General features: G+C 44.7%; 7 protein-coding genes across 15 annotated transcripts; 3 read left to right on the forward strand and 4 right to left on the reverse strand.

The window, feature by feature from the left end:
- Positions 1–2,646: 2,646 nt before the first annotated feature.
- Positions 2,647–21,671, reverse strand: LOC130125099 (cysteine-rich venom protein Cau1-like). Of its 2 annotated transcripts, none has more exons than XM_056294552.1 (8): positions 21,594–21,671; positions 7,100–7,267; positions 6,678–6,778; positions 5,945–6,035; positions 5,487–5,629; positions 5,252–5,346; positions 4,647–4,729; positions 2,647–2,872 (listed from the first exon to the last, which is right to left on the reverse strand). In XM_056294552.1, the coding sequence occupies exons 3-8, from the start codon at positions 6,687–6,689 to the stop codon at positions 2,745–2,747; spliced, it is 552 nt and encodes a 183-aa protein (XP_056150527.1). In that variant the 5' UTR covers positions 6,690–6,778; positions 7,100–7,267; positions 21,594–21,671; the 3' UTR covers positions 2,647–2,744. The 2 variants fall into 2 exon arrangements, with proteins under 2 accessions (XP_056150527.1, XP_056150525.1); XM_056294550.1 differs by having other exon boundaries at positions 7,100–7,294; positions 21,594–21,663.
- Positions 21,428–29,697, forward strand: si:dkey-12h9.6 (macoilin-1). Its single transcript, XM_056294549.1, has 9 exons — positions 21,428–21,504; positions 22,792–22,933; positions 23,074–23,200; positions 24,537–24,660; positions 26,646–26,804; positions 26,928–27,098; positions 27,398–27,524; positions 28,352–28,526; positions 29,507–29,697. The coding sequence occupies exons 1-9, from the start codon at positions 21,428–21,430 to the stop codon at positions 29,695–29,697; spliced, it is 1,293 nt and encodes a 430-aa protein (XP_056150524.1).
- A 3,096-nt stretch (positions 29,698–32,793) lies between these two features.
- On the reverse strand, positions 32,794–47,879 carry nrbp1 (nuclear receptor binding protein 1). 3 transcript variants are annotated; one of them, XM_056295002.1, is made up of 18 exons: positions 47,533–47,879; positions 46,700–46,947; positions 45,774–45,896; positions 44,081–44,182; positions 43,890–43,979; positions 43,530–43,570; positions 43,088–43,182; positions 42,340–42,423; positions 42,179–42,237; positions 41,185–41,283; positions 40,516–40,648; positions 38,836–38,926; positions 37,035–37,085; positions 35,898–36,033; positions 35,221–35,274; positions 35,037–35,100; positions 34,669–34,724; positions 32,794–34,558 (listed from the first exon to the last, which is right to left on the reverse strand). In XM_056295002.1, exons 2-18 carry the CDS (start codon positions 46,922–46,924, stop codon positions 34,463–34,465), a joined length of 1,599 nt encoding a protein of 532 aa, XP_056150977.1. In that variant the 5' UTR covers positions 46,925–46,947; positions 47,533–47,879; the 3' UTR covers positions 32,794–34,462. The 3 variants fall into 3 exon arrangements, with proteins under 3 accessions (XP_056150977.1, XP_056150978.1, XP_056150976.1); XM_056295003.1 differs by having other exon boundaries at positions 46,700–46,950; XM_056295001.1 differs by having other exon boundaries at positions 46,700–46,950; positions 47,309–47,879.
- A 4,289-nt stretch (positions 47,880–52,168) lies between these two features.
- capn3b (calpain 3b) lies at positions 52,169–73,322 on the forward strand. 2 transcript variants are annotated; one of them, XM_056295000.1, is made up of 23 exons: positions 52,169–52,483; positions 56,888–56,957; positions 62,433–62,551; positions 64,197–64,330; positions 64,586–64,754; positions 65,518–65,601; positions 65,687–65,778; positions 66,002–66,079; positions 66,186–66,346; positions 66,441–66,610; positions 66,721–66,732; positions 67,392–67,600; positions 67,730–67,766; positions 68,413–68,433; positions 68,634–68,717; positions 69,890–69,967; positions 70,092–70,149; positions 70,230–70,294; positions 71,097–71,165; positions 71,281–71,359; positions 71,666–71,782; positions 72,704–72,762; positions 72,875–73,322. In XM_056295000.1, exons 1-23 carry the CDS (start codon positions 52,193–52,195, stop codon positions 72,899–72,901), a joined length of 2,283 nt encoding a protein of 760 aa, XP_056150975.1. In that variant the 5' UTR covers positions 52,169–52,192; the 3' UTR covers positions 72,902–73,322. The 2 variants fall into 2 exon arrangements, with proteins under 2 accessions (XP_056150975.1, XP_056150974.1); XM_056294999.1 differs by lacking the exon at positions 68,413–68,433 and having other exon boundaries at positions 52,176–52,483.
- Positions 73,323–74,805: 1,483 nt separating this feature from the next.
- On the reverse strand, positions 74,806–101,803 carry znf106b (zinc finger protein 106b). Of its 5 annotated transcripts, XM_056294269.1 has the most exons (22): positions 101,634–101,803; positions 101,047–101,174; positions 100,870–100,931; positions 99,457–99,506; positions 99,303–99,364; positions 91,788–93,737; positions 91,271–91,625; positions 91,126–91,180; positions 89,728–89,882; positions 89,516–89,576; positions 88,589–89,429; positions 88,424–88,473; positions 87,905–88,038; positions 87,224–87,358; positions 86,892–87,008; positions 86,494–86,685; positions 85,655–85,717; positions 85,254–85,373; positions 84,486–84,557; positions 84,272–84,343; positions 81,814–81,960; positions 81,122–81,444 (listed from the first exon to the last, which is right to left on the reverse strand). In XM_056294269.1, the coding sequence occupies exons 6-22, from the start codon at positions 93,731–93,733 to the stop codon at positions 81,262–81,264; spliced, it is 4,698 nt and encodes a 1,565-aa protein (XP_056150244.1). In that variant the 5' UTR covers positions 93,734–93,737; positions 99,303–99,364; positions 99,457–99,506; positions 100,870–100,931; positions 101,047–101,174; positions 101,634–101,803; the 3' UTR covers positions 81,122–81,261. The 5 variants fall into 5 exon arrangements, with proteins under 5 accessions (XP_056150243.1, XP_056150244.1, XP_056150241.1 ...); XM_056294268.1 differs by lacking the exon at positions 81,122–81,444 and adding an exon at positions 74,806–76,953 and having other exon boundaries at positions 99,303–99,506; XM_056294266.1 differs by having other exon boundaries at positions 99,303–99,506.
- Positions 101,804–101,948: 145 nt separating this feature from the next.
- Positions 101,949–104,800, forward strand: churc1 (churchill domain containing 1). Its single transcript, XM_056294271.1, has 4 exons — positions 101,949–102,137; positions 102,363–102,498; positions 102,809–102,879; positions 103,023–104,800. The coding sequence occupies exons 1-4, from the start codon at positions 102,099–102,101 to the stop codon at positions 103,113–103,115; spliced, it is 339 nt and encodes a 112-aa protein (XP_056150246.1). The 5' UTR covers positions 101,949–102,098; the 3' UTR covers positions 103,116–104,800.
- A 178-nt stretch (positions 104,801–104,978) lies between these two features.
- ttbk2b (tau tubulin kinase 2b) lies at positions 104,979–116,071 on the reverse strand. The gene is given in 16 exon segments (XM_056294142.1): positions 104,979–105,106; positions 105,109–105,335; positions 105,498–106,198; positions 106,646–107,117; positions 107,241–107,455; positions 108,649–108,838; positions 109,146–109,303; positions 109,387–109,512; positions 109,601–109,693; positions 109,807–109,872; positions 110,421–110,525; positions 110,772–110,912; positions 111,013–111,086; positions 115,040–115,187; positions 115,315–115,437; positions 115,995–116,071. Coding segments are annotated over 15 exon segments (2,913 nt in total). The 5' UTR covers positions 115,384–115,437; positions 115,995–116,071.
- Positions 116,072–119,288: the final 3,217 nt, after the last annotated feature.

The raw sequence follows: 119,288 nt of genomic DNA on the forward strand, positions 1-119,288 counted from the left end.
GTGGTCACGGGATCGGGAATGAGTGAACAGGCTGGCAGCAGAGTTCTGGATGTACTGCAGTTTGTTTAGGACTTTGGATGATGAGTCGTAGAGAATACTGTTGCAGTAGTCAACCCTGGATGTGATAAAGGCATGGATCAAGGTTTCAGCAGCAAAGAAGGAGAGTGATGGGTGGAGATGAGCTACGTTTTTTAGGTGGAAAAAGGCACTTCTGGTGATTTGATTGACGTGGCGTTCAAAGGAGAGATTGCTGTCAAAAGTGATTCCAGGGTTGTGGATATGTCGGGAGGGGGGACAGAGCGGAGTTGTTGATGGTCAGGCAGAAGTTGTGAGTGGTTTTGGTAAGGGATTTGGGACCAATGATGATCAAGTCAGCTTTATCACAATTTAGTTTGATGAAGTTGGCTTGCATCCATGATTTGATTCCAGTGAGGCAGTTGGTCAGACAGGAGTAAGTTGTAGTGGTGATGGATTTAGTGGAGATGTAGGGCCGGACACCATCGGTGTAACAGTGGAAGTGGAGACCATTATGACATATGATGTTACCAAGGGGGAGCATGTAAAGGATGAACAGGAAAGGACCAAACACCGAACCCTGGGGGATCCCTTGGGAGAGAGGAGCAGTTAAGGAGATGCAGTTGTTGATGCTGATGAACTGCTGTTTGTTTGTGAGATATGACAAGGGCAAACACAAACATTTTCCTTGCAATGTAATATAATGCAGAGGAAGTCGAGCAGACGCCAAAATAATAAACACTCTCTGGCCTTCAGCCTAACTGTTGAGGCCTACTGGTGTGGTTGATAAGGCCTGCAGGATGGCATGGCTGGGCTTATCGTGTATGGCCAAGCCCAATACTCCCCGCTATCTACAGCCCCACTGGCAGAAGAAAAACTCGAACTCATCTGTCTTATCTCCCCCCAAGCCCACGCTGGGAGGAAATAGACCCGACTCCTGTCCCCATTCCGTCTTCACTCACATGTGCTCCCTTCTCTTGTTCTTGATCTCCTGACGTGACCTTGCAGGGATTAACTGACCCACATCTGATGAGGTGGTCAGTGGGTCCGAGACGGTCAAGCCTTTTTTTTTTCTGGTGTAGATGCGAGTTTAAATATGCAGAAGATATATACAGTATGTTGTGGAAAGTCACATCAGTTCTGGCATGCAGCCTAGTCGGCGACATTTCATCCAAATCGTTTATTTTCGATGAAAGCGGTTTGTCATCACATGGAAAAGGAGCCAATTTCAAGACAATAGCCGCACACGTGACAATTTGTTAATAGGAAATCTTCGCTGAAATGCGAGTGGAGCTTGTAACAAGTCAAAATGAAAACAACCTCAAGGGTGCAGAGTGCGATCTGAAGACCGGCGGATCCAGCTGTGTTTCTCAAATGTAGGTTGAATGAGCCTTACTCATACAAACAAAACCTTACTTGAACGAGGAGCCTGCTGTGCAGTCAGAGCATGTGTGGTTGACCCCTGCAGAGAGGCACGCTCTCATAGCCATCTGTTGCTAGCCTGACTAAGCGAGGACTCGTGCCTGCTGGTTTTTTTTAGCATCAGATGAGCACATATAGGAGTAATATGCGGCGTTATGAAGGAAACTCACGCAGACAGCGATGAGAAAAGAGCGACAAAGGGGTGCACGTGTTAAACTGATCAGTGAAATACAGATTCCCCTCATCACTAAAGGTGCAGTCGTCTTTATTTAGTAGCTACAGCTACTTCCGAAGTGAGAGTATTATTTAGCACTATGAACACACTGTGATGCAATTTTCCCCGCTTATGTCATTATTCGGTACACTAGGTAACATTTTTAAAAAAAGACCAAGTTTCAGGGGAAAAAATAGATTTCACTTGATTGAAAGTGACCTCAGCAGCATCCTGTGGAAATCTGGCACGCTGCACTGCTCCACACATCCAGGACATTTCTGCAAGGGGATTGTATTTTTTCTTTTTTTCTTCTCCAACTGGAAAAACTAAGAGGCTTTACTTTGTCTATGATTAAACACTTGAAGTGCGTTTCCTGTCTTTTGTATAATACACTTGAATATTTTTAAGGAGTATAGCTGATGAAGATGACATGCACCATTGTTATTTAGGACAATTAGAAGGAAATAAGAATGGATTTGCACCACTGAACGCCTTGATATTTCCTATAAAAACAAAATTAAATAATGAGAGCCGTGATGGAGGGATACTCGGAGAGGTGTTTCAGGACAGCAAAACATTGTCTGAGGTCGGCCACTGGGCGCAGCCTGCAACTTTGGCGGTGTCTTGGCCCAGGATTGGGGAAAACCTATTGTCTGTGGCGTTTACTTTTCCACACTGCTTCTGCCAACTTTACACTTTATCTGGGGGTTCCTTCCTCCTCTTCCAGATAACCGTACTTGTGCTGTTGTAGGTAGCAGGCTTGTTTCTGCAAGTATCAGGCACTGTTTATCCAAAGGTGCTGTGAGCCAAAAGGACATTTGCTTGATTGACTGATTTGACAGCAGTGGTGTTAATGGTATCAAACAAGCAGCAAAGCTGTCAGATGTCTCGATTTCCTTACAGCACAATAAGGTGATGTTTCCTTCGCTTTAACACGGACTACGGTTTTACAGCGGAAACACAACTGAGAGGGCACAAGATTTTGCATATTCTGATTTTTATTCCAGTATGGTTACGCTTGCCAATACATGGGATAGGATGCTACAGTCCCTGCAGAAATCAAGAAGGAGCCGTAGTTCCTCTGTAAGGGCAATTAAACGATCTGATTGGTACATCTGCAGGAGGCGGGACACCAGGAGGCCACGTCGCTGTTGTTGCAACCCCACTGTTCCTTCAGCTCAGGACAGTTGCTGTACTGGTCAAAATAGGGACAGGGGTTGGCTGTGTGGGAGAGGGGGAGAGAATTGAATTAAAAAAAAATGTATTTTACATAAAAAATTTCAACAATGACATAACCATTTCACAACATCAACAGAAGAAACTCCTTTATGTCCAAAGAGGTCATCTTCCATCACAGAGCCTCAGATTGACTCAAAGAGAGGAAAAGACAAAAGACGGACAGGCAGGCAGACAGACAGATTTTTCAAGCGAAAACTGGGAGAAAAAAGAAAACAGAAATGCACAGAAAAAGTAAATCATAGAGAACGAACGACTACTCAAATAAAACGAGTAATAATAAAAGATGCTTAAAACTTTTTTTTAAAAAGTGGCTCAAGTCACATGCTCCCAAAGGGTTAAAAAAACATAAGGTAAAAATAGAATTAAATACCAACCGCCCCTCACTGAGTTAGCAAATGGCTGTAGTGAAACACCACCGCGCAATAAACTCATCTAAGTGGTTCATTAGGGTACAGAAACTGAAATCCACTTGGACTCTCGCCTTCACCCTTGCAACGAATAAAAGAAGTAGATCTTCGTCTGAACCATTACGAGAGAAAGAGAGAGAGCGAGCGAGAGAGAGAGAGAGAGAGAGAGAGAGAGAGAGAGAGAGAGGGTGAGAGGGAAAACAAGGTAGTGAGAGGTGGTGAGTGAGAGAGAGAGAGAGCAAGAGAGAGAGAGATGAGAGGGAAAACAAGGTAGTGAGAGGTGGTGAGTGAGAGAGAGCGACGGTGAGAGGGAGAATGAGGTAGTGAGAGGTGGTGAGCGAGAGAGAGAGAGTGAGAGAGAGAGAGAGGATGAGAGGGAGAACAAAGTAGTGAGAGGTGGTGAGCGACAGAGAGAGAGAGAGAGAGAGAGAGGGAGAGAGCGAGAGGGAGAGAAAGAGAGAGAGGGTGGGTGAGAGGGAGAACGAGGTAGTGGGGGGTGGTGAGCGAGAGAGAGAGAGAGGGTGAGAGGGAGAACGAGGTAGTGAGAGGTGGTGAGCGAGAGAGAGTGAGAGAGAGAGAGAGAGAGAGAGGATGAGAGGGAGAACAAAGTAGTGAGAGGTGGTGAGCGAGAGAGAGAGAGAGAGAGAGAGAGAGGGAGAGAAAGAGAGAGAGGGTGGGTGAGAGGGAGAACGAGGTAGTGGGGGGTGGTGAGCGAGTGAGAGAGAGAGGGTGAGAGGGAGAACGAGGTAGTGAGAGGTGGTGAGCGAGAGAGAGAGAGTGAGAGAGAGAGAGAGAGAGGATGAGAGGGAGAACAAAGTAGTGAGAGGTGGTGAGCGAGAGAGAGAGAGAGAGAGAGAGAGAGAGAGGGAGAGAAAGAGAGAGAGGGTGGGTGAGAGGGAGAACGAGGTAGTGGGGGGTGGTGAGTGAGTGAGAGAGAGGGAAGATGAGAGGGAGAACGAGGTAGTAAGAGGGGGTGGGAGGGAGAGAGAGAGAAAGAAAGAGAGAGAGAGCGAGCGAGCGAGCAAGAGAGCGAGAGACAAAAAGAGAAAAATACTCGGGGGTTCACGTTGACGACAGATGCGATTCAGTTCCCTGATAAACCCAAATCTGTCCTTCACCAAGTGCTATCACAGTTTGTACACTGCTGTTAACCAGGCATGCTGACTTGTCAGGCATTTCTATTCAAAGCCACGACCTCGGAGAGAGAGAGAGAGAGAGAGAGAGAGAGAGAGAGAGAGAGAGAGAGAGAGAGAGAGAGAGAGAGAGAGAGAGAGAGAGAGAGAGAGAGAGAGAGAGAGAGAGAGAGAGAGAGAGAGAGACGCTATGCCAGTGCTGCCTCGGCCACTTACTGCACAGTTTGTTGTCACAAGCGTTGGGGCAATCTCCACAAGAGGGGCCCGCCTTGTAGGGATGGGTGTACTGGTAGTTTCCACTGTAGTGCAGATCAGTGGTTCGGTGGTTAGACATGGTGGGTATGACTAACAAAGGATCACAGCCAAACATGGTCTCTCCCTAACATTTGGCTGTTTCGCAGTTAAGACTTTCTGATTTTCTATGAAGTTATTCAGTATGCATAACTATGGGGCCCGAGGGACGACCTACAAAAAAAGACGGCCGTGACCACTCAGGGGCTCTGTACTTAACAGCTGTTTTAAAGACATGATTTTGTGATTTCTCCATAGATTTCCCTTTTTTTCTCTCCATAAGCTGATGCTGATATTTTCTGGTCGCAGCATCAACGGCCCGAGATAGAATATGATTCGTATTGCTGTTGTTAAATAAAAGATCAGTGTGCAAAAAGTTCCCTTTTTTTTCCCCCCAGAAAGAGTACCAGAATATGCTCACATACACCATGGGCTTTTAACGGGATTCAAGGGGTCGTCGAACTATGATTCGCTTGCTGCTAATGAGGGGATATGTTGAAGTTGAAATACGGAGTTTAGAGTTTCCTTACGGTGGACAGTAGTGGCAGACGTAGAAGTACTTGTACATGGAGTTGGGACAGTAGGCCAAAGCACAGCCGATCTGGTTGGACCTGTACCACACAACCTGTGCAGACAACAGGAGACGCAACAGAAGACCATCAGGGTTTTCATGGTACTAACGTCCACAAATTCTTCTGTTCCTCAAGGGGTTGACAGTGTAAATGTAGCTGAGTAAGTCAACAGGAACGGTGGATGTGACCGCACCTGTGTAAAGTGTCCGACCACTCCTCCGTTAATGGACCCGACTCCATAGCGCCAGTCCTTCACCTCGTCGTACCAGGCCTGGACGGCATTGCTCCAGGTGTTCTGGTAGCTGGCCATGTACAGGTTCTCGCCACATCCACTAGCTGCAGTCACAAAGACAAATATGGCGAGGGACTGAGGGAAGCTTCAGCCTTCTCAAACACAAAAGTGTAAATGCAATATGAACATTTCCTCCATTTATGACCGTTCATCGGAGGGATATAGCGAGTCCGGATCGGAGACATTTGGTGCATCTGTATGAAAGGCTATCTGTGATATCTCTGATATAACCTGTGCAGCCAATAAATGCCAATAGGTGTAATGGTGGCTGGTTATTTCTATCCTGGTTGTGATGTGATTGTGTCCCTGACTCGGTGTACAGTATTTTCAAAGACTGAGTGGTGCTGTGAGGAACGCACTGCTGATCTGTCTGGCGCTTTCAGGGCTGTGCTTCATGGAGCAGGTGTTGGCCCATCTCTGAGCATTGGCGGCAGCCTCATTGTTCCAGCTCTGTGGGGAGGAAGGACACAGGGGCAGGTAGATTAGTGCACGACCCCCATATAACCCTCAGTGTTATATATATATATATATCCCAGCCTGAGAACAGCCAGAAAAACTGTCTGCTCTGGTTTACGATGACATAAAGCATGAGAGACTCCCCCTCCCCTTTTCTCCCCAGTTATATTTGACCAATTACCCCACTCTTCTGAGCTGTCCCGGTCGTTGCTCCACCTCCTCTGCCGATCCGGGGAGAGCTGCGGACTACCACATGTCTCCTCCGATACATGTGGAGTCGCCAGCCGCTTCTTTTCACCTGACAGTGAGGAGTTTCGCCAGGGGGACGTAGCGCATGGGAGGATCACGCTACTCCCCCCCAGTTCCCCCTACCCCCTGAACAGGCACCCTAACCAACCAGCGGAGGCGCTAGTGCAGAGACCAGGACACATACCCACATCTGGCTTCCCACCGCAGACACAGCCAATTGTGTCTGTAGGGACGCCCGACCAAGCCAGTAACATCGGGATTCGAACCGGCGATCCCTGTGTTGGTAGGCAATGGAATAGACCACTACGCCACCTGGACACCCCCATAACGTGTTTTTCTTTTTTTAACTACACAATATGGTATCAGCAAAATGATTTGGTATCTGACCATTTTTAGCATGTTGCTAGCTGTAGGTTGGACACCTCTTCTCAGGGCATTGTGCTTATCCACAATCACTTGCTGCTCGTTGGAAGAGGTTACGACGACACCTAAATAGATGTGAATAAAGCAAAAAAGAACCAAGAGGACAGTGCAAAATTCATATTATGGTACAAAGTACTGTATATAGTGTTTAATCATCAAGACTGGAGCTGAATGGTGATGTATAATATTTATATAGCGCACACACTCACCCTCCTTTAGGCGTGATGTTCAGAGATAAGACAGAAAACAAGAATTAATACTTCTCAACTTGAACTTAAGAAACAAAAATTTAGCATAAAAATGACTGGCTATGGTTAAGAAACCTAAATAAAGAGTACACGCTGGTGATGGCGATGACACAGAGAAGAGTATTTCACAACACTTACGGCGAAGATTTTCTCAGCATCCTCTGCCGCGGTCGCAGGCAGCTGCAGGGCACAGAGGGCCGAGGCACACAGGAGAGCAAACCAGTACATAGACATGTTGCGATCCGGTAGTAGGTTCCCCAGCATGAGCCGGCGAAGCGTTATATACCCCCACAACCGCGTCGACACCTGTGCAATAAACAAGTCAAGGGCACCCTAGTTTTCACAAAGAGGCCCAAACAAAGATAGTTCTTTGTCAAAAGCAGCACCTGTTAAATGTCCTTGACAATATGTGAAACGGGGGTAAACAGCTTTACATGTCTGTGTTTACCTTCTATGTTTTAATAACCACCAAAGGAGTCAACCTTGTTCAATATGTTCTCAATCAAGCCGCAAGGTTGTGGATAAATTAATCACAAAATTCAACATAATTTATCGATGATATCAAAGCAAAACTAACACGGATAAGATAAGTAAGAAAAACAAACTATGGGAGCACCGATAAGATTTCCAGACTCCTTGCCATCATCCAATGTCCTTGACGGCTCGCAGACAGCTTTTTTCAGGATCAACCATCTACTCGCCATGCCGCGAGTTTGGGGCACGAAGGAGACCCACCTTGGGGGGTCTTTAGTGACTCGATAAATACCTGACTTGGAAATAAAACGCTGATTTAAAAAGACGGGGGGACAGACTCTGGGTGGCAGAAGTTGTCACCTTGGTCCCGAGTGCAGACTCCATCCATCCTGTCAAGGACGTGGATTAGCGACGCTTGGTTGAAACATTGCTATATGATGCAGAATAATTTCTAATTACATAATTAAAAGGAAAAAATGCAAGACATCAAGTACAGCTTATACAACATTTCTGGATACTTTTTTTTTTTACATAATCGAAATGTTGACATTTAAACCCTTGGACTACAAACCAAACTAAATGGTAATGCATCATATCATTTGGCATTAAGGGGACAAATGTCACATTTCAAAACACGCTGCTCCAGATGTTGGTGCACCCCAAGGATCGGGTCCTTCAGCACAAACAGAGCAATACAATGTACGCTGTTAAGTGCCAGGAGGATTGCCGTGACTTGTACAATGGGGAAACTAAACAGACGCTGGCCAAGAGGATGGCACAACACAGAAGAGCCAACACGTCAGGCCGGGACTCCACAGTCTACACCCATCTACAGGCCAGTGGCCACTCTTTCAAGGATGAGGATGCGCACATCCTTGATAACGCCAACATCCGTAACACCAAGGGCGGTCTGACAGGACATGGAAGCGGAGCAGGCTAAGCTAACTGCTAGCCCATGCAGACCGGCAGTTCTGATAACACCGAGGGCGGTCTGGCGGCGGCCTCGCCTGGCGTTGACCGTGTTTTAGTGTCGTCGTGTGGAGTGCGGGGAGGTGTATCGAAGGTGTCTGGCTGGGAGAGTTGGCATTGGATCGGCTGGGGGAGCCTGATCTGCCATGTCCGCTGGGCCCAGGGACCACAGCCCTGCCGGAGCTGTACATGAGGAGAAAACACCGAGGGTAGTCTGACAGGATGTGGAAGTGGGGCAGGCTAAGCTAACTGCTAGCCCATGCAGACCGGTGGTTCCGACAGTCCTCCTGGCTGGCGTTCGTTCTCTGGACAGTGGAATGTTTGGACTGTGTTGCACTAAGTGGACTGCTGTTAATTGTTTGCGGGTTTGTTTGTTTTTGTGGCTTTGTTCTCTCTGTTTTTGTATGTTTTTGGTGGTGTCGTTTTTGGGAAATTTGGTATGTTTTGTCTTTTGTGTCACACCGCTGTGGACTAGGGGAACGGAATTTCGTTTCTTTTGTGTATGCAAGTACATGAAAGAAATGACAATGAATTGTCCCTGATTCCTGATAGGGAGGAACGCTGGTTTGAACAGGGAGTCAAAGAGCCCATCTATGTGAAGCGGGAACTGCTATCCCTGAATGGGGGGGGGGGGGGGCTAAGAGTACCTCTGTCACCCTCTAACAATGCTGTGATTGCAATTATTCCCCAATCCTCTTTGAAGACATTCACCAGTCTTCCTCTTCCATAGCCTTCTCCCTCATGCGGCCTCTCAGCCTCTTTGCTGAATATCTGGATCATCTAGCTTCATCTCACTGATGGACTGACTGTGCTGATGACATACACCGCTTACCTCAACAAAGAGTCATCCGTGTTACATGTATGAAACATACTGGTTTGTCCTCTGATCAGAATAGTATATTCTTCGTTTCTCCGTTTTTTCTTCCGTTACTTAACAGGTAAGAGGTACATAGTATATTTTTGCCTTCTCTGCAGAGCTGCAGCACATTTGTAAAGGTCCCAAATGAATCATAACGGTTGGATGAGATTTGTCAGGGGAGGGAGTTTGATTTGACTAACAGCCCAAGACGGCCGGGCGTTTTTAGAAGAACGTGGCCATCAATATGCTATTGGCTAGTTTCAGTTTGGTGGTAGAAGATCACTCGTCTTCTCTCAATCTCACTCCCAGTTCATTCATTGGACATTTTTGTTAGTCTGCACCCGCAAGTGCAGGATGGCGTAACGTAACGTGATTTAAAATGCACATTAAGGAAAGCAAATAACTCCGACACAATCTAAGAAGGAGATACCGGTTATAAATGGAATTAAAACTACCAACACGAGGATCACCGGGTTGAATCATCCGGCTTGCTTGGGCGTCCCTACAGACAAAATTGGCTGTGTCTGCGGGTGGGAGGCCGGATGTGGGTATGTGTCCTGGTCACTGCAACTAGCGCCTCCTCTGGTCAGTCGGTCGGGGAACTTGTTCATGGGGGTGGGGGGGAACTGGGGGGAATAGCGTGACCCTCCCACGTGCCATGTCCCCCTGGTGAAACTCCTCACTGTCAGGTGAAAAGAAGCGGCTGGCGACTCCACATGTATCGGAGGAGGCATGTGGTAGTCTGCAACCCTCCTTGGATCGGCAGAGGGGGTGGAGTGGCGACCGGGACAGCTCGGAAAAGTGGGGTAATTGACCGGGTACAATTGGGGAGAAAAAGGGGGAATCCCCCCCCCCAAAAAAACCGATGTTGCCAGATACTTTGTATGGTTTTTTGTACAAGCTCATAATTTATCAGTGAATCTTGGGTGAACCTCCGCCTCCGTTCTTTCCAGTGGCCGGCGAGGGCAGCTGTGCACAGATGACCAGAGCCGAGAGAGAGCAAACCAAAAGGGCAGAGCTGCTCCGTCGGGTAAGAAAAAGACAAAGATTTGAGGAGCAGATGAAAATCTTACTGGGCCAGGAAGAGAGAGAGAGGAAAGAAGCCCTGAAGGTCAAAGAGGAAGAACGTTATGAGAAATGGATGGCTGAAAATGGACACAGCAGTATAAACCCAGAGTCTTCTCCTGACGCAGAAAAACAGGATGACCATAAAGGAGAAGAGATGGTTAAGGTGCGTCATTCACATTAATACTATTAAAAGATGAAATAAGACATTTACATATATGCATAGGCATCAGCTGGATTGCAAATTAGAAACAGTACAAGGGTTTACATGCACAGTTAAGTCGAGCTACAGTTACAGTTCAATTAGGCCATGTAATAGAGCGTATGCAGTCACTTGACAGTTTGTCCTCGCGACCATTTATATCACATAGCAACAGAACCGTCAGCCATATTGGTGTTGCATTGAAGTGGGAGTTCAACACCGAGTGAACACGCAAACACTGTACTCGTAGTGAATTATCTCACTGTAGAAGCGCTCTTAGCGAAATAAATTTGTTTAATAACAGAAGTGGTTCTTGGCTTGATGGTTAATTGCAGCAACAAGAGCGGAAAGGCGTCTTTAGACAAGGAAAAAGCCTCAAGTGATAAAAGACCAAGGACAGGTCATGGAAGAACTAACTTCAACCCGAAGACGAAGATGGCGTTCAGCTACAAGTCGAGACGACATTATGGAGGAAAAAGCTAGCTAACGACCGTGTGTGCAGCAAACATTTCGTGTCTGGAGAACTAGCAAAAAATTGTGCAGAACAACATCCCAGTGTGCAGGGTCAGGAAGAATCCTGTTTATAACCAGCTCTGCCTCTTTTGTATCACTGACACCACATACAGTGAAGTCACAGTATGATCTATTTGTAACAAATAGCTGCTGCTGCACCTGGTGGTAGTACTGTAGTAGTACTGGTGGTTCTTGTTAAGAAGATACTCTGAACCTCAGACAAACAAGAAGAGTTGCACTTTGATACAAAGGCATTAAAATCATTATCTTTCAAGCAATATGGGCATTAAACCTCACCACATCCCAGACCACAACAGTCACATTTTGCACATAAAATCTGGAGTTGCATGTAGCCATACTAGATGGCCTTCATCAATGAATATTCCACACTGCTCAGTTTTAAAATTTACATGATGCTGTTTCATAAAATCCTCAAGTGCTTTTACTGCAGAATTTTCATGTTTGCAACCATGATCAGTGGCTGCTGTCACAAACTTGAAGATGCTTGGGTAGCAAATCATTTTTTATCAGAGACTGAGAGGGTTGTGCTGGGTTTGTATGGCTGGCCTGCTTACTAATAGAGGCACCAATCCTCCCAGCCCTACACTACCGTTCAAAAGTTTGGGATCACCCAAACAATTTTGTGTTTTCCATGAAAAGTCACACTTATTCACCACCATATGTTGTGAAATGAATAGAAAATAGAGTCAAGACATTGACAAGGTTAGAAATAATGATTTGTATTTGAAATAAGATTTTTTTTACATCAAACTTTGCTTTCGTCAAAGAATCCTCCATTTGCAGCAATTACAGCATTGCAGACCTTTGGCATTCTAGCTGTTAATTTGTTGAGGTAATCTGGAGAAATTGCACCCCACGCTTCCAGAAGCAGCTCCCACAAGTTGGATTGGTTGGATGGGCACTTCTTTGAGCAGATTGAGTTTCTGGAGCATCACATTTGTGGGGTCAATTAAACGCTCAAAATGGCCAGAAAAAGAGAACTTTCATCTGAAACTCGACAGTCTATTCTTGTTCTTAGAAATGAAGGCTATTCCATGCGAGAAATTGCTAAGAAATTGAAGATTTCCTACACCGGTGTGTACTACTCCCTTCAGAGGACAGCACAAACAGGCTCTAACCAGAGTAGAAAAAGAAGTGGGAGGCCGCGTTGCACAACTGAGCAAGAAGATACGTACATTAGAGTCTCTAGTTTGAGAAACAGATGCCTCACAGGTCCCCAACTGGCATCTTCATTAAATAGTACCTGTTAGAGCCTGTTTGTGCTGTCCTCTGAAGGGAGTAGTACACACCGGTGTAGGAAATCTTCAATTTCTTAGCAATTTCTCGCATGGAATAGCCTTCATTTCTAAGAACAAGAATAGACTGTCGAGTTTCAGATGAAAGTTCTCTTTTTCTGGCCATTTTGAGCGTTTAATTGACCCCACAAATGTGATGCTCCAGAAACTCAATCTGCTCAAAGAAGTGCCCATCCAACCAATCCAACTTGTGGGAGCTGCTTCTGGAAGCGTGGGGTGCAATTTCTCCAGATTACCTCAACAAATTAACAGCTAGAATGCCAAAGGTCTGCAATGCTGTAATTGCTGCAAATGGAGGATTCTTTGACGAAAGCAAAGTTTGATGTAAAAAAAATCTTATTTCAAATACAAATCATTATTTCTAACCTTGTCAATGTCTTGACTCTATTTTCTATTCATTTCACAACATATGGTGGTGAATAAGTGTGACTTTTCATGGAAAACACAAAATTGTTTGGGTGATCCCAAACTTTTGAACGGTAGTGTATGTTTGTAAAATAAAGATCTGCTTGCTTGTGCCCTCATTTCCCCTTCAGTTAACTCGATATCAGATGCTGTCAAGTTGATCTAACAGTTGTGCATATTTGCAGTAGACTATGATAATCCATGTCAAGATACTGCTTGTCAAATAAATCAGGTATTGTTTGTATATGCCCAGTTTTTGGAACAAAGGACTCAGATAAGGGGTGTACAACACTCAATATAACTGGTTTATTTTTATACATACTAAGTTTCTCAAATAAATTATTTATCTCAGTGGCATTTGAAACAGCGAGAGACTGATTACTTTTTTCTGAATCAGCAACACCCTGATGTTCCTTTAAGCCTGGTGTAAATTTAACTGTTTGAGTACCTCTCAATTTGCTGGCTGATCGAAAATGTATTTCTCTAACTTCTGCATATGACACATCCTTAATGTTGGGAGGCAAAATCCATGAACATTTAGTTTATGTACAGACCAACTTTCCCTTTATCCTGTTATATGTTTGGACATAAAATAGGATACTCGCCACATGTGAGCAACATTCGCCAAGACCAGCCATACATCGACAATGTGCACTGGTCCATCAGTTGTTGCAATCACCCAAACAGCAATACGAAGATCATTTACTTTTTGCGAACGATGGCCCTTTCCCAAAACAACAAAGTGACCCCCGACTATCTCCCCCATCACACTGCTGACAAAGCCAGACATCATTTGGTTATAAGCCTGAAGGCTACGGAAGGCCTTGAACTCATTCCGGGTATAAAAACTGGTTTCTAGAGCCAAAAAAACGTGACAAGATCCATCGATTTTATGGGTGGTAGTCTATCTGGATCAAAGTTCCTCTCACTTATTAAGAAAGGATCGATTCCAACAATTGAGATTTTGTTCTTGTAGCGACTTTGCATATCCGGAAAGAAGAATATCCTTCTTTTCCTCTTCATCCATCCTCTGACAAGCTGTTTGAAGAATACGTTCTTTAAATCCATTTATTGTGATTCAATCTATGCAGTGTCTTGCGGAATAATCAATATTACTACACTGTAAACTATGATATGTGGAACACCAACATGGCGGCGGCATCGATTTGAGATTAAATTTGACGTCAGTGACATCACATGCATATGGTCCATTGGACTATTGTTGTTGTCCCAGTATACAAGAACCAAGGGCGAATCGATTTATTGACGGAAGCATGTCTGACCCCTGGTACGATATGGCGATATTCCCCCTTTCAGCTGGTTGCTTTTTTTTTTAAAACTACCCCACCCCCACCCCTTTTCTCCCCAATTGTACTTGGTCAATTACCCTACTCTTCACATCCAGCTTCCCACCCGCAGACACGGCCAATTGTGTCTGTAGAGATGCCCGACCAAGTCGGAGGTAACACGGGGATTCGGACCGCTGACCTTCGTGTTGGTCGGCAACGGAATAGACCGCTACGCTACCTTGGCTCAGCTGGTTGCTATCGGACCTTCTTCCAGTTGACCTATTGCGTCACATACCAAACAAGAGACAAACAAGTTAGCAGCTACATTTTCTTCCTAAAATTAAGAAAACCAAGTCAGTTCTTAATATGTGGCTTCAGAGAGATCTTTCCATTTTTGGAAGAGTGTTATTGACAAAGGCTGAAGGAGTATCAAGATTGATTTATCCTACCTTGTCACTCTATGTTAATGACGTGCGCTGTAAAGAAGTTAACAATTTATTTATCAAATTTGTATGGAAAAACAGACACCATTACCTTAAAAAATAAATACTCAGATTGGAGAGAGCTGAAGGAGGGTTGGAAATCTTAGATTTTGTCCATTTAAATTGCACCTTCAAGATCAAATGGCTTAAAAAATGTTTGGAGCTCCCAGAATCATTATGGCATTTTATACCACACAATATGTTTAAAAATGTAGGTGGCTTAAAGTTTCTAATGGGATGTAATTACACTGTCTCTAAATTGCCGATAAAACTCTCCAAGTTCTATCAGCAGGCTTTATTGTCTTGGAAATTGTGTTATGTTCACAACTTTTCACCACATAAGGATATAATTTGGAACAATGGTAATATCACTGTTAACAAGACATTTATATATATAAAGAGAACTGGATTGAAAGGGGTATAATCTTTGTTACAGATTTGTTTGACGATAAAGCCAATCTTTATAGTTATGAGAATTTCCTAAAAGCCAAATCTTTTTCAGTCAAATATAAAGAACTGACTTCTGTGATAAGGGCTATTCCCACAGGTGTAATTGAATTAATGAAATGTCACTTAGGATATCAGAATGTTAATCTTCAAATACCTTGTTTAAAAGTTAACGGAATAAAATTAACAGACATGAAATGTACCAACAAACATATAAGAAAAGTGCTTTAGGACTATAATAAGATTTCCCCTCAGAGGGAAACCTTTCTGGAATTCACAATTGGATGACATGAAATGGCGTAAGGCTTGGTTGTGCTCATTTCAATTCTGTATCTCAAATAAAATTAGAGAAATCCATTTTAAAATTTTACACAACATCTATCCATGCAACGCATTAATTTCCAAATTTACTGACTTAGAACTTAATTGTACCTTTTGTAGCGCTGAGCCAGAAACGGTTCTGCATTTGTTTTGTCACTGCCCCTCCTCATCTGTGTTTTGGAGTGACGTAGAGAATTTTATACTTAACGAACCTGGACAGTCTATAATAATTATGCCTAAAGGCATTATTACTAAATTTGAATGTGAAAATAAATCTTTAAATGACATGACGAATCTTATAATTTCACTCGGTAAATTTCACATACATAAAGTGAGGTTCTCTGGATCCCTGCCAAACCTTGGTGCTTTTCTGGTTGAGTTCAATATGTATTTAGACACATTGGCCCTTATGACGAATAAAAAAAGTGAACGCACACTGTCATATTACAAGGAACTATTTTCTGTAGCCTCTGATTAAGTTTTGTTGACTTTATTTAGGTTGTTTTTTATCATCTTTAGATAATTTATACTTGTTTACTTTGCATATTTAATTGATTACCTGCCTTTTTCCATTTTCCCTTGAAGAAATTTGAATCATATAAGAATGTGTTACACTTAGGTAAAAAAAAGAAAGTTTGTTGTGACCTTCAAACTTTGAAAGTATACGATGTTTTGAATAAAAATTCAATTTTTTTTCTTCATGTCCCTTGCTGTATTGTTTATACTTGGTTTATGTATGTGTATGTAGTGTATGTATATGTATGTGTATGTGTATTTGTATATATATATTGTGGGAGTGCAGGAATGAGGAGACGGAGAGATCGAGTCGAGTCAATTCCGTTTACTCGCCACACAAAACGACACCGATACAGCACAATCTCTCGTGGCAACCAGCTAACCGCTAGGCTGCTGCAAACATGGCTCCACACTGGAAACTCTAAGCAGTGCCTACGTCAGCACTCCGAACGTCTACATTAAAGGAGCAGCAGCCCCTGGTGAATCTACCCTCAATTGTGTATCACCACACAGGCCACCCCAGAATTCACCATCATGAAAAAATACAAAACAGTAATGTAATACATCAGTACTCAGTGAAACACAAACAACCAACAGGCGAACAGTCCTCAGTGAAACAGTCAACGTCTCGGGGGGTGGACCAGGCGGCCAAAATGGTTGCGCTGAATGGGTATGGGGGTGAGGGCAGGGGACAGAACCGGAGCCCGGGCAGGGCCCGAGACTGGGCCAGGGGCCTGACAAGGGGGGCATCCACGCCGCAAGGGCAGGGCCAGTTCGACCGGCCCACCCAGGTCCAAATGAGCAGGCTTGTTGAGATGGTCCACCGAGACCCGCTCCGGCTTGCCCCCCATGTCCACCACAAAGTTCTTAGGCCCCACTTCCAGGACACGGAAGGGCCTGTCGTAGGGGCCCTGCAGGCGGGTACGGTGGCTGTTGTGGCGGATGAAGACGTACCTGGCCGACAGCAGATTCTTGGGGACGTAGGACTGAGAGAGGCAAAACGGGCCACCCAGGACCCAATGAACGCCCGGGCCACCTCAGTAGACGTGGTCGATGACAAGGGGAACAGCTTCCGGCCACCTGGTAGTCCTGTCCACCATGGTGAGAAGGTGAGTGAACCCGTGGGAGGGGGGCAGGGGGCCCACCAGGTCCACATTCACATGGTCAAAACGCCTCTCGAGCACCAGGAATGGCGCCAAGGGCGCTTTGGTATGACGGTGTACTTTGGAACGCTGGCACACCACGCAGGAGTAAGCCCAGGCCTTGACGTCCTTCCTGAGGCCGGGCCAGATGAACTTGGCCCCCACCAGCTTAGTGGACGCCTTCACACCCGGGTGGGAAAGGCCATGGATAACGTCAAAAACATGGCGCCGCCAGCTGGTGGGCCCCATGGGGCGGGGCTGGCCAGTGGAAACGTCGCAGAGGAGGGTGGCGTTGGTGCTGTCAAACACCACATCCTCCAACCGCAGCCCTGTAGCGGCCGTCTGATAGGCTTGGATGTCTGCGTCAGCGGCTTGGTCTGCAGCCATGGCAGCGTAATTGAGTCCCAAGTGATCGGACCCTGCCACTGCCCGGGAGAGGCAGTCAGTGACCAAGTTGTCCTTGCCAGCCACGTGCCGGATGTCCGTGGTAAACTCTGAGATGGCAGAGAGCTGACGCTGTTGGCGCCAGGAACACGGCTCGGAGGTCTTGGCCATGGCAAATGTCAGCGGCTTGTGGTCGACGAAGGCAGTGAAACGGCGGCCTTCCAACAGGACCCTGAAGTGTCGGGAGGCAAGGAAGAAACCCAGGAGCTCCCGGTCGAAGGTGCTGTACTTTCGCTCATTGTCCTTAAGCTGTTTGCTAAAGAAGGCAAGGGGCTGCCAGGTGCCACCCACCCACTGCTTGCACACCGCCCCGACCGCATAGTCAGAGGCGTCGATCGTGAGGGCAATCGGGCAGCGGGGGACGGGTGCACAGCAAAGCGGCATTGGCCAGCGCAGCCTTGGTGTCGTCGAAACCCTAAGCAGTGCCTACGTCAGCACTCTTAATGTCTGCCGTAAAGGAGCAGCAGCCCCTGGTAAATCTACCCTCAATGGTGTATCGCCACAATATGATGTTTTCTTTGTAATGTTTTGAATTGGATTTAAAAAAAAGTTTTGTTTTTTAAAAAAAAAGTTAGCAAGCGGCCGGGTAGCGTAACGGTCTATTCTGTTGCCTACCAACACGGGGATCACCGGTTCGAATCCCGTATTACCTCCGGCTTGGTCGGGGCGCCCCGACAAAGTCAAGAAGCTTGAAGGTCATAGCAACAGTAACTAAGGAGGCGGGGCTTTTGCGAAAGGGCAGTTGGCCGTGTCTGCGGGTGGAAAGCACAACAGCGCCTCCTCTGGTCGATCGAGGCGCCTGTTCGGGGGGGAGGGGGGACTGGGGGGGAATAGCGTGATCCTCCCACGCGCCACGCACCCCTGGAGACACTCCTCACTGTCAGGTAAAAAAATGCGGCTGGCGACTCCGCATGTATCGGAGGAGGCATGTTGTAGTCTGCAGCCCTCCCCAGATCAGCAGAGGGGGGTGGAGCAGCGTCCGGGACGGCGCGGAAGAGTGGGATAAAATTAGGGGAAAATGTGGGGTGGGGTTAGCAAGCGTGTTCCACGTCGAGCGGTGAAAACATGGACAGCTTGACAGCGCTGTACATCTCACACGTGCTCTACACTTTACCTTTGGTACAAATGAGATGCACGCTGTCCCTGGTGCTTGTGGTGATGACCGAAGGCAGACGACAACGCCACAACATGAAGTTTGTCTCCTCGTCTGTCCAGAAATGCGTGGTTCTCGCTCTAGCACTCGCCCTAGCACTCTCCATGTTGATACTGCTGCGGCTACGCTGTTCGACTTCCGGGTGAAAGACCGACGCCGGAACTATGGATCATGCGCAGAACGCCTAGGCCAGTTCGGGGCCGATTGAAGCTTATACATGCTCGAGTAAATCGAGCCCCAACCCCGTTTTTTTTAAAATTTTATTTTTAGGTGTGTTAGTCCGACTTCGAGAAATTCGATTTAGTACTGTAAACTACTAATAAGCCACGTCAGCCCCTAGCTGACGAGTCTGACCCTTTAGCCGAGCGGTTAGTGATGTCGCCTTGTGGTGCAGTATACACCGTATCGAATCCCGCACCGGGCAAGAAAATAACTGGTTACAGCACGATTTCAGTCAGACTAATATGTTTACATGTATTTTAAAAGTCCAGTTTTAGTCGGACTAACGCAATAAATCCACTTTTTTTCTAACGTCATGCAAACGAAAGGGCTTTCTTGTGTGTTTCAGAGCGAAGGCGTTCTTCATGCTACGGGTGCCTGCCATGCAACAAATAAACCACCGACGTCTTGCTTGTCATCGGAAATCCACAAAACATCAATGAAGCCCTCAAGGCACGACTACAGATCAAAATATCAATCAATGAAAAATAAATATCAGCTACCATCATTTTCAGAAGCATTTTTTGAAATACTTTAAGTAGGCTTGTACAGATGCAAAGAACAACATTTTGCAGTTTGGTCATTCTGAATCTGCATCTGAATGAACAAGAAGGCACTCCCAATATAAAACACACACACACACGCACGCACGCACGCACGCACACACACACACACACACAAACTTTCTCTCAAACATGCATAATGTGAGCTTTTTTGCACGTGTGCGTGCATGCGCGAGTTTGCGTGCGTGTGTGTGTTAGTGTTAGCCAGGTCAGGGTTTACCAAAACATAGCAGAGAGGAGAGAAAAAAGGTGAACATCAGGACATCTTTTGTAGGCTCAAAACACCACTGTGTAAGTAGGAAGACCCCTGTAACATTGCAAATACCAGCTGATAAAGCCCTCATAGAAAATGAATGCAGGGCTAATACAAATCTTCAGCCCTCAGTTGGCTGCCTCATCAGCGCTGCCCTGCATCGACCCCTCTGTGTCGGAGAGCCTCAGCTGGCTCCTCCTGCTGTCGCTGATCATGAGGTCGTCCATCTCCATGTCCTTGCCACCACTTTGCTGCGTGTTACCGTTGTCCAGAATGGCAGCAGGTGAACCTTTCTTGTTGCCCATGGAAATGGTGGTGTTGAGCAGAGAGGCGAAGGAGCTCCGTTTGGAGAGCTGGGCTTTGTCTGCCAGGTCATTGTTCCACAGGGCCTTGATCAGCATGGACGCCAAATACAACGTCTGCTCTGTGTGGATGCATTGGTTCCAACCTGGGGGGGGGGGCGCTGCTAAGAGTACATCTGTCATCATCTTACAATGATGTGATTGCAACTATTCCCAAATCCTCTGTGAACAGTACACATGGCCATTGTAACTCTAGTTAATGGTCACACCCATATTTGCCAATGAAACTGGTTGTTGGTTGCAGTCGTAACTGTATTGTGCATAAGGGTGGGGATACCGGCAGTCAGTTTAGACTGAAGAGGTCACTTAGATGAGTGATGAAACGAGTCTCTCAATAAACGTTGTGTCCAGATGAACACCTTTCTTTGAGTCACATTTCTGTGTTTTGCCAGGATCCCAATTTCCCCACATTCAATAAGACGTGTGCTGATGTAATATCACATCACAAAAATAATTCAAATGACCCCTGTAAAGTATGCTAAATGAAATTACATAGCATTAAACATATTACAACACATTTAGTAGTCTGTAGGCTAACTATTACCATTTAATGAGAACCTAGGTAAAATGTGTGACAAAATCAATTAAATAAAACAAATAAAAGTATGTAAGGATTTAGTTCTGATTTGGGATAAGTGGATGACAAAACGTACAGATGCATAAATAGCATGCTATAAATGAAACAATATGAAAAGAAAACATGAGGATGAAGATATGATGTCTTGATTGATTGATTGATTGATTGATAGCTGAGAGACGAGAGTTTGATGATTACATCATCAATACTGATGACGTCTTTCAGATTCTCATACTTGGACAGGTGGCACTGCAAAAGCTGATCGTGCAACCTGGTCGTCTTCCAGGTAAAGGGCAAATCTAACAGCATAGGCGGGTAATGAGATTTACATTTAAACAATCAATCAACCAAGTTGCATTTTATTATAGCGCTTTTCTAGCTGCAACAACAAAACCTTAACCCCTGAGTTGCACGTCGATGTGCAAGTTTAATTTGATACACTAGTCACACTGTGTAACATCCTGCTGACCCGGAAGAAGAACTTGGGTCCATGTCTAAGAATATACTGTATCCACAATAAATGCGCCGTAAACCCCCAATGGTAGACTGCTGCATGCCTCTGAATGACTCCCGTCGAATATACTGATAAAACAGCAGGGTGGCTGAACTATAGGTAGGCGGCCATGTTAAACAGGGGCCTTTTTTTTGCAGCCCCGCCACACCTGCCCCGCTCCCGCAGATTTGCCCCCATCGCGTGATGCAGCCGTGTAGGTGCACACGGGACCGCGCATGCGCGCTGGCTCCCGCGGCTGTCATCCTCTCTTCGCGGACGTCAGGTTGGTACGTCGGACACAATAAAAAAAAAGGATCCTTTTTTTATTTCATTTCCACCCTCTCCTCATTGCCGCGCTCTTGCAGTATAAAAACAGTCGACGGAGGGAAGAGAAGCCATAACATGAAGAAGCGTTATGTCGACGCCAGCCGGCTGCGGAAGATGAAAAAGATCAAAATAACGGAGAAGCTGTCCGAGAGGTATAGCGGAGCGCATTGCTTTTGTTGTTGTGTGCAGTCTTTGTGTTGTGTGTGTGTGTGTGTGATGCGGCCGTCATCTTCCCCCTCACCTGTCCGCGTCCCACACGCCGTCGCGTCTCGCCCCCCAGCCGCGGCCACGGATCCCTGTGTTTAAACCTGGACCGCTGTTGCAAAATGTGTGAGAAATGTCGGGCGACTTAGTTTTTTATTATTTTTTTTCTCGTAGCCTCCGGTGTTTACAGAGGGATCCTTCAGCTGTGTCAGTTCATATGGGCCTACTTCTCCTCAAACACTCCGCTTATCTCTCACACAAATAAGACTACCTTCTGGTTGCAGTGTTTACTTTGAGAAGAATTGATCACATGTATTATTATGATTATTATTATTATTATTACTATAGCTGTTATCATCATTATCATCGTCAGCATCACGTTGGCTGTTACGCAATATAACAAAATCGTGTTATGGAAATAAAAGATTATTTCAAACCACCGCAGACAGCGTCTAGACTGAGTCCAGACACTCACGCACGAACACGCACGCGCATGAAAAGATTTCACTCAAGAGGAAAGGAAAGCGCTGTGTTTTTTTTGTATTTGCTCTCTTTTTTCGCATTTGAAGACGGTGCAAAAAATGGGGTCTGCAGCCAAGATATCAGATTACGCCCCCAAACACTGCCGCTGTTGGCTTTCCTGTTACAATAAGTCACAAGCGCCCGTCTGTGCATTGTGTGCTGCAGCCGAGGTGTCGTGTCTGGGCTGGATGCGGTGTAATCCTCTACATGAGGAAGCTGGGGTTTTTTTTTTTTTTTTTAACTCCGCTGTGGACGTGCACTCTCCCCCTCGCGCTTACGGATGAAATATTGCCATGGTTACCAAACAAAGGGGGACCGACGTGATGGCAGCCTTATGGATGGAGGCAAGAACAAAGGAGGAGACTGGGGCTGCTGTTTTGCTCGTAGTTAACCTGCTAAAACGAGCAGACAATGACAGCAGAAGCAGCGTGCTGCAGCGCTCCCTCCTCACAACTGTGCACCACACGTTGATCAAATCCAGTCGCCCAAATATGCACTGAACGATTTAGCAAACAGCAGACATGAAGGTTGCACCCGGAGCCTGTCTGCACCGGATAGTGTTTTTACTAGCATGGCCTGGCATGTCTTCTTGGAAATGCCACCATTTCTACAGAAATCAGAAACTGAAAAGCATTCCAAGCTGTGCATGTTTGATGTGGGATATTTATGATGGATTTTTGATATACATGTATGTATTCCACTTCTATTTGCAGTGCTTACACCTTTCTGAAGTTTATGATGCTGTGGACTCTGGTGCTCCTGGCAGATTTTATACTGGAGTTTAGACTGGAGTACCTGTGGCCATGTTGGCTGTTCTTTGGGAGTGTATACACCACTTTCCACTGCCACGGATTGGTAAGAATCTCTGTTTTGATTCTGCATTATACACAGTGACATCTAAAAATGGCATAGCTTGTGTACATTGTTGGGGAAAGTATAGTTTCAACATGATTCCTGTTTGCACCCAGTAAATCAAATATGCTCTTTGTTTGCAGGTGATCTGTGTTGTGTTTGTTTGTGCTGCCTTCACTCTTGACATCTTCTGCTTGATTTTTGTCCCATTGCACTGGCTGTTCTTTGTGGCCAGCACCTATGTTTTATTCAATTACATATGGCACACGGGTGAGTGTCTCGATTACGTTTTTCTGGAAATGACTTAATTATATATTTCTAATTGATAGGTTCTACCTAAGCCACATGTAAACACTGTGCATAATGGGCATTTCACGACTCTCGATGTCATAGTCCAGATGCACAATCTTATGTCAGTTCATAGCTGTTGTTATTTTCCACTGCATGTGAACTTGCAATGCTATGTTACGCTGCTTTGAAGTTAAAAGATTATTCCTTTTCTCTGAAATGTGAACTTAAATTCAGTTCCAGGTTTATTAACCAAGTCGTTGTGCACAAATGAGGAATCTGACTGAATCAATGTAAAAACATAAAGGTACAGAATGAGACATCAGGTCATACTGAGACTAATATTGAACAAATGAAAATAGAGATTTGAGGGACGGGGGTGTCTTTGATATAAACTATACATGGTCTTAGTAAGTGCCCGATACAGCAGAAAGCTAAAGACTCCGGTATTGGAAAATATGAACAGATCTATGTATATCAATATATATCAATATATATCTATATCTATATATCTTTCTATCAATCTGTCTGTCTATCTATCTATCTATCTATCTATCTATCTATCTATCTATCTATCTATCTATCTATCTATCTATCTATCTATCTATCTATCTATCTATCTATCTATCTATCTATCTGTATATATGTATATATGTATATATATAGTATTGGTCTCAGGGTTCAGAGGGTCATAAAGGCAGTAGCAGGGTGGATAAGACCATTGTTGTGATGTACGCGGTCTCTTTTCTTATGCAGCTTTGCTTTATTATTATCATAATTATTATTATTATTTCCCCCTTTTTCTCCCCAATTGTACTTGGCCAATTACCCCACTCTTCCAAGCCGTCCCAATCACTGCTCCAACCCCTCTGCCGATCCGGGGAGGGCTGCAGACTACCACATGTCTCCTCCGATACATGGGAAGTCGCCAGCCGCTTCTTTTCACCTGACAGTGAGGAGTTTCACCAGGGGCACATAGTGCGTGGGAGGATCACGCTATTCCCCCCCAGTCCCCCCCCCCCAAACAGGCACCCCGACCAACCAGAGGAGTTGTGATTTGATTTTTTTGTACATGAGTTTTGAGTACAATGTGTTATCCAGAATGGGGGAATTCATTTTTTGGGGTTGCGATGTTGGACATGTAAAAGGTCCAGTGCTGGCCTACTCTTTCTTGAGCTAGTTCTTCACTCTCGTGTCATTTGAACCAGCTAACTCTGATGTGGGAAAACAGTAAAGTGAGGTAGAAGTGCAGCAGGGATTGTGGGTGCCCTTTTCGCCCGATTATATTTGGTTATTAAAATTACCCATTTCCCTTCAGAGAAAGGCATCTGCATATCTACAGTGTCCCTGTGGATTCTGCTTGTGTATACAGAGGCCTCACTTCGACTCAAAGACATGAAAAACTCCCATGCAAACCTCTCCCATCTCTTTGCAGCACACTGGTAAGTTAATTTAATACAAACCACTCTCAAAGGAGTCCTGTGTAAAGCAGAGCTGACTTCTAAAGATAGAGACTTCTTTTGTTTGACAAGAGATAAACTGGGTGTTATTTAAACTCTGGAAGTATTAGTTATTTTCTAATTTCCTGTAAGACATTCTTTCATGAATTGGCTGCAGTGTTTCATTCTCTGCAGATTACAATTTGGATATTTCAATTTTAATCACAGATGCATGTTCATAACCAATCCAGTTTGTGGTGTGCTAAACATGTTGCATTAATGCTGCCATCATGTGTGTTTGCTCATTTTCCATGTGGCCCCAATGTCCAGGGGATATTATAACTGACTTTCTGTATTGGCCTTCAGCATCGGGTACCCCATAGTTTATTTGGGGTTTGATGCCACCTGCTACTTCACCAACATATTTAAGCTGCGCACACAGAGAGCCGTGCAAAGCGAGAACAACTTCCACATGCACCTCCTGCAGCATTCCCTCCCGCCGGGGCTCCAGCTATACCCCAAGACTGCTACAGACACTAATCTCAGTAAGTAAAATGTGGACAGTTAAACTCAGCCGGTGTGATTCTCACTGGATGACACTGCGTCGTTCATGCACACCTAGTGTAGATGGGTTTCAATGCCATTCCTGATGTTCAGTGCGTAACCGTGCATCACTGATTGCAGTATGAATTCTTGTGCTTTGCCCAGCATCAAAGGTGATGAAGAGAACTGAGAAGTAACATGCAGAAACTATTAACGCTAAATTAGAACAAACAGAATTTAAGGTGCACACAATAACCCAGTTGAGTGAATATGTGAAAAAGATGGCTGACATTACAACATCTCAAAAGTGTCAAATGTGGGGCGTCTAGGTGGCGTGGCGGTCTATTCCGTTGCCTACCAACACAGGGATTGGCCATTCGAATCTCTGTGTTACCTCCTGCTTGGTCAGGCATCCACACAAACAGAATCGGCTGTGTCTGCGGGTGGGAAGCCGGATGTGGGTATGTGTCCTGGTCGCTGCACTAGCGCCTCCTCTGGTCGGTCAGGGTGCCTGTTGGAGGGGGAGGGGGAACTGGGGGGAATAGCATGATCCTCCCACGTGCTACGTCCCCCTGCGGATGAAACTCCGTCCCCCTGAAACTCCTCACTGTCAGGTGAAAAGAAGCGGCTGGCAACTCCACATATATTGGAGGAGGCATGTGGTAGTCTGCAGCTGTCCTCGGATTGGCAGAGGGGGTGGAGCAGCGACCGGGAAGGCTTGGAAGAGTGGGGTAATTGACCGGATACAATTGGGGAGAAAAAGGAGGGGTTGTCAAATGTATTTTGGTGAGGTCTGGACATTTGATTTAGTTTGTGCCTTGTTGTACTTGCAGGCAAATGGAAGGCTAAGCCTGAGTTGAATCAGTACCAGTGTCAGAACAGTGCTGTGCTGGCCCACGATGAGGCGCACAGTGTGGACTGCCTCCAAATCCCCAGTGAGGAGAGGGGGGCGGAGAAGGGAACGCTGGAGGTGAGGTCAGCGGATTCAAACCTGCGGCCTTCATCGTCCAAAACCAGCATCAGTGAGCCCAGAGAGCACCTCTACAGCAGAGCGGGAGGGACCGAGTCCTCAATGTCCATAGAAAACCTACCTCAGGAGGAGCAGGGCGGCAAGGCTGTCAGGGTGGCTAAGAGCTCCTCACCTAAACTCCGCAGGAGTGGCACAAACACTCCTTCGCCATCCATGGTCAGGACTGACAGAAAACAGCGACCCAACTCAAAAACAGTCAGCGCCAGTCAAGACGCAGCGGACAAAAGCGCAGTGGCCAGTCAGAATGCCCACGCTGAACAGCTCACCAAGTAGGTTCACGGTTGAGTTTAGCTGAATGTGAGTGCAGAGATGCGATGGAGTGCATGGTGCCAAAGGTACCCTCTGTGTTTTCCTCCCTTCGTCTCTCTCTTTTCCTCTAACTCTTCCCTCTTGTCCTCGCCTCCTGCTGCATCAGGCTTGAGCAGGAGCTCCGCAGGCTCAAGACAGAGCTGCAGGGAAGCAGGCAGAGCGAGCAGGAGCTGCGAAGCCACATTTGCAATGTGACCAACAGTGAGAGGAGCTTGAGACCGGAGGTGTCACTGCTCAGACAGTCCAACATGCTGCTCCAAAGCAAGTGAGTGGTACCCATCCAAACCCTGCTGGCAAAGGTTTGGTTTTGGCGCCAGCCATGGGATACTTGATGCATTGCATTGAGTCTACACAGAAGTACCTTTATTGGTGTGTTTGTTTGTTTCAGGATTCTGTGTCTGACCAAAACCAAGCAGAGGGACAAACAGACCAGCGCGGTGTTGGAGAAGAAGACCAGAGCAGAGACAGAGGCCAGACTCTCCATTGAGAAACAGCTGGCTGAGCTTCAGGCTCAGAAACTGGAGGAGGCGGCTAGCTCAGCACGAAGCCTAGCAAACAGGTAAACCACATTCATCAAGCTTCTTTAGCTGAGCACCGAAATGGCCTGTTGACTGTAAAGTTGGTTATGTATTCGTAAGTTTTTTTTTAAAGTATAAACCCAAAAACTTACACTGCAAACTTTTTAACTACATGTCAATGTATTTCATTGCAGCTTGTACATATTCATTACATGTATGGTTTCACAATGCAGATGTGAAATGACATGCAATGTTTCTTTCTGTGTGAACTGCCCCTCACTTCAAATTGAGTTCCTCTCTGCCTCCTCAAAACCTGTATTTTCTCCGTTTCCTACACCAGGCAGGAACACTGTGAAACCCAAATGTTAAGGAAAAGAGTTAAAGATCTAGAGACAGAGTACAAACAACTACAGCTGGAGTTTCAAGTGAAAGAGGGTCGTGTGGTAGATCTAGAGAGTGATGTTGAGGTATCTTTTTACTCTATTTGGGAATGAACTTGTCAAATTTGTGAGTCAAGTGTCTGTGAGTTTGAAGTGGTCCCGTAGTTGGTTGTCTTCGGTTTGGTCATGTAGTCGTTTTGTTGCTTGAGTTGTTGTTTATGATTTGTACATATTCAATTCTTTGTGTGTGCTCTTCATAAAACGTATCAGAGGGATGAATGGTTTGGGGTGGGGGGGACTAGGCGTGTGTATTCTTATTTTTGGTCTGAAACTAACATCTGACACTTTGTCACCGCATCAATACAGATTGCTAGTGTGACTGTCTTACATCAGATGTTTGTGGTATTCGATTTCATTTTGGTGACGTACTGCACACCCCATTGAAGCATGCTGAAACAGAAGCCAGGTCTGTCATGAAAACATCCCACTGCTTTTAAGAAAAATAAGTGCAGGCCACCTCCCTGAAATTATAAGAATCTGTAAAACCAACGACTGCAAATTAACGTAAACACAGAAAGAATCATCCCTCGGAGTATTTCAGTAATGCATAGCTTTCATTGTTTTTCTTGAATGGCTGGTGGTCCACTAATTCACCATCACTGTTTGAAGTTGTTTTGTATGTGGTGCATTGGTTCCCTAAGTGGAGTATGAAACTAGTCCAATTTCAACGATAGCAAGTGAAAGAATTGTTCGTTTTGAAGCACGGTTAGACTCCACAGAACTAAACCACAGTCGATGCTTAGGAAACCAAAGCACTGAGCACCTCAAGTGATCGTTGCGTATCGTATTCTTTGACGTGTCGGTTGCATTGCGTCTGTAGACTGTTCTCAGTCTTCACGCGTTTCTGGTCTCAGGCTCTGCAGAAATACCGCTGTGTGGAGCAAGACACGGACATGCTGCTGTCCACTCTGTCGGCCCTGCAGGAGAAGGCTCAGCATCTGGAGTACAACCTGAGCGCTGAGACCCGCATCAAACTGGACCTGTTCTCTGCCCTCGGAGATGCCCGCAGACAGCTGGAAATCGCACAAGGTCCCCCTCCTCTCTCCAATATGACTTCTGTTGTTTTATTTTCAAAGCTATGTAAGGTTCCTGTGCCTTTGAGGGGCATCCGGGTGGCGTGGCGGTCTATTCCGTTGCCTACAAACACTGGGATGGCCGGTTCGAATCCCTGTGTTACCTCCGGTTTGGTCTAGCGTCCCTACAGACACAATTAGCCGTGTCTGCGGATAGGAAGCCAGATGTGGGTATGTGTCCTGGTCGATGGACTAGAGCCTCCTCTAGTCAGTCAGGTCACCTTTTTTTGGGGGGGGGGGGTATAGCGTGATCCTCCCACGTGCTACATCTCCCTGGTGAAACTCCTCACTGTCAGGTGAAAAGAAGCGGCTGGCGACAGAGGAGGCATGCGGTAGTCTGCAGCCCTCCCCGGATCAGCAGAGGGGCTGGAGCAATGACCAGGACGGCTCGGAAGAGTGGGGTAATTGGCCGGGCACAATTGGGGAGGGAAAAAAAGTGGGGGGGTTGTGTCCAGATGAACTGATTCAACTTCCTGTGACTGATACTTCACATATTAGCTTTGGGCTAATTCTCAAAACTGGTATACTACCTGTTTTGAGAATAAACCTCCTCTTTGGCTTTCCTCTTTTCCTCTTCCCTGGAGCTGCCAGGGAAGAGGAAACGAGGAAGGCCAAAGAGGAGGTTTATGGATGTGTTGAGGGGAGACATGCTGGTGGCTGGTGTGACAGAGGAAGATGCAGAAGACAGGAAGTAATGGAAACGTATGATCCGCTGTGGCGACCCCTAACGGGAGCAGCCGAAAGTAGTAGTAGTAGTAGTAGTAGAGGTATACTACTGACATATTTCCACTCAAAGACATTGTCGTACTCACTGACAAATTCATTTACAGTTTTCACAATGACTACGTGTCCTTGACTGGGGTTAAGGACACGTGTCTGAACTGTGAACTGATTCGACAGGTCAGACTTAACGCACGCCATTTGTGCCCCCCGCAGGTAAAGTGATGAGGCAGGACCGGGAGATCTGCGAGATGAAGAAGAAGATCGCCGAGGTCATGGCCGTCAGCCCCGGCGTGTCCTACGTGTCTGCGCCGGCCCCGGTGCCCCAGTACCTCACCAAGCTCCTCAACACGGAGCGCTACACGCTCAACCCCCGAGCTCTCATGTACCAGTGTCTGAAGAAATAGGAGGAGGAGGGGGTGTCGTCGCCTTTGGGTAACCCCCCTCCCCCTTACTTCATGGATGATCTAGAAGATGATCTAGGAAGAAGACCTCTTCTTCCTAGTTTTACCTCCAGCTACGGGTGTCGGACCACAGAAGCAAGTGTCGTCGTCCGTCGTTAAGAGGCCTCCACAAGAACAAATGCCTTTGCCCCGCTGCATCGCTGGTGCTAAACTGACGTGAGTCCTCTTTCCTCCCACGTGTAGGCCGGGAGACTGGCCCTCCTAACTGAGAGAGCTGTGGTTGATCGCAGACGAACCTGACACCTACACCTTCCAAATGATTGCTCGCATGAATAGAAAATTAATTGAATATCATTAACTATTTATAAAAAAAATACTTACAAAGTAATGCCAATTTGGAGAATGTAATTATTGGTGGGGGGTTTTTTTGTTGTTTTTTTTGGTGATCTTGATTAATTAAAGGTACAGTCCGTAATGACATGCGCAGTGCCGCGACTAGACGAGCGCGCCACTGACAGCAGAGCAACGTGGCGTCTTTCTTCCGGCGGGTCAGCGTGGCGCGATTGTCTCTGAGAAATGGAGTCGATTTAAACCCCAAAAGGAATTTGAAAGCCATGGCAAAGCAGCCTCATAAAGTAAACAACTTTACTAAGCCTGACCAAAAAACAACGGCAGAAGCGGCGGCGGCGGGGGGGGGGGGCAGCCGCGGCGTGCGTGCCCCAAATTTGCGGATTGTACCTTTAAGGCCAAGCGACGTTTCGATTTGCTAAAATGAGAGGGTTTAGAGTGGGAGCCTTCGGTGACGGGACGTTATCTCGCCACGGCTGCGCTGCTTTAGATAGGCGCCGGTCGGCTGCGGTGGTGGTCGTGGTGTGGGGCGCGGTACCAGTTGGGCGGCGTTTTCACGCCGGAAGAGATGACGTAGCACAATTTCGCGTGTGCGCAGTTTCTGTAGCCATAGCTGTAGGGAAGTCTCCCCCCGGCGGTCTGTCTTGTTGTATATTTCGAGCCTTTGCTGTCACGCCGCCAAGCGTCTGAAAGGAGGAACTGCAGGCCGGAATCCGGATTTGTCCGTAAATCATCGCGGAGGTGTGGAGAAGGAAGAAAATAAATAGTAAAAAAAAAAAAACTGAAATGGTGATGGCCCAAGAGTACTAGTTGTGAGAATTTCTCATGAATTTTAATTATCGTGCCTATATACATTACTTTCAAATGGGGAATCCAAACACTAATTTTAATGTGAAAGAGTACTAATGTATTTGAATTGAAGTGCTATGTACTGTTTTTGTAGTCATTTTTTTACTCAGTGTAATGAATTGGAAAACACCCTTTACTGTTAATACAGTGGGGGGGGGGAACCCATGCAACTGATGTCCTTGTTTTGGTAGCTTTTTTTGTGTCTCTAGAGTGTTTTATATGACAAAATATTTTCTAGCCTTGATGTGCTTTTATTATTCGCCTTTTGATTTTGTACAGCAATGTGTTTGTCAGCATGAAACGTGTTTTATTCAGCTGTTGTGTCTTTGAGCACATATTGTGACATGAGGTATGTACATAAATGTTTGTACAAGGGCTACGATTTCTTAACCTTTTGACCTAATAATTGATAGCTTGGAAAAATAACTTTTTTTTCATAAATAATTCAAACAAATCCATCCTGAATTTGCGTCGAGTTTGTGCCTCTGTGTATGCATCATTGTCAACTGATTTTTAAACTGAACTAAACGAAGTTGTTGATAGCGAAAGCATCATGATTACTTATTTTCCTATTTAAGGAGTTTGTAACGCAAAATATGTCTTTATGCAATAAGAAAAGGGAAAACATGAGGATGGATGCCGCTCGTGTTGACCTAGAAAATAAGAGACAACAAAATACTTTGAGCAGGAGGCAACTGGTGACAAACAATTAAAAGTGGTTAAAAAGAATTAAGATAATGAAATCAAAGGTATTTCATAAAAAGCCTACGTAGGTACCATTTTAAGAGGTGGTTTGAATGTGAAAGGTGTTTCCCATAGGGGCCTTTTAGGACGTATTGTCATGGTTAAATTAAACAGGTGATCAAATGTAGAGATGCTAGAATTAAACAGCATATTGTGAAGTCTCTTCACTGGTACCACTTGTGCTCTGATACCCCTTTTAAATAGTCATCAGTGAGCTACATAACATTACGGTCATGATAGTTTTATTCAGTGTTTCTCAGAGAAACCCTTTTGTTGTAAGACACCAGAGGCCGGCCTCTGTACCCACAATACAAAATCATCTACAAATCAATAGGATTGTATGTAAGATTTAATTTTGTTTGCCACTAGGGGTCGCTCAATCAAAACATTGACCAAAAAACAAAAAAACGGAGTTTGAAGACGTCATGAAGTAGTAGTAGGATCATGGGAGTTGTTGTCTTCATTTTAAACAACAGGCCGATTAAAATCAATCTGACGTGACTTGGGCAGAAATCATGTTCACCGACGAGATAATGTATTCAAGTTTTAGTCACTTTACGCGTACTCACGTTTTGTCATTTCGTTCTAATGAAATAGCCGCAAGTTACAGAAATAGCCGCAAGTTACAGCTGCCACTACCCGGTGTGCGTCAGCCATAGTTGTGAGTCGCGCATGCGCCAAGGGGATATGACGTCATTGACTGAAAGAGAGATACCGTTATCTTAAATAAAATGAAGGATTTTTCTGGGTTTGAACATTGTTGGAAACATTTGAGATAATGCAAGTACACAACTTGAAACCACAATTACTCTTTTGGCATCTTTAACAATTAATTCGGTTTGCTTACATTTGATATCCAGTTGTCTGTTTGTCTACCCGATTGTTACATAACCTTATTCCCATAACCTAATTGTGGAACATTTAAACTTTGATTAAAAACTAAAATTAAGGATGTCAAAAAGGAAAAAAAAAAGTACAAAGAAATGAAACTAAAACCTTTCATCCAGCGGCCATGGGGGAGCAGCATGTCTGGTCACTAGGGGTCGCCAATGGACAGAGTGCCGCCTAACAAACACCTCCACTGTCATAACACAAGAAATTGAAACAAACCACCAAAACAAAAAACCCCAAAAAAAACCCACAAACAGAAATGCTGAGGGTGCAAATGTTTATTTCAGGATGTGGGGAAAAGGGGGAATGTTTTCAAAAACAGATATAGTACAGTGTCTTAGCATACAGTGTACAAACGCTGACAAACATGCTAAGCAGGTCCACACTTGCACATCATGGATCAAACAGACCCTGTGAAAAAACCTGACAGCACACAAAAGATAAAACTAGAGCACTGAGGAAAATTTGTATAAAGTACACATCTTTAAACTATGAGAGTTTCTCCATTGCTTGTCTCAACAAGTCAAGAGGCCACAGGACGTCCAACTATATAAACGTGTGTAGTAGTGCAAACTAGTGAAGAGATTTCAAAGGTGATAAATAATGAGTGGTCTTAGTGGTGATGGACAAGAGAAAACTTAGTGGCCAATGAGAAGCCCAACGCTTCAGCTGCAGTCGGACTAGCGGTGAAAAGCAAAGAACTCCAAACACTGACCAGACAAAGTTCTCTTCTCTGTAGGTTCCATGTTATTTGAAACTACCATCACCCTGGTTAAAAAAAAACAAAACAAAACAGATAGCAAAAATCATGAATTCTTAGACAACTGAGATCCATAATGGAGATACCATACAAATATTCACCTCTTGTTAAATTTTATACAGGCATTATACAAGGATGACATGGACCAAAGCAACCTTTCCTACATTAAATGGCACCAAAAGTTAACAATGAAATGGCCTAATCCTCTCAGATTGCTGCTTCAGTGGGCTAATTATAAAATACAAGCCACATTAATAGATGGACCACAATTAAGTGACAATACCCCTTTTCGTAGAAAATAAAAATACGGTGAAAAAAAAAAAGGTAAAAGCTTATAACCACTTAACAACCACCTGCCTTAATGTGATGTGAAATACAGTACACACTCAAGATGTATAACATAAATACATTGTTTTCATTGCTTTAAACTGCAGCTGTAAATCGTTCTTAAGTTTATATAGATCCTGAATGCATCACGGTTACATATTTACATAACTGTATGAGACGGGTGAGAAAGATGTGAAGTATAAATAGCATTGCATCAAGCGGCATCACTAGCTTGATGAATTCATCGAGTCTTGGCCAACTGATACAAGCAAGGAGGTGACCTCATATATCGCATGAAGAAAAACTGAAAAGGATCGATGACAAACCAGACTTAACCTTACAAGACCACACACACACCTCTGTATGCCAGGACAAAATAATTCGTTTTCATATAGACAACTACATAACAATTTGAAGTAAAAACGTTCAAAATACAGTTTTAGTTCTGACTTAAGGAAAATACTGGTGTAATCCTTTGTTTTTACAATCTTAAAAATTTCTCTGCTCGGACAGAACTGAAATAAATAATCTATCCAAACGCTTAAAAACATCAGTACTTTCCTTTAAATCGCAAGAATTAGGTTGTTTTCCCCCTTCAAAACAACGAAGCAGATGGCTGCATTGGCTTGGGGGGGCAAAACAATGATAACCACTCAGTGGCAGCTTTTCCCCACAAGATGTGAGGACAGGCAGCGGCATTCGGGAGCAGACAAGACACTTCCCCCTCAGTCCCTGTAAAGCTTTCCTGCAACTCTGAAGGTGGAGCAAAAAGCGAGTCCTTGTGTGAGAGGTTGGGTGGAGTGGCTTGGGGTGGGGGTTTGTTTGAGGAGAGGCAGATTAACTTCTCTGCTACGAAGAAACCGTGACAGGATTCAGAGAACCGTTGCGGATGTAGAACTTGGAGAATGCCTCTTCAAGAACTGATGTGAGTCGTGGCTGATCGCCCTGGAGAGACAGACCACGGGGTGGGGTGGTTAATACCTGGTCCAGTTGGCCAAAGCTGGCACAAACAGCAGGAGCAATGCAAGTTCAACAGGGCACTTAAGTCCCCTTACCTCACTGATGAACCCCAGCTGAACAAGCTCCACAGCTAGCTCCTGCACATTCTCATCTGCATTTTTTTTAAACAAATAAATAACAGGAGACAGTCAGAAGGTTACATTGGTAGTTGGGGATAGTGAGACAAGACGTTAAATGTGAGGTCAAAGGTTCAATCCCCTAAAAATGACAAAGTACCCCATCAATATTCAGGTGAACTGTGGGGAGAACCCCTGAACAGAATCCCCTTATCCCCTCGGCCGCCCCCAATTAATCACTCTGGATATGAGCATAGGCAGAATCCCCACAATCCCTTGCATTCTTAACCCAAGTGCTCTGAACAACCATTCAGTCTGTGTTAATGTTAGAAATTAAGGCTACTCACTTGGTAACAAATCACAGCTCAAGTGCCTGTTCAACTTATCTTCGAGTTTCAACAGCAACGTGAGCTGAAAGAGGAGTAAAATTATTTATTACAACAGCCCGGAAAAACACAAGGCATGCCCAAAAGCGGAAAAAAAGATTACGCAGTGACTTGTGAGACAAGGGCCGACTTAGCTGAGACTTACATGATGTTTGGTCCCCTCGTCAACAGGCTCAATGTTGCACTGCATCTGGAGGACCTGAGGAATTAAACAAGGACAACGGTTTAGAGGCCAGAGCTGGAGATTCTGGTCAGAGCTATTCAAAAAGTAATGACTACACATACATAACCTCCGAATGTTTGTGGGTTTTTCAGCTGAGAAGACCATTTTGGAGACAATACTGTTATAATTTCTTAAACCCATTAAACTTGATTGATTTGGTTGTAAAAAAACACACCAGAAAACAGCTTTTCATGGGGTTGCAATTCAACGGCAGCCCTAATCTGAACCACTCAGGGTGTACTCTCAATGAAGGGTATACAAGTTTCAAAAGGAAAACTAGTGCTTATCTTCTTCCTGTAAAGATTACAAGCGATTTAATTATTTCACACAGGTCTACCCATGTCTGCGTCACTAACCCTTCAAATCCCTTGGTCCTCTTTTAGTTGGCAAAAATCATTTAATTGTGTTAACCTGTGTGGATCACCAGATTGGTGGGGATTTAGTACAGCAAGAAACTCCGGTGACTGATAACTATCAAACACAGGAAACATACTAAATCATGGGATTGTCTAAGTAAACAAACAGTTGCCATGAAAATACTGTCATACAGCATTTGAATGAAGACATGGTCCTGACCCTTCCTCTAGTCTAGTCCTTACCTTCCTGGTTTCCAGCTCTGCAGGCTCCGGCGTCGGGGTTTTTACTGAGGGGGGAACCACAGGTGACTTCACCGTCTCCTGCTGGGGTTGTTGTAGGTGAGACATCCCAAAAGCAGTCAGAGGGTAGATCCCATTCCTTTTACACCAGAGAGAAATGAAAACAGAGTGTTACTCATTCCCTTTTTTCCCACCTAGACTGTCCCATCCAGACCGGGACCTTCAACTTGTTTCAACCTTCCGGTCAAAGGCTTTTAGCTACTGCCAATGTGAAACCAAAATTTTTTCAACCATCACTTATGATGTGAAAATCTCTCTTTCTCTCATCTTTTCCTAGATCTAAGGCAGGGGTTTTCAAAGTGTGAGGCGCGCCTCCCCTGGGGGACGCCAGAGAGCTTCAGGGGAGGCGCAGTGTGAGAAAAAAAAAATGTGAAGAAAAAGTAACTGTAAACATCTAGCTAAATTTAGTTAACTTCAGCAATGCTTGGAGCAAAATGGATCGCTTTTTAGTAACATTACCTACAGTGAGAAAGGAGACAGCGTCTGGGGCAAGCAGAAAACGGAGGAAGTATGACCGTGACTTTAAAACATAAAGATAAAGATGTTTAAAAATGTTTGAAAAAGATGTTTAAAAAGATGTTTAAAACGTTTAAATTTTTTTAAAAAGATGTTTAAAACATACAGATGTTTAAAAATGTTTGAAAAAGATGTTTAAAACATTTGAAAATGTTTGAAAAAGATGTTTAAAATGTTTAAAAAGATGTTTAAAACGTAAAGATAAAGATGTTTAAAAATGTTTGAAAAAGATGTTTTAAAAAATAAAAGATCATCTTCAAAGATGTATCATTTATTGTTGAAACCTGTTTTTATACCTGAGTGGAACATACATTATAGCAACAACAATAATAGTAATAATAGCAATAATAATTGGGAGGGGGGGCGCAGCTGTTTTTATGTTCTCTGAGGGGAGGCTCACTTTCCTACACTTTGAAAACCCGTGATCTAAGGGAAACAGTTAAAAACTGCATAGAAAGACAATGTCCACATACAAATAGCATAGGTGTTTTGCTACAGATTACTTGGAACACGCTCAGAACCTGAGACTCTTCAGTACAACAAATTGCATGGTCGTTCCCTCACCTCACATCTTCAAGGAATTTGTCCAGCTCAAGAGCGGGAAATTGGGAGAGCCTGAAGAGAAGGACAGATTGAGGTTAATGTTAATGTCAGTCAGGTATCCAGTTGGGATAGTGCAGTAATTTATCAACATGGAGAAAAAAAGAAAACAACAGGAATAAAGCTCATCTTGGTTTGACTTTATGAAATAATAATAATAATGGTACACAAATATGCTTAAATCAGATTTCAATTTTCATATCTATAAACCTTGATAACAAAACATTCATTAATTCATTAAATATAAATTACTTATTGTAGTTTTTTTCCAACGCTCTATCCATAACTTCTCAACGGACTCAAGAACTGTGCAGGAGGAGTCTAGTCCAGGACTGTGACATTTTAGCTGACGATTATCACAAATAACTGTGATTAACGATTTAATTGTTTTTTGCTCTTCATTTTATGCTACTCATATAGCATAAGCCTGGAGGCCTTTGCATAGCAAGGCCAAATTTTTCATGTGTGTTCTCAAATCAGACACCGTGGTCCAAAAACAAACAAATCTCTGAGCTTGTTGATGGACGCTAAAAAAAAATTTCAGAAAATCCTCTCTACAATTCTTTTCTGTTACTCTTCTATATTTATGATGGATTGGAGTGGCTGAGTAAATGAGTAGATGAAACATGAGGTCATATCTAGTAGTGTACAGACTTTTTGGACTACAAACTGGACTTAGTGTGCAAAGGCGGTAATAACTGTGTAATAAGTAAGCCACATAAACCTTACAAAGAAGAAGAGCTGTTGATAAACTTTAAACACTGGAACATAGAAGTGCCTTGTTTGTTTTTTTTGGCTTTGTAAAGAAAAATTGCACAGGAAAATTTTGACAAATAATAACGTCTAGCAGCGTCTTTGGGAGACTGTCTTGGCCCCATTTCTCGTTTTACAAATGCTCGATGCAAACGAAAAGAAATTGACAAAACATCCACAATATCTCTAAAAAGGTTTGACGCTCGCCACTTTTGTCACATGAACCCTAATCTGTGCATGATTAATGCAATTAACGCAAAGCAACAGCCGATTATACAAGACAACGAGCAGCAATTAAATTCTATCTTCTTCAAACACAACAGCCAGCTTTAAGGAGGAATGGTAAAGGCAAACAAAATGTTGTTTAAGCAGCGCCCTCTTTCAGTTAACAAAACTTTTTTTCAGCCCAAAATGGCAAATACAAATGGCTAGTAAATGTAAAGCAAAATGACAAGGCTGTCAACATTTGCTGATTTTAAAGCCAACTTCTTGCAGAAAACCGCAGCAATGTTCCCATCAAGCTATTTTGAAGCTGTGAATCAAAATTAAAATATCACATGCAAGTTATTACACTTGCTTGAGGTGGACAACAGACGTGTCGGTGAGGAGATTAAGCAACAAGAGGTGATGGAAAACAGGGTCTTAGAAATTCTGCAGTGGCAAAACAAATGGGAGGAATGAATGGGGTTGAATGGAAACACAAAAACCACACACAGAGCATGTCCTGTTGCAATGTTGGAAGCTAGAAAAGTGCAAAAAAAAAAATCAACTTTCATTTTACATTTTATTAATATCTTTTTCCTGTTTAGGACTACATGAACTGTATGTGTGGTGGCTTTGATGCTTGCACTCTATATGATGGTAATATAAAATATTTAGGATTATTTTCAATTCTGAATAAGGATGTTAGTTAAATTCCTTGAATTCAAGGGATGTCTTTAACAAGGAACAGACAATACTACATATTTACTACTTAAAGATGGTACAGAAAGCAGTAGATTATGAGACTTACTTCATCTGGATGCCTTCCTTGGCTTCAACTATCACCAAGTTGGGGTCCATGTTCTTTGTCATCTCCTCTAATGCATTTTCTGGAATCATGTCTACAGATAAGGGCAGAACGATACAATCGGATAAGAGCACTCAGACACCCCACAGTTATTTCTGCTATAACATAATCCTTTACATTAATGTAGGGAGAGATGAGTTTACGATTAAGACAGGTGATATGTTTATCCTTTGAACAAAACTAGCATTTTATGACAACAAATTAGATGCACATCATCAACTGATAGTGTTTTCCACACCGATACAGTATTTTGGCAAACCAGCCATGTAAATCCACTTCAGCCAAGTATCTTTTTGTATTCAATTGGGTGCTGTGATACACTACGTTGTCATTCATATCTGACATTTGCTACTGATATTCTACATGAGGATTAGATGTTAAGTGTAGAATGTAACGTCAGGAATGAGCGAAGTCTAAAACTCTGACCCCCCGTTTTATTTTGGGTTGTCGTGTGGGTTGGAGTTGACATGGGGAGGAGGGAGGGGTCATGTCAATTTGTGATGGTGTGAACTGTGAGGGAAAGGTGTCTTATGGCAGAGTCACGAAAGTGCCCATGCTTATGGTGCGTTCACACCAAAGGCAACACCAAACTTTGGCACAGCAGAAGTCTCTTGGCCTTCAACTGACTTTGAGAGAGAGCAGCTCTGATTGGTTCGCTACAAGTGATACTGTCAACCATCGCCCTCATGTCACATAACTTAGGCCAAACAGTGGATTGTTGTGCAAAATCTCCTCTTTCAAACTGACTTTTCATTGACTCACGGCCACTCTCACCATTGAATTAAATGGTGAGAGTGGCCGTGAGTCAATGAAAGGCCACGTTATTGAAAGATGAGCTCTAAAATAGGAAAGAGGATTCAGCAGTAATGCCAAACTTGCAACATTTTCACAGTGCAAGGAAAATACCTTTTGTAATTTCTAGAAAATGTGCTATTGCAGGGCGCCCGCGTGGTGGTCTATTCCGTTGCCTACTAACACGGGGCTTGCCGGTTCGAATCTCTGTGTTGCCTCCGGCTTGGTTGGGCGTCCCTACAGACGCAATTGGCCGTGTCTGTGGGTGGGAAGCCGGATTGTGGGTATGTGTCCTGGTCGCTGCACTAGCGCCTCCTCTGGTCAGTTGGAGTGCCTGTTGGGGGTGGGGGGGGGAGCAATACCATGATCCTCCAATGTGCTAAATCCCCCTGGCGAAACTCACTGCCAGGTGAAAAGAAGCGGCTGGCGACTCCACATGTATGGAGGAGGCATGTGGCAGTCTGCAGCCCTCCCTGGATCGGCAGAGGCGGTGGAGCAGCCACCGGAAAGGCTCGGAAGAGTGGGGTAATTGGCCGGATACAATTGGGGAGAAAAAGGGGGGGGGGTCCCCCAAAAATAAAAATGTGCTATTGCAGGTATCTATAGTGGTGAATGGGGATAGGATGGGTGTAGCGCCAACCTGCGGCTACACCTCACAACAGAAAACCACAACAGTAACATACACCAAAATGAAAAAAAAAAATAGAGGTTGCAGATTCCCCACATTAAAGATTCTACTTTTAACTTTGCTGAATGAAATAACGATTAAAAATACACCAAACAGCTAAAATAAGGTCTCAAAGCGTTTAGTGTGCATGTGTTTACACTCACGCTGATGGCTGACAATGCAGTGTGCAGCCAGTAGCTTCAGTAGTGGCACCTCAAACAAGGCCTGGTGAAACAACAGCTCCTTAGCCGTGGGTCGCTTACTGGGGTCTACCTCCAGACACTTCTGAATGAACTCCTGGAAAAAGAGAAAAAATTAAGATGAGCATCTCAGTTTCCAGCTCACAGAACCAAAAATAGGTTTTGAACTGTCGCGGAAATTGCCCGCGAACACTGAACTATCATGAAATAACACATAAAACACTGACGGGTTGAGGATTGAAATATGTTGTATACAAATATATTGGAGAGAACACCTTGATACAGAAGTCAAAAGGACATTGTCTCTTCAAGGAGAGAAGAGCTCAGTGTCTTCATAGCTATCAGCGAAACAAAAGTTCTGCATACAAACAAATTCTAGCAAGAGTTGAACACAAGTATTACTTTCTACAGAAACACAAGCAAAGGGCAACATGAGACTCGGGGGCCCTTGAAGATTCTCCCATGCGATGCATCTCCTGACAGCACTTGTCTATCCCCTGACACCACATCACACAACCTCCTTTAGGGTTTATTTGGCCAACATAGCAACAAAGGCATAAAGAAACAAATACACAATGAATGAGTGATAAGTTAGTCTACTTTTACAGAAGGTTTTGCACTAAACTCTCTCACCCGTTGTAGCGGGTCCTCTAGGGACTGAATGGCACTGTTTATGGCTTCTTGGGACACATAGGACGACTCTCCGTTACTCTGGATTTCAAGTACAGCCATCTAAGGAGGGAAAGGACAGGGAAATACGGACATTGGAGTCAAATCATAGATGGAAACACAAATGACAAGCAAACAAAGGGTAGTGTAACACAACTTATGTCCTTGTTAACACACTGGAGAGAAAACGCAAACAATTTGTAACAGGTGATGCGCTCGAGGAGAGTTCCCCCCGCTTTTCTCCCCAGTTGTATCTGACCAATAACCCCACTGTTTCGAGCTGTCCCAGTCGCTGCCCCACCCCCTCTGCCAATCCAGGGAGGGCTGCAGACTACCACATGCCTCCTCCAATACATGTGGAGTTGCCAGCCACTTCTTTTCACCTGACAGTGAGGAGTTTCACCAGGGCGACGTAGCATGTGGGAGGATCAGGCTATTCCCCCCAGTTCCCCCTCCACCCTGAACAGGCGCCCCGACCGACCAGAGGAGGCACTACTGCAGCGACCAGGACACATACCCACATTCGGCTTCCCACCCGCAGACACGGCCAATTGTGTCTGTAGGGACACCCGACCAAGCCGAAGGTAACACGGGGATTCAAACCGCCGATCCCTGTGATGGTAGGCAACGGAATAGCCCGCTATGCCACCAGAAACGCCCCTTGGCGAGTTATTTTAAGATCAAATTTTGCTGTAGTGGCGATGGGAGATAAAGCAACAATAGGTATGTCTTCAGATAAGACAAGTGTGTCCAGTTTTAGTCAACATCATTTAGTAAAAAGCATGTGGCTATTATTATTTAAACTCTACTGAAATGCTCAACAGGCAAACCATGCACTTGTTGACCACTTATCGACTACTCATGACATCCCATAAACAACACCGTTTAGGAATGAGGGATTAGACTGGTAGCTAGATTGAGATTAATAACTCGTTGTGTGAAAGAGGCATGCCCTCACCTCTAAGGCGCACATTCCAAAGGAATAGATATCCACAGCTGTGGTGACATCAGCAACAGCTGAAAGCAGATATTGTGTTTAGTCATCACATAAGTGTGAGTGTTTTGGGCCCTCAGCCCCTATCAGTACATAAAAAAGTGACGCACTAGTTGCGATCTCACCTCCATACTCCGGAGCAAAAAAATGTAGACTCTTCTGTTCCTCCCGGCAGGTTTTGACATGGTTATTAATGGTGTCAGGAGCCACTGAAAGAGTAGGTAAAGCAATGAGCAGAAATATTGATAGTAATCATATTCAACTCTCAAAAAACAGTCTTGGTAATATTTGAAGCATTACTTTTAAAAATCACAAGGGCAAATGTAACAATTAATGACATACTGTAAAATGAATAGGAAACAAATACATGTATACGAGACAAAAGTCCCACAATGAGGAAAACCATCCATTATCCAAACAGCTTATCCTGCTCTCAGGGTCACGGGGATGCTGTAGCCTATCGCAGCAGTCATTGGGCAGCACGCAGGGAGACACCCTCGACAGGCTGCCATGCCATTACAGGGCTGGCTGACACACACACACATACACACACACACACACACCTAGGGGCAATTTAGTACGGCCGATTCACCTGACCTACATGTCTTGGACAATGGGAGGAAACCGGAGCCCCCGGAGGAAATCCATGCAGACACGGGGAGAACATGCAAACTCCACACAGAGGACGACCCGGGATGACGCCCAAGGTTGGACTACCCCGGGGCTCGAACCCAGGACCTTCTTGCAACTGCGCTAACCACTGCGCCATCGTGCCGCCCATGAGGAAAACCAGTGATTGGTTTTATGCTACCCCTGATTAAATTTTTGACTCGGGCCAAATCTCCTAGTTATAATTCCTCTACTGACACCCACCTGAGCCAATCTTTATGAGGCCATTGTGCTGGATGAATATGGTGTCGCAGGTCAGGTTGCCATGGATGATTGGAGATTCACACAAGTGAAGGTAACTGAGGACAAAGGATGGAGACCAAGGTAAGAATAATATCCCACTGCGAGGCGGGAAAATCTGCAGGCCACAGTGGTTGACAGCTTCCAAAGTTCTCCTGTCACTTTCATTAATATTACTAGTGCAAAACAAAACGTTGTTGAGAAGAACACAAAAAAAAAAGACTTATGAACCATGGCTGGTTATTTGCTCCAGTGGTTGGTGTGCTAGACAAACTTGTCAGCCACCGTCAAACTTCGCCTGCATTTGGATTGGAGTTCATGTAATTTTACACACAGTCAAAAAAAAATACCCAATGATGGGCTTTGGAAAACTAGCATGCAAAACCAAACTATATGAGATACTCACCTTAAAGCAGACAGTATCTGTGTGCACCAGCGCTTCCACGCCTAATAAAAATGTAAGGAAATTAATAAATAAAAAACGGCAGATAATGTCAAACATGTCCCTCGAATTAGCTTTCCACTTATATAAAACTTGTGAGCTTGACTTCCGAATAATTATTTCAACTATATCTGTATTTTTCAAGCCTGCTAAATTCAACTGATGAACACTGCAAGTTAGAATAACTAGGACAATGCTCCCAAAAAGTAAGGAAAGTTTTTTTAGTGGAGCTTAGAGACAAGGTAAGCACAACCAGGGGACACAGAGGAGTCTATTTTTAGAGGCCAAGTTTGACATAATGTGAAAATAGTTTACCCTACATACCTTTTCGTTCATGGTCTTGTGGTTTTTCTTGGTCTTTTTCAGAAACTGTTTTAGACTTCCTGACGACATGTATTCAGTGATGAAAATGACCTGTTGATGAAAAAAATGAATTCATAAAAGGTCTATGTAACACCTTTGACATTTTTCTTGCTATATTTACGTGAAACAGCATTTGTAAGATGATCACCTACCCGAGCTCTGTTCTCTTTCACGTCAGCCCAATACTTATGGAACTTCACAATGTTCAAATGCTCCAACTGGATCAAATTGTCAAAAACCGCTTTAACTTTTTCCTGGGGGGGTTGGAAGGTGTGAAATATGTATTTAGCCATTTTAACATATCCTATTTTAACACATCTATTACATATGCAAACACAACTGGAGCAATGTGCACTATAGTCCTTCTGAATAAAGCAATTTTAATGATGCTTGAAATCCAAAGTGTTTTACCTGGAAAGAGCTTAACTACTGTGGCCAATAAAGCCTATTATGTTGAATTTAAGTCTGGTTGAACCACAAACACAGTTCTTTTCTGACAACATGTCAGACAGTAGGTGCTCTACAGCATCATGGCTGGAAAGCACCCTGTGAACATGCACTCTACTGTATGTCACTAAGGTGCTCCACTGGAGCAGTTGAGGTTGGGGAACTTCTCATGGGGGGATGTCGAGTTCAAGTTTGCATGCTGATTTACTCACACATTCTCAATTTTTTTTTTAACAATTTATTTCTGATTTTTCCCTTTTTTCTCCCAATTTAGTGGCCAATCGATCCCTATTTTAATTCAAACACCCACCCTCGCACTGCATGCATTCGCCAACTGCATCTCTCCGGCCGGCAGTCTCGAAGGAGACCGCCTCCCCACTTTCGTGACAAGGCGACTCCAGGCTGAACCACTGTTTCCTCTGACACACACAGAGACGCACTCACGTGACGAACACAAGCCGACTCCGCCCCCCTCCCGAAGACAGCGCTTGCCAATGATCGCTGCTTCATCGAGTCCGGCCATAGTCGGATCCGACGAGACCGGGGCGCGAACCCCAGTCCCCAGTGGGCAACTGCATCGACACAAAGCCGATGCTTAGACCGCTACACCACCGCGGACCCACACATTCTCAATTTAAGAAAACATTGGCTTTGAGAGTGATGAAAAGAGTGCCTCTACACAAAATGTATCACCTGACAAACAAAGACAATGAGCTATAATGAACCTTAGAACAGCACTTGAGTAATCTCCATTCGCAGAACAAAACCTGCCAACAGGCCTTGAAAATACGATATTATTACAGCACAACTTCATGGTAGGACAGTACCCTAGTTAGAGAGGCTGCTGCAATGCTAAAAGCTCAAAGATCCAGGCTATAGTCCCTGTGAGTGACCATCAACAAGAAGGTACCAAGACACTGATCTGCTCAATGACTGTAAGATAGCTGGGAGAAGAGTGGCAGCTCCGCAAAATGAAATAAAAGGTTCGCATATTTGTATACTAGCTGTGTGCATTGTCACGCACCAATAACAAATAAATTGTTTTCGTAACTAAACAGGAACTGTGTGATTTGTTATGGTGCTGGCAACAACGAGTCTGACCACTTTGTTTCGTCTCTTGCTTGCTTCCATAGAAAAACACTAACAGGCCCTTTAACATGGAGCTAGTGAGTTCACAGATAGGAACGCAAACAAACACCGAAAAAGCGAACTTTGCAAAGTAAGATTATTTTCCAAGAAATTTTGATACTTTGCACTTTATATATGGATACCGCTTCCCATCACAAATATCCCACATCAACAACATTGTCATGAAAAGTTTTCCAAAGTGTAAAACTGTAGAGAACACCCACAGTGATCATTGATCAAATCTCTCACTGGTAGCCCAGATGGACTCACCTCTTGCAGTTTGAAGTTCTTCCTCTCGGAGAACATGACCTCGTTCCAAACCACTTCGACTCCTTCTTCAGTGTCCATGGCCAAGTAAGCATTATCAATCCCAGGAACATTGCGCTGATTTACCTAATGGGGACAAAATGATACATGGAGTGTTAGGTCATTCTTAACCTTAATAAAAATGAGGAAACACAGTGTCATAGAAGAGAAGCACCGCTGTTGTTGACATGAACAGAACCGTACAGGGTCATTGTCTTAAGCTTGTAACCGGAAGTAGACCTAGTACTGACTGCATATTTTCAAATGAGTAGCCAACATCACATATCATTTACATAACATCCTGACAGTATGCTGAACAATGACACTGTAAAAGAAATGCTTTTGCACAGGTTCAGCAGAGCTCAAGTTAGCTCATCTGAAAAAGCAACCGGTGACATCAAATACCTACAAACTTTTCATCAAAGATTGATTTGGTTGAGCATGTTAAAGGTGATAGAGCACATCTTACATCTGATGGCGTTTCTGTGAAATCCTACATCTAATGAAGCAACATGGGCACAACCAATAGAACCAATAGAATGCAAGGGAGAGGCCAAGAGAAAATAGTGGTGGGGACGCACAATGTATTTTTTGCCAGCTATCTTACTGACGAGGATTGCATTAATTAAAGCAACAACAACAACAACAAACCTTACAACAGCATATTTTTTGGATGCACTTTGGAGGGGTTGCAACCCAACGACCCCCCCCCACCCCCACCCCAATCTACACAGACGGTATAGCTAAACATGAGGCAATTTGTGAGTGAGTAAAATGGTAGCTAAGTCCATGAGGTGCTTTACATCTAATAAAACTGCCCCCCTCCCCACCCCACTACCACCACCACCACCACCACCACACACATACATACATACATACACACTGTGTACCTCTTCTCTGCGTTTCTGCCAACGTCCACAGGGGCTTTCCTCCAAAATCTCTGACTCGTCCTCACTCTCTTCCTCCTCATCTTCCGTGGCTGCTGTCGGGGGAGGAGGCTGTGTCGCCGTTGACACAGGGGGGGACACCGATTGACCCGCGGGCGCAGCAGCCGCCGAGTCCGGCTTGCCCTCCTGGACGGGGTCTGGGGCCTGCTTCCCCTCGCCCTCAGACATCTCCTCCAGTCAGGCCCCGCTGCCTGCTGGGAGGTGTCGAGAAAACCAGCGCCGGTTACACTTGACGCCACTCGTGCTCGCACATTCGCAGGTGACCGAAGAGAACTTTAAAAATTTATTTATTTATTTATTTTTTTTTTTTACAAATGAGTCAATCTTTTTAACGCTTGCTCGCTAAACGCAACTTAAAGGCAGGCGACTTTTCGAGAGCTGGCAAGTGGCGCTAGTTAAGGCAGGCTGTGGCTGCAACACTTTGCAGAGGAGGATGACTTAACAGGAAGCTCGCGTTCCAGTGAGGAGAGGCCGCAGCGGTTACGAGACACCGACTCACTCGCAGTTACAGACGTGAGGGGGAAACACACACAGGACGTCCATTAAACCTACGTGATCGACTCTGGAGCTGTGCCGATGCCAGCCTCCAGCCTCCAGCCGGCCGGCACACTCCCACTGCAGCAGGACCCCCCGGGCTGTTAGCGTGGCTCGCCGTGACGTCCTCCTTGCTACACTGCGTGGACGGTGGCGCTAGCTTCAGGTAAAAGTTGTCGATTTCAGCCTAGCAGACGGTTTGGGTAACTGCTGTTTAGCTGACATCTAACTACCCACGTTACCTGGCTTGGCTCTGCTCTCGTTGAGATGTCGGCCGAGGTCCAGCTTGCCGGCTCACAGGCGGCTAGAAAGGGTCCCGACCGCCCGCCTCTCAAGACTCCCGTGCGCCGGGGCCGATTAGCTAGCCGGATATTCTGGTACGCTCCGCCGGCAGCGTTGGGTTGCACCTATCCCGTGTCACATTCATTGACTTTTCTTCCCTTGCGTCACGGCGTTTCATTGAATCCCGATTAAAAAAACAAAAAAGAAATCAATTAACGACAGCTATAGAATCGCGGGGGTGGATGTGAACTGACTCTAAACTTGAGACGACAGCTAGCTACGGATAATATGGCGACTACGTCGCTATGTCTGCGGACAGCGCTGTCTGGGAGAGCGAGCTCAGCTGACGTCACTGGCGGGGTTGCCGAATCTGCGTTATCCTGCTTTCACGGCACCCGGAAGGGGCTGGCGTCGATTTCTGTTGGCGGAGTTGCTGATTTGTTCTTATTTTTGAGTTGCGTTTCCCCGCCTTCACGCCCGATACCGTAGTATAGTTAAGTGAGAAATCTCTCTTAAGTACACACCTGAGACAATTGCATATTATCGCGGTTTGATTATGCGATACACTATGCCCTGTAATCAGTTAAATCCACATCACTTTCTTCAGGGACCTGCAAGACTCTCAGAGGTGGCCCCTGACCTGTCAGGACTTAAGGCATTTGCCATTCCATTTGTAAGTAGTAAGCACTGAAAGAGATCTAGCCATATACAATTGATGGCCCTGATTCCCCACTGTGAATGGAGGACTCCATTTATTGCAGGAGGGCAAGGCTGGGCTATATTGACAAAATAAAATTTAACGATTTTTTTTGACTGACTACCTCAATATTAATAATGTGTTGATGTTTTGGGGATGACTATTGCTGCTTTCATAAGATATTCACACACAAGAACATTTTGAAAGATGATCTTTAGCAACGAGGATGTGATGACCAGGCACGTAGAGACATTCATTGTTAATTTCAATCAGTTGAAACAGTTGAATCTACTCCTACTCCTCCTACTCCTCCTCCTACTCCTTACTACTACAACTACTACTTTCAGCTGTTCCTGTCAGAGGTCACCACAGTGGATCATCCGTTTCCATCTCTTCCTGTTCTCTGCATCTTCCTGTCACACCAGCCACCGGCATATCCTCCCTCACCACATCCATAAACCTCCTCTTTGGCCTTCCTCTTTTCCTCTTCCCTGGCAGCTCCATATTCAGCATCCTTCTCCCAATATACCCAGCATCTCTCCTCCACACATGTCCAAACCATCTCAATCTTGCCTCTCTCACTTTGTCTCCAAACCACCCAACCTGAGCTGTCCCTCTAGTATACTCATTCCTAATCCTGTCCTTCTTCATCACTCCAAATGGAAATCTTAGCATCTTCAACTCTGCCACCTCCAGCTCCACCTCCTGTCTTTTCATCAGTGCCACTGTCTCCAAACCATATAACATAGCTGGTCTCACTACCATCTTGTAAAACTTCCCTTTAACTCTTGCTGGTACCTTTCTGTCACAAATCACTCCTGACACTCTTCTCCACCCACTCCACCCTGCCTGCACTCTCTTCTTCACCTCTCTTCCACATTCGCCGTTACTTTGGACAGTTGACCCCAAGTATTTAAACTCATCCACCTTCATCACCTCTACTCCTTGCATCCTCACCATTCCACTGTCCTCCCTCTCATTCACGCATAGGTATTCTGTCTTGCTCCTACTGACTTTCATTCCTCTTCTCTCCAGTGCATACCTCCACCTCTCCAGGCTCTCCTCAACCTGCACCCTACTCTCGCTACAGATCACAATGTCCTCCGCGAACATCATAGTCCACGGAGACTCCTGCCTTATCTTGTCCGTCAACCTGTCCATCACCATTGCAAACAAGAAAGGGCTCAGAACTGATCCTTGATGTAATCCCACCTCCACCTTGAACCCATCTGTCATTCCAACTGCACACCTCACCACTGTCAAACTTCCCTCATACATATCCTGCTCCACTCCTACATACTTCTTTGCAAGTCCCGACTTCCTCATACAATACCACACCTCCTCTCTCGGCACCCTGTCATATGCTTTCTCTAAATCTACATTTTTTTATGATTTAAATCTAATTTAAATCATATCACGATATTACAATAACCAAAACCCCAGTGGATCTCTTTAGTCTTGTACTTAGTTATCTTAGGGTATCAATAATATATCGATATATTGACCAGTGGGCGGCACGGTGGCGCGGTGGTTAGCGCGGTCGCCTCACTGCAAGAAGGTTCTGGGCTCGAGTCCCGGGGTAGTCCAACCTTGGGGGGGTCGTCCCGAGTCGTGCTCTGTGTGGAGTTTGCATGTTCTCCTCGTGTCTGTGTGGGTTTCCTCCGGGTGCTCCGGTTTCCTCTCACAGTCCAAACACATGTAGCTCAGGCGAATCGGCCGTACTAAATTGTCCCTAGGGATGTGTGTGTGTGTGTGTGTGTGTGTGTGTGTGTGTGTGTGTGTGTGTGTGTGTGTGTGTGTGTGTGTGTGTGTGTGTGTGTGTGTGTGTGTGTGTGTGTGTGTGTGTGTGTGTGTGAGAGTGATGGCCTGGCGGCCAGTCCAGGGTGTCCCCCCCACCTGCCGCCCAGTGACTGCTGGGATAGGCTCCAGCATCCCCGCGACCCTGAGAGCAGGATAAACGGTTCGGATAATGGATGGATGGATATTGACCAGTGACAGGCGACTCCGGGGTTTCTCCAAAACTGGCAACTGGGTGCGCAATAGCCGTCTCCTTCTCTCTTCCTATTGGCCAAAGCTTTTGATTGACAGCAAATTGGGCCAACGATAAGCATGTATTGTTTCCCACATAAAACGTTTGTCCGCCACGGCAAACTGTCGACAGTCCCTGAATTGACCACTAGATGTCGATATATTCCGCGTAGACGATAATAATGACACACGCAGGCGATGACAAACCGCTGACGAATGAGTCGTTGAAATTGTGTTAATTAGATGCAATACGTACTTTTAGGATTTGTAGCTACCACTTAGCTTGAAGAACATTCAGAACAGTTCTGTTTAGCCTAGCGGACAAAGAGGCAAATTAAGGCCATTATACCTGTTTTCTGAGGGTAAATTATAGCTCCAGGATCTTAGCGAGAGGCCTCATGAATAGTTGGATTAGTGTTGGTATCAGTATATAGGGCACACAGTAGTTGCCCCTGTAGCCTGGACATATATGCACTTATGTGAAATACCTCTAAGGAGGGTTTTATCACAATGTTACGTGCCAAAGGCCTTTTATCATTTCATAATCAACATTTTTGAATGTGCATGTAAAACAGATGTTGGGCAATCTAGTTATAGTCAAGTTAGTTATAGTTAAGTTTGCAGATGACACCAGAGTCACTGGCCGTATCACCAACAATGACAAGATGGCCTACAGAGACGAGATTGAGCACCTCACAATCATGGTGTACTACCAACAATCTTGTCCTTAATGTGCAGAAGACAAAGGAGCTGATTGTGGACTTAAGGAGGTCTAGAAGCTGCAGCCGCTCCCCCATACACATCAATGGGGTGGAAGTGGAACGTGTTTCCAGCTTTAAATTCCTTGGAGTCCACATCAGCGAGGACCTTTAGTGGACATTAAACACCCAGGCCCTTGTGAAAAAGGCCCAACAACCATTTCCTGAGGAGGCTGAGGAGCACCCGCCTACCCCCCAAAATTCTCACCAACTTCTACCACTGCACCATAGAGAGCATCCTGACTAGCTGCATCTCAGTGTGGTACAGCAACTGCATATCAGTAGACCGGAAAGCTCTGCAGCCGATCGTCAAGGCGGCCCAGCATATCACCGGTACCCAGCTCCCAGCCATAAAAGACATTTATCACAAACGCTGCCTTCGAAGGGGTCTGAGCATCAGCAGAGATCCCACCCACCCCAACCATGGACTGTTCTCCCCGCTGTGCTCTGGGAGGCGCTACAGGAGCCTCAGAGCCCGCACTACCAGGCTCAAAAACAGCTTCTTTTCCCAAGCTGTTGCCCACCTGAACCTGGCTACCCACTGAATGTCTGTAGATATTTTTAAATATTTTGTACTCCAGCTCTCTTTTAACTTATTTTTAGCTTTTGGTCTTCATGTGTGTATATCTTATATTGTGTTTGCTGTGTTTGTCTGTGTCTGTCTTGCACTGTTTGGTGAAGCCACAGCCCTCATTTCATTTTTAACATGTGCCTGCACATTGTTTTTAATGACAATAAACTGAATTGAATTGAATTGAATCTCACCGAACAACAACACCTTTTGCCTGACAGGTTGGGGGAGCATTAGGGACTCTTTTGAATCCTCCCCTTTCTTGAAGAGGACTATATTTAGGTCCGGTATCATGGAAGCAACAGAGTGTGTTGCTGTGCTGCCATCTGAGGTTGGCTGGAGATTGTATATGACCACTAATATTTCCCCCCCCGGCAAATAAAGGAACTAAAATTTACAGGAAAGAGTGAAAGGATACTGCTTCTTTTGCCTGTTTTGCAAGTTGCTTCTGAAAATAAGGAAGGATCTCCCGGTTTCACGTTTTGCAATAAGAAAGCTGCCCTGTCGAACGAGCTTGTCAAAAGCTGAGGCACCGGCTGATCAGAGAGGAGAACCACACAGACGAGATGGCCGTTGTGGAGGACACACCGGTGAAAGTGGTCTTGGAGACTCAAGCATCACTTGGGCCAGATGATAAAGTTGACTACTCCTCTCTTGGTAGCAACTCTATCTATACTGCCATTCTAAGCAGAAATGATGCTGTCAAAGATGCCAAGCGTCTCAAGACCTTTTTGGAACTGCGAGACAAATATGTACTCAAGAAGGTGTTGTTCGAAGATCCCTTGTTCCCTGCAAATGATTCCTCTCTCTACTTCAATCGTAGATTCCCGATGAATTTTGAATGGAAGCGTCCTTCGGTGAGTGTGTCTGGAGGCAAACTCCAGCTAGTAAATGTAAATAATTTGTACAGAGGGAGAATAAATCCTACACTACATCTCACAAATGCATGCTTAATGCCGTGTTTGAAGCTCGAGTTATTTTTCATGGCTTACAGGAGACCCTTTTCCTAACGCACTCATGCTTATCTCATGACTTCTTGCAGTATATGCAGAGTCTATGCACAGCGTGAAGCTGATATGGCTGCATGTTTGTGGGTACATAGCTTAGCTTTCAGCCTCTGCAATCACGGGCAGCTGACGCGCAACTCTGCTGGGCTCTTGCTCAGCGGTGTGGGTGAATGTGGTCAGAGCAAGGCGGGGGATTTAGGAAAACACACTTCTCAGATTGTCATGCTTGCTACAGTCTTGGATAGTGTTTCAGGGCTCTTTCCGGAACATCTTACTTGCAAAGACTCACACAGTCTTGATTGTAGGTTTTCAAGAAATCTCGACCTCCATCTCATTTCAATATGTAGGGAGAGTCATCCTTATTCTCAAAGCCTGCCAACAAACTAACAGTTATAAATAGAGGCACAGACAAACTGACACACAGCACATAGTATGTCACCTTATTTAGATGTAATTGCAATTTGGAAAAAAACAGCAACATTATAATGGCATTTTATCTTCTGACTTACGTTTGCATGATTTGAGTTCTAGGGAAATTTGAAATTCAGTGATATAAATTGTATGTGCATGTGCTAGTAATTTCATTTACAGACAAGTAAAGACTGAAATTTTAAGATCATTCCATATCTCATTTTCAAAGGATTTCCCTGCACAACATTCAAATATTTATTGAAAATTGCATATTGATTGCTGTCTAATGGGATGAATTAGATTCTATTCGAACTACTTAGCGGGGATCAGTGCAGCAGCATATGTATCTCGCTGCTGGGTCATTGGGAGGGCACCCTCTAAATTTGGAAAATGAGGTTGCAGTTTTAAAGCCTCCCCCCCGGGGTGTCTTGTGATGGGGAAATGGCTACTTCCTTGCCTCTGACTTCCCACTGCCGTGGATCCAAGAAACGGCTGCACACACTGTGTTAATCTGCGCTAATGGAAATGATAAGTCAAATAAAAGTGGCCATAAAAACTGCCGATAAATCACACTGTATAACTTTGGCACTTTTTTAAAGTACACTTTAAAGAAATGGGAAAATTGTCAAATAAGGCAGGATTTTTTTGCAGCCTTGGACAAAATCGTTCACTCGATTTCACCCAACCCAGACTAACACCATCCTCCTGTCTTTTGCAGTGGTACCTTATAACTGTGGTCATTGTTAGTCTTGATTGAGAAGCACTTAGTGATTTTTTAAAGTACAATATAATTGTTATTGGTATTGTTATTAACACTGATCTTTTAATTGTTGTCATTATTGCAGCACAGTGGTCCAGTGGTTAGCACTGTTGTCTCACCGCAAAAAGGTCCTGGGTTCGAACACCAGGCCATCCCAGGTCCTTTCTGTGTGGAGTTTGCATGTTCTCCACATGTCTGCATGGGTTTTCTCCTGGTGCTCCAGTTTCCTCCCACCACCAAAAAGACATGCATCTTAGGGTTAATACTCCTGTCTGTGCCCCTGAGCAAGGCAATGGAAAGAAGAACTGGAGTTGGTCCCCGGATGCTGCAGCTGCCCACTGCTCCAATACAATAGGATGGGTTAAATGCAGAGAACACATTCACTGTAAGAATGCATTCATTATTCAAATCGCTTATCCCAACCAGGGTGGCGGGATGCTGGAGCCTATCCCAGCAGTCACGGGGTGGCAGGCGGGGAGACACCCTGTACAGGCTGCCAGTCCATCACAGGGCCAATACACACACACACACACACACACACACACACACACACACACACACACACACACACACACACACACACACACACACACACACACACACACACACATTCACATCTAGGGATAATTTTAGTATGGCTGATTCACCTGACCTACATGTCTTTGGAGTGTGGGAGGAAACCGGAGCACCCGGAGGAAACCCACGGAGACACGGGGAGAACATGCAAACTCCACACAGAGGATGACCCGGGATGACCCCCAAGGTTGGACTACCCTGGGGTTCGAACCCAGGACCTTCTTGCTGTGAGGTGACTGCACTAACTACTGTGCCACCGTGCTGCCCTGTAAGAATACATTGACAAAATAACGTGGCTTTCATTCATTTTCATTTATTGTTATTGTCAGTAGTGGTAGTTGCAGCAGTACCCACATTGTTGTCATTTAGACCTTATTTATGGGCACATGGCATGTGCCCATCAGAATCAGAATCAGAATGTTAGGGTTATTTCATTTCATGCACTTGCGTACATGAAATGAAATGAAACACCATTTCCCCCAGCCCACGGCAGTGCGACACAAAGACAAAAACACATATCCAAAAACTACAAGAACTACAAGAACATATATAAACAAACAAACACATAACTAAACTAGCTAAACAAAAAAAAATTTTTTCTAGGAGAACAAACGCCAGCCAGGATGACTGTCAGAACTGCTGGTCTGCATGGGCTAGCAGTTAGCTTAGCCTGCCCCGCTTCCGCGTCCTGTCAGACCGCCCTCGGTGTTTCCTCTTCGGGCACCGCTCCAGTCAGGGCCATGGTCCTTGGTCCCACAGGACGCAGCAGATCAAGCTCCCTCAGTCAATCCAATGCCAGCTCTCCTAGCCAGACACCTTCGACACACCTCCCCGCACTCCACACGATGACACTAAAAACACAGTCAAGGCTAGGCAAGGCTGCCACCAGACTGCCCTCAGGGTTATCAGAACTGCCGGTCTGCATGGGCTAGCAGTTAGCTTAGCCTGCCCCGCTTCTGTGTCCTGTCAGACCGCCCTCAGTGTTACCTCTTTGGGTGCAGCTCCGGGCAGGGCCGTGGTCCCTCAGCCCACAAGACGCAGCAGACCAAGCTCTCCCAGCCATCAAAGGAAGACAAACTTAGACACAGATGTGGACAAAGACACTGCATGGACGGTACTGGGTGAGGCCGCCATAAACATGAATTCGTGCCGCCATCTTCCCACACCAGTACTGGGTGAGGCCGCTGCAAGCATGAATTTGCGCCCATAGATAATGTCTAAATTAAACAAGGCCTTAAACAAGTTCTGCGGGGTGTAAACTAACCGTACATCTCTCAGTACTTAATTTGAAACTGATCCAGCCAATTAAGTAATCACCATAAATTCCTGGTAATAAGTACAACAGTCTACATATAACGCAGTTTAAACTGGCTGAGATGCAGAATGCCTAAAGGGGAAGTAATCCATGCCTTAAGAGATTTAGCTATCAGGTGAAAGGTTCCCAGCATTCAACACAACATTATCGCTCATCCAGGAGTCTCAGGGGGTCGTGACCTCAGCTGACTGGTAACAGCTGTCTCTGTGTTGATGACTGATGGGGTTTCATGGTCCTAACTCCCAGGCACTCTTCAGCCAAGAACAACAAATCCATCCAACCTGCATTCAGCCGCAGGGTTAAGTCTGCACCATGTCAATCATCTCAAGTGCAGATTTGTAAATACAATTTAGAAGAAATATCTTTTCCTTTTCCCCATAGTGAGTTTCCATCTTTCTGTTCTTAAATTAAAAAAAAGGGATTATTTGTAATGTGGAAAATTCACAACACGTGCAGATTTTCAGAGTCATGCACATGAAACCACACACCTTGCTATCAGACAAATGAGCCTTTCAAATGGCATTAATGGATATTCAGTACAGTGGGCATGGTTGTCTGAGTAAGGGTGATGTACAATTTCATCTTTAGGTGATCGAAAGGGATCACATTAATGGTGGTATAAGCAAATTCACTTGGTACTTTTTTTGTCCAGTATTTTGACTTTGCACATGGCCCTCTCAAAAGATTGTGTCTGAAGGCTTTGTGATCAAATCACTGTCAGCCGTGTGTTGTTGTTTTTATGTTTGAATCACCATCACATGAACATCCATCCTCTGTACAGCCCCAACAGGACCCCTTATAGAATCAACCCACCTCGGTCGGTCGATTGATTGATTGATTGATTGATTGATTGATTGATTGCAGTTAGGCTTGTCCAGCCCAGTGTCCCTATACATTCATTCACAAAAGATTTTTTTTCTTCTCTTTGTCTGGCATGCCATCTTGCATATTAGAAAACAGTAATGTTGTCACAAGGAAATAATCACTCTGACTTAAAATACTTGTTTACAGTATGACTGTGCAGTCTGTCAGTATGTTTGAAGATTTAGATGTAGAAAAAGTTAATTTTGTTTGTTGTAATACCCTATGTATTCTAGTAATGTGACAAGGGTTTGTGTAATAGTAATAATATGTCACCTAAACTCAAACTGTATTTACAATATTCCCAAACAATCTCTGTTTCATTTTGCAGGAAATATGTGAGAATCCCCAATTTATCATCGATGGAGCCAGTAGAACAGACATCTGTCAAGGAAAACTGGGTAATTGTTTTCCAATCAACTCTCGCAAAAATATTTTAGTTAATCTGAATTGCAGTATGATACCTGAATACTTTGATTTTAAAAACCATACTGTTAGCTTTGCTTGTGCAGGAATAGACATATTGTGGATATTACTGCCACTGTTTATTCACATTACCCACTGTTAAAAAAAACAAAACCTATTTAGACCTTAACTTCTTAACTGGATTTGTAGAGTTTGTTAAGGATTTTTTCACTATCGTCTGTGCTGATAGAGGCTGGTAATAACAACCTCTATTTTTAGTAAGACAAGATGTAATATAACAATAGCTGAGAAGATATTGGGCCCAAAAAAACATTTATAGTGTAGTGAGACACTATATGTACAGCATTAGGCCTAAGGAAAGCCTTTATTTATTTATTTTTTTAAACTTTTTATCCTTTTCCAGATATTCTGTAGATTCAGTGACCTGAAAAATAGAAACCCTGCCCCTGCAGAAGAAGCGGGCTCTCCCTTGCCATTTGCATACATGTCACTACATAAACAGGTGTATGCAATTGCAACTCCGTTTCCATACTTGCTTTGCATGTGAATGGATTACAGTGAATGGGCTAAAACGTTATCTAACAGGCGTTGTAAAAGGTGTGATCATGGGTGACAGGATGGCAGGTTTGAGCATCGCCAAGAGCATAGAGTTGTTGGGGCTTTCAAAGGCAGTAATCTCAAAAATGTACAATGAATAGACCAGACCATAAGACACCTTGTTAAAAATTGTTGATTTGCTATGGTGGGAGGTGGCCCTTGGTAGATGAACATTGGACACAGTGGGTAGCTCCAGCCATGACAAGTAATCCCCAGTCCAGTAAGACAGTTAACATCACAATATATTTGTGGGGAACAACAACCAATTTCAGAACACACAATGTGTCACACTCTTGCTTGTAATAATAATAATAATAATAATTATAATAATTTTAATTATATAGCACTTTTCTAAAACAATGTTACAAAGGGCTTCACAAAAAACAACAACAGATAAAACCAGACAAAGCAAAAATAAGAGTAAGATCAAATAAGAGTAAAAATAAAAACAGTATAAATAAAAACAAATATCAAACATTTGTAAAAGCTTTCATAAAAGGAAAAGTTTTGAGATGAGATTTAAAAGAAGCTAGAGACTTAGTTCGTCTTAGCTAAACAGGAAGAGAGTTCCATAGCGTGGGGGCTCTAACAGCAAAAGACTTATCACCCTTTGTAACAAACTGAGACCTGGGAATAACTAGCAGGGCTCTATCTGCAGACCTTAGTGGTTGAGGAGGGACATACAAAGTCAATAAATCACAAATGTATAAAGGATCAAGACCATTTAAAGCCTTAAAAGTGAGCAGTAAAATGTTAAAATCAATTCGAAATATAACAGGGAGCCAGTGTAGGGAGGCAAGCACAGGAGTGATATATGATCATGTCTCCTTGTCCCGGTAATGAGCCAAGCAGCGGCATTTTGTACCAACTGCAGACAGTGGAGGGAGTCCTTGCTGATACCAGAATAAAGTGAATTACAGTAGTCAAGCCGAGAATAGATAAAAGCGTGTACAACTTTTTGCAAATCGGTAACTGATAAAAATGACCTAATTTTGGAGATTAGCTTGAGCTGGAAAAAGCATGACTGAACAACATGTTTAATTTGATTATCAAAACCAATGTTAGCATCAAATATTACCCTAAGATTCCGAGCAGCCTGCTTAAGACTACCTGACAGACCACCAAGATTAGTAGCAAACAGGCTGATGGATTTTTCGGGACCGAACAGAATGACCTCCGACTTATCATTACTAAATTTAAGAAAAAATGTGGACATCCAGGATTTAATGTCAGTGAGGCAAGTTGTGAGATTTAATAGGGTGCTAGGATCTGTGGGTTTTAGTGGCATGTATAACTGAGTGTCGTCAGCAAAAATGGTAGAGCACATCGTGATTTTGAATGACCTGGCCAGAAAAGAGAAGGGGGCCAAGAACTGAGCCTTGGGGGACACCACAACTCAACTGAGCCACCGAGGAGGTAGTGTTACCCAGAACCACAGAAAAAGTTCTGTTGGTGAGGTAAGAGCGTAATAAGTTAAGAGCCGAGCCCTTGATGCCAACCCAAATCTTTAAGCGATGTAAGAGGATGTTGTGATCAACCATGCCAAAGGCAGCACTTAAGTCTGAAAGAACTAAAATCGAGCAGTCACCTCTGTCTGCATTCAGCAGTAGATCATTAGTGACCTTAACTAGAGCTGTCTCAGTACTATGAAGTGCTCTAAAACCATACTGGAAACTATTAAAAACAGTATTAGTGTCCATAAAAGAAATCAACAGAAGAAATTACTCTCTCCAGAACCTTAGATAAAAAAGACAATTTGGAGATTGGCCTGTAGTTACTTAGGGTTGGTGGGTCTAAATTAGGTTTCTTCAGCAATGGATGTATGATGGTATGCTTAAAACTGTCTGGAAAAGAACCAGAGGCCAGAGAATAATTAACAATTTGCAGAATATTTCTACTTGCAGAATACTCCTCACTGTCAAGTGAAACCACACACCCGATTTCTACTATCAGCCCCGTGGCTGGTAGTAGAAAATACCTCCTTGAGTAGCTTAGTGGAAATTATGTCTAGGATGCAGGAGGAGGAGCTCATATTGGAGACTGTAGTCTCCAACACTGAAATTGTAATTGGATGAAATTGGGTGAAAGAGGCAGAATTAACATGGGAATGGGATGAAAAAAGCCTGGCTGGATTTGGGACCTAATATTTTCCACCTTTTTTACAAAATGAATGAGAAATTTTTTGGACAACTCAACATCAGGTTCAACAGGTGAAATGGGGGGACCATTAATGACAGAATCAATTACCCTGAAGAGAACTTAAGGATTGTGGTTATTTCTCAATGTTAGTTCAGAGAAGTACGCTGATCTCGCATCCTTAACTGCCTTCTGGCAAATTAACATTTGGTTTTTAAGGGTGTTATGTGCAAATTCGGACTTGTTGAACTTCCATTGTCATTCTGTTTTTCTACAAAGTCTTCTAAGGGCACGGTTGTGATCATTCAGCCAGGGGAGGTTATTTAATTTTCATTTCCTAGTTTTAAATGGTGCAATTTGGTCGAGGATGGCACTCATCATTGAATGAATTTAATAGTGCATCTGGACTGAGGGGGGATAAAGAGGGATTCAAGGATGATGAATTAAAAGCACCACAGAATTTAACTGCAGAACCAGCGTTGAGAATGCGAGAGCATGTTTTAGGATAATGACTAGGAATAGTGGGCTGTAGGGACTCTGAGAATGAAATTTCTTGTAGTCAATCCAGGCTGTGCTCAGGTTGGTCTGTCTGGTCTTAGAGTCTTGGGTGACTGTTCTATCAACATGTAGCTGATACTTTGACCTTCTGGTGTTGTTCCCAATTCCTTTCTGAGTTTTGCTCATGTATTGACTCATGTGCCCATTCAGCTTAGCTGCTATGATGCCTGACAGGACCTTCCATGTTGTGGAGAGTCAGGTTATTGGCTGGTAGTTTGAAGGTGTACCCTGGTGGGGATCCTTCCTGGTCAGTAGTGTTCGCCACTGTGTTAGCAGCTGGTTCAACTGTGTCTCAGGCACTCATGGAGTGCTGTTAGCTTCTTCAGCCAGTAGGCGTGAATCATGTCAGGGCCTGGTGCAGTCCAACTCTTCAAGTTTGAAACTCATCATTGGATGTCAAGCCACGCTGATATGATGATCAGCCAGTAGGCGTGAATCAAGTCAGGGCCTGGTGCAGTCTAGTGCTTCATGTTTGAGACTCGTAGTTGGATGTCGACCACACTGATGATAACTGGTTCTTGTTCTGAATCATTGCTGTGGTATGCTCTTAGGTACACCAGCCACTGGGCATTGGCGTTGTGTGATGACTGCTTTTCCCTATATCCTTCCAGTATTGCTCAGTCTCTGCTCTGGGTGGGTCTGATGTTGTTCCCTTTTTACTCTGCAGCTGGGAATACACTTTTTTATGGTTCTTTGAGGAACAGGCTATTTACTCTTTTGGCTTCTGCTTCTCTAGTGTATCTCTTCAGCCTAGTGGCCAGACGTGTGAGACTTTGTTTGGCAGTTTCCAGGGCCTCACCTATGGACATCTTGCTGTACATCTTCAACCGGGGCTTGTCTTTCATCACACCTTTCTGCATCTCTGTTAACTGGCTAACATCTCTCTGTACTGCTTAGATCTTGGCTTCCAGCCTTCTCTTCCATGGAGGTACTGTAATATATATATATATATATATATATATATATATATATATATATATATATATATATATATATATTATTACAGTACCCTCAAAGGTGTTGCCCTATGTGTATTAATATATAATGTGATATATATATCCCATTAATACATGTAGAGCAACACCTTCATGCCAGAGCATACCGTCATTTGTAGCAGACCAGGTTTGTTCATTCTTGGCCATCATGTACCCCATGGGGATGATGGGTACTTTGAACAAGATAATGCCCCCTGTCATATTTCAAGACTCACCAAGAATGGTTCAAGGGACATTCGGGTGAAATGACATTAATGGCATGACCACCACAATCCTCTCTAGGGTGAGCTCAAATGTAGTCTCAATAGAAGGGAACATCCACTTCTCAACCTTTGGCATTTGCATAAAGCACTGGTGTCCGCATGGTCAGCTTTTACACAGGGATGCTATAGGACCCTTACCGAGTCACTGACACGACATGTGGCAGCTGTTATCAGGGCCAAAGGTGATCCAGTGCAGTACTGGAAGGGGGTTTCAATTTTTCTGGTCACTGAGTGTGTATTTCACAAACTTTTGCAGTCCTGGTGACAATGATATATTTTCCATTTGAAGAGGGCACATCTGAAACGCTAATATTTTAGACAAAAACTGTAATGAAATAAAAAGTTAAACTCCTTTATTCATCATCTCTATGGTATATTATATTCAGTCTGTTATTTTTTTGTGGCCACATATATACTGTAATTAATTTTGATTATGTGCCATGATGAGTCAGTTTGTCAGCCTAGTGTCGCTTCTCTAAAACGTAGGACATTATTTTGGTGCAAAGTTTCCAAGATTTGTTCACACCTTTGTAGGAAACCTTTATCGTGCGTACACATGGCAGCTTTTAGTGAATTTTTGCCACGTCTACACTAAAGCCGGGTGGCTCGGAGAATTGTGTCAGAATTAGATCCAGATAAGATAGCTAAGTATGAGAGCCAATGGTATTTGAGAAAAGCTGAATCAGTTCTGTTGAAAGACATTGGCAGTGGTGGCAGTGGCATCATACTGCCAAGGAAATGTGCAGTGGAAAGCGAGTGCATCCATCCAGGCCTGGATTCCCTTTCGATGAGTGGCACTTGGAGTGGGGTTTAATCTATTCCAACCATGTACATAGATATGGACTGATAGGATTAGATCATGCTATGCCCTTTCATAACTCGCCAAACTCGGTGTTGACAGGTGATTGCTGGCTGCTGGCTGCCATTGCCTGTCTTACCCTGAATGAGAAGCTGTTGTACCGAGTTATCCCTCCAGACCAGAGCTTTACAAAGAACTATGCTGGCATCTTCCATTTCCAGGTATCGCTCTCTCCATCTTTGACCCATTCGTCAAATAAAAAAATGATGAAATACAGCTTCTTTCTACAAACAGATTTGTTTTTTAAATTAGTGGTTTGGTGCCTACCAACACGGGGATCGCCGGTTCGAATCCACTTGTTACCTCCGGCTTGGTCAGGCGTTCCTGCACAAGACACAATTGGCCATGTCTGCGGGTGGGAAGCCGGATGTGGGTATGTGTCCTGGTCGCTGCAGTAGCGCCTCCTCTGGTCGGTCGGGGCGCCTATTCAAGAGGGAGGGGGAACTGGGGGGGGGATAGCGTGACCCCCCCGCGCGCTACGTCCCCCTGGCGAAACTCCTCACTGTCAGGTGGAAAGAAGTGGCTGGCGACTCCACATGTATCGGATGAGACACGTGGTAGTCTGCAGCCCTCCCCGGATCGGCAGAGGGGGTGGAGCAGCGACCGGGGCGGCTCGGAAGAGTGGAGTAATTGGCTTGATACATTTGGTGAGAAAAAGGGGGAAAATCCAAAAATGAAAAAAATTAGTGGTTTGATAATTCACTAGTGTATAAATGTGATCTCAGTGTAATACAAATTTCGGGGGGGGGGGGTCACCAAACACGGCTTGAATTTGTTAATTAATTAATCAATGATCAATTATAAACTAACTGGTTCAGATGCACCTGTAATGTCCATGCTTTGTAGCAATGTTTCTGGTGTTAGTTTTAACGTTTATTCCGGTCACAAGGGGGCGCTCTACTTTAATGTGTCGTATACGTGAGACTTCTTGCTTCACGTTGAGCCCGGAAGTAGCGGGGTGAGCGAGGCGTGTTAGCATGCCATGGCTAGCAGATGCGCTAGCACAGTGTTTCTCAACAGGGGGTCCGCGGACCCCTAGTGGTCCGTGGTGTAATTGCAAGGGGTCCGTGAAAATAAAATATCTTTAAAAAAAAGATCCCATGACATTTATAGAAATAGGATTATTTTACTCAAATGTGACTGAGACCTTTATCTACCTAAACTATAAAGGGTAACAGGACTTTTTTCTCTAATTACATCTGTTTCACAAGTGTAATTTATTGTATTTTAATAAGAGATCTCGCTCCCGTTTGCATTGTTAAAAGTTACTGCATAAAAATTCTGTTGTTACATATATCTGAAAGTTACTGAATACATATTCTGTTTTGTTACATATATCTGAAAGTTACTGAATACATATTCTGTTTTGTTACATATATCTGAAAGTTACTGCATAAGAATTCTGTTTTGTTAACTATATCTAAGTTACAACTGAAAGCTCTTATTTTTGCCCCAAAGAGTGAATAAATGCTATAATGCAATTTAAGATGCAGTTTCTACTGTTTCTATCAAATTGCAACCCCCCTCCCCCAAGATCAGGTGGAGGGGTCCTCAGGGTAGATCAAAAATACGCAGGGGGTCCAGGACCCCAAAAAGGTTGAGAACCACTGCACTAGCAGTTGCGCCGTTGTCGTTATGCAAACGTTTCACTAAAGATCCCAAAACGCAGCTTCATGGTATTTCAGTTATTATTTCAAACTTTACAGGACCAGAAATGTAGTCTTTTATTCCTAAACCAGGCATACACCTGCCACTAATTTTCCCATGATAACTCATTTTCCGTGACTTTCTTCCCATACGCTGCAGTTTTGGCGCTATGGCGAATGGATCGACGTGGTTGTGGATGATCGCATCCCTACGTACAACAACCAGCTCGTGTTTACCAAATCCTTCAGAGACAATGAGTTCTGGAGCGCCCTCTTGGAAAAAGCTTACGCCAAGTAAGACTGATGAATGCTATCACCTGCAAGGAGGAGGTGATGTCCATCATTCCCTCACCTCTGTGTGATGCTGCAAATGCATATAACCTGGTTCAGGTTTCCTGACCCTCGATTTTCTCAGTTAACGACCCCCCCTTCCCCCACACCCCTCCACACACCCCAAAAACGCATCTTTGTGTCTCTTTAAAAAAAGAGGCTGCAGAAACAGTAGGGTCCCTTCTGTACTGTGACCTTGAATGATGGCCTCCCTCCCAGGTTGCACGGCTCCTACGAGGCGCTGAAAGGCGGTAACACCCTGGAGGCCATGGAGGACTTCACGGGGGGCGTGACAGAGTTCTTTGATATACCGGAGGCGCCCAAAGAGCTGTACAAGATCATGAAGAAAGCCCTGGAGAGAGGCTCGCTGATGGGCTGTTCCATAGATGTGAGTGTTGACAGTTTATTGTGTTTTACGTGTGGTTTTGAACATGTGAATTCACTGGAGGTGCAGTAAGTACGCAGAAATAGACCAAGGAATTTTTTTTTTCCAAGAAATTTCTAAATATCTTGCCTCACAAAGAGAGTTTCACAGCACGAGTCAGAAGACAAACAATGAGGGGTTATCCGGGTGGCGTGGCGGTCGATTCCGTTGCCTACCAACACAGGGATCGCAGGTTCGAATCCCCGTGATACCTCCAGCTTGGTCGGCGTCCCTACAGACACAATTGGCCGTGTCTGCGGGTAGGAAGCTGGATGTGAGTATGTGTTCTGGTTGCTGCGCCCCCTCTGGTTAGTCGGGACGCCTATTCAGGGGGGAGGGGGAACTGGGGGGAATAGCGTGATCCTCCCACGCGCTACGTCCCCCTGGCGAAACTCCTCACTGTCAGGTGAAAAGAAGCGGCTGGCGACTCCACATGTATCGGAGGAGGCATGTGGTGGTCTGCAGCCCTCCCCGCATCGGCAGATGGGGTGGAGCAGCGACCGGGATGGCTCTGAAGAGTGGGTTAATTGGCTGTATACAACTGGGGAGAAAAAGGGGGAAAATGAAAAAAAAAATCATAGCAAAGTGTCACCTGTGTCACAATAATGCAGCCGTCACCAACTGTGAAAAAGAGATATATACATTAATGGTATTGTGGATACACGCACTTTCTCAGTAGATAGCCCCTGCCCTGCCCTGACGTCTGATCTCGTCTGGCATCTCTTAGGTCACGTCAATCAGCGAGCTGGAGAGTCGCACTGAACAGGGGCTCGTCAGAGGCCATGCCTACTCCATCATCGCTCTGGAGGAGGTACAACCGAGTGTAAACCTGTCTGCAGGTTTCCTCCTCAGTGTGAGGAAGGGCGTGTTTAACGCTTAATTATTGTTCTTTTTAGTGTGACGTGGTTACAAAGGACACCAAGATTCGCCTGATCCGCATGCGCAATCCCTGGGGCTGGGTGCTGTGGAAGGGACCGTGGAGTCCAAAGTAAGGTTTGAGTCAAGATCTGTAAAACCTTGTGGCTTTTTGTGAGCATCAGTAACAGAGTGTGGCCACATTTTAATCGCAGTTAATTCGGTGTCATACTTCAGAGCTTGTTTTAGCCTGTGATGGAGTGATGGATGCCACATTTGGGAATACAAGAATAGAGAAAAAGTTCAGACAAGAATTTGAGAGTCAGTAAAGGTTGTGCATTGTGATCTTTCCACAGTTCACAAGAGTGGTCCGTCCTCTCCATTGCCGATAAGGACAACTTAAAAAAACAGACGGTTGAGCAAAGTGAGTTCTGGTGGGTGAAACCCTTCCTAATGTCTACCAATCTGCAAGTCCTCGCCATGTTACGTTTTTCTAACGATGTATGAATAACTTCTGTCATCTTTCTCTCCCCCTCCCAGGATGTCCTTCGATGATTTCAGGAAGAACTTCACCAAGCTGGAGATCTGTAATCTCACTCCCGACACGCTGCAGGGTGATGAGAGGCACAGCTGGACCGTGGCTGTCAACGAAGGCCGCTGGGTACGAGGCAGTTCGGCTGGAGGCTGTAGGAACTTCCCAGGTAGGCCTCGTCATTTACTACAATCCCCTTGTTATGATGCTAGCCTCTTTGACTTTTGAAGTTCGCCTATGGGACTCACGCCCTGTTTTTACAGACACATTCTGGACCAACCCTCAGTACCGATTGCGTTTGTACGAAGAGGACGACGACCCTGAGGACGAGCAGGTGGCGTGTACCATGGTGGTGGCTTTGATGCAGAAAGGTCGTCGGAGGGACCGCAGTAAGGGCGCCACTCTCTTTACCATCGGATTTTCCATCTACGAGGTACCCCATCACATGTGCTGTACTCATCAGCTTTTCTCCCAAATGTAAAGAATCTCGTGCACGAAGACCGGAGGTGACGTCACTGATCGCTTCTGCTTTGTTCTTTGCAGGTGCCGCAGGAGGTAGGCTCATCTGGGAGGAGGACGTTAATGTGATGGAAGTCAAAGCTGTTCCAAATTTTGATCTGCTGACTCCCTACAGACACAATTGGCCGTGTCTGTGGGTGTGAAGCCAGATGCGAGTATGTTTCCTGGTTGTTGCACTAGCGCCTCCTCTGGTCAGTTGGGGCGCCTGTTCGGAGGGGGGGGGCCGGGGAGGGAATAGCGTAATCCTCTCACGCGCTACGCCCCCCTGGTGAAACTCCTCACTGTCAGGTGAAAAGGAGCAGCTGGCGACTCCACATGTATCGGAGGAGGCATGTGGTAGTCTGCAGCCCTCCCTGGATTGGCAGAGGGGGTGGAGCAGCGACCGGGACGGCTCAAAAGAGTGGGTTAATTGGCCGGATACAATTGAGGAGAAAATTGGGGAAAAAAATCAACAACAAAAAATGAATGACGTCTCGTATTAGTTTGCAGTACTTACTGTCTTGCTTATGGGGTACCAAACAAAAACACTTCTTTGACATACAGTCTCTGGAGTATGTGTAATTACTCTCCACGAGGGAAACCAATTACTTCTCAATACTGACAGTTTCCGTTTCCATGTAGCATAAAACGTTATTCCTACCCCAAAGCCATCGCTTCTTCCCTGTAACCCGACTACAGCGCTCTTTCCATCCCAGATGCGTGGACGCAACCAACACCTGCAGAAGGACTTTTTCCTGTACACTGCCTCCAAGGCCAAATGCAAGGCCTACGTCAACCTCCGCGAGGTAACGGCGCGATTCCGTTTGCCTCCGGGAGAGTACATCATCATCCCCTCGACCTTTGAACCCCATCAGGAGGGCGAGTTCATTCTCAGGGTCTTTTCTGAGAAGAGGAGCACCTCGGAGTAAGAACCGGGCACCAGCCACACCTGGTGCCGCAGCTGTGGTTCTCCATGGCTGCTGATGAAAATAAAATGGATGCAGAAAATAGCTGAGAGGAATTCTAAAAAGACGTCTCTCCTTTCCTTTCCCAGGGAAGCCGAGACCACGATCGGATCTGACCAAATACAGGTTTGTGACTTGGTCTGTTGTAAGGCTGCACCCTTTCGATGTAGACCGAGACACTTACAGGAGCTTCAATATCTTGTATTAGTCCCCCCACTAATAATCAATCTTAATATTAACGTTTTCTGTTGCAAAGTATTAGTAACAGATCACATTCATTTACAAATGTGTGTTTTACAAAAATAGATTAGGGACTACTTGGTAAGTAGTCCCTAATCCATTTTTGCTAATATCTTTATTATTTTTGCTAATTGTATTATTATTATTATTGTTATTACATTATATATCATAATATATTATATATCATATAAATTTTATTATATTATACATTTATTATTTTTGCTAATCCTAATCTATTTTTGCTAATGGCAAGTAGTACTTGCTATTGCAGTCTCAGCAACATAGATGTGTGCACTGACCCTGTAAAATCATTCAGTTTGTTGTTGCAATGTATGACAGCATGCTCCACATCTCATCACTTCTCCTCTTAATCTCATCCATCTCTCCTTTCCACATGCATATGTCCACATCCATTTCCTGTTCTCCTCATTACGTAAATAACAAACCAGTAAATTTCGGTCTTTCCCTGCACTTGTTTTCCTCCATCTCATCTCACCGCTGTCCTATCTTTCCTCATTTGACGGGGCGGCAGCAAAGCAAGAAAACCGAAAAGGTAACGCATGCGCACGGCACCGCTTTCTGAGCTCTCCATTCCACGCCGCTGCACTTCGTCCTGTGTTTTCTTATCTTTTTCCTCTTCTCCTTTTATTTCTTTTGCCCTTGTCCTAATCCTCCTTAAACCTGGCATCTACCCCCCCCCAACCATCTCCTCTCACCGACCACTGAAACTACCCCGTTTGCCCTCTTCCCTAGCCTATTGTGTTTGTGTCAGACAGAGCACGGGCCAACAAGGAGATCCAACATGACGGCATTCAGGGAGAAAAGAAGAAACGAAAGGTAGGCTTTTCTTGCTCTTTTTCTAAAATAAAAAAATCAAACCAGCGTCGCTGCTACGCAGCACGGCGTGACCTTTGCCCTGTTGTAATTCCCGGAGACCCCACAAGGCAGAAATTCAACTCTAACCGGGTCAAACTGTCGCTGTGAGGAAAACAGCCCCGCTGAACGCTGAACCAAAACCAAGTTTTGAAGGCCAGCTGGTCTCTAGCTGCCCAGCTGCACCTGTCGCCTCCCGGGCCCCTGTGATTACTTATTTATAGTTGGTCTGACGTGGGTGGTTCAATACCGAGTGTGCTGCCCCTCGCTGGAACGATGAGGGAAATGCATCTTATGGTGTCTGATTAACTCTTCTTTATTGATCCCCTTGGGGGAAACTCAGTTCCTGCAAGTTACCCATCCTAGCTGTGGTCTGTGTAGCTAGCAGCAGCGGGCGGCCGCCTTCATGCTGCGCCAGGGGACCAACTCCAGCTCTTTTCCTGTTGCCTTGCTCAGGGGCACAGACAGCAGTATAAACCCTAACATGCATGTCTTTGTGATGGTGGGGGAAACCGGGGCACCCGGAGAAAACCCACCACAGACATGGGGAAAGCATGCAAACTCCACACAGAGGACGACCTGGGATGACCCCCCCCCCAAGGTTGGGCAACCCCGGGGTTCCAGTAAGAGAGATTTGATAGGAAGAAATATAGCTATTCTTTTCACTGCTTCTCATCCTGATGTGGCATATCCACTCCCCTGTGGTCCCACCACTGCACCACCCCCTCAGGGACTGGGAAGGTCAGACGAATCATGCGCGTCCTCCAATACACGTGGAGTCAGAAATATTTCTTGAAATTCTGTCATGAGTTAAAAGGGCTCGAGGAAGGTTTCTGGAAAAAGCCTATCCTCACTGATCGTTTGGTGTTGACATAATGAGCCCCAAATCTGGTCAAAATCTTTATTCATTGTCAGTTATTCCACAGCATGCCAGGCAACACTCCCACAAAGCAACAGATTCAAACTGTGTTTTTTTTTAAAGAGCCCTTAGTTGACCAAATGGTAAAGGTTGAACTTCAGGTTGTTGGAAGCTATTTTTCTTTACCCCTGTACAACGCAATGGACATGTGTTTGTTGCTCAGATGACATTACTGCATTACGGTATATCTGGATATTCTCTCCCATTTGACCGCCAGACAAAACTCCTCCAGACTCCGGAGGAAACCTCGGAGGACAAACAGTTTAGAGCCATTTATGAACAGATTGCCGGTGAGGTGAGTATTAAGCTGGAGTCGATGTAGGGCAGGGCGAACTAGGAAATACAGCACGGAGACCCGCGAGGTCTACTCGAGCTCATATTTGGTAATTTTTTTTTTGTTGCTGTTTTCTCCTCCTCAGGACATGCAGATCTGCGCCAATGAGCTGAAGGTGGTCATGAAGAGGGTACTTGACAAACGTGAGTAAACAACCAGGATTGTTTCAGCCCACCACCTCTACTTGTGTTGCGTGGTCACATGGCTCCGTCTCCTCTCATAGATAATGAAATAAAGACGGAGGGTTTCAGCCTCGAGACGTGTCGAAGTATGATTGCTTTGATGGATGTATCCTTTGACTTGCTAGATGCTAGATGTGTGTGTGTGTGTGTGGGGGGGGGCCTGAAGGGGGTAATGGGGGCAGACAACAAAGCTATCTGGAGGATTTATAGCTTGAACCGCTGTTAACAGAAATACAGGCAGATAAAGAGGGAACAAACTCTGCTCCTGCTTCCCTAAAATAACTCATATTGGGCGTCCGGGTGGTGTGGCGGTCTATTCCGTTGCCTACCAACACGGGGATCGCTGGTTCGAATCCCCGTGTTACCTCCGGCTTGGTCGGGCGTCCCTACAGGCACAATTGGCCGTGTCTGCGGTTGGGAAGCCGGATGTGGGTATGTGTCCTGGTCCCTGCACTAGCGCCTCCTCTGGTCGGTCGAGGCACCTGTTCAGAGGGGAGGGGGAGCTGGGGGGAATAGCGTGATCCTCCCACATGCTACATCCCCCTGGTGAAACTCCCCACTGTCAGGTGAGAAGAAGTGGCTGGCGACTCCACATGTATCGGAAGAGGCCTGGGGTAGTCTGCAGCCCTCCCCGGATCAGCAGAGGGGGTGCAGCAGCGACCAGCACAGCTCGGAAAAGTGGGGTAATTGGCCAGGTACAATTGGAGAGAAAAGGAGGGGGGGGCTGTTATTGCTAGTAGCAAGTAGTGTTTGAGCAAAGAGCTTAACCAGAAATTCAAGGCGATGTGAATGCACAAGTCATGAGAAAAATGTGCACAAAATGTGCGCACAGGAGAACCCTTCTCTGAATATGATGCCGTCCAGAGCAATGCTATGTAGTGCTTTTGCCATGACTGACTCACTCTCAGACTGACGGCACAGGAAAGCTCAACCTGCAAGAGTTCAAACATGTGTGGGGCAAGATCAAACAGTGGCAGGTAGGACACTGTGTTGTACGTTTCCTCTTTGGCCGGATTTTGTCAACTTCATTCCTGCACATATTCAAACGGGTTAGAGGTGGAATGACGGTGTCTTCCTCTTGTGTGAACGCAGCTCATCTTCAAAAGCTACGACCAAGACAAGTCGTGCAGCATCAGCAGCTTTGAGATGAGGAACGCCGTTAATGACGCAGGTGAGCATCCCGGCAGCGGCGCTCCTGTGAGGGCTCCTCCCTTCACTGGAGTTTTCTCCTGGTCTTTACCCCAGGTGTCCACCACAATTGCCATGATTCAATTTCCAGGACCTAACTATGGATTTGTTTTACAAGATTTAGTAATATAAGCTACATAATTTTTAGGAGGTTGCGCTTTGCAATGTTGTGTTTCATTTACAGACTTTTCCATTATTATTTCTTTGTGTTTTAACCAGTTTTACAGATCTGGAATTTGGCCAAACAGATGCTGAGCCTAATGTCTACCTTATCCTCTCCACATTCCAGGGTTTCACCTCAACAACCAGTTATACAACATCATAGCCATGCGCTACGCCGACGAACACCTCAACATAGACTTCGACAGCTTCATCTGCTGCTTCGTGAGGCTGGAGGGCATGTTCAGTAAGTACACACCACATCTGGGTTTGTCAATGCTCAGATGAACAAACCAGGAAATGTTATCATGGTGGCATTAGTCTCACACCAGTTGGTGTGATGCAACTGTTTTGCACGGAAGGCACAAAACCCCCGTTTAGTGGGCCATGAACCAAAAATGCTGTGGTATCTTATTTACCGATGTAATAACAGCCTCTAAGATTTATTAAGTACCTACTACTGCTACTAAGATTACTAAGATTTATTAAGTACAATATGCTTTTTTACATGCCTTTAAATGAGCCACCCTTCTTAAAATTCATCTTAGGAGGGCGTCCGGGTAGTGTAAAAGTCTATTCCGTTGCATACCAACATGGGGATCGCCGGTTCGAATCCCCGTGTTACCTCCGGCTTGGTCGGGCGTCCCTATAGACACAACTGGCCGCGTCTGCGGGTGGGAAGCCGGATGTGAGAATGTGTCAGGTCCCTGCACTAGCGCCTCCTCTGCTTGGTCGGGGCGCCTGTTCTGGGGGGGGGGGGGGTAGCGTGATCCTCCCACGCGCTATGTCCCCCTGGCGAAACTCTTCACTGTCAGGTGAAAAGAAGCGGCTGGTGACTCCACATGTATCGGAGGAGGCACGTGGTGGTCTGAAGCCCTCCCCGGATCGGCAGAGGGGGTGGAGCAGCGAGTGGGAGTGGGGTAATTGGCCAGATACAATTGGGGAGAAAAAAAAAAAGGGGGGGGGATCATCTCAGATGTTTTCGGCGTGGACCAAAATAGATACAGAATAATTTCACTATTTGGGAAACTCTTGGAAGGAAATACCCCGTTGAAAGTCAATTATGACTCATGGACCACAATTTCGACAGCATCTCATATGGCAAGCGTGTGATTATTACGAAAGATTAGAGATTGATGGAGGCTGATGTGAGCACTTACTCTTGCAGGGGCATTTAATGCCTTTGACAAAGACGGAGACGGCATCATCAAGCTCAACGTCTTAGAGGTATGCCCAGTTTTACAATTTCCATTCTATTAAGTGACTGTTCAGTCCTGTGCGGTGCTACATCTACATCTCACCCCCCCCCCCCCCCCCGCCTGTTCTGCTCTCCTTGCAGTGGCTCCAGCTGACGATGTATTCGTAGCCTGCTGACGGTCCCGGTCCACCCTGCAAGCCTTGTGTGCGAGTGCCAAATTTAAAAAAGTGTCTCATACACAAACACTTACTCCAGATTGGTGCAAAAGATGTGACTTACGTAGAAGTTCCTCCTGATAATAAAACAAAAGCGGTTAGGGGATTTTTGTTTTCATTTAATTTCTGTAATATACAACCATTTAGAAGAGTTTTTATCATAACCCAGGAGGCGAATGCTGCAGATTTAATGCTACTGTATGGTTGGTTTGATAAGTCAGTTTTTAGATTTTTTTTTTCCTTAAAGACAATGCTGATCATTTACATCCAACTGGGATCCACAGCGCCAAAGACTTGGAAACCATCAATAAAAAAAGGCTTTCTAAAAATTGTTCTCGTCCTGGACTGTACGGCACTGAGAAGAGCAGCGTTATCTGATGAATCTTAAAATTTGCTTGTGGTTTCGTCACTGTTTTTATGGCGGGGAACGTGGGAGGCAGGCTGATGGGGGGAGCGGAAACAGCTGATAGACGCTAGGCTTTTTATTATGACTACGTCCCAGATAGCATCCGGATGTGGGCCACTTCAGGCAATGACGCGGCACTGATGGCCTTCTTCTGGCCCTGACAAAATGGATGTGAGCTTGAAGTGGCCCACATGTTTCATAGCAAATAGGGCTCAAATATGCCAAATCAAATGTGGGCCTTCTTTGGCAAAGATGCGGTGCTCTGTGCAACATGTAATCTGGATGTGACCCTGAAGTGGCCTGTGTGGTTAATGGTGAATATGGCCCAAATATCACAAAACAAATATGGGCCACCTTTGGCAAATATGTGGCACATGCGGCATTGCTATTGCTTGGTTCTGGCCCAGATCTGGCCCACAGGAGCAGAATGCCCAGGTGCCATCATTCCATGTCGTATGTGGGCCAGATGAAGTGTTGGGTGTGGGGCGGGTCGGGGCCACAGCAATTTTGCTATCTGGGATTCAGCTCTGAGAATGTGATTAAAATGTATGCAAATTTGCACACTAGCTGATCTAACCCATGAATCAAATGAACACAAGAACACCGAGTGTATGACTTGTGTCCGACACAGGAAATGACTTAAATTTTTTTAAAGATAACATTTTTTGTGCATTTTTTTAACTTTATGCGATAGCGATAATGAAGACGCAGACAGGAAATGAGGGAGAACGAGCGGTATGACGTGCAATAAAGGTCGCCGGTTGGAATTGAAATGACGACAGCTGCGAGCATGTGGCAAGGTGCTATGAGCTGTAACCGTTTGGCCATGGAGGCACTCCGATTTTTTTTTTTTTTAATCAACCCCCTTTCCCCCCCAATTGTACTCGGTCAATTACCCCACTCTTCCGAGTCGTCCCGGTCGCTGCTCCGCCCCCTCTGCTAATCCGGAATGGGCTGCAGACTACCACATGCCTCCTCCGATACATGTGGAGTCGCCAGCCGCTTGTTTCACCTGACAGTGAGGAGTTTCACCAGGGGGACATAGCGCGTGGAGTTCCCCCTCCCCCCTGAACAGGCGCCGTAACCGACCAGAGGAGGCGCTAGTGCAGCGACCAGGACACATACCCACATCCAGCTTCCCACCCGCAGACACGGCCAATTGTGTCCACCAATTGTGTCTGTAGGGACGCCTGACCAAGCCGGAGGTAACACGGGAATTCGAAACTGTGATCCCCGTGTTGATAGGCTACAGAATAGACCGCCACACCATCCGGACGCCCTAGGCGCTCCTATTTCAATGTAGGTTTTTTTTTGTTTAGCGTTTTATATCTATTTTTCAAGCCTGCCGGAAGGGGATTCATCAAATTTCATTGTGTTTTGTTGTACGTATACAGTATGTTAACAAAGTATTCAGAATAACAGTACGGGTTTAAAATGAATCACCACAAAAATTCCAGCTTTTATACAGGTTATTCTTATACCCTTGGACAGTTCAGTTTTCATTTGTGAAGTCATTATTTTGCCCAAAAAGATACAAGTTTGAGCAATCCCATAATTTTTGTTTCACCAAAATGGAGAAGCAGACAGTGACATTGCCCCATAGTGTTCTCCCAATAGGGGAAGAGGAGTAAGAAGATGAAGATGTCTTTGTTCATGGTTGATGGCACAAATGTGAAAACTAACACCTAGCTAGTGTGCAAAGCATTATCTCATGAGTCAAGATGACTCTGCAGGTCATCTTACTTATCCTTAGTTTGGGACTCTGGACTCCAAAGGTCAAACCTATAACGCAGCAAAGCGAATGACTCATTAATTTCTCAAGTGTGTGAGTCTGGCGGTGGGAATGTTCTGCGGTCGCAAGGCGTTATGGACCGCTCCCTGTTCAAATGAAATCAGGAAATCTCATGTGGGTAATGGTCCACTCAAAAACAACATTCAATCAAAAAAAGCTGTTCACTTGGAAAGGGCGGGCATGACAATCTTTAATATGTAAATTCCGCTTTAACAAAACTCAACATCTATTCCAACAACCGGTTGAAAACTTTCAACAAAACTCTCCAGTAGTGTGTCACCCTGCTGTAGCTTTATGCTTGCTGTATACAGGCAAATATTTCTGTTATATTCATACACTGTAATCACTTCTGTGTAAGACCATTTTCAATTTTTACAGGTGGCAATCTGACTACAAGTCCCACAATATCTGTCTTGGTGAAAGTTTGTAGCAGGGGCACGGAAAACCAACCATTGGGGGGGGCGGGGGACAAAACTTTTGCTGATTTCATAAAGATGCCGCCCATCCATCAATCCATTACCCAAACTGCTTATCCTGCTCTCAGGGTTGCGGGGATGCTGGAGCCTATCCCAGCAGTCATTGGGCTGGCAGGCGGGGAGACACCCTGGACAAGCCGCCACGCCATCACAGTCGACACAATCGAATGCCTTGGCTGCATCTAATGATAAGGCAAATGTTGGAGAACTTGAATCGTGGATGGCGCCTTTCTTCCCTCCACACTTATTGAGAGTGCGCGTTAAAACCTTAGGGTGCGAGAGTCAAAGAAAGTCTGGTTACTTGTCAGGCAGACACCATTTCTGCAGCCGCTTCACTGATTACAAGCCTCGTCTTTTCGTTTCTAGCTTTCCGAGAGACGTTCTCCTCCCCGTGTTGTGATATACTGACTATCCCACATCACGTGAACATCATACACTGTACAGATACCTGGTTCGAGTAGTGGCACTCTTTTCTGCTGCGTCACTAGCGGTGGGGGGGGGGGGAGTTAGCTCACAAAAGATTGGAATGGGAAAAAGTGACGAGTAACTTTAGCTTCAGAGAAATATCTAGCCATCTAGAAAAAACATCTAAACTTCTAGAAACATCTAGAAAAAAAAGTTTTGCTTTTGAGGATTTTACAGCATCGTCATGCAAAAGCCACACCCACAACGCAGCACTGCCTATGTAGAAATTAAGGCTTTAATAATAAATGAGCAGCCTGTCAAGTCACCCCATCCAAAATGCCCCGTTTGCACTCGGGGCAATTACCTTAAAGACGGTCCAGTTACGGAAAAGCTAGACCAACACAGTTCACAACCCATCAACAAACTTCACGACTTGTCTGAAAACTGCCCCATAATGGTTTATTAAACAATAATAAAATAGTGGATAATAACACAAGGCACCAGGTTGTGTTTAATTTAGATGACCAGTTCTGGGTGTGGCTTTTGAAGATCGATACCGGGAAGTAGCAAACACCATCCTTCGTAACGGCTCTGACAGATGAACAAAAACAGCTCCAGTTGCCTCTACTTGTATCTAACCTACTTGTGTCTTTGGCATAGATCGTGATTAGTCGTAGTTCCAGCTATGTGACAAACATACACAAAAAAAAGCACGCCAGCGGGAATCTTTTGTTAATACTCAAAAAGGTCTGTGAGTTGTGGGGGGGGGGGGGCATTTAAAAGAGCCTGGTGATGAATAGTAAAAGGACATCCCTGAATAAAACGGATGCTTAGCTGGGGTGCAGCCTCCCTCATCCTTGCACCTCCGGTCTTGGCTCCAGCTTGCTGTCATGCTCCACATGGCTCAGCATGTGTCCAGGCAGCTCCTGCAGGGACAAGAGAGGAGCGTAATGAGTCGCAGGATTTACATTTACCCATAAGCCTTCCTGTAAGTGACGTGGATCCAAATAAAAAACCTTGGGATGAGAGGTGAAACATTCAGTAGCCACCATGGTGTACCTGCTTTTATCCGCATCTACTCCAACATTGAAGATGGGCGAGGAAGGCTACATTTACTAACACTATGTAACCTGATGATCCCCTTGTGCACACCTGACAATGTTTTGATTGCATTGCTAATCCCCCCCCCAAAAAAAACAAAAACCACATGGTATCTGATTTTTGGTGATTGTATACAGAACTTCTTTGTATGTCCATCCATCCATTATCCAACCCACTTATCCCAATTGGGGTCGCAGGGATGCTGGAGCCTATCCCAGCAGTCATGGGGCGGCAGGCAGGGGGACACCCTGGACAGGCCGCCAGACCATCACAGCCCCCCTCCCACCACACACACACACACACACACACACACACACACACACACCTAGGGACAATTCAGTACGGCTGATTCACCTGACCTACATGTCTTTGGACTGTGGGAGGAAACCGGAGCACCCGGAGGAAACCCACACAGACACGGGGAGAACATGCAAACTCCACACAGAGGACGACCCCCAAGGTTGGACTAACCCGGGGTTCGAACCCAGGACCTTCTTGCTCTGAGGCGACTGCGCTAACCACTGCGCCACCGTGCTGCCCACACTTAACCAAGGCCTGCTTAATGTGGGATTTCTCCCCTTCCCCGGCTGCTGTGTCTTTTTGTGTGTGTGTGTTCTTTGTATGTGTTGTTTAATTTTCATACAGCGTCCAATCTGAATTTAAAAGCTCAAAACAGATTTCTGTACTTGAAATGACCACTGATATCTTGGGACTATGTGTGGGATGTCTGACTGGAACTGCTAACCACAAAGAACTGATGTGTCAGGAAATGCGATTGGGAAAGATGATTTTCCCATCATCTGAAGGTGTCCTTTCTTATTCTCATCCATTGGGAGTTATGAAGTGAGTGAACGACACAGTCCAAAAATTCCCAAGAGTTCCCCCTCTTTTTAGAAAATCATTTTCCAGGACTTTACTTAAATGAATTTGACAACCGTTGCTCACACAAGATCATATCATTCATTTCCAACCACTAGTGGAAACCTTGCAACCGTCTTTAAATTGATTGTGCGACTTTTAGCAGGTCACCACACATTTCCCCCAAACTTCTGCAGGTGCAGCAGGGTTATCAAATTAGTCTCATAAAATCATTAACCATTAATTTTGGTGTTTAATATTTTATAATTAAACTACTAAAATTAATGGAACAATCTATTTCTAACACTGTGCGGCAGCCGTACCTGACATTGCACAACTTAAGTGTTACCATTACACTACGAAGTCTATGATACTCATGACACAACCAGGTTGATGAAGGCAATGGGAGTATTTTGCCCGGCAGAGGATGAATTCAGTGAATACTGCAACAACAACAGGCAGGACAACAGCTTATACTAACGAAACAATTTATTAAAATAATCTACACTAATTATGAAACTAATACTGATCAGGTACAATCAATAACGTGCAGCAATGTAATGATCTAGGCACAAAGGCTGATATGAGATGGTGAGGCTATGTGCAAATATTCCGGTGTAGGAGTGTAGCGTGTGCTAGGGTGAGAGAGGAGGGATGTGTGTGTGAGTGTCGCTACAAACTGCAGGAGAAAGAGCGAGAGATTGCACAATCTACAAAGGTAGCAAACAAAATGAAGATAAATGGACTAAGACCGAATTTACGTTAATCACAGTGTGCACACCTAAATCACGAATTAATTCAAATAACAGCACTCTTCTCACGTGAGATAACTGCGCCACTTAGACCAACTCCTCAGATGCCAGCTTTACTTGAGATCGCGCTTGAGTGGCGACCAGAGGGGCGTCTGTTGTTGTCCGGCATACATCGTGGGGCGTAGGCCCAGGGAAAACAGTTGTTTTCCTCCACAGCTCGTCAGCTGAAGATCCTTGAGCTCCATCGGTCATCCAATGATCTTGAAAGAGTACCAAGTTACAGTTCACTGACGTTTAAAAAATGAGAAGGGATCTGGTCGCCTTCTCTTTTTATGAAAACTCTATGGCTTGCGGGAAAAATGAACTGGTTGTAACAGCTGATTAGCGGATGAACAAGACTATGCCTGATCTGGGCGAGGAGAGTACTCCCTCACACAGAACCTTGCAGCGCTTCGAGTAATTATCGCGGATGCGGCATGGTTGGGTTTCAATGAAAGCATGAAGACTCCTACTGGTTGTCTTCCAGACAGCTTCTCGTGTGGTGTGGCATGGGTCAGGTCAGAGGGGCAGTGCTCAACCTCCCCAAGGTAGTCTTCAATATACAGCCATCGGGGTCGACTTGCTCAGTCTCTTTCACGAAGGAGTCAAGTTGGTGCATGCGGAGGCCAGGGGGACAGTCTCTCTGTGCCTTCCTTTTAGAATGGTTGCTCTCTGACCTACTTGATGAGTCTCTTACACCACGGTTAAATCTTTACCTGTCCATCACCATTGCAAAGAAGAAAGGGCTCAGAGACGACCCTTGATGCAATCCCATCTCCACCTTGAATCCATCTGTCATTCCAACCGCACACATCACCATTGTCACACTTCCCTCATACATATCCTGCACCACTCCTAAATACTTCTCTGCAACTCCTCACTTCCTCATACAATACCACACCTCCTCTCTCGGCACCCTGTCGTATGCTTTCTCTAAATCTACAAAGACATAATATAACTTCTTCTGGCCTTCTCTATACTTCTCAATCAACATTCTCAAAGCAAACATCACATCTGTGGTGCTCTTTCGTGGCATGAAACCATACTGCTGCTCGCTAATCGTCACCTCTCCTCTTAACCTAGCTTCTATTACTCTTTCCCATATATTCATGCTGTTGCTGATCAACTTTATACTTCTGTAGTTACTACAGCTCTGCTTATCACCCTTGTTCTTGAAAATCGGTACCAGTATGCTTCTTCTCCACTCCTCAGGCATCCTCCCACTTTCCAAGATTGTGTTAAACACTCTAGTTAAAAACTCCACTGCCATCTCTCCTAAACATCTCCATGCCTCCACAGGTATGTCATTAGTAGTTTACTAACTACTAATATTTTAGAATTTAACTACTAAAATTGATGGAATAATCTATTTGTAACATTGTGCTACAGCCTTACCTGGTATTGCACTACTCAAGTATTACCATTGCACTTCTACTTAGTCTATGACATTCATGAAACGACAAGGTTGATGAATGCAGCGGGAGTTGCGTGCGGGTGCATAGGTGAGAGGTGTATGATAAGATTAAGACAATGGGAATTTATATATATATATATATATGTACGAGAGCGAAAGAGCTTGCAATCTACAAAGGTAACAAACAAAATAAAGATAAACGGCCTAAGACCAAATTCTACATGAATCCCAGTGTGCACATCTATATTATGAATTAATTTAAATAACAGCACTTTTCTCACGTGAGATAACTACACCACTAAGACTAGCTCTGCCCAGATGCTAGCCTTACTTCGGAGCGCTCTTGCGTGGCGACTAGAGGTGCATCTTTTGTTGTCCAGCAAAGTGTGGGGCGCAGGTTTTTTCCTCCACAACTTGTCAGCTGAAGATCCTCAGTGCTCCATCGGTCCGATGATCTTGAAGGAGTCTAAGTTACAGTTCGTCAACATTTAAGAAATGAAGAGGGATCCAGTCGCCTTCTCTTTCTATAAAAATTGCATGGCTTGCAGGAAAAACTAACCGGTTATAACAGCGTATTAGCAGATGAACAAGACTAGGTTGTCTTACAATAAAACCGGGGCCAGCGGTGATGTAAAGAAAACGTGGTCCTTTGTCCTGCAGAAAAGGGATATCTCTTATTATGCATGTGGAATCCAGCGCCAGATAGAGCGGATTTTATTTCCGCCGCAGTTTTTAAAGGTGAAATTGCATCACCACTTACAGTACTGCTATATCCAATACTGTTACAGTAAAGGTGAGAAGATGGGTGGCGATTATCTGTGCGGTTGAGCAGGGAATTGTGGGTAATACGGGCTACCGTCAGGGCAGCCCCTACACTTAAAACATTGATGTGCAACTTCTGTTAAAAATTGTTAAATCTTAGAGGGTAAAAGTACAATTTTATAATTTAACTTAAAATTTTTCGTGACCTCAGAAATATTCCCAGGACATGTGATCAACATCATCATTTTCCAGGTGTTTTAGCCAATAAATCTGGAAACGCCGTTTTTCAACCTTGTTGCACCGCATGCCTAGAGGGATTTATTCTTCACTGACACCGACTGCTGCAGACACCGCTGACACTGTGACTCTCCCCTGGCATCCAAATCCTTCTCTCCATGGGGAAGATGGAAACTGCTGCGCCCAATACCAAAGCGGTTAATCAAAAACCCCTTCTCTGCTGTGTGTCCTAACCTGGCAGACACGAGCCCTGCCTGTGAAATGCAGGAGCAAAAGAAATACACGACGTGTCGCTGTGTGCTTGTCATGTCAACTGCACGACTGTGCAAATGGACAACGTGAACATTGACAAAACTTTGGATTTCAACAGCAAAAAAATCTGGATTAGATATCAAGAGCTGCAATGTAAATGTTGCAGAAAAGGCTCACCCTTGTGATCCTGTGTTTTAAAGAATTTTTTTCGAAAAATTTCAACATATTTGATGCAGAAAAGCTTCAGCTCTAAAGTTATAAGAGCCGCACTTTTGATAACAAATGAGCACAAACTGGACTGTAAAGTAAACTGGATCATAACTATGGAGAAGCATTTTTAAATAGTCGAGTTAACAGCTTCAGCCTCTTACCTGCTTGACAGAGTCTTGTGTAGCAAAATAATCACTGCAGCCTCTCCAGCGACACCTGACTGTCTGCAGGTTAAGGTTGGTGTGGTCGCCCACCAGGTGATGCAAAAGGTGCTCCATCATCCCAAAGACAAGAGTGCAGCCGTGCCACTGGACATAAGGCAAATGTCACAAACACTGACAAACTGAAGCCAACGCTCAGAGCAAATTTCAAAACCTTCCCTCTGAAAAAAAACTCAACTTCGTCTTCCAAAATGAGCGAGACTGAGAGTGAGAAAAGCCAATTCGAAAAGAATCTACAAGTAATAAAAAAAACTCAATATGATAAAAACTATAATTATAATAAAAAAAAACTTGATGTTTCACTATGATGAAGTTGAGTTTGTCGGCCATGAATAGTGGCAAATGTGGGGATCTGTATTCGCTTTCATTAAAAAAAAAAAGAAAGAAGAAATGATTACTTCAAAACACATTCATAAGCTAGGAGGGTTCATGATGTTTTGTTATAGATCTAGTTCTACAGGAAGTTATTATCTCCGCCAGGCGGTAGCCTGGAGGGGATTATGTGTTTGGTCGCGGGCACATGTGTGTGTGTCTGTCCATGGCTAATCATGCAAACGAAGATCAGCAGTTCGAATCCCCGTGTTATCTCTGGCTTGGTCAGACGTCCCTACAGACACAATTGGCCATGTCTGCAGGTGGGAAGCCGGATGGGGGTATGTGTCCTGGTCACTGCACTAGCGCCTCCTCTGGTCGGTCAGGGCGCCTGTTTGGGGGGGAGGGGGAACTGGGGGGGGGGTAGCATGATCCTCCCACGCACTACGTCTCCCTGGCGAAACTCCTCACTGTCAGGTGAAAAGCGGCGGCTGGCGACTCCACATGTATCAGAGGAGGCATGTGGTAGTCTGCAGCCCTCCCTGGAAGGGCAGAGGGGGTGCAGCAGCGACCGCGACGACTCAGAAGAGTGGGATAATTGGCCGGATTCAATTGGGGAGGAAAAAAAACATTAAAAAAAAAAGAGAAGAAATCAGGCAAACTAATGGAGCAATCACGTATTTGGGTATGAGTCTTGAAAGTAAACGAGAAATCAATTGTATTTGACAAGCCAGCAGATCATTCAGCAGATCATTCACTAGTGATCTGAACACAGGAGAACTGGAAGAACACTGGATGAGCCAAAAATAATTCGTCTTATTCACCTCGCCGCCACGCGTAAGTGCCATTCTCCAATGTTAAAACTCCGCAATAACAATACAATTTAAAGAGTAGGACTCATTACAGTCACAGCTGGAAATCATCTCAGTAGCTACAGTAAAACATTTCCCATGGCTGAGTGGTTTTCCTACTGTTGTTTTTATGAATGAAAGTCAATCAGCAGAGCAGTCTTTCAGCTTGATTCATTTTATATCATGAAAACCATGAAGGTTAAACAAATTTGAAGTTTTTTTAATAAGGGTTTTGAAATTATGATGGCCTGATCTCTGTCATTTCATAGCAGACTTGGATGCATTCGTGTGAGGGTCCACCTAGGAGGCTGCACATCCACAGACTGACAGGCACAATGTTTTTATTAGGTAGATTTGTTTAGTTTGAGCGCTGCATTTTTTATTTTTATTTACCCCCCCCCTTTTTTTCTCCCCAATTGTATCCAACCAATTACCCCACTTTTACAAGCCATCCTGGTTGCTACTCCACCCCCTATGATGATCTGGGAAGGGCTGCAGACTACCACATGCCTCCTCCGACACATGTGGAGTCACCAACTGCTTCTTTTCACTTGACAGTGAGGAGTTTCTCCAGGGGCATGTAGCACGTGAGAGGATCACGCTATTTCCCCTAGTTCCCCCTCCCCCCCGAACAGGCGCCCCGACTGACCAGAGGAGCAACCAGGACATATACTCACATCTGGCTTCCCACCCGCAAACATGGCCAATTGTGTCTGTAGGGACGCCTGACCAGCCTGGGGGTAATGCAGGGATTCGAACCAGGATCCCCGTGTTGGTAGGCAACGGAATAGACTGCTACGCCACACAGACGCCCGAGCGCCGCATATTAACAACTTTTTTCCCCCATATGTCCCGTTCAATCAACTTTGGTGCTACACAATTATAATGGCAGGAAAAACACTGGTTTTTCTGTCCGTGTGTATGTGTGTGTGTGTGTATTTCCCTTCTCCCGGTAGGTGAAAAAAAGGATGGTTTGTCGCCAAGTTCAAACACCAGACAAGGGGAGATACATATGCCTGGCGGCAATCTGCATTCAACTGAGTGCACTCCTCTAGTTCTCTATATTGTCTGTCTGCAAAACTCAGAATAAAAAAGGTCCTGAAAGCAATCAAAGCTGGGCAGCTGTGGCTCCTAAACCTCTGGCGTGTGCATACAGGAAAAGGGAAAACGTTGTACCTCAGTGAAATATTGCCTTCGCATTTAATCTGCAATGTATTATGGGGGCCTCTTCTTACCCAGCAGCGGTAGTTCTTCATCAGGTTGAGCTTCACTGCTTGAATACTCCCATCACAACATCCTGTGTAGATCTGGGTTCAAGACACATCAGACACAGCTAAATGAGCCATACCAAAAAGCATTAAAAAGGCGCAACTTGTCCCATTTACTAAAATGAACCTTCAAACAATGAATTTGCAGAAATATAGAAAGGGGTTTTCAAAGTAGATGTACCACGCTCTTGTGGATGACCATGGACATCACCATATCACTATGGCCCCCGTACACCTGAACATGGTCATGTGACTAGAAAAAAATGAGGGGAGAAACAAGGTTGATGGATCATTATAGATGACACGGATAAGACCTGAAATGTTCACTTCCAAACAATCTTCACAAACAATCTTTGTCATTGATCATCACTGATTATTAGAATTCATCCATCCATTATCCAAGCTGCTTATCCGAATCTGGGTCACGGGGATGCTGGAGCCTATCCCAGCAGTCATTGGGCGGCAGGCGGGGAGACACCCTGGACAGGCCGCCAGTCCAGCACAGAGCCGACACATTCACACCTAGGGACAATTTAGTACAGCCTATTCACCTGATCTACATGTCTCTAGACTGTGGGAGGAAACTGGAGCACCCGGAGGAAACCCATGCAGACACGGAGAGAACATGCAAAGTCCACACAGAGGACGGCCCAGGATGACCCCCAAGGTTGGACAACCACAGGGTTCGAACCCAGGACCTTCTTTCTGTGAGGCGACGGCGCTAACCACTGCGCCACTGTGCCGCTCGTATTTGAATTCAAAACAGCTGATTGCACCCTCAGAAATGTAAGTATCTAGTTGAAAAGGATCTGAAGATATCTTATCATTTAAGTGTTTTTCAGTAGAAGTGAGTTTATGTTTTGTATATACAATCATTCAAATGAGACTCTCTCACTTTGGAACAAAATTTTAGACAGCAACGAAGTTCATACCCAGGAGTGATGCCTACCTGCAAGTCACAGACGTGCACTAGTTTGTCCAGACTGGCTGTCACCATCACCTTCCCCAAGACGGCAATTGATGTGACAGTATGACCATAACCCTTATAGATGCGCATCAGCTCACCTGTCTGCATGTGGAATGTGGAGGGAAAAAGTCATGCCAACAGGACATGTATGAGCCAGAAAATACAGAAAGAACAGGAAAAAAAAAAACAAAAAAAAAACAGGACACTAATTGCAAACACTAGCGTTTATGTTCCCTGGCCCACTAACCAATTATTTAACATTTCTGTTACACTCTATGACCTGTCAACACGTCATGATTGTTCTAAATTCATATTAATAGTTGCATAATGTGATGTTGTATAGTCTTGGAGTTATTTCCCTTTTAGAGTTGTAAATGACTTACATGGATGTTATGGGCATAAACAGACAGGTCACTGGAGCCGCTGAAGACCAGATCGTTCACAGTCTGATGACACAAACAACATTCAGCTCATTACATTTAACATACAGTCAACTGACCATCAGAAATTTTGGGAATACTAATTTAAAAATTGTATTTCAATTTAGTTAATGTATTTTTCATCTAATTAAATAAATTAATCAAATTTATTTATTTATTTTTATTAATTACTACAATAATGTAACCAATTACTTAATTACTTAATTAATTATAATTTTTTACAATTTTCATTTTACATTTTGGGTATAATCTTGAAGAGTTTGACTCAGAATGAAAAGTAAACACTTTTTTTTGGGCTATTTTAGCTCAAAGCACCATAGGTTAGTCCAGTACCTTCAAATATTGCATATATATAAACAAATATAAATATAAACAAACTTAATAGCCTTTCAATGACTGTAAAACTTCTTTGATCACTCAACTAAGCGTCATCTTCCAATGAAGATGATGCTTAGTTGAGTGATGAAACTTACCTGTTGTATACAGATGAACTGATTCAACCTTCTTTGACTAACAAGGGTAACCTCAGCTTATAAAATAAAACAAGTTGAGGTTTACAACATGCCATGTCTGTCCTCTAATTGAAGGGACAAATTTCAAAGTCGATTAATTACTATCGGCTGCCATGCAAGCAAAAGTACAGTTCGAGGTTTAATGCTTCAACGGAGCTCGTTAGGGCTTTAACAACAGACTGGAGCTTTATTATGGACTAAAAAAAGAAAACATCACTGTATATAGGAAAGGCTATGACAGGTGTTAAAAACAACCTTCACCCTGCTCACCGTCATACAGAGAACGGTCTTGGTGTGGCCCTTCAGCGAGCGCAGCAGCAGGCCGCTCTTGGCGTCACGCACACTGATGGTGCTGTCGTAAGAGCCGACCAACAGGATCCGGCGGGCCCCCTCTTGGGCCGTACCGAGGCAGCTCACACCTCGCGGGTTGTGACACTCAAACACATCCAGCTGCTTCTGAGTCTGATCGGGGGGACCAGAGAAAGGTTCGAGAAGATACATGAGGGGCAGGGGGAAAACCGTGTGACTTGTTGAGTTTTAAGTAAGACAACATAGCACATTATTTAGAGAAGAGAAAAGGTGATAAACACAAGACAACGGCTCAGAATTTGCTAAGGAAAAGTTTTCTTGAAGCAGAGTTTAATTTGAAGCCAGAGGCGCTGACTCACCTTCAAGTCAAAGCTAACTACTGATCCGTTGGCCAGCCCCGCATACAGAATGTTCCAGGCTATGTGCAAACACAGCACCTTGTCGGGCAGAGAGATTTGCTCCAGGCACTTTGATGACTAGGAAGGAGAGAAAAAATAAAAAGTGTATGAAAAAAAAACAAACCCCAAATAAACACAATAGATGCAATAGGAGATGAAAGATGCAAGACGAGACTGGGGGGGGGGCATTAAGGTCGGAGGGGGTGGGGGGCTACAGGGTCAACGGTTTAAAACAGAGGACCAGTTTGAAATTGTGGATGACTTTTCAAATAGAGTGCATACTGATGAGCTACCTTTATGCTGTAACAGCGGATAGTCTTGTCACTAGACCCGGTGTAGAGGCGTGCTGGCATTTGAGGGGGGGAGGACACCAGAAGACAGTTGACCTTATTTGTGTGACCTTCAAACACTGCTTTGCATTCCCTGCTCTAACATACAGAGGATAAACAAAATTACTGCAACGCTTATCAGCTCACATTCAGTATATCCTTATGCAGAGTTGAGGCCATCATTTCGATGATAGTAAATTTGACGTTAACAGCGGTGTCTATAGACGAATTCACGAAGCAACTACATCCAAGGCTCAGTGTTTTCGGTTTTTATTTTTCAAAGCCATCCAGCATGCCGAATTTCGCCACAAGAGGACACTGTTACATAACCTCACATGAACAGGAACAACTTCTGGATCCGTGCAAACATAAAATCCGGGTGAAAATCAGTTTAAACCGATCTGCTCCTTTTAAAAAATCTGGGTATTTTTCGGCGAAAATCGGTAAAAACCGAAAACGCTGAGCCTTGTCAGTGTTACACACTTCGCCTTTTTCTCAACTTTCTATATTGCGTACAATTGATAAATACAGATAGCGGAAAACCTAAGCAGTGGCCATTGTGAAAGAGGCCTTTACCATATTAGCACTTAAAGCACTTGAAGAAAGACTTTATAAAAGAAACAATGACTATTTAGCAAACAGTACCACAAGACAGTAGGCTCGTGCTGTGGTATCCGCTGAGCATGTATAGAGCAGACCGTTGTGGACTTGCATGCCATGGACTGGGCCTTCATGGTCTTGAAAGGCCCCCAAGGATGGTTCCACATCAGCCACAGACTCTGAAACGATGACAGACAGATTTCCTATTAAGGTCCATTCAATGTAAGCAGATATATCAAAACTGAAAATCATTTCATATTGCCTGGTCATAGCACTACTACTACTACTACTACTACTACTACTACTACTACTACTACTGTTACAATAATTATTATAATATTTGCAACGGACAAGTGTAATTTACGGTCTATTGTAACAGGTGTCTGAAATTCAGATTTGATCAGAAATGTAAAGCGCTTTGAGTGGCTGTTGCAGCTAGAAAAGCGCTATATAAAATGCAACTTGATTAATTGATTACGTATTCATAGTGGACTCATCTGGTCTAAATGTCTACAACATCTCTCTGATGATGCAAATCATGCATGTAGGAAGCGCATGTCTCACCTGGATCAATTTTGGAAACTTTATTTGAAATAGTTGGACATAGAATTTTTCTGAGGGGACAAGACACAGCGCTTTGTCATGGTTCACATTAGACAATCTGATATAGACAGATTAATCATTCTCATAATATTCCATAACCAACATGCATGTGTGGATGCAACTGACCTGCAAGGGTCATCTTTCTCAAACTTCACGGTCTGGGAACAAGTGGAATTGAAGTCCACACAAACAGATGTCTGGACAAGCTCGGGAGGGATGGCAATATTAGAAACAGGCTCAGGTAAGCCTTCTTTGTCCGATTCCTCAATGTCAATGGTCTGGATGGATCTCGAGGAGGGCTCCATCATTTCTATAGAGCTATCACTCTCACTGCCTCTGGCCGAATCCTGTGCTGCAACAGGCTCTTCTTGCCCTTTTTCAGGGGCCAAAATGGTGGCGGCTCTGCCTCTCACCCTAACCTGTTCCGCACTGGGATGACCGCCCTGTTCTGCTTCAGGATATCTATCCGTTGGCTGCACTTCTTCCTTTAACGACATTATTCCTTTCTCCTTCACCACCACATTCTTTTCCCCATCCTTCAACCTCTCCCTCATCTGCTGTTCAAATTGCTTGATGGAAGATGTGGAGCCGTCTGCTCCAACTTCAGGTTTGGGTGAGGTGGAGACTGGGTTTGAGGGTGTGAGCAGCAAACTGGGGAGAAGAACAGAGGAAAGCAGTGGGAGAACTCCACTGCTGGGTATCTTAGGAGCAGCATTGGTGCAAGGGGGCATTTTGGCAGGCTGGTGGGCTTGTTCCCCCGGGAACTGTTCAAGCGGTTCTTGCTTTATGGGCTTGTTTGTCGGGAAGGTATTAAGGCTTGTGGAAGCATCAGATGCGGCAGCCAGGGATGGGGTAGTATAGCAACTGGATGAGGGGAGAGAAGGGGATCTTGGTGATGTGGCTGCTACAGCCACCGCTGCCAGAGCACCAGCTTCCTGTGCTAAGCCAGATGTCCCAGAAAACCCATCTGAAAGAGACCCAAGCAGAAAAAGGTAAACTATTTACTACCAGTTATATCATACAAAAACAACATTACTCCTGACAAAGTCCTACCTTGCATCCCCTGCAGGATCTCAATACGCTTGGCTCTCAGACTGTTGACCTCAGCAATAAACTAAACAGCAGGCATTAGAAATGAAGAGAAATTAAATGAAAACACAAATGAGGAAAAGTTAGCTACGTTCGTTTTAAAATGCACCAAATGTATAGAAAAGCTACAGTGATATTATGGTCATTAACGGGTAACTCATAATTAAAGTGGGCACCTGTTGCCTGAGCAGTAGTAGTCTTTGAACTTCGTTGTATGCGGCTTGCAAGGCATTGCGAGTCAGAATCAGATTGCCGTCCAAATCCTTCAGAGACTGGCTCAGCTCCTCCTCTCTTAGAGACACTGCCAAGAGCTGGTCCACTTGGGTCTGGTCTATATGGAAGGAGGGAACCCGAAATATTTCAAAATATACCTTGGGCTATATTCATCTTTTCAGAACCAGAATCAGAACACTTTGACATTTAATTTCACGCACTTGCGCACATGAAATGAAACGACACATTGTTTCCCCCAGCCCACAGCAGCGCAACACAAAGACAAAAACATGTCAAAAAACTACACGAACACATATATATCCAAACTAACACATATATCTAAAAAATAAAATCACTGTCCAGGAGAATGAACGCCAGCCAGGATGACTGTCGCAACTGCCGGTCTGCATGGGCAAGCAGTTAGCTTAGCCTGCCCCGCTTCCGCGTCCTGTCAGACCGCCCTTGGTGTTTCCTCTTCGGGCGCAGCTCCAGTCAGGGCCGTGGTCCTTGGGCCCACAGGATGCAGCAGACCAAGCTCCCTCAGCCGATCCAACGCCAGATTTCCCAGCCAGACACTTTCAACACACCTCCCCGCACTTCACACGACAACACTAAAAACACAGTCAAGGCTAGGCGAGGCCGCCGCCAGACCACCCTCGGTGTTATCGGAACTGCCGGTCTGCATGGGCTGGCATTTAGCTTAGCTTGCCCCGCTTCCACGTCCTGTCAGACCACCCTCAGTGTTACCTCTTCGGGCACGGCTCCAGGCAGGGCCGTAGTCCCTGGGCCCACAGAACATAGCAGACCAAGCTCTCCCAGTAGATCCAGCGTCAGCTCTCCCAGCCATCAACAAAGAAAAACTTAGACACAGACATGGACAAAGGCACTGCATGGACGGTACTGGGTGAGGCTGCCACAAATGTGAATTCGTGCCGCCATCTTCTCACAGCAGTACTGGGTCAGGCCGCTGCAAATGTGAATTTGCGCCACCATCTTCCCACACCGCAAGCAGAAAACTTTTTTTTCTTAAAGCTTTAAAGTTTGAATGAAAGGAAACATTACTTGCAAATTTCCTGACATTTGAAACTTTCTTAGCCCATCTTCAGTTAAAATAAAGATCTATTTTACTGAAATCCATACACTGACAAAAGGAAACCTGCCTTTTATAGCCCCAAAATACCAAATATACAAAATATCACAGTGAAAAAGTCCATCACTAAGTTCATCTGTTTGCAATCCAAGCCTGCAGAATACCAAAAAAAGGGACCATGTTGCCTTATCTTTTGAATACACACTTTTTCACTGGGATTTGCAGTAAGTGGGAAAGGATTCCTGATATGACTGTACAACACAAAACTTACCCTTTTTTGATTTTTTCTTTTTCCCACTTGGTTCTACCTTAGAAATGCCATCATCCTGAAGCAAAAGAATAAAACAGGGATGAGGATGAAAACCTGCTGGGAAGTTGCATGAGTTGACAATAACAACCAGCACTTTTTCTCTCACCTCTTTACTCTTCCTCTTTTTTGGACCGTTGGTGTTGCCTCCTGTTCCGTTTCTGCTCTCTTCAAAGTCTGGCTCCACTTTTATAGAGACTGTAGGGATGACCAGCATGTTCTTGTCATCTTCCAGAGCTTTAGCAGGCAGTTCAAAATGCTCCTGCGTCCTTGATGCTGACTGTCTTTCTGGGATGGAATCATTAGCTGTTGTATCCTGGGGTGGAGGGGCTGGGGGACAGGGTGCAGGTGGGGAATTATCAGGAAATGCCGACTCCCAATGGAAGCCCTCTGATAGAGGAAGGTCTTCATCTTCTGGTGGGTCATCTCGCTCAGACTGAGGGTTAATCAGCTCAATCCCAAACCTGGAACATCATATGATGAAAAAAACCCCAATATTGTTGTCAAATTAATCATGTCTGTCCACCAAACTGTAAAACCGATACATTTAAATGGTGAAGAGGAAGAGGTTTGTGTAACACAGGCTTAATTTGCCATGCTAACTGCTGTGATGGAGATTCCCTCACCTGGGCATGCCTTTGACCTTCTCCCGTCGCTTCTTTTTAACCTCCTGGTACATCTCTCTCCAGTTAACCTTCCTCTGGGGGGCTGACAAATTAATTAGCTTCTGGAGAGTCGGTTTAAACCCTGCCTCCTTCTCCCCGTCTGCTTTACGTGAATCACTGACATTTCGGATCCTGCGGGCAGTGTTCAGATTGGGCTCTGCAGATGTGGTCTTGCCCATGCATCGATTGAGTGAGGCCGGCAGTACCAAGCTGCCAACTTTGGATGAAGTAGACCCTGCTTGAGATTCTCCATCCTTTGCATTTTTTTGTGTATCCAAGTTGCAGGAGATCTCTGAACGCCCTGTGGACTGCTGTTTGTCTTCAACTGCCATTCTGAATACTCCCTGTTCAATGGTTTTAGAGGATTGATCAGAAGCTGCTCTGGAGATGATGTGGGGTGATGCGGCCCTATCGGAGTGCTTGTTGCCAAGTGAGCGCCTAAATGGAAGATGTCTCTCTGTCCTCTGTTGCTCAGTGCCAAGTTTACCCTCACCGGCACCTGTCTTGTTGCTCAGCCTCTGACTTCGGGCAACACGATCAGCTATACATGGTGTCCTCACACCGAGTTTCCTCTGTTGCTCAGTGCCATGTTTACCCTCACCGGCACCTGTCTTGATGCTCAGCCTCTGACTTCGGGCAACACGATCAGCTATACATGGTGCCCTCACACCGAGTTTCCTCTGTTGCTCAGTGCCATGTTTACCCTCACCGGCACCTGTCTTGATGCTCAGCCTCTGACTTCGAGCAACACAATCAGCTATACATGGTACCCTCACACCGAGTTTCCTCTGTTGCTCACTGCCATGTTTACCCTCACTGGCAGCCGTCTTGATATTCAGCCTCTGACTTCGGGCAACACGATCCGCTATACATGGTACCCTCACACCAAGTTTCCTCTGTTGCTCAGTGCCATGTTTACCCTCACCAGCACCTGCCTTGTTGCTCAGCCTCTGATTTCGGGCAACACGATCAACTTTACATGGTTCCCTCACACCGAGTGTCCTCTGTTTCTCAGTGCCATGTTCACCCTCACCAGCACCGGTCTCGTTGCTCAGCATCTGACTTTGAGCAACATGATCGGCTGTATATGGTTCCCTTAGACCGAGTGTCCTCTGTTGCTCAGCGCCATGTTCACCCTCACTGGCATCTGTCTTGTTGCTCTGCCTCTGACTTCGGGCAACACGATCAGCTCTACATGGTTCCCTCACACCGAGCGTCCTCCTGATTTGCCAAAGCATTGCATTGATGTCAGCATCTCGTATGGGTTCAAAGTCTTTGGATAGGTCCATGCATTTTGAGGTTGAGGCTGAATTTGTGGTATTTGAACAGTGAGGACTTTGTCCTGGACACGCCTGAGAATATCCTTTACTCTTGTCTTGCTTATCAAAGCTTATCGCTCCATTCTTGGGGAGCTCATCATTGAGCAATTCTTGATCTGTTACATCATTCTGGTGCCAATAGTAGTATTCTTCATGCTGGTTGACATTAGACCTTGCTGAGTTTTGTGGCGCATTACTGCCACTTCCTTGAGCATCCCAGGGTGTTTTATCAAGTCTGTCCGTTTGACAGTAACCAAAATGGCCTTGGTTAAACCGTTTGTCAAAGTCAAACATGTTGGAGTTAACTGACAAGTTGTGATAAACTTTGTGGAACCAAGGCTGTTTGTCACATTGACTTTGGGGCAGCCAACCAAAACCGACTCTCAGTCTGTTCTCCTTGTTTACAATGGCCTGGCCATTTCCTCTGTGCTCAGTTTGCCTTTGCATTTTTGACGCCATCCGGTTCACTTGTTTGGATTGTTTCTGCCTGGATGCCCCCGGTGTTTGTTTTGACATTTTATGTCGCATTTGTATGCGTTTCTGATCAGCTTGCCACTTCATTCTCCTTTGTTCCTTCTTATTTTCCATTTTTCTGTAGTGGAAGTGGAAATAGGAACAGCAGTTAAGACTAGTTATGCTACTGAACAACACAGATCATAATTTAAAGACAACATGAAGTGAAAATTAACTTTTTACCATGTCAGCTCATTTTCCCTAGTCATATTATTGAACAACTTGTGCCAAACCCCCATCCCTCATAATAAAATAGTTTTTACTTATTTGACATCAAAATCTAATTGCCTTAACTTCCTCAAAAACAGACAAGTTTTTGAGATTGTCACCAAGTCCAAGTGGGCTGGCGAGCAACATTCCAACCAATAATATCATCAGATGTGTTGCAGTATCTAATCAATCCTGAAGGATCACATCACAAATCACATCCCTCCGTACGTTTTTCCTGCCTTAAAATCCTGTTTTACTTGGAAATACATCACATAACAGATGCAAGTTATGCTCTGAATGCTGTTTCACATTGTCCTTAAAAAGTCCCATGAACTAAAAAATGTATTTTCTCTTTTATCTGAATTTAATTTACATTTATTTTACACCATGCACTATACACATTTTTTTTTAAATTTTGGGGTTTATGAGAATAAATCTAAAGCACAGGTGTAAGACTGAGAGAAGGCAAGTAATCTTCTATCACTAAATTGAAACTGGCCAACAGCATATCGATGTCCATATTCTCCTTAAAACGCCCAGCAATTATGGGCTGTCAGTCAAATCACACTTCCTCCCTTCACAAAATCCCACCCAACCACTGTTTTATCCTGATATACGTCATATTGCAGAAGTCTGTGATGCTCTAAATGCCATTTGATGGAACCTTTAAAGGGACTCATTTGTGTTAGTGTGTGTTTTATCCCATTCCCCTTCATAGCTTCCCAGCAGCCACTACTTTCCATTCATCTCAGTACAGTATGAAAATCAACTTGCAGAGACTTGAAACTTGCCTGAGATAGAAAGCCGAAGAAGAAAGCCACTTTGTCATTGTATTCTTAAAATTAATGTGTTCTCTGCATTTAACCCATCCTACTATATAGGAGCAGTGGGCAGCTGCAGTGCCCAGGGACCAACTCCAGTTCTTCTTTCCACTGCCTTGCTCAGGGGCACAGACAAAATTAATAATCCTAACATGCATGTCGTTTTTTTTAATCTTTTTTTCTTTTTGGCATTTTCTGCCTTTATTTGATAGCAATAGTAGAGAGAGATGGGAAAGGCAGGGGAGAGAGAGGGGATGACATGCAGCAAAGGGCCTGGGTTGGATTCAAACCCAGGCCACTGCAGTAAGGACTCAGCCTTATGTGGTACGCGCTCTGCCAGGTGAGCCACCAGGGCGCCCCAACGCATGTCTTTTTGATGGTGGGAGGATATCGGAGCATCCAGAGGAAACCCACGCAGACACGGGGAGAACATGCAAACGCCACACAGAAAGGACCTGGGATGGCCTGGGGTTCGAACCCAGGACCTCTTGCTGTGAGGCAACAGCGCTAACCACTGGGCCACCATGCCGCCCCATACATGGATCTGTAGGTAATCTATCCATCCATACCCTCTATCCATCCATACCCAAACCGCTTATCCTGGTCTCAGGGTCACGGGGATGCTGGAGCCTATCCCAGCAGTCACTGGGCGGCAGGTGGGGAGACACCCTGGACAGGCTGCCAGGCCATCACAGGATCTGATATTTATTTGATCCGATATTTACGAAACCATATTTAAGCATCTTCTGGAAGTGATCAGTAGCAGGCAGAACTTTAGCGCTACCAATAGGTGAAATATTAATTGGAAGTAGAAACCCTAACCATGCATCATGACGAAAATTCTGTAGGCGTTATTTTTTGTGAAAGTAACACCATTGTTGTGGGAAAATGAGGTAGAAAGGATGGGCTGTCATGAAAAGTGAGGTGGTTCATTCCAGTGTGCTCAGACACAAGAGTTTTAAACCTGCAGTGCAGAAGTTTTCTTCCCCCGTCTCGCAGGGAGAGTAATTACTTCTCTTCTTTCAGTGCTCTCTAACAAGGAAAAGCTACACCAATGGTTATCCGTGTTTGTCCTCTCCGTCAATCACTTCCTTTTTTTTTTACTTTAATCCTTCCTCTGAACGCGGAGTTTCTTTTTTCTCTGGGGCATCAGAAACTTTTCTTGGACGCTTCTTAGGTTTTTCCACCACAGCTTCCAAGCTCGGAAGCTTTCTGGTAAAAAGCCCTGAAGGCCAGCCAATCAAAGACATGTGAACGCTTTCGTCACACGGAAGATCAACTCTGGCAAAGCAATCATTGCTGGTTGATGTAAAATGCATCACTACCGGCACTCCAGCGCAGGAATGTCGCCACAGACACCAGATTTAAAACTCCGGCAGACTGCAAAATACAGAGATTTACCTAGCGGTGATAGTCATCATTAATTAATTAATTAGTTAATCATCATTGTGTGAACTCGTTTGGCAAGGGCTTGAATGTCACGGATGTTCATTTATCGGTAAAAGTCCCGCAATATAGCTTTAAGAATTGGCTGTTCAACAGCGTTGTATTCATGAGCCATGTTATCATAAAATCAAGTCAAGAAGATAAACAACAATGAAACATGAACGTTGTGGAAAAGATTATGTGAATGTGATAGCTTCTTCTTTTAAAAAGGTTGCCGTTGAACAGCCGACTCTCAAATGTCAGATGTCCGAGTGCGTTGGGCATCTTCACAACTGTATGTGCTTTCAACTGCTTTGTCCCCCCACCTCCTCCTCCTACTTCTTCCCTTCTCCCTGATGACTTTGCTAACTTCTTTGACAAGAACGTAAACGACATCAGATCCTCCTTTTCTCACCACCCAGTTAGTTCTGCTTGCACTATCCCACCCTCTGCACCCTCCCTCACCTCTCCACATCCCACCCTATCCCACTTCGCTCCCCCGACGAGGTTCTAAACCTCATCACATCCAGTTGCCCCACCACATGCTCCCTTGACCCGGTCCACTCCTCTTCAGTCTATAGCACCTGAACTCCTTCCCTATCTAACCCACCTCATCAACACCTCCCTCCAGGCAGGATGCTTTCCATCTGCCTTCAAGACTGCTAGAGTCACCCCCCTTCTCAAGAAACCATCACATAACCCCTCTGATGTCAAAAACTACAGACCGGTTTCCCTTCTACCCTTTCTATCCAAAACTTTCGAACGTGCTGTCTTTAACCAACTTTCTTTGTACCTCCACCAGAACAACCTCCTGGACCCCAACCAGTCTGGGTTCAGGGTGGGTCCCTCGACAGAGACGGCCCTCCTTGCAGTGACAGAATCGCTGCACTCTGTGAGAGCAAATTCTCTGTCCTCTGTCCTGATACTCCTGGACCTGTGAGCTGCATTCGACACAGTGAACTCCTCTCTACCCTCAAGGGGCTGGGTGTCACAGGCTCTGCACTCTCAATGTTTGCAACCTACCTGACGGGTCACTCCTACCAGGTGACATGGAGGGGATCTGTGTCAGAGCCTCGCAGACTGACTACAGGCATTCCACATGGTTCGGTTCTGGGTCCTCTCCCTTTCTCCTTGTACACGACATCCCTGGGTTCTGTTATTCGCTCGCATGACTTCTCTTACCATCGTTATGCCAATGACAGCCAGCTGATCTTGTCCTTTCCTCCCTCTGACACACAAGTAGAGACACGCATTGCTGCATGCTTGACTGACATCTAAGGGTGGATGGCGACACACCACCTGAAGCTCAATCTGGACAAGACAGTGCTGATGTTCCTCCCGGGGAAAGGTTGCCCACACCGAGACCTGGCCATCGCCATTGACAACACCGTGGTGATGCCAACAAGGACTGTGAGAGGAATCTGGGTATGATTCTGGACGACCAACTGTCATTTGCTGAAAATGTTGCATCGGTTGCTCGCTCCTGCAGATTTCTCCTCTATAACATCAGGAGAATTCGCCCATTCCTCACCGACGAGATGGCACAGGTGCTCATCCAGGCTCTGGTCATCTCCCGGCTGGACTACGGCAACTCCCTCCTTGCTGGCGCCCCGGCATCGGTCATCAGACCTCTGGAGCTTGTTCAGAAAGCTGCAGCTCGTGTGGTGTTCAACCGCCCTAAGTTCTCCCACACAACTCCCCTTCTCATGTCCCTACACTGGCTCCCAGTAGCTGCTCACATCCAGTTTAAGACTCTGGTGCTAGCCTACAGGGCAGTGAAAGGAACAGGTCTTTCCTATCTCCAGGCCATGGTCAAGCCCTACACCCTCACCCAACCACTTCGCTCTGCTGCCTCGGGACGCCTGGTTGCCCCGTCGCTCAGAGGCCCTTGCTGCCGATCGACCCGGTAACGGCTCTTTTCTGTCCTGGCCCCACAGTGGTGGAATGAACTCCCCACTGATGTCAGGACAGTGGCGTCGCTGCCCATCTTTTGGCGCAGGTTGAAAACTGACCACTTTAAGAACTACTACCCTGTTACTTGTTCTTAGCACTTATTTTACTCACTCATTTAAAAAAAAAAAAATCTCTTTCTTGCACTTTTACTTTAGCACTGGTTTTGCTCTGAGATGCTTGTTTAGATGCACTTATGACCTCTGATGACTAGTAGTTCTCTTGATTTCCTACGTTAAATGCACTTATTGTAAGTCGCTTTGGATAAAAGTGTCAGCTAAATGACTGGAATGTAATGTAATAATGTAATGTCCCGCAGCAAAGCGTAACTTCAACAAAAAACAACATCGACGTTATTTTCACTGTGATGGATTACTTCCATCCACCCATTATCTGGACCGCTTATCCTGCTCTCAGGGTCATGGGGATGCTGGAGCCTATTCTAGCAGTCATTGGGCGGTAGGCGGGGCGACACCCTGGACAGGCAGCCAGGCCATCACAGGGCCGACACACACACACACACACACACACACACACACACACACACACACACACACACACACACACACACACACACACACACACACACACACACACACACACAAACACACACACACACATTCATACCTAGGGACAATTTAGTACAGCCAATTCACCTGACTTACACGTCTTTGGATTGTGGGAGGAAACTGGAGCCCCCGGAGGAAACCCACACAGACAAGGAGAGAACATGCAAATGCCACCCTGAGGACGACCCGGGATGACCCACCAAGGTTGGACTACCCTGGGGCTTGAACCCAGGACCTTCTTGCTGTGAGGTGACCACGCCAACCACTGCGCCGCCCATGGATTACTTATCAAGCAAAATTTTAAGTCACTGCAAGTTGATTTTCATAACATACTGAAATGAATGGAAACTTATGGCTCCCAAAAAGATGGGAAAAACCTCAAAAATCTAAAGCACTATGGTAGGCTTTGATGAATGGTCAGGAGTAATGTAAAGTATATGCCACTTGTAGTAAATGGGATAAAACATGAAAAAAACACTGGTATGTCCCTAAAATGCAGTTACAGCAAAAAAGTTACAGGTTTCGGTGTCTCATCTCCCGTTTGGATTCCTTTCCATATTCAAAAATAGTTCATGTTTAAATGACAAAAGTAATGTGACACGGAAAATAAAATACGAAGTCGCCGGTTCATTCTTGTATTGGAATGAAATAAAGTAGGAAATGTCTTACCGCGCCCTCTTTAGGTTCTTGTTTCTCTCAGAGATTTTGTTGAAGATCTCCTTGCCCAGAGTCTTATGCAGAGAAACAGGCTTAACAGAGCTCAAAATGAGGTTGCTCAAATTGGATTTGTGTTGTGTAGTGGAGATGTGCTGGGCATACTCACTCAAACTCATGGAGGATTCCTTACATGCTAGGCACTCATGGGGTGAATCCCTGGTCATGGAAGAGCCCAAACAAGGAAAGATATTTTAGTCAGTTGAGAGTAGATACCCAAGTCCCTGCTGTATACTTCAGCTACAATTCTTACAATTTCTTTCCAAAAAGTAGCTTCTTAGAGTCAGGTGTGGTGTAGGGGTCTCTTCATTGCAAAAATTATACCACATTCACTCCATCCCTGATAAAAGCAGCTTTGCAAATATTTAGAGTGAATTAAAGGTATCATGTGTTATATTTTGGCTGTCCTTAACCAATGCATGACTAGTAAATCTCAGTTTTGGTTGCTGAAGAGCATTGATTGAAATAAAGTAAATGACTGATAGACCCCTGACTCCCCAGGTTTCTCCACGAAAGAATCAGGAGGCATGCTGACAGAATTGGGGTTGTTTTTTTTGTTCATATTACAAGTCGAAAAGACTTGGCTTACATGGAGTCCTCAGCAAACTATGCAGCGAACAAAATCTGCCGATGTGACTGAAACTGGAAGACGCTGTGTATCCACTACCTTTCTATTTAAATTTGCTCATCTTGCTTTGATTTGATTTGCTGTCACATTGATGATATATGACAGGTCAGGATTCAAGTGGAATTGCATGTCTTCCGTCTGCATGTAAGAGGGCCATGGGCAAGTATTAGTCAGTTATTTTTTTGTAATTTCCTACCCTTATATCACAAGTTACCAGGCCAAAGAAATGGTCAAGCAAACATCCTTCTAAAATCACAGTATGTATTCCCTGTAATCTGCCGATGTGACTGAAACTGGAAGACGCTGTGTATCCACTACCTTTCTATTTAAATTTGCTCGTCGTGCTTTGATTTGATTTGCTGTCACATTGATGATATATGACAGGCCAGGATTCAAGTGGAATTGCATGTCTTCCGTCTGCATGTAAGAGGGCCATGGCCAAGTATTAGTCAGTTATTTTTTTGTAATTTCCTACCCTTATATCACAAGTTACCAGGCCAAAGAAATGGTCAAGCAAACATCCTTCTAAAATCACAGTATGTATTCCCTGTAATCTGCCGATGTGACTTAAACTGGAAGACGCTGTGTATCCACTACCTTTCTATTTAAATTTGTTCGTCTTGCTTTGATTTGATGTCACATTGATGATATATGACAGGCCAGGATTCAAGTGGAATTGCATGTCTTCTGTCTGCATGTAAGAGGGCCATGGGCAAGTATTAGTCAATTATTTTTTTGTAATTTCCTACCCTTATATCACAAGTTACCAGGCCAAAGAAATGGTCAAGCAAACATCCTTCTAAAATCACAGTACGTATTCCCTGTATTGCAAAGCGTTAGTCGATTTTGGTAATGGAAAGGTTTGGGTCAGATGGACGACAGATGCCCACTCACCTGCCCAACACAATCTCCAGCTCTCTGTGATGCAGCATACCGTGCACATGTTCCTGTGCATTCTGCAAGTTAAGCAGACAGTTTGATAAGGTCAGTAGACAAAACTGTCGTGAGATTGCATCTTTTTAGTGTCCTTTCTCACAGAGATGCATCTACAGTTTTCTATAGTTCACCTACGTCAGTATCATAGGACTCTCGGCACAAAATACAGAACGTTCTTGAGGCCTGCTGGGGGTTTGATGGTCGACGCGTCTCTGCCATGGTTCCACCTACTGTCTGCCTCGGAGTCTTAACCATTCGCGCTTCTGAGAATAGACAAAAACAGGCAACTATTAACTGGGCAGGCGTCGTTGACAATTTCAGCTCTTAAAAAGGGTGTCTCAATCAACGTTATCAGAGATAGTGCCACAACACGCAGGCTATCGGCTCAACAGACTGGACCAACACCTGAACATCGGAAGGTGTTGCGCTCAAATGCGAACGTGGTCACATTGTAGCGAAACAGTTACGCAGCGTTAAATGCCCGTCACCCCGGGCAACGCGGCGTGTTTAAGCGCATTCAGTTACTTTTAGTGAGCGGCGCATCTGCTGGGAGTTAACCCCTTTCGGAGTTGAGACGACTGCGTTCGCAGGAAACGCTCAAATCTAGACACAGTTCATTAATCCAGTCCGCCGAGCCGCACCGACGTCACGGCCGACTGAGCTGCCACACGAATATCCAGAAGTTAGCGCTAGGTTGAACGCCGCAGGGTGAATCTATTTACCTTATACCGTTCACATGGCTACGCGGATTGACGGGTCGCCATGCTCGCGGGACCTGGTATTTTCGTGTGCGCTGGCGTCTCCTGGCCTACGTATTTAGCATCCAGTCGGGTCCGCTTGCGACCCCCCCGGAAGTGAAGGGACCCCGTGCTTGTGCGCAGATCTAAAAAAACGATCAGCGGCGGAGTTTCGCCGTTTGGCGACGACGTTCCCCGCGGACGGATGTTTTGCAGATCCGATACGTAATTCCGCCGCTGCTGTTTGGTGCGGAAGTAGCCAGCTCGAGTTTAACCACGGGAGCTTGTTTTTAAAAGGGGCGCGTGTCTTAAAAAAAAGGGAAAAAAAAGAAAAAAAGGAGGGGGGTCTCTAAATAGATTTCGATTTTTTGGAAGCGCTTCGACACCCCTCCGTTGCAAGGATCTGTCGAGATTTTCTGCACAATATGAAGCAGTGACGGGGCGATCAAAATGTGCGGCGGATGTGTGCAACAGGAATACCCAAACCGGGTGGGTAATGACTGTTTGGAGTTGATCCCGTTAGCAATCTTTAGCAATCTTGTTCGTTTTAATGTCGACCTGTGGGTATCCATCCGGGTAAAAATGAACCATCACGCGGTTAACAATCGATTTACGTAAGACCAAACACGCGACACGCCTTTGTCGAGAAAGACCGGACGTAACACGTAGCGATGAGGCTCTCTGACTGACGCCTGCCAATGGCTTCCTCCCTAGGGGAACACCTGTCTGGAGAATGGGTCCTACCTGATGAACTACCTCTCCTGTGCCAACTGCCACAAGAGAGACTTCATGCTGATCAGTAACAAAACCACCGAGGACGACGACGGAGAGGAGATTGTCACATATGACCGTAATTCGCCTTTGTTGTAATTGTTCCCCACTCTCAGCTAAAATCGGCTAAATTGTCTGTAACGTTACATGACAGACTGAGACAGTATCGACTAATTATTATTTGCAGCCGTCCCCAAATAATACACAGGTCGGGGGCCTAATGGCAGACCCTAAAATGTTGTTGGATTGTCTCTCCACTGACCCCACCTTTAATCTACCCAGCACTGTACCAAACAAGTCACTCGTCATCAGCTGTCACTTTGGGTTCAACTGAGAAAATCTGTTTAGTGTCACACATTGTCAAGATAACACCTATTTGTACTTTGCAGATGTTTGTAAGAACTGTGACCATGTCATCGCCAGGCATGAGTACACGTTCTCTGTCGTGGATGAATATCAGGTTAGGAGTGATCTCTGGGTTGATGGGTGTCACGCTTTGGTTACACTAATAACTTGTTATATCAGATCATAATCACAACATTTCACTTTGATGTTTGAATGATCTTATAGCACAATTAATCACTGTGCATCTATATTGTCCAGGAGTACACAATGCTGTGCATGCTGTGTGGGAAAGCAGAGGACTCCATCAGCGTGCTGCCAGATGACCCCCGGCAGTCGGCCCCTCTCTTCTAATAGATGTCAAAAGGCATCAACCTGCTTGTTCACATTCAAGATCAACAGCTGTTAACAGACATCACTGACATGTTAGATACTGCTGCACAGAAACAGGATTTGAATACTTCGATTGCAGTTGAGTATGATAAGTCAGTCAATCAATCAAGTTGCATCGCTGATTTTGTTTGAAGCAAGTAATATAATCTTGAACCAGGCTGTTACTTGATAGTTTAAGATGACCCTTCACAGCAATGTCATAATTTGTGACATGTCTGTGGGTGATAAACTACATGAGCTGCATGGTCATTTGCTTTTGCCAAATATTCCCACTAAGCTTCACACAATAGGGAGGATGGCGAGTACACACTTGGCATTCACACCACTGACACCAGTTCTAATATTAGATTGCAAATCTCAATTCAAATTAGACAGTAATATTAAAATAATCAGTCATAACTTGTGACACAAAAAATGTGTCACTAACTGATTTGTTTTGCAGCTTTTACTATGAATGAGCTCGGTAAGACAGGAGACAGGCATGGAACTGAGAAACATTTTGCAGGGATCCAGCTTGTGAATTAAAAACGATTTTTTTTCTGTAAAACTGTTACATGGTTAGCGCTTGAACATAAAGGTTAAAGATGTTTTATGCAGCAGGCAATCCCATCCCCTCACTTATAGCAGATTTTGGTGCACTAAACTATTAGGTTATTTGTTTTTCCTGACTTTATGACATGTATGAAAACTATTCAGCCCATCTCCACAAAAACATGTCCAAGAAATTTGTGAACATTTGAATTTAAAACGACATCATTACATTTGGACTAAATTGTTTTGCTGTGTCTCCTTCAGGTCAATGGTCTAATGTTCTGAGGAAATATTTTCCTTCAGAATTATTTTCTATTCAAAAGAGAAGTGCGTTTTTATGGACAACGTTTTTATCTAGTCGTTGTTATAAACTGTACTTTATTTTTGGAATTAAGAGTGATGCAGGCATGTAGAAGACCAAGTTCAATTTTGCGTCAATTCTATTTCCTGGCCAGCTCTTCAAAGTCAAAAAATAAAAATACACAACAATACTCATTGGAATTCGTGAATATGTATATGGATCAGAACCAGCTCAATAAAAATAATGATTTGTTTTCGCTTACTGTACAAATGGAATAAAAAAAACAAAACATTTGCAGTGATTGATCATGCACTATTACAATACTTAAGTGTGGAGTGCATTTACATTCTAACATCTTTGTATTTTTACATGATAGAAATTGTTGCTAGCAAGGAAAAGAGTTAATACACTGCTATATGCCAAAATGATGTGATTTGCCTCCTATGTATTGTATTTTGTCTAGCAGTTTCATGATGAATAGAAATGTGATCAATAAGGGACTGCATCTCTTGGTTCTGTATACTGATGATGTTGGTATATTACTACTTGTAGTGTGATTTAAGAGCACATAATGCTTTTGTGTGTTTGTCCTTTTTCCTAACCTTACATATCTACATTTCTCACCTTGTTTTTTTCCCTATATCCCTCAAGTATTATACAGTACATATCTTTTTGGTCGTATAATAGGCCTATATGGAGTGTGAGGAGGACAAGTGGGAGGTAACAGTTGGCAATCTCAAGGTTTTAAAACCTTAATGTTTTGACTGCAGGTATCAAGCCACATTGTCAAGTACTTATGGACGCGTCCAACAAATGAATGAATAAATAAATAAATAAATAAATACATTTTATCATACATTTTACAATACATACAGTACATTCCCTCGAGTAAATAGCATATGTACACATGCTTTCAGTTACAATTGGACTCGACGTGCCTCTTGAGATACAGTCATACCATTAGGTCGCTTTATTCTTTTGCATCAATACGGTCATTGGCTCACTTTGCGAGATCCTTTGGCCTCATTGCTGAGGCCCCAACCCCTGCAGCTCTGACATGACCCCCACTGTGGCTGCCCACTGGACCTGTCTTGTGGATGGACATATCGAGGTGGGGGGATCCAGAAAAGCTGGAGGGAGAACGGCTGCGCCCCAGCGGCACCCTGCAATCACGGAACTCCTGACGAGAGGGGGAGGAGCTTAGTGAGCGTTGCAGCGAGGAGGAGGAGCTGCGGGGCCGAGGAGGGGGGCTAAAGAGTAGACCTCCGTGGTCCTGCATCAGCTGGGTCAGACTGGCCAGGAAGTCGGCGTCGCTGGTACTACTGGCCCGCACTCTGAACCGCCGACGTCTGCGGAGCAAAATGCAGGGTGGTATGATTAAAATGTCTACCCTCTAACAAATCTACCATCAGAACTAATACAACTAAAAAAAAATGCCAAAATGTGAACATTTTCCTACAACAACTCAAAACTAGTCAATTTTCTAGCAGCCCGTACCACACATCTCATACCTGCTGTCTACTGATGGGCGTGTGGGTGGTTTTCCAGGAGGCGGATGAGGCAGAAATCTGCCAGCAACTTGTTCAGGTACATGAGGGACACTCACAGGGCGAGGGATCTTACTCTTGCTGCCAGATGAGGAAGACAGAGAGAGGGGGTCTTCTCCCTGCCAGTCAAACCGGGAGCCTCGATCTGAGGACAGCCTATCTCGGGGGAAAGCGAAAGGCAGGTTGTCGCAGGACAGAGACGGAGAGGGCGAGTGGGTTGGGGAGCCAGGGACGGGGCTGCTCCAGCGGTGACGCCGCTCTGCGATTGGGTCCCTAATGAAGGAGTCTATTGGAGCGGCAGGGTCACGGACGGGAATCCGGCTCAACCTGGGGGAGGATGGAGAGTCCTTACACCTAAGCAGGGGTAAAGGCGGAGAGGGGGAAACCGTGCCAATGCTCTCCATGGCACCTCCCGCCAGGTCAGCCCGAGGCTGCTGGTGAGGCTCTGAAGAACGATCCGGTAAACCTGAGTCACTCTCTGGGTCCCTGTCATTGGTCAGAAGAGCCGTGGGACCTTGGGTTGGCACTGGATTGGGGGCTGAACCCAGCTCCTCTCCCTCCTTCAGGATTTCCTCAGAGGTTTCGTCTAGTTTGGTGGATGGGGCCTCCAGTGGTATTGCATCACTCTTCTCCTGCACAGGTGATTGTGGCACAAAGCTGGATGACTGTGGTGAGATGAAGAGATTTGCATATTTTATATTAAACAAAATAGGTGTTCAATTCCAATTTCCAAAAGGAACCATAAATTAAGATTAATTATCTAATATCTCGGAAATATCAACACTGCAGTGCACTATAGATGAAAAGCTTTCTTTTAAATGTATTTATTTTTGGCATTTTTGCCTATATTGGATAGAGGACAAGTGAGGTGGCAGACAGGAAACGAGGAGAGAGAGAGAGATGGGTATGACATGCAAAAAAAGCTCACTAGCTGGAATCGAACCAGGGACATTGCGATTATGTGGCATGTGCCAAAAAGCTCTCTTTTAAAAATTACAATTACTTGACTGAGTTTTATATCATCAGTTGTACAACAAAATGTGCTAAATGGTGGACAGCTTTTAGCTTATGTTTATGTGTTTATTTTTAACTAAACTCTTTGGTGGCCTTACCTGCTCCATTTGGGATCTACTCATGTGGAGAACTGGGGGCATCTGTCCCAGCATCCCCGGCAGCCTCCTGTGGCCCAATAACCAGGTGCCGGGCATGGCCATATGTGATAAGACCGGGCTGCTGGGAACTGAGCTAGGCTGACCGTCCTGAGGCTCAGAGGCCAGGGCTTCGGTTTCTGCGGCTGTGTGGACCCTTGTCCTCTCCTCGTGTGGGGCCTCTGCTGGGGGCTTGGCAGCTCCAGAGCCGCTCCCTTGCTCAAGCTCCAGCATCACCCACTCTTGGGAGTCGCCCTCCTGGGGAACAGGGCTGAGGTTGACGGCCACGAAGCCACTACTCGCTGCCCCCTCCTCCTGGTCTGGGGTCGTGGTGCCTGTGTGCTGCTCATCGCAGGGAGGCGTCTGCTCCTCTGGTCCCCTCTCAGGGATGGATTTCTCTCCCAGCTGGGAGAGGACTGGACGCTGTTTTCCCAGACTGAAATGAGAGTCAAGTTGTCTGTTCTGTCTTATTCACAAGAAGAAAAAAAAAAGATTCAAAGATTGTCACAATGTTGTATGTATGTATAAGTGCACTTTAATGCCAAATGGTAGAACTAACTAGGCCTCCAGGAAGCGTTCGATGGTAGGTTTGGGTTCGGGGGCCAGCCTCTTCTCAAAAGCCAAGCTCTGACTGTGTCTGATTCTCCTGAGCAAGGGAGCGGCCCGGTCCAAGAACATGGTCTCTGAACGCACCCGTCTGGGAGAGCTTTGCACAGAGCCCGTGTTGGGGCTCTGGTTCCCTTGGTTTTGACTGTGTTCATCCTCACTCACCACCTGAGGAGGAAGGAGGGAGAGAACGCTGTAACAATGTGTTTTGCATCCCCAGACCACAAGGCATTGGATTTTGTTTATAGGCGGTATTCCGTCCTTAGCATTTGTTTCTTAATTGAAACAGAGGAATAAAAAGGGGAGCCTGGGAAGAGATACTACTCAGGGCTTCAGACAGTGACCATAAATCTCTACAGTGCCACTAAAAAATTAACTGGTTAGTTAATTAACTGGAAACCAATTCCGAACCAGAGGAACAGACACAGCCAGCAGAGGAATCAGTGAAGGGAACTGAGCAGCCACCTCCCACTAAAAAGCCCAAAAAGTGGTATACCAAAGAATTTACCTGGCTGTGTTTATTACCTATTGGGTTAGCTGTAAGTAGTGTGGGCTGACTGTTGCATGCAACTCGAAATTTCTGCAGCTACACTTTTTAAGCAGGAGACCTTTAAACTTCATAACAAAAGCCATAAGCAAACTCAATGCAGAGAGCTGCACCCTTCCAGCGACGTTTCAAAGTCTAATAATGAGGCAGAGATAACAAAATTTAACACCGTATACAATATCACCAAAGAATGCACAAATTCACAGAATCTAAAACACAAATACTGCTGAAAATATTGCGTTGACTGTAAATCTGATGTACAGTAACGCTGCACAAGCAAAATTCATCTGGATAATGAGGGGAAAAAAAGTCAGAGATGCAAACTCAGAGATAAAATCACGCAGTTGTGGGGCATGACAATTTTCTGGTGTGACCAAATTATGTGCTAAGTGGAAAACTCAGTGGCACCACTGCCACCATTATTATATTGGCATATCATAAGTGGTATTATTATACTGGTATATCATATTAGTCTGGAGCCCTGCGACTACTAGGATACTATCCTGAGTCTGCAGAGGTTAATGAGATGGCAGAGGTGTTATTTGGGGATCATAACCACCGTACCATCTCCGGGCACAGGCCATGTGCTCTCAAATTAAGATTAATGTAAAAATTCCTGTCTACCTTAATTTTCACCTTGTGGGGGGGATTCATGACTGTGCATTTTACCCATTGCCTTACAGCTAAACGATAGAACCCACAGCACAGACAGGGAAGCAGAGGAGAAATGTTTTCTGATGCTCGTGACAGTCCGTCAGCATAAAGTGACCAGGCGGTCAGCAGAAAACTGCGCCTTATCCTCTGCAGTCCTGACCTTCCTGATGAGCGGCTGGGAGTGTTTGTGGTTACGGTTGCGATCCATCTCCTCCCACACGTCGCCTCCCTGGGTGGTCTGCGAGGGAATGGGGGGGCAGTTGTCAGCGTCGCTGAGGCGTTCCCCTTGCAGGACGTCCTCGGTGTTCTCTCTCTGCAGCTCGCCTGGCAGCACCGAAGCATTGGCCATGCTGTGGACAATAGGGGCAAGCGGAAAAGAAAGGTCATTCACCTGCTCACCCCCCCTCCCCCAACACCCAGTGCAAACTAGAGCAGTGATCTCTCAGGGATATGGGAGATTCTGTTCTAAAAAAAAGAAAAAAAAAAAAAAGCTACAGCGCCGTAATGTCCATTATACACACGTCCGGCCGAGCAATATGAAACTCCGAACCATAGAAGTAAACTGCAAACGTGCGCCTGAAGCCATTCAAAATAAGAAATGGTCCTTTGTCGATACTTATTAATTAAATCATTTGTGTTTTTCCCAGGTATTTTTACCCCATGTACGCTGGTGTGAGACGGGTCAGTTGCTGAGCGGTGGTTCCTGCGGCGGTAATGTTCAGCATATCCTCAGAATCGCATTTCTCCCAGTCGTAAGGGTCATTCTCCAGTATGTTGTGGCTTTTCATAGCATTCTCAAACACTGACATCAGGAGCTGTCACAGAGACACCGCACTCATCAGCAGGCGATAAAAACAAATAAAAGCAACCCAGATATTGGAGACAGTAGAAGGCCTACCTGATAGTCAGGCTTAGTGAAGTAGTCTAAAGCCAAGATATGATCCAGGAAGACACTAAACTCTGATGGAAGGTGCTTAAGCATGAGTCGATGGTCATATGTCTCTTTAACATTTCCTACTTGTTCCTAAGAGAGGAGAAACAAACAGAGTGATTTAATACAGATACCTAAAGTGACTTTTAAAGTTAACTGATGAAACCATGGCATTACATACTTTATCTTTGACTTTCCGCCAAGGTAGCTGACCAACCATGAATTCCACTAGCATGTAGAAGAGAGACCAGAGGTCATCGTGACGACCCATTTCCTGCAGATCCAGACACGGGGGTGAGCAAGGTAAACGTGCACGCTATTGAGAGCATCCATTACCCAACAAGACATAACAGATCACAAAGCAGAGAGTGTTTGGTTCAAATTCACCTTATTCTTATGTGCATTGATGGAAGCATATCGCACGGTTCCTCGGAAGCCTGCGACAGGACGAGGCTGAGAGAGAATAGAGACATTGAGAAAAAAAAACCTCTCTATTTATCATCCCTTAATGGATTAGTTTGAATTTCTTTGACCTCAGGTCTTATAAATTTCTCAGCCATAACATCGCCATTGCTTTGTTTCATATCCTTGGATCAATATTCCCTAGTCAGGGTGCTGAATACAAATTTCAGTTGGAATTTTATGACCAAGCCAAATGTGGCATTGCTCTGCCCAGTGTTGTTAAGCTGTCCGTTTACACTAGAGGAACATAAAGAAATACACATATAATTATATATACGAGCATCCACATCTTATAGTATCATTATAAAGTACAGTCATCTCACAAATCTTTGCTTTTGGACTAAATTTGAGAAAATATGTTTCTTATCAATTTTGTGGAAACGGCTTTCATGTCCCTGTGCTGGAAAAACAGGTATTCTTTACAGAAGTTGGCACAGATTGACAAATCATGCCTTGCATAAGCTCCTCAATGGGTCGGTAATTTGTAGGGTCAGAAAATCCAAAATAATCTTTTGGGGAAGGCGATAATATGCACTTACGGGACGAACTTCCTGACAGGAGTTAGTGAACTGACGGGCCAAGCCAAAGTCAAGCATGTAGCAGCATCTGCACGTGTTGGGTAGTCGCCCCATTGCAAAGTTAGACTGGAGATTAAACAGCAGAGATAAAAAAAATTGTTGGAGCACAACATTTTTCTTTTTTTTATATATAGCTTTGCAGCTGATCAGATAACTTGGTACAGAAACTTCTCTTTGGATGAGCTGAACTCTAAACAAATCACATAAAATCAGTAACAAAACGGTATGCAAAATGACTTAGAAACTATCAAACTTCCACCTGTTGCTGATTCATTAGCCCTGTTTCCTAACTTTGCTCACAGGTCCACTTACTGGTTTAATGTCACGATGTAGGAAGCCAACAGAATGGATGCTTTCAATGGCCTCCAGAATTTGTTTACCAAGCCTCAAAGTGGTGGAGATGGAAAAGGTGCCGCGAGTCATAGTTCTGCGTAAATCTGCCAAGTTCCTCCCCTTGCAACAGGAAATTGGTGTGATATATCAGTTAGGGATGTAATCGTATGGGCCGTCAAAAGCAAGTAAAACAAGCCCTCCTTGCTAATAGAGCTCTTACCTGGAGTTCCATAACCACATAGTTGAAGCGATCGTTGCGGCCACAACCAACAAAACGACACACATGGTCTTTACCTGCCAAAGAGATATACAAACAAATCACTTAACCGTATTTCTTAGACACTGAATATAAATCTCAAAAACATACTTGTGTGACTGCCTCCATATTCCTGCAGAAAACGAACACCTCTTAGATGGCATCGTTGCCATTGAAAATAGTCAAGATCTTTATCTTCGTTATTTTCAATGTCTTGTTTCCTGTGTGGAAGCTTATGTTTATCTATACGAAGCAGGCTTGTACTGTCCCATAAAGAATTTACTTGACTTGCGGGATTTTATATATATATATATATGTGTGTGTGTGTGTGTGTGTGTGTGTGTGTGTGTGTGTGTGTGTGTGTGTATGTATGTATGTATGTATGTATGTATGTATGTATGTATGTATGTATACAGGTGCATCTCAAAAAAATATAATATTGTGGAAAAGTTCATTATTTTCCATAATTTAATTCAAAAAGTGAAACATTCATATATTCTAGATTCATTACACATAAAGTGAAATATGTCAAGCCTTTTTTGTTTTAATCTAGATGATTACGGCTTACAGCTCATGAAAATCAAAAATCCAGTATCTCAAAATATTAGAATATTACATAAGACCAATCAAAAAAAGATTTATAATACAGAAATGTCAACCTTCCGAAAAGTATGTTCATTTATGCACTCAATACTTGGTCGGGTCTCCTTTTGCACGAATTACTGCATCAATGCGGCGTGGCATGGAGGCAATCAGCCTGGGGCACTGCTGAGGTGTTATGGAAGCTCAGGTTGCTTTGATAGCGGCCTTCGGCTCATCTGCTTTGTTAGGTCTGGTGTCTCTCATCTTCCTCTTGACAATATGGGGTTCAGGTCAGGCGAGTTGGCTGGCCAGTCAAGCACAGTAATACCATGGTAGTTTTGGCACTGCGGGCAGGTGCCAAGTCCTGCTGGAAAATGAAATCAGCATCTCCATAAAGCTTGTCAGCAGTGCTCTAAAATCTCCTGGTAGACGGCTGCGTTGACTCTGGACTTGATAAAACACAATGGACCAACACCAGCAGATGACATGGCACCCCAAATCATCACTGACTGTGGAAACTTCACACTGGACTTCAAGCAACTTGGATTCTGTGCCTCTCCACTCTTCCTCCAGACTCTGGGACCTTGATTTCCAAATGAAATGCAACATTTACTTTCATCTGATAAGAGGACTTTGGACCACTGACCAACGGTCCAGTTCCTCTTCTCCTGAGCCAAGGTAAGACGCTTCTGACATTGTCTCTGGTTCAGGAGTGGCTTGACACTAGGAATGTGATACTTGTAGCCCAGTTCCTAGGCACGTCTTTGTGTGGTGGCTCTTGATGCACTGACTCAAGCCTCAGTCCACTCCTTGTGAAGCTCCCCTAAGTTCTTGAATCGGCCTTGCTTGACAATCCTCTCAAGGCTGTGGTCATCCCTGTTTGTGCACCTTTACCTACCACACTTTTCCCTTCCAGTCAACTTTCCATGGATATGCTTTGATACAGCACTCTGCGAACAGCCAGCCCTTTCAGCAATGACCTTCTGTGGCTTATGGGGTATTGTCAAGAGGAAGATGAGAGACACCAGACCCAACAATGCAGATGAGCCGAAGGCCGCTATCAAAGCAACCTGGGCTTCCATAACACCTCAGCAGTGCTCCAGGCTGATTGCCTCCATGCCACGCTGCATTGATGCAGTAATTCGTGCAAAAGGAGCCCCGACCAAGTATTGAGTGCATAAATGAACATACTTTTCAGAAGGTCGACATTTCTGTATTATAAATCCTTCTTTTGATTGGTCTTATGTAATATTCTAATATTTTGAGATACTGGAGTTTTGATTTTCATGAGCTGTAAGCCGTAATCATCTAGATTAAAACAAAAAAGGCTTGACATATTTCACTTTATGTGTAATGAATCTAGAATATATGAAAGTTTCACTTTTTGAATTAAATTACAGAAAATAATGAACTTTTCCATAATATTCTAATTTTTTGAGATGCACACACACACACACAAACTATATATATATACAAACTATATAGTATATATATCCTGGCTCTTATTTTCATTTTTCACCGTCTTTCATATCAGTTATGATATTTTACTCACTGGCTTCATTTTGGAGATTTTTAATATGGGACCACCTCTGGACTCAGCTTTACAAAGGTGTCTGACAGTACATTGAAACACGAGCAACACATGTTTTAACAAGCCCAACTTAACCCAATTATCTAAACCATATATTTGGTAGTGAAAAGAAAAGTGCAAGTTAAAAGATTTTACCCGAAATGTTCAACATAGTCAATGGTTGACTGCATTGCTGAGCTACTTCCTGGTTCAACTTGCAATGACCAGCCTGACCAGCCTATTGGTTGTAGTAACTATTAATAAACTACCTGGCGAGCCCAGCTGAGAAGTCATTGATAATACCATATTGTTTACACAGTCTAACTGAGGCAGTATGGATTTGTTATTATTGTTAAAATGACAGGTTTAAGGTTTGTATTCAGTTGTTCTTTAAGACGTAGTAGTCATCATCATCATTGGCGGTCCCTTGAAGTGAGTATGACTGTCCTCTCTGTTGGGTTATCTACTTGTGGGTCTTCAGATGGCTGTAGAGGCTGATCTGTGATCCACATATTTTGATGCAGTGTGGACAGGGGAAAGTGGTGGTGGGTGGTGGTGGTGGTTCACCCTTATTCTCTCTCTCCTTGTGGTCCTGTCACTTTTTCTCTGTGGCACAGTGGAGTACCATTTCATAATGTGCAGGACGGACTTCTTCCAGGAGTGCCTATCCGGTGCAATGTGTGTTCCCAGTTGCTCAATGTGATGTCGAATTTCTTCAGATTTGTCTTGATATTGTCCTTGAAACATTTATTTTGCCTGCGGGGAGCTCGCTGACCTTCCTTCAGCTGGGCGTACAGGATCTGTTTGGGGAGATGTGTGTTGGACATGGGGATGACATGGCCTGTCCATCGGAGTTGGTACTGCATTATTGTGGTGGTGATGCTAGTCACGTTGGCTTCTTCCACAATGCTGATGGTGTGTCTGTCCTTCCAGCTGGTCCTCAGCATCTTTCGTAAGGATCTTTGGTGGTATTGTTCCAGGGCTCTCAGGTGCCTGCTGTAGGTGGTCCATGATTCTGCTCCATACATCAGGATAGGGAGAACAATAGCTCTGTAGACCAGGAGTTTTGTTTGGGCCTTTAGGTCTCAGTCTTCAAAGACTGAAGTCTTCAAAGACTGAGTCTGGCGTAAGCACCAATGGCACAACTCAGGTGATGACCTCAGAGTCGATGTCAGCTTTGAGGAGAGAAGGCTGCCATGGTAGGGGAAGTGATCAACATTTTCAATAATTTTGTTGCCCACTTTTATGGTGGGCTGGGTAGATGGCTGATTGCGTGGAGGATGATATAAGACCTGGGTCTTCTTGATGTTTAAAAGATGCCATATTAATCTTTGTTCAGTGGTGGTCTCGTATCCAAAATCTCCAAAATGAAGCCAGTAAGTTGAATAATATCATAACCAGTATACCTGATGACAAAAACTACAAAAGTAAAACCCAAGTTGTAAAAAACAAAACAAAACAAAACAGAATTATCCTTTAACATTCTTATACATTTGGGAAATACCAGTATTCTTTGTAATTTTGTGGCATGCATCATTCTGAAAAATGTGCACATCCTTATATCCTTGATCATGATAAATCTGAATATAATTAGTAGAATACATCATCATAGGCCAGAAAACTTTGTTCTGCCAACATGTCTTCCAATTACTAACTATTCTAACTATTAATATATTCTTTGTACGTTTGGTTTACAAAATAAAAATGATCTTTTTTATTGCTAAAGTGAAAATTAGTCATTATAAGCTCTTTATAAACCTTACCTGAGATAAATATTTTACCTCAAGTATTCCTTGTATGCAAACATACGGTCACTATCAGTTTGACTGTACCACTCACCCTGGAGTTTCTTAAGCACCGCCACCTCCATCTTTAGGACCTGTTTCGGTTGCTGGGCAGACTCCACCTTCAAGGCCACACTGGATTTGCTTAACTGATCTAAAACCTCATAGATCTCCCCAAATCCACCTCCACCTATCTTCTTCAACTGAGGGGTAACAAAGAGGTTAGTGGAGCAAAAACTGAGATGTAAGAGTGAATAGGAGGGATGCTATTTGCTGGGCAAAATTTGGATAAAGTGATGAGACTGTGTACACTGTCTTAGCATCACTCACCACTTTCCATCTTTCCCTGACCACGTCTGCCACTGACAGGATGTCCGTCTGTTCTGCAGACCCACTCATCCTGAGTGCTCTCAACAAGAGCCTGCACCTGGCATCAGCCACGCGGGCCTCTCACTTCAAACAGGGGACACAGATCGCATTTTCCATGAATGGTGTCGCCAACAATCCAAAATCACTGTACATTTCCAGGGTGTTGCACTGTGTGCAGCATGCAAATAATGAAAAGATAGAGCAGTTGCTTTATAGCGAAAGACGTGCTGCTGTAATTACCAGGATGGTAATTAACGCTACTAATTTCACAAAAAGCGTACAATGCTTTAAAAATGGCTTTCGTGCAAACCCAAGAAAAACAAGCATTAAAACGGCTGCACGCTTGCTGTTGGCAGTGCCCGTCTGCAATCTCCTTGCAAGATAACGACGCTAGCAGATATCGTCAAAGGATGTTTGACCCAGTCGGTTTGCTTGACTCGGCGCCGAGATCCAGCGGTATCAAACGCATCACCCCCTGCGCTAACACAAACCCGACTGAACCGAGGGCAACAGCGCGACGGTCGCTAATCGGCGGTCGCTTAAAGCGTGGCGACGTCCACCCAATGCGGCTGCTGATGCTACGCCGCTCCCGAAGCTAACCGTAGCCGCCAGCTAGCGGGTTCCCTCAGAACTTCGCTTACCTCACTGGGTCGCACCATCGTCGGCCGGGCGGTAGATCTAAATAAAAACATTCGGCCGTGACAACTTTCCATTTGAAAAACGCGTCATTAGATCCTCCAGTGTGACTCTCTATGGCCGAAAATACACATAACTGTGAAGGGGCATAACGAGCATTAGCCGGCGCCCGCTTAGCAAGCCGAAAGATTCAAATGACTCCCTCTGCTCGTTCCGACGGAGCTCGGTGACGTCTGTGGCGCGGAGGGAGGGCGGGCGGGCGTCTCTCCTGCTGAATGATAACTATGCAGACTTCTGCATCCTTGCAGGGGTTTTATGTCTTACTGGAAAGCACAATTAGATAAAAACGTGTTGCCAAGTTTTTTTTATGAGCATGAGCACGTAACTACATAAGGTTTAAAAAAAAGTGGTCCTGCGTGAAAAATGAAGGTGCAAGGACCACCTGTTCTAATTAGCATGCCTTTATGACTATCCAGGGGGGGAAGCGGCGCTGCCGGGCAGACCTCCTTTCAGAGATAAAATATTGGTTTACACTGCTATTCTCTCTCAGCAACACCTGCTTATCTTGGTAGATTGTCAAACGCGGCGACAGGAGCAGCCAATCACAATAGTTTGTGCTAGTAAAGGGGAGGGGTGTGAGGCAGAGCACATCTGCACGCATCTGCATTGCCTCAATAGTTGTCCAACGCAGACATTTAGTTGAAGTTTTCAGAACTGCAAGCACAAATAGCTATATGATGAGAGTTTTTGTTGTGATATTGCCACTATTCGAAAAAAAAAATCTGCGTCTAAAAGAGAAATGATAAATCAATGGTGGAGGCTTGTACCTCTATGTTTGAATGGTGCTCTGATGAAGGCACAATGTAGAAATACCTCAAGCCCACAATGAATAATGGAAAAATGTCTTGCATTTGCTGACAGATTTTTTTTTTGGACTACAGCTATTTCCACCTTATTGTGTGTGTGTGTGTGTGTGTGTGTGTGTGTGTGTGTGTGTGTGTGTGTGTGTGTGTGTGTGTGTGTGTGTGTGTGTGTGTGTGTGTGTGTGTGTGTTTAAGATAATTCAGTGGCCTTTCATAAGTTGCCAACCTGTATGTACAAGGGCTTTGCAGCAAGATTGGTTTGGCTCTGATTTATGGCTTTGCACCAGCTAGGATTCTTTCAGTAGGTGCATATATTTATATATATATCGTCACCTTCTTAAAACAATGGCCTAAGTCATATTTCAAGTTTTTCAAAAAACAGAATAAACTGAAACAAATATAGAATATATGATATTTCTTAATCATTTCACACAAAAAGGTTATGATAATATAGGAAAATATATGACTATTGACATGCAAATAACGCTGTCTGTCAATTAATTGACAGACAGTCAGTTTATTCTGTTTTTTGAAAAACTTGAAAATATGACTTAGGCCATTATTTTAAGAAGGTGACGATATCTATCTATCTATCTATCTATCTATCTATCTATCTATCTATCTATCTATCTATCTATCTATCTATCTATCTATCTATCTATCTATCTATCTATCTATCTATCTATCTAGCCATTGACTTAATGTACTCATTATATTGTCTAGAACCATATATAACCAATACTTTTGATGACTTCTGAAAACAAAATTTGATGTGATTATTTTTTATTTAGCATTATTATCTTGTATTCCTTATTCAAAATTCAAGCATTTTCATCCATCCATCCATCCATCCATTATCCGAACCGCTCATCCTGCACTCAGGGTCGCGGGGAAGCTGGCGTCTATCCCAGCAGTCATTGGGCAGCAGGTGGAGAGACACCCTGGACAGGCCACCAGGCCAACAGGGCCCACACACACACACACACACACACACACACACACACACACACACACACACACACACACACACACACACACACACACACACACACACACACTCATACCTGGTGGCAATTTATTATGGCCGATTCACCTGACCTATATGTCTTTGGACTGTGGGCGGAAACCAGGGCACCCAGAGGAAACCCACGCAGACCCGGGGAGAATATGCAAACTCCACACAGGAAGGACCTGAGGTTCAAACCCAGGACGTTCTTGCTGTGAGGCAACAGCGCTGACCACTTGGCCACCGTGCCACCCAGCAGAGACTGTATATTCTGAGGCTTCTCAAGAGTTTTGGTATCAGTACCAAAACTCTTATGAACCTTCATCGCAGTACCACGGAGAGTGTCTTGACAGGCTGTATCACAGTGTGGTTTGGCAACCTGACTGCTCAGGGCTGCTGACTGCTGCAAAGGACTGTAAAGACAGCAGCAAAATTCATTGGTATGGAACTACCGCAACTTCCCAATATGTACACCACTCACTGCAAAAGGAAAGCCCAAAACATCATTAAAGACACCAGCCACCCCACTCGTGTTCTGTTCTTGCTCCTTCCATCAAACGAAAATTAACGGCGCATCAATTCACACGCCACGCATCTCAGTAAGTTCTTTCCACCAGCAGTCAGGTTGCTGAACAGCTGACCCACCCATATGCACTTTACATTGTTGCGTTATTGTGTACTTTTCTATATTGTGTGTATAATGTGTAAATTCTGTGTACATACTCTTTTCCCCCCACCACAATGATTGATTTGGAAATTACATGAACAATTATAAAAGTCCATTTTCTTAGACATTTTCATCCGCTTTTTTATTTTTTACTTTTCTTGTATTTTCATGCATTGCAAATATACAAGTGTACAGTGCCATTCACTGGTTGGCTTGTTTCATGCACTGACATTAATTCATCTCAAAAAAGACAATGCAACAAGTCTATTTACAAAAATAAGTTGAGACACCTCCTAATTTTTAGGAGTTTTTCCTTCTAATCTTCACTTTTATTGGCTGGTTTGAGTCACTTACATTGAAAAACAGGAACTGTTTAGAAGGAATTGTTAAGATGTGCAGGAAAACTGCAGACACAAGTCTAAATGACCTCTCCCATGTGTACAAAGTCAGAGGACTCAGTCAATTCTTGCTGACCCAAGTCTCCTCTTGTTCAGTGAGTTCAGGTTGCTTCCATCTGGTTGTAGATATACTAATCTGCCAAGATGCAGGACAGATAGAATCAAGAATTCATTTGTCCCTGCTGCTATTGGCCTTTTGAATAACATTATGTACTTCCATGTTTCTTTGTGTGAATTGTTTGCGTGTTGATTGGTGTGTGTGTTGATCGTTGATGTTGATTGTATTTACTGCTGGCTGTGCAACAAATTGCCCCTTGGGGATAATAAAGATTTTCTTGACCTTGATTTTACAGCATACACCCACC

This window comes from Lampris incognitus, chromosome 15 (assembly GCF_029633865.1).
Source record: "Lampris incognitus isolate fLamInc1 chromosome 15, fLamInc1.hap2, whole genome shotgun sequence".
Classification (NCBI taxonomy): Eukaryota; Metazoa; Chordata; class Actinopteri; order Lampriformes; family Lampridae; genus Lampris; species Lampris incognitus.

Coding starts and splice junctions, on each gene's coding strand:
- churc1 (XM_056294271.1), top strand. CDS start 102,099: ATGTGCGGCGGATGTGTGCAACAGGAATACCCAAACCGG. Junction 102,138..102,362: donor AACAGGAATACCCAAACCGG/GTGGGTAATGAC, acceptor CTTCCTCCCTAG/GGGAACACCTGTCTGGAGAA. Junction 102,880..103,022: donor CTGTCGTGGATGAATATCAG/GTTAGGAGTGAT, acceptor TATATTGTCCAG/GAGTACACAATGCTGTGCAT.
- znf106b (XM_056294266.1), bottom strand. CDS start 101,166: ATGGTTAAGACTCCGAGGCAGACAGTAGGTGGAACCATGGCAGAGACG. Junction 100,932..101,046: donor GAGAGTCCTATGATACTGAC/GTAGGTGAACTA, acceptor CTTAACTTGCAG/AATGCACAGGAACATGTGCA. Junction 84,344..84,485: donor TGGTCATCCACAAGAGCGTG/GTACATCTACTT, acceptor TCTTGAACCCAG/ATCTACACAGGATGTTGTGA.
- LOC130125099 (XM_056294552.1), bottom strand. Junction 4,730..5,251: donor GTCTGCCACTACTGTCCACC/GTAAGGAAACTC, acceptor TCTGCACTACAG/TGGAAACTACCAGTACACCC. Junction 2,873..4,646: donor TTGTGACAACAAACTGTGCA/GTAAGTGGCCGA, acceptor TCTCCCACACAG/CCAACCCCTGTCCCTATTTT.
- si:dkey-12h9.6 (XM_056294549.1), top strand. CDS start 21,428: ATGAAGAAGCGTTATGTCGACGCCAGCCGGCTGCGGAAGATGAAAAAG. Junction 24,661..26,645: donor CATCTCTTTGCAGCACACTG/GTAAGTTAATTT, acceptor CTGCTGCATCAG/GCTTGAGCAGGAGCTCCGCA. Junction 28,527..29,506: donor ACAGCTGGAAATCGCACAAG/GTCCCCCTCCTC, acceptor TGCCCCCCGCAG/GTAAAGTGATGAGGCAGGAC.
- capn3b (XM_056295000.1), top strand. CDS start 52,193: ATGGCCGTTGTGGAGGACACACCGGTGAAAGTGGTCTTGGAGACTCAA. Junction 64,331..64,585: donor TTGGAAAAAGCTTACGCCAA/GTAAGACTGATG, acceptor CCTCCCTCCCAG/GTTGCACGGCTCCTACGAGG. Junction 65,602..65,686: donor CCATCATCGCTCTGGAGGAG/GTACAACCGAGT, acceptor TGTTCTTTTTAG/TGTGACGTGGTTACAAAGGA.
- nrbp1 (XM_056295002.1), bottom strand. CDS start 46,924: ATGTCTGAGGGCGAGGGGAAGCAGGCCCCAGACCCCGTCCAGGAGGGC. Junction 43,183..43,529: donor CAGATACTGTCTGCTTTAAG/GTGAGTATCTCA, acceptor CTTTGTCCTCAG/TTACCTTCACTTGTGTGAAT. Junction 36,034..37,034: donor AAATTCCTTGAAGATGTGAG/GTGAGGGAACGA, acceptor CTGGTGTAAAAG/GAATGGGATCTACCCTCTGA.